Below are 122,136 nucleotides of genomic sequence, written 5' to 3'. Positions count from 1 at the left end.
ACTTGTATCTGCATCCTCGACGCAGATACAAATGAATACTATAGCCTGCAGGACACGTTAGGCCTGCAGCCTATAAGGCGCTGGGAAGACTCGCTGCGCAGGCCGGAGTGACATCACTGTATTAAGCTGGTCTGTGCATGCATCCCACCCGCAAGGCAGCGCTCCATCCGTCGGGGGAACGGGGCAAGGTAAGTACAATATTTATTTTTTGGGGGGAGGCTATGTACACGGGGAGGATTGCTGTGTAGCCCTATACACAAGGGGGGAGCTGTGTGGCACTATATACAAAGGAGGGGGGCTGTGTGGCACTAAATACAAGTGGGGCTGTGTGGCACTATATACAAGGGGGGCTGTGTGGCACTATTTACAAGAGGGAGAGGGCTGTGTGGCACTATCTACAGGGGCTGTGTGTGACAATATCTACAGGGGGTGTGGGTCTGTGTGGCGCTATCTATAGGGACAGTGGTGTAGAAGAGATTCTTTCATTGACGCATATAATTGGTGTTTATAACTGTCTAATATTACAAGTACACCAGTAAAATAGAGTATTTTAAAAAGTAATTAAAACTAATTTAAAATAAGTTTTCTTATTCCCTTATTTAGTGCGCTATATTAGCCTGCTCCCTAACTGCTCCGATCAGGAGCTGCCAAGACTTAGAGGGAACATTGGGTGTGGTACAAATCTACAAGGGGTGTGAGTGGCACTATCTACATAGAGCACTGTGGCATTATATACAGAGGGCACTGTATATATAGGGGCACTGGAGGACTAACTTTCATATGGGTGTATAAACAGGGCCTAACTTCTATATGGGGGTCCAATTTGCCATTTTACTGCCACGACCAGACAATATATGATCGTGTGGGTCCAACACCCGGACCCTGCACAGATCAGCTGCTGGGATTTTTAACTGATCAGAATGAGGATAAAAACGGATCAGAGTAAAGGGCCCACTAAGTCTGTGTCGTCCAAGGGCCCACATAAACCTGGAGCCGACCCTAAATCAGAGCATTATACACTATAGAAGAGGCAGCAATAGAGCAGGGTCTGTAATCCCGGTTGAGACAGCTAGGGAGTACAGTTAGGCGATAGCAGGAGAGCGGAAGCAGCAGGAGACCAGGGAGATGTAATTCCAGCGGTCAGTGACAAAAAATTTAGGGCTAAAGCAATGTTTTATTGGAAAAAATATAATTTTTTTTAACGTCCAAAAGCCCAATGGCGCTCCTTCCCTTTTGAGCCCTACCATGTGCCCAAAAAGCAGTTTACATCCACAGGTGGGGTAGTTTCGTTTTCGGAAGAAATTGCTTAACACATTGTGGGGTGCATTTTCCTCATTAACTTTTTGTGAAATTTAAATTGGGGCTAAAGCGAAGTTTTTTTGTAAAAAATTAAATTTTTCATTTTCACGGCCCAATTCTATGAAACACCTGGGGGATCAAAACGCTCACTATACCTCTTGAAAAATTGCTTGAGGGGTGTAGTTCCCAAAATGGGGTCATTTGTTGGGGTTTTCCACTTTGCTGGTACATCAGGGGCTCTTCAGAAGTGACATGGTGCCTGAAAATCATCCTAATAAAATGACAGCACCAAAATGCACAAGGCGCTCCTTCCTTTCGGAGGACTGTGTTTAAGTGAATTAGCATGCTAGGGGTACATATGGGATATTTCTACAAACTGCAGAATCGGGGTAACAAATATTGACCTTTGTTTCTGTATAAGCACCTACTGTTACTGAAAAAAATGGGTTTTAATGGAGTATTTTCCAACAAAATTAAGTTTTTGAAATTTATCTCAATTTTGCATTAATTACTGTGAAAACACCTAATGGGTTAATTAAGTTCATACATGCCATTAGGAATACTTTTGGGGTGCTTTCTAAAATGGTGTTATTTATGGGGGTTTTCTATTATATAGGCCCCTCAAAATCACTTCAGAACTGAATTGGTCCCTAAAAGAAATTTTCTTAAAAATGAGCAAATTTGCTGCAAAACATATAAGCCTTCTATTATCCTACAAAAATAATAGGATGTTGAAAAAAAGATGCCAACATACCGTAGGCATATGTTAAATAGGAACTATCTTGGGTGATAGTTCCATTTTTTTATCTGTCTTACAAGCAAAATAATTGAAACATTGAAAATCGCGAATTTTTCAACATTTTTAACACATTTCGCATTTTTTAATGAACGCATAGCGCAACGCCAAAATTTTACCACCAACATAAAGTACAATGTGTCACAAAAAAACAATCTTTCAATCACTTGGATAGGTAACTGCATTATAAAGTTATCCTCACACAGTGACAAGTCAGATTTGAAAAAAATGGGACCGAGCCTTAAGGCCCCAACTAGGGGCTTTAAGGTTTTAAGGTGTTAAGGGGTGTAGTTCTCGAAATGAGGTAATTTCTGGGAGGTTTGTATAATTCTAACACCTAAGAGCAAAACAAAATGCACTTCAAAATGTAAGAAAATATTTTTACATTTGTAAGTCTCCTAAATTGCTCAAAAATTTAAAAAAATTTAACAGTACTGTCAAAATAAAGTAGGAGTTGGAAATACAGATTGATGAAATATTTGACAGTATGTATTTTACATGTGTGACATACTGCAGTTGAATATGTCAGCATTACTTGACTGCAAAACCATTACAAATTTATTCTCCGATAAAAGTCACACATAACAGACTTAAAAAATCTGGCTTGGTCATTAATTGGTTGAGGACCGCCCATTGTACATGGCGCAAATTTAAGTTTGGTTTGCTGTCTGAGCGATTGGGCAGCTGAATGTCGGGTGCCTGGCAGTCACAGAATGCCAGGGATCCTGGAGAGAAGACACAGGTGCTTTTCACCACTCTTGTCTTCTCTATACTCCCATACACAGCGCTCAATGAGCGCGGTGTATAGAATAGAGGCGGCAGCAGCAGCTATTTCTTCTCGCGATCATGTGACTGGTCACGATTCCCGGAATACCAGTAGTAGGAGGCTGCTGCTGGGTTTAACTAAACCAATAGTGACAATAGTGAGTATAACAGGGCTGATTTACCCCGTGACTCAGGTCGCTGTGCAGCACCAGTTACAGTGGAAAAGTATAGTGTAGAAATAATGATAATAAAGTCCCCTACAGTTCATTTGACCTTTGAGGGACATACCATAAAAAATAAAGTAAAAATAGATGTCAAATAAAATGTGGCACAAACAAAAAAAGCTTCCCCCGCATATTACGGTCATAACTCTAGCCCTGACCCAATTACCCTAAAATAGGACATGTACTTAGGGTTACACGATTCATCGAAATATCGATACTATAAAACAGTTTAATGCAGTGAATTCCTGTATTTCAATATTAAAGCGACCCTCCGGTCCTAGGACAAATGTGATGGGGTACAAGGAGTAATATTACCTGGTGCCCTCCAGTTGTCCCCCTTTGCCGAGGATCCAGTTTTTGTGTCCCCTCTTTGTTGTCTCAAAATGGTCACAGCGCTTCTCAGAGGGAGTCTAAGACACGCCCTCTGTCTACGGATTGGACGGAACTGCTCACATGCTACACAAGTACCGTTCATTCAATCTCTAGCAATCACAGGAAATTCAATATACATTTGTTTATAAGGAATGTGTGTTCATACCACTATAAACTACACACATACCTTGTTCATTCCATGCCTAGCAATCACAGGAACTTCATTTATAGCTCTCTTTATATTTACACCAATTAGTTCTGTTCACATCTGCGTCAGAGACTCCGTCAGGGGCATTCGGCAGAGATTAGCATGCTGCGCTATAGTTTCCGGTAAAACCACAGACACCCTGATGGAAAGTCATCGGAACCCATTAAAGTCAATGGGTTTTGTCGGCCATCGGTGGGGTCAATGGAACAGTTGCTTCCTGTATTTACTTGTTCTGCTCCTCTGACTGAGCAAAACAACGGAATGACCAGACGCAGGTGTGAACAGGGCCTTCGTAATAATGTTCATTCTTTTCATTCATGTCTAATTTTCATTATATTTAGTATGTCCCACTATTTTCCTTGTTATATGTATATGGCAAGGAAGTGAGAATGTAAATACCTTATGTATTAACCGCTTCCCGACCGCCCACTGTATATTCACGTCGGCACTTGCTGTGCTCTGTGCAGTGCCGACGTGAATTCACGGTGGGTGTTAAAAGCACGATCCGGGTGTCTCAGAGTAGCGCTGACACCCGGATCGCTCTGTTATCACCTGCCTCTGGTCCCGGAGATATGATCGGGACCTGATTAGTTCAGGTCCCGGTCATGTGATCGCAGGGAAAGTGTGTTGTAGCAACGAACTGGAAAGTTTGTTGCTATAACAAACTGGAAAGTTTGTTGCTACAACAAACTTTCCCGGGGACCGATTGCGGGTGCTGCAGTCGATTATAAGGCAGAACCGGGGGCCATATAACAGCCCCCGGGTCTGCCATGCACAGCAGACTATGAGACTCAGACGGAGGCAGGTCCTCATAAGCTTCCTGTCAGTGTGACTCTCAGCGTCACACTGACAGCTTATAATACGTTACACTACCTAGGTAGTGTAATGTATTATAACAGCCATCAGTGCTGCCAGGCTTCAAGTAAAAAATAAAGTAATAAAAATGTTTTATAAAAGTGTAAAAACAAGTTATAAAAGTTACAAAAACAAAAAATGCTTTTTTTCCTATAATAAGTCTTTTATTATAGGAAAAAAATGAAAATGTTAAAAAAAAGTACACATATTTGGTATCACCGCGTTCACAACGACCCAAACGATAAAACTATAATATTATTTTTCCCGCACGGTGAACAGCGCAAAAAAATAATTAAAAAACAATGTCAGAATCACAATTTTTTGGTCATCAACCCTCCCAAAATAAAGAATAAAAAATGATCAAAACATCGCATGTACCCCAAAATAATACCAATAAAATCTACAACCCGTCCCGCAAAAAACAAGCCCTTACACCGCTTTTTTGACGGAAAAATAAAAAATTATGGCTCTCAGAATATGGTGACACAAAAAATAAATAATTTTATAGAAAAGTGATTTTATTGCGCAATCGCCACAAAACATAAAAAACCTATATACATATGGTATCGCCGTAATCGTACCGACCCGCAGAATAAAGTAAAATGTCATTTATACCGCACGGTGAATACTGTAAAAAAAAAATTTACAAAAAACTTTGTCAGAATTTATGTTTCTTTGTCACTTTGCTTGCCAAAAAAATCTAATAAAAAGTGATTAAAAAAAATCACATGTACCCTCAAATGGTACCAATGAAAAGTACAGATTGTCCCACAACAAATAAGCCCTCACACAACTCCGTTGGAGAAAAAAATAAAACCGTTCTGGCTCTCAAAATATGGCGATGCAAAATGTGCAGAGTGTCCAAAAGCAGATGAGATCGGGCGACCATTTATCAGTGCGACACCGACCACATATCTGTGGATTATTATTTATGTACCCCATTATTATACCCTCTTATTATGTCCTAATGTTCTCCGCACAGGTTACATATACCCATACATTATAAATTGAAATACAAGCAAAACCCCAAACAGAACAGTTACCAAGCAAAATCTGCGCTCCAAAAGCCAAATGGCGTTCCCTCCCTTCTGAACCCCACAGCGTGCCCAAACACCAGCTTACATCCACATATATGATATTTTATATCCGGGAGAACCCGCTCAACATTGTATGAGGTATTTGTCTTCAGTGGCACAAACTGGGCACAACGTATTGTGCATTAAAATGGCATATCAGTGGAAAATTTTAATTTTCAATTTGCACCATCCGCTGCACATTAACGCCTTCGCGCACCACGACTTAATAGCAAGTCGTGGTGTGAGGGGTTATATATGGAGCGGCATATTCTGCAGGTGTCAGCTGTGTATTACAGCTGACACCCGGGACTAACGGACAGGAACAGCGATCGCGCTGTTACAGGAGCCTGTAAAATGATATTATACTGCAATACATTAGTATTGCAGTGTATTGTACCAGCGACCTAATGATCGCTCGTTCCAGTCCCCTAAAGGGACTTTTGGGAGGTTTCCACTGTTTTGGTACCTCAGGGGCTTTGCATATGCGACATGATACCCGAAAACCATTCCAGCTAAATTTGAGCTCCAAAAGCCAAATATTGTTCCTTCCCTTCTGAGTCCTGCCGTGGGTCCAAACAGCCGTTTATTACCACATATGGTGTATTGCTGAAATCGGGACAAATTGCTTTACAAATTTTGGGGTGATTTTTCTACTTTATTCATTGTAAAAATTAAACATTTCTATGTTTTTTCAGAAAAAAGTAGATTTTCATTTTCACGGCCTAATTCCACTAAATTCAGCAAAAAAACTGTGGGGTCAAAATGCTAACTATACCCCTAGAAAAATTCCTTGAGGGGTGTAGTCTTCAAAATGGGGTCAGTTTTGGGGGGGATTCCACTGTTTTGCTCCCTCCAGGGCGTTGCAAACGCGACATGGCACTGAAAACCAACCAACACAATCTGCGCTTCAAAATCCAAATGGCGCTCCTTCCCTTCTGAGCTCTGCCATGGGTCCAAACAGCAGTTTAGTACCACATATGGGGTATTGGCGTAATCGGGAGAAGTAGCTTTACTTTTGGGGTGCTTTTTAATCTTTATTCCTTGCAAATATTATTTTTTTTAATATTTTTTTCAGAAAAAAAGTAGATTTTCACTTTCACAGACAAACTCCAATAAATATAGCAAAAGACCTGTGGGGTCAAGATGCTAACTATACCCCTAGATAAATTCCTTGAGGTGTGTAGTTTCCAAAACCGTCTCACTTTTGTGGGATTTCCACTGTTTTGGCACAACAAGACCTTTTCAAACTTGACATGGTGCCTAAAATATATTCTAAAAAAAGGAGGCCCCAAAATCCACTAGGTGCTCCTTTCCTTCTGAGGCCGGTGTTTCAGTAAATTAGCGCACTAGGGCTACATGTGGGATATTTCTAAAAACTGTAGAATCTGGGCAATAAATATTGAGTTGCGTTTCTTTGGTAAAACCTTCTGTGTTACAGAAAAAAATTTATTACAAATGAATTTCAGCAAAAAAAATACAATTTGTAAATTTCACCTGTACTTTGCTTTAATTCCGGTGAAGCGCCTAAAGGGTTAAGAAACTTTCTGAATGCGGTTTTGAATACTTTGAGGGGTGCAGTTTTTAATATGGGGTGATTTATGGGGTCTATCTAGTACATAAGGACCTCAAAGCCACTTCAGAACTGAACTGGCCCCTGTAAAAATAGCCTTTTGAAATTTTCTTGAAAATTTGAGAAATTGCTGGTAAAGTTCTAAGCCTTGTAACGTCCTAGAAAAATAAAATAATGTTCAAAAAACAATGCAAATATAAAGTAGACATATGGAATATGTAAAATAGTAACTATTTTGTGATACATTTAAAATGAGAAAAATAAAAATTTTTGCAAATTTTCTATAAATGTTGTTTTTCACAAATAAGCAATGAATTTATTGATCAAATTTTTCCATATATATATGTAATTTATGTCCATTATGTCCATATGCTCTAATAGGTAATATGGACAGAGTTTGCCTTCATGAGACAGTTCCTTAAAGGGAATGTGTCGCTAGCAATTTTTTTTTTCCAGTTAAACAGTTAGTATATAAATGATTACACATTGTTTTAATTTTTTCACAAAAGTCAGGAAATATTATAAATTATATTCTAATTTATAACATTTCCATATGCTGGTCACTAGAGGGAGCAATTCCCAAAATGGCAGCATTGGCAAAGCAACCTCATTGCTTTATGCTGCAAATTTGGGGTAGACACACCCGCTCTAGTGTCCTCACACAATCCCCCCTCCCTTATTCTGGCTAGTGCCAGGAGAAGGAGGGGATTGAATCTTCAAATCTCCTACACTGTGTGCCGCCATTTTCTGAGCGAATGCTCAGTGTTGGAGGATTAGATACAGTGGTAATCAGACAGTATAACACAAACATACACGAACATAATATACACATCACATACACAAACATAACTTACCTGCTCCTCCCGCCTTCGCTCCTATACCTTGCGTCTTCGCTGCCTTGAACATAAGGCCGGAAGCCGTGACCGGAAGTCGTCATCTTACTGTCCGGCCGCGGGTTCCGGTACACATGAAAATGGCGCCGGATTTCGCCCTGCTAACGAGCTTCGTTTTGGACTGTGTGGGAGTGGCGCATGCACAGTTCCCACACAGACGGCATACACTCTAGTGAATGGGACGGCTCCCGTTCGCATTCTCGATGGGGTTGTATGTGCCGTATTCCATCTCTGTATGTGTCGTTGATCGACACATACAAAGATGAAAAAATAAATGGCAGCCCCCATAGAGAAGTAAAAGAAAGAAAAAAGTAAAGAGTACAACACAAGAACACAAATAAATATATTTTATTTTAATATCATACTAAAAGCAATATTATATATATATATATATATATATATATATAAAAAATATTTCGTGACACCTTCCCTTTAAAGAGGACCTGTCATAAGTTGAACTGGTTCACTGACCTGCAATAGCACGGTCTCTCGGATTCCAATGCGGTTTTCTTTTTTTCCTGGACCCCCTTATTCCAGAGATATGGCCCACTGTTGTGTTGGTTCCCTATATGATAATTTGCTGTAGTTAGCCAATGGGGTGGAGCTAGCTTCCAATCAGCACGAGTCAGCTTGAGGGTAGTTCACGCCCTGTTGGCTAACTACAGAAAATTGGCATATAGGGAGCCGACAACAGTGAGCCATATCTCTGAGACGGGTCCAGGAAAAAAACAAAACATGACACAGCGCTATTCAGGTCATTTAACCAGTTCAACTTATATGACCTAGAGACAGGTCCCGCTGTACAGTACAAATTAAACTTTTACAAAAAAAATAATCCAATTGTACTATGTGAAGTCTTTCTGCTGAGTTTTCTTGCATGTGTGAACCCTTCCGTCCAAAAAACCGCACCACATCGTGGTGCAGTTTGATTTCCATACTTACCCCATTGAATTCAATGGGGAGGTAAATGGTAATCAGTTTAAGAACTCACGATTTAAGTGCTAAAATGGAGGGAAAAAGCACAAATGCTCCAAATCGTAGCAAAAATTTCTAGTGTATAAAAATACGCTAAAACAAGAATTTTTTTTTTTTGCATAACTAGAGAAATGTTTACCCTTCATTTAAATGCTACATCTTCAGGCCGAACTCAAATATAAAAAACTATAAGATCAGTGTAACAAGAGCACCACCTGCTGGTGAATTATTGGCAAGTCAGCATGAAACAATGTAAGACTACAATTTTATTTATTAATGACAAATTCTAAAAATATTAAATTTATACAGGTAACAAATATACACTATATGGCCAAAATTCTCGCGGGCACCCCTCTTGGTTTTTCAGTTGAACATAGCCAGACATTTGTAGTAGTAGTTGTACTGAAGAACGTAACACTGTCATCGGATGACACCCTTTGCCACAAGTCAATTTATAAAATTTATGATCTGCTAGAACAGTGAAGAGCAAGCTCTAGAATTGTAAAGTGTCCAGAGTAACAACAGCTCAGCCCTGAATCAGTAAACTACACAAACTCACGGAGTAATTGAATGCACACAAAGTTCCAGACAAACACTCCAAAATCTTGTGGAAAATCTTCCCAGAAAAACAGAGGCTGCTATAGCTGCAAAAAAGGGGACCTAACCCTATATTAAAGCAGAGCGGTCTTCAGACTTTGCTCTCCTATGTAAGGGCAGCATAGGGAGAGGTTCACTCTCCTATTGGCCAAAACAGCCCCAAAAAAACATTGTGCCGTTTGGCTAATAGGAGCGATGTTTTTACGAGTGGCGCACTCCCCCGCCTCCCGTCAAGAATACCCCCGACTTATAACTAGGAGTCTGGCGTATTCTTTGATCGCCATGGTTTTAGAATGGGAAGTCCAACAAGATCATATAGGTGGGATGGTAAATTTCCTGCTTTCAATCTTCAATAATGCGGTCATTTCTTTTTCTTTGCATGTCGGAATCCTTTCACAGATCCATGGCCAAAGCAGATTGTAGAAGGAACCCTTTAAAAGATAAAAATACTGTCAAATAATCCTAATGATCAAATAATTGCAGATCAGTTGCTTAGACTAATTCAAACAGATAACCAGTGTGGCTGCACCTGTGGTCACTTTCTCAAAAATGGCTGCTGCAACAAAGAAAAAAAAAATCTCTATAAATAAAAAAAAAAAAAGAATAACTAAACTAAAGCTCTAAGGGTGCCAAATGCAGTATAAATGCATACGGTTTTCGGATGTTTTTTCACTGCGGTTTTAACCGTGCAACGTCGTCAGATTGGACTCTGTCGACTTCTATTTTTTACATTTGGGTAAAAATGATCTCTCAAATATTTGGGTGAATGTGTTACCCATTACAGTAAATCAGACTTCATCCATATAAAATATACAAAACATTACGACAAGCTTCTTAACATAAAAGCAATTGATCAATATGACAATATTCAAGAATACGGATAGAATAATTTCTGCCACTGGTGTCAGATGTATTTAAAAACAAAATGAAAGTGTAGCTAAACGTTTGATGTCAGAAGTTTGGATTGGTGGGGGTCCGAGCACTGAGACCCCCACCAATCTCTAGAACGAAGCATCTGAAGGTCTCGTGTGAGCGCTCAGCCGCTTCGTGTCTGTTCGGCTTTTTCCGGAAATATATCGATGTACGGACTCAATAGAAAGTCTATGAGCCCGTACTCCGATACATCGGCTTTCCCGGAAAAAGCCGAACAGACACGAAGCAGCTGAGCGTTCACACGAGACCTTCATCTGCTTCATTCTAGTGATTGGTGGGGGTCTCAGAGGAGGGCAAGTATACTGTTACTATAGTAACAGGGGCCCGTGTAGCTTATTACGTAGGCCCCAGTTACTACACAACCTACTTCAATTCAAGGCAAAACAAGACTAATATATGTATTTATTTTAATTGTATTGCTAGATTACCAATACTAAGTTAAGCGATTATTAGTAACCATTACAATTTACTGGTGTGCTCTCTGCTTGGATAATGTCGAACACGTTCAGCAGAGCAGTGGTGGACAACCCACCACTTGTGGGGGTCTCCGATACAGTCCTTGACCCCAACCGAGGCGCTCACATTACATTCAATGTCACATGTACCCCGGTTTGCAGCAGAGAGGTGACAGCATGTGTGTACTCTCTACATTACGGTAAACAGGAGACGTGACAGTATCTCTCTCAAGCAAGCTTTTTTTTTCCCCCGCAACTCACTGTTTTTCTATGCAATTGTAGATATAAACGCAACCATATTGGAAAACGCTCTAAACCGCTGCAACAATGAATGCAGTTTTTCGAATGCGTTTTTTCATGCAGTTTTTAACCGCACCTCAACAGCTTCATGTATGAATATACCCCAAAGCTTCCAGAGTCTTGGAAAGACTGGAGGGGGTGCTAAAGTGTTGCGCACCCATTGGCTGCTAGTTGCCCGCCACTGCTCTAGAGCAATGGCTTCTTTACATGGCAGTATCAGAGAGTCGAGCGCTCTTCCATAACTGGAGCGGAGGGTGGAAGGAAAACCATTTCTGGTCATGGGATCTCTTATATCTGTCAAGTTATGTAAATAAACTTTTAATCTTTCTGCAATTAAGTTAAGTTAAAGAGGCTCTGTCACCAGATTTTGCAACCCCTATCTGCTATTGCAGCAGATAGGCGCTGCAATGTAGATTACAGTAACGTTTTTATTTTTAAAAAACAAGCATTTTTGGCCAAGTTATGACCATTTTTGTATTTATGCAAATGAGGCTTGCAAAAGTCCAAGTGGGCGTGTTTAAAGTAAAAGTCCAAGTGGGCGTGTATTATGTGCGTACATCGGGGCGTGTTTACTACTTTTACTAGCTGGGCGTTCTGACGAGAAGTATCATCCACTTCTCTTCAGAACGCCCAGATTCTGGCAGTGCAGACACACAGCGTGTTCTCGAGAGATCACGCTGTGTCGTCACTCACAGGTCCTGCATCGTGTCGGCACCAGAGGCTACAGTTGATTCTGCAGCAGCATCGGCGTTTGCAGGTAAGTCGATGTAGCTACTTACCTGCAAACGCTGATGCAGAATCAACTGTAGCCTCTGGTGCCGATGTGTCCTCGCTCGTCTGACACGATGCAGGACCTGGGGCAGGAAGTGAGTGACGTCACAGCGTGATCTCTCGAGAACACGGCTGTGTCTGCACTGCCAGAAGCTGGGCGTTCTGAAGAGAAGAGGATGATACTTCTCATCAGAACGCCCAGCTAGTAAAAGTAGTAAAAACGCCCCGATGTACGCACATAATACACGCCCACTTGGACTTTTGCAAGCCTCATTTGCATAAATACAAAAATGGTCATAACTTGGCCAAAAATGCTCGTTTTTTAAAAATAAAAACGTTACTCTTATCTCCATTGCAGCGCCTATCTGCTGCAATAGCAGATAGGGGTTGCAAAATCTGGTGACAGAGCCTCTTTAAATATTTACCTGGGCTTGTAGGAGGCGGCGTCATGTGGAGAGCTCTGGTCACCCGCGACACTAACCTCCATTGATTCCACCACTGATGAGTCTCCTGGTGTTACGTCCATGGATTGATTTTTCCCTTTGAAACACTCTTGCTTAATTTTGCTGTAGAAAAAATAAAGGATATTGAAAATAAAAAACATAGTTTTGTAGTCTAATCGCAGGTCTACTGGAATAAAGTGGATCATGGGGGAGCCACACGAGTCTTTTTTTCTTCCCTGAGGTAGGGGGCGACAGCATCTATTTAAAGTGAAGATCCACCATTAAAATAAATTTTCTATTTTTAATCAATATAGGTCGAACATTCAGTACGGATTCATTTATTATTATATCTTTATGGCATAGAGATCCAATTCCACTGCAGAGTTAAAACGATAAAATGATGGCTGCCTGGAGCAGTCACTGACGGGAGCTTAGCAGCCGATTGTACAAAGTCTACAATAAACTCCCCCTGGTGGCAGCTGCGGGCAGCCAATTTTTTTATTAAGCAACGATAAAGCTAGGTAGCAGGAAAAAGGAGCTCCTGCTTTTATATAAAAGGGTAACTAAATGTTCCACAAACTTCTGACATGTCCTAGTGACAGGTCAGAAGTTTTGATTGGTGGGGGTCCGAGCGCTGAGACCCCCACCAATCGCTAAAACGAAGCAAAAAGTGCTGGTGTGAGTGCCGAGCCGCTTGGTTTCTGTTCGGCTTCTTCCGGAAATTGGTGGAGCCGTGTATGGACTCAATAGAAAGTCTATGAGCCTGTATACCGATACATCGGCTTTACGGAATAAGCCAAACAGGAACGAACCGGCTCAGTGCTCACACGATCGCTTCTGCCGCTTAGTTTTAGCGATCGGTGGGGTCTCAGTGCTCGGACCCCCATCAAAACTTCTGACATGTCACAAGTTAGTTGAACGTTTAGTTACCCTTTGATATATCTTAAAGAAATTAATCAGAGAATTTCGAATCAATAAAATGGCATGATATTAAAAGATGGCATCAATGAGAGAAACTAGACATGGACCGCACATCCACTGTATACTATGATCAATGCGGCTAGGCAAAATTATTAAACATGAACGAGAGGTTCTTTGTAACATTTTGATCAACTTGTATGCAAGCCCACTTGCCACTTCACGGCGACATCTTAAAAGTGGGTCCCTACTCTATCGGTTGCACCACCGCGTGGCGGTCACCGCCACCGCAGCACCGCTCCTGCAGAGGGAGCAACCCAGAGGCCCAAAAGCACCCATGCCATCAGGCCAAGAGGGTTGCTCCCTCTGCAGGAGCGGTGACCACCACGCGGTGGTGCAACCGATAGAGTAGGGACCCACTTTTAAGAGGTCGCCGTGAAGTGGCAAGCAAGTGGGCTTGCATACAATTTGATCAAAATGTTACAAAGAACCTCTCGTTCATGTTTAATAATTGTGCCTAGCCGCAATTGATCATAGTATATAGTGGATGTGCGGTCCATGTCTAGTCTCCTTCATTGATATTAAAAGATGGACTTTCACTCTGAGGCAGTAGGTGCAGAGAGCGATGCTTAAAGGGGCCTGCTACAAGTCAGGCATGTGTGCTGCCGCACCTGTCAAAGTCTATGGGGCTGATGGAAACAACCGAGCGCTACATATGGCTATGAATGGAGCTGAACACACACTCTACCACCGCTCAAATCAAACTCCTCCTCACCGCAGGGGGGGGGGGCAGTGGACCCACATTCCAGCAATCATACATCACCTAGATGTGATACATTTTCTTTGTAGAAAAACCCCTTAAAATCGATAAACATGGTCCTAACCAGGTGACCCCTACCCCTTTACTTCAAAATGCCCATATAGTCTTTAATCAAGGGGTTGTTAAACGGCATTCACCAACTCTGGCTGCAGTGCAGATACATCACGGGTGAGTTCAACATCTCATGAACACCTCAGTCTCTCGGGCCCCGTGCACACGACTTTAGAATTAATCCGTAATTACGGACCCGTTCACTTCTATTGCCCACGGACACCTTCAGGTATATTTACGGGACGGTGTCCGTGCCGTAGGAAAGCTCCGCAAAAGAGACGACATTTCCTATTTTTTGCTGTTTACGGACTGAGCTCCCACACTTTATATGGACAGTAATTACAGGCACGGTCGTGTGCAGGGGGCCCGAGTGGGTAAAATTCCACCATATACATCTGATAATAATGAAGTGGATTTATTCAATCTTCTACGGGACATACATTTTTGTGTTGTTGGGCTGTTTACGTATCGCTGTATCCGGCTCCTGAAGCTTAGCCCCGATTTAAAGTGTAGCTAAATGTATTCAGCCAAATAACCGATTTTTAAAACATAAAAAAACCTGACAGACAAGTGATAAAGTTACTGAATTAAAGTCAAAAATAAAATAATGCTGCAATCCCGTTGTGTTCTCACCAATCCTAAATGGATATGGAAGGGAAGACCATGGGGAAAAAACAACTGTAAATTCAGGGACATTAAATGTGCAGACAAATCTTCGGGGGTTTGTCTTCTCGAACGCGCTATAAGAACGAACCACTCACCTTTTATTTTTCTTAGGCTTGTCAAACCGGAAGTCAGGTGGATAGAGGTGAGATTTGATCAAATGATTTTTCCGCTCGCCACTTGTTTTGAATTTGGCAATACATCCCTCCACCAAACACTGAAACTGGATGAAACCATTGTGATTTAATGAAACGCTCATTAGTTCAAAATGTCATTGAACACTTGAAGGGGGTGCAATGTGCACGGTGCAGGTGGCATTGTAGAACGCAATACGTGCTGTGCCAATGTGCCGGGCTGACATGGACAACCCTTCAGTTTCAAGATGTGGTTATCAAGGCCCTTGTATTTGGGAAGCCAGAAGGGTAGGGCCCCAGTGGGGCTGGGCGATTATCCCAAACAATAAAAAGTCTAGATTTTTTTTAACCTTATGGGCGATTTTTTATTTGAAATCTCGTTTTTATTATTACTGTTTAATAAACGGAAAAAAAAATACCAAGAGATAATTTAATAAATAATTTTCTTTACATAAATAACTGAACATAGATTACTGTAATAATTGTACGCAACTTCACAACTTTTAACCTCAGCAAATACTTTTTTATCAGGAATACCATTGGAAAAAATGAATATCTAACCGATCCTATCTTATGTTAACCTGTTCCCTGGCAGGGAACAGGTTAACAGAATCCATCATCAATGATGCGCTGCGTGCACCAACATCCCCCTCTGCCCGTCACCCCCTCAGCCGGTCTCCAACATTGCAGACGAGAGCAGTGTAAAGTGCAGCAGGGCCAGGCAGATAGCGCCGAGCGGGCCCTCTGGGGCGAGATTCCATTATGGTGTCTGAGGTCTGAGCAGGACCGTCAGTACCGGCTCCACGATGGCGTTTTAAGGATTCACACGACCGTAAAAAACAGATTTCCCGGCCCAACCACGGTACATGTGAACGGGACTCCTGACAGCATAGACATTTGGGCTACAGTCGCACGACCGTGAAGAAAAATGGCCATTAAAAACCGATCAACCGTCAGTTTGTCATGGCCGTTTTGCATACGTGAGCCTACCCTTTCAGCGATTTGACCGCACACTGTGTGAATAGACCATTAGACCATGTTCACATTTGCATTGTGGCTTCCGTTCAGAACGGATACCACCGGTGCCTGATGGACCCCAATGGCGTCGGCCAGGTCTCGGCACGGCTTCTGTAATGTTGAAGAATAGCACTGCATGTGCCAGGGCTGCGGATGGAGGCTCCGGACAAAGCCTTTGACTACAGTGTGAACGTGGCCTAGAGGGTATTCAGCACAGGGGTATCCTGCGTACAGTGGACATACAACCCAGTCTTGGAATCAGTGATTTAACCAGCTCATAATTCTCCAAGTAATCACGTACCATATTTGACTTTTCTGCCATAACCTGGAAGAGAGAGTCGTGCCACTCAAGAATGTGAACGTCCAAAATCCGGGCAGATGGAAAGGATCTTTTGCAGGTAAAACAAACATTTCTGTGCAGGGTGTTGTAGTGGTGTTCATAGGACTCCAACGTGTCAAAGAGCTGGACGCAGTCCGCCACCTGGCAAGGAAACTCGGACACCCTATAGAAAATAAATTCAATGCAATTATTTCCCACAAATAGAGGGGCGCTCCAAAAGTGGTCTATGAGGAATAGAAAAATCAAAAGGAGATGGATTTGTTCTATGGGTGCCCAAGAGGCCAATCCATGCCCTCGTATTTTTGTTTACAGGGGAACCGCTAGTAGCCCTATATACCCCGGAAGTTACACACGGTTTATTTCATTTTTACCTCCTTCACCCCTTGGAGACGCAGACATTTTTACAATTTTCATTTTATTCTGCCCGCCTGACAAAAGCCATCACTTTTTTATTTTTTCGTTGACACAGCCGTATGAGGGCTAATTTTTTTGGCGGGACAACTTGTTGTTTTTCTCGGCATTATTTAATAGCTCGCCAGACAAAAAATAAGCCCTCGTACCGCTCAATTGACAGGAAAAAATAAAAAATAAAAAAAAATAACAAGTTATGGCTCTCAGAATGTGGCGACAAAACCTTTTTTTTTTTTTTTTTTTTTTAACAATTAGATTCTTCTTTGTAAAAGTAGTAAAAAAAAAACAAAACGATATAAATTTGGTATGGACGTAATCATATTGACCGGTAGAATAAAGTTAACATCTCATTTTTACTGTATGGTGAAAGTCGTAAAAACTAAACCCCTCAAAAGATTGAGGAATTGTTGTTTTTTTCCTATTCCACCCCACAAAGATTTTTTTCCAGCTTCCCGATACATTATATGGGACACTAAATGGTGCCGTGAAGAACTACAACTCGTCCCACAAAAAACAAGCCCTCATATGGCTAAATCGATGGAAGAATAATAATAAAAATTTAAAAAAAAAAAAAAAAAAAAAAAGTTAGGGCTTTTGGAAGGTTGGGAGGAAGAACTGAAAACGAAAATCCCCAAAATGACAAGCAATCTATGTTGGCCATAGACTATGGTTGGATCATAACTGAAAGCAGCAAAATCCATTAAAGCCCACTCATTAGCACGCCGAACAACATGATGTGCTCCATCGGTTTGCTTTCCGGCCTGGGTTTGGGCAGGAGTCGCTGCGATTCTGAGTGCCACCTGTCTGATCTGTTGCGGAGAAAGTCGGGCAAGTGTTTGCTGAGGAGTCTCAACAGCTCGAGCAGCAGTATGACACAATTGATCAGCTTGCAGTCGGGCAGGAGTTTGCTGAGGAGTCTCTGCAGTTTGTGATGCAGCTTTCCTCCTGGCCACTCAAGACTTCCTGCCAATTGAGGGAGTTTTGATGGCGGCAATTTGCAAATTGGAATTAACGGCTAGTTGACTTCAAACTTGCTAAGTTTATATCCTGAAGGTGTAGTGGCTGGCTAAGAAGTCAACTTTAGAAACGTAAAATCAAAATCTCACAGCCAGAGCGGCTTTAAGCCTCCATTGGACTTGGTTTTATTTTTCAGGACTTCTTAGTGGGTCCAAAGGATCCCACTGAAGTCAGAAAGAACAACTGGCAGTTGCAGCCCCCAGTTAAGATTTTGGACTGAAAACTATAATATGTGCCCAAAAAGCATTTATCTAAACTGGTGTAAGAGAAAAATGAGGCCGTTGCCTATAGAAACCAATCGGATTCCAGATCCTGGACCCTTTGAAAATGAAAGTAGTGATCTCATTGGTTGCTATGGACAACCACTCCACTGTACCTTCCCATCTAGGATTATCTAGTAAAGTGCACTACCTGCTACTGCCAGATAAAAAATATTGATACTATGAAAGCGAATGCCTGCATTTGCTTTTATAGTATTGGATGGTGATCCTGTGATAATGGCCGATTACAGAACACAACGGCAAGACCGGAACCTTTCCAAAAACCTCCCCGGATAACCGACGAATGAAAGGTATGCCAACACATACAGCCCTGGCCCACATAAGTTTATAAACATATTTGACGTATACACCCAACATGCACTGCAAACGCAACTTTCTTGTTCAGATACAGAACTCCATTACCCAGCATAGACTTGAATATATAAAACAACTTGCTGGCTGCCTGCAGTCACCACTAGAGGGAGCTTACTGTATACGGTTTTATCATTGAGTTCACAGTATGACAGGGTTTGCAGGCAGCCAGCATGTTGGTCTTCGATGATTATGAGGGGGATTTGGAAGTCTGGATCAGAAAAACGGACATGTGATCACTCTACAGATAAGGGGTTTTCCCATCTCGGACATTTATGGCATATCCACATGATAACCCATGAATGTACGATAGATGCGGGCCCGATCTTTCAAGAATGGGGCCCCCTGACCTGCCTTGTCCCACTCGTGCTGCTCTCCGGCCACTGCCTGACAAGGTGATCTGGAGCACGGAAACAGCAGAGCTACACAGTTTCCGTAACTCCTATAGAAGTGAATAGGAGTTATATAAACAGCTGAGCAGGTAACTCCTGAGTTCCGTAAACAGTGTAGCTCGGCATACTCTGCTGTTTGTGTAACTCCCATTTACTTCTATGGGACTTTCAGAAAAAAAGCATAGCTCAGCTGTTTCCGTACTCCAGACCACCTCGTCAGACAGTGGCCCGAGAGCAGAACAAAATAGGATGGATGTCAGGGGGTTTGATCTAGAGGTGGCACCCGCTTCTATTTGACATTTATAACATCCTGTGAATATGACAAATGTCTTAGATGGGAAAAACCCTTTAATCAGAACACAATTTTGGACCTAAAAACAACAAGTGATAAAAGATTCACGTTAAGGACAGACTAAGGCCGAGTTCACACATCATGTACATATTACGCTGGTGAACTGGTCTATGAATCCACGTCTTACATGCGTATTTAGTTGCGGATTTTGGTGCAGATTCCACTTTTTGCATTGTAAGGAATTAAATTAAATCTGCATCAATTCTGCCACACACGGCAACTTCAGCAGATGTGAAAATGGACAGCAGGTCTACAATCTGCTGCAGATTTTTTATGTCGCAAGTGAATGGGGTTCACGTACATACTTTGTTGCAGAATTTCGGGATGGATCGCGCAACTAAAATTCTGCAACAAATATGCGATGTGTGAACCCGACCTTACTCCTCCAATCCAGCGCTTCATTTCAAATACCAATGCTGGAAAAGAAAGATTTGACATACCTTGGCCGTGCCTCCACTTCTCCAATGCCAGTCAATACATCTTGGAGGTACAAATGGCGATGTACATCCCCATCCTGCATTACGTAAATGGCATAAAAGTTAAATTCAGAAAGATGATCATCTATATATATATATATATATCACTGTTTGTTTCTTTATAGTCTTTCAAAAACTTTATTTTGAATGTGCTATTCAGCTATTTTCATGAATTATGCCTGCAAAAAAACTGTGTGAACAGGGACTTAGTCTGTTCACTTCAACGGGAGAAGGCTGTAATCCCGTGAACCGCCACTACACGTGTCTCAGCGAATCACAGTGTGAGCAGAACAGGAAATGAAGGGGGAAGCAAAACTCGTACGAGCACTGCGGCCCCTTCTAAACAGCTCATCTGCGGGTTGTCGGACCTCGACTGATCAGCTATTGATGGTTACAGTAGCTGGACACGCAGCAATTGCTTCTTTCCAAGGCGGAGTTCACATAGGGTGGATATGCTGCGTTCGCTGCAGGGTACTCTGGGCAAAAAGAAAAAACGTACCAAACTGCGGCGCAGTTTTTCGCCCGGAATGTCCGCTGCGGCAAACTGCAGGCCGGCCTCCTGGGATGATGTTTCACACCATGTGACCGCCGCTACAATCCGTGATTGGCTGAAACGTCATCCCAGAAGGCCGGCCTGGAGGAAGAAACACAGACTCCTGGGTAAGTATAAGATTTTGGTGTTGCTTTTATTGCGGTGGAATCGCTGCGAACCCGCCGCAAAAAAACGCAACAACTGCCATTTACCTACCATTGTAGAAAACCCGCAAAAAATAAGCAGCATTCACGCAAATACAATTGACGCGCTGCGGAATAATATTCTGCACCGCAGGTCAATTTCTGAGCGTTTTTCCGTTCAGTATTTACGCAGCGTGGTGTGGAGATTTTTTTCATCCACTTTGCTGCTACTGTATTTGAAGCGGATTTTCCGCAACGAAAATCCACAGTATTTACGCAACGTGTGAACTGATCCTAAGCCAGCATTGAATACGGGCCTGTGCATTACAAAAAAATATAGAAAAATTCTGGAGAGTCTCAGAACTGGAGATATCTGACATTAAGCAGAGGTCAATGTGAAACGGATGAAAACAGAGCACAATAACTTTTATTTAAATATAAAGCAAAAGAACATAAGATGAAGCAGAGTAGAATTCCTCTCCCACCTCGAAAAACTCGTGGTCTCTTCTAAACCCGACCCTGGACCCTGTAAAACCCACAGACTCCTTTATCACCGGTAAACCGGGGAACTGCACGATGTCCAGGAACTCATTCCCTAGAAGCGAAGAGATCAACTCTGAGGGAACCATGTGTAGGGCTACGCGGATTTGCGTTCCAAACCTCTATTCCATTGTGTCTGTGCGTTCCAAATTACGCATGCGTCATACAGTCAAACACAAGAGGACGATAGTAGCAGAATAGTATTGTCTCTGATTAACACAAAAAATACCTTAGGGCATCCATGTTAAAGAAGCCCAAGCCCAATGGTAGTTTAGCGTAAAGGTAAAACAGACAGTAATAATACAATTTCATCCTAACCTGCGTTCCACGACTCGTTTCAGATCCCCGCGCTCGGTTTGCGGTGTGCTGTTGTCATGGCTACTTTGCCCGGTTTCTTCTATATCGTTGTCCGGTAATCTACGGAGTCGCCTGCAAGTCATACACACAAAACCGAGGTCTGCGGCGGAGAAAGAAGCCTTGGCCTGCCGGTATAAAGTGAGTCCTAGCGGCGGTAATGCCCGTGGTCCTGTTAGGTTATTACAATCGTTTTATTGGATGGCTGATACAGTGTAGACATTAGTTAATTAACCCCTTCCTGACCGCTTAATTAGTGTCCTAATTGACTAGCATCGGTCTTATGGGAGCACCTAGAGGATTTTGGGGTCTCCTTTTTATTAGAATATATTTTAGGCACCATGTCAGGTTTGAAGAGGTCTTGTGGTCTGACCTCACTTAGACCGCGCCGCCGCATCATTCGCTGCTTGGCTCTGTCCTCCCTACTTATTCACATTTAGGAGAAGGGCTGACGGTGCCAACTATAACGGCGGCGGTCTGAGTGAGGGGCGCTGCGTACCGGTCCAAGAGTGGACCAGTCTGGTGTCCTGACCGGAGTCAGTGAGGTCAGGTGACCGGACTGTTCCACTCCCGGGCCAGCACAGTCCAGTCACCTGACCTCACTTTAGCGACGTGAGGTCAGGTGACTGGACTGGTCCACTCATGTCACAGCATGGCCTGACATCACGCTGACCGCCGCTGCGTCGTCATTCCATCCTTGGATCCGTCCGCCCGTCCTACTCACTTGAAGTGAGGTCATGTGACTTAAAGGTTTTTGTTTTTTTCCATCAAGGGCATTTATGATATATCCACAGGATATATCTCTAGAACGGGGCTCCCTAAACCCGCTTCTACCTATTTGTGTTGTGGCAGAAGCATGTGATTCCCGACCATGAAGAAGAAAACAGCGTAGCTTGCTGAGCTACGCTGTTTCCGTAAGCCCCGTAGAACTGAAAAGTAGTTCTGGAAGCAGCGTAACTCGCATGCTGCACCGCGTACGTAACTGCCATTTACTACAGCGAGCTACGCTGTTTTCTACTTCATGGTCGGGAATCAGTCAGAATGTCAGGTCCGTATTTCACACCGAATAACCACCTCTGTAAATTGAAAGCTGAAGGCATGCCTGGAGAGAAGTACACCACACAAATGTCTGAGGTACAGCTTCAATGTCAGCCAGGAGGAACTGAACTTTATTCAGAACAAAGAAACACACACAGAGAAGACACATGCCCCTCCCTATAGATGTGTGACTTGCTTAAATTCTATTCGCTCCCCAGCTGTAACTTTTCCTATACATTCTTCTGCACACTCCTCTTTGCATTCCAGGGGGCGGTGTCTTCCATAGGTGTGTCCGACATGAACAAAGAACTTGTTATATATATCAGTATATTACACAAAGAACTGAAATGTGTGAGGATAATATTTTTCAGACAATATACATAGTAATGATCCCTGACAAGAACACAGAGGTAGAACAGGGTTTAGGGGGCCCCGTTCTAGAAATAGGTGAGGGTCTCAGAGGTGGGACCTGCATCTATCTGACATTTATGACGTGTCCTGTGGATAGGTCATAAATGTCCCTGATGGGAAAACCCCTGTAACTTACTGCTGCGAGTTCTTTTCAAAACTTACCAAAGAGTCGAGCGCTCCAGACTGACTGACGGACGCATCGCATTTTTCATTCCCAATGAGATGTCGTTTTAGATCAACATTTTTCATCTTCACAAGGAATAAAGAAGAAAAAGCACCCCAACATCTGTAAAGAAATTTCCCCCGAGTACAGTAACACCCCATATTAGGGTTGCACGATGCATCGAAATATCGCTAATATTTTGATGCCATGCACCCTCAAACTGTTCAATACCGTTAATTCATGTATTTCGATACTAAGCGGTGCGGCCGCACAGTTATGTATTGTGTGCGCGCGCGTGCAGTCAGCATGAGGTGATACGGCCAGCGCTGCACTGAAGACCGAGAACGTTGCGGGCTTACTGCAAAACACCCATGTTCTGTCTTCAGTGCCGGCACCACCGCTCATTAGTGCAGTGCCGGCCGCATCACCTCATGCTGACCGCGCGCGCACACTTGTCAGGAGCTGTATTACACAGCCGCAGCCTTTCTCTAATGGCGGAGATCAGATAAATCTCCACCGCTATTCCCTTAGAATGCTGCAATCAAAGCTGACAGATCAAAGCAGCATTCACGGGGAAAATGACAAGGGGGATGTCCCTTGGATTGCGGACATACCATATATGGGCGGACAGCCCAGGGTCCATTGAAGGACCCAAGGGCTGTCTGACCATATTTCCCTTTGTTAGGGCATACTTAGGTATGTCCTAACAACTGCCTGTGTCTATCCGTACACAGGCTAATGTACTGGCGTATAGATATATGCCAGTACATTAAAGTTTAAGAAAAAAAGTAATGTTTAATAAAACATAAAAAAAAAAATACACATACGCATCTTTTACAATAAACGTTCAAATAAAAGTCTCAATACATAAAAATATACACATATTCGGTATCGTTGCGACCGTAATAACCTGCACAACAAATTTATAGCGTCATTTATGGTGTGTACGCTGTAAAAAAATAACCGCTTTCTTTCACTTATTAATGTGAGGCGCGAGGTGTTATGAATTTTGAACCTCCATGCGCCTCACTTTAATAGTCATTAACCCCATCATGTACCTCACACATTAACCCAATGTTATCCATTATGACTGTGAGGAACATGGTGGGGTTAATTACTATTAATGTGAGGCACATGGAGGTTCAAAATTCATCACACCTCGTGCCTCACATCAGAAAACGGAAGTTTTGTTTTTTTAATATATATAATATTGTTGGCAAAGTATTGTTTTGGTATCGAGAATCGCAATACTACACGAAGTATCGGTATCGAAGTCCATATTCTGGTATGGTGACAACCCTACATCATATGTGGTTATAAACTGCTGTTTGGACATATGGGAGAGTTCAGAAGTAAAGGAGTTATATTTTACTTTTGGAGCGTAGATTTTGCTGGAATAGTTTGCACACCCCATGTTGCATTTGCAAAACCTCTGATGTACCAAAAAAAAACAACACACCCCTAAAGGTATTTCAAAAACTGCACCCCTAAAGGCATTTATCACGGGGTGTAGTGAGCATTTAGACCCCACAGGTGTTTTTCAGAAATTAATACACCGCGGATGATGCAAAGTGAAAATGGCAATTTTTCCACTGATCTGCCTTTTCACCACTCAATATGTTGCACCCAGTTTGTGCCACTGGAAAATCTTACCCCATAAATTGTTAAGCAGGTTCTCCCGGGTATGGCAATGCCTTACATGTGAACGTAAACTGCTGTTTGGGCACTGTAGGGCATAGAAGGGAGTGAGCGCCATTTGGAGCATGGGTTTTGCTTGGTAGTAGTTTTACTGGTATTTCAGTTTAGGACATATGTAATCTGTGCGGAGTACATCAGGGTAATAATAAAAGGGTATAATAATGGGGTATATAATACCTCCATGGATGTACCATACATCCATAGATGTGTCGTATGCTGTGAAGCGATCCGTTATGCGCAGGCTGGTGTTGCACTAATAAATGGTACTCTTTCTTATCCCCCTTTTGTAACACTCTGCACCTTTTGGGGACTTTTTCTCTTTTGTAGATTGGGAAATTTTGCTGGGAAAGTGTTACCCTAGTATAATACGGTCGCCCTCGCTTCCAGCAGATGTGCGATGTCCCTTCCTGGTTCCTAAATACTAGGGCCCTGAAACTGAAGGAATGTTCCCCTCCGGCCTGCACATCGGGCCAGCAGGCAAACTGAACAGACAGCCCTGGGGTCCTTTCTAGATCCCAGGGCTGACTGCAGAGGGATTCCCTGGTCTTTGATCGCACTCCCTGGGTTCCCGATGATGCGATCAAAGAGGGGAGTTCCCTTTGATTATGCCGCAGTCATGGACCTCGGCGATCAAAGGGTTAAACAGTTGGGGTCCGAATGTCTTCCGACCCCAGCTGTATTCAGCAGGCTGCTCTAAGATCAGGAGCTGTTAGTTACATCTCCTGCTTAGAGGATGCGCTCATCAGCTTCTTCTACAACTACGCCAAAAGACGTTGCTTTAGACGAAGCACCTGCAACGCCTGTCATGAAAAGACGGTGGGCGGTTGTTAAGGAGTTTAGAGTCATAACCTTTTTTTTATATTTTTGTCGACAAGGCTGTGTAAGGGCTTGTTTTTTTGCGGGACAAGCTGTAGTTTTTATTGCTAACATTTTGGGGTACATGTGACTTTATTTTTTTCGGTCACTTTTTTTTTTTTATTCAATTTTTTTGGGATGCGCGGTGACCCAAAAAACCAGCGGTTCTGGCATTTTCTTGAAAAAAATTTTTTACGGTGTTCACCGTGCAGGAAAAAGAATGTTATTGTTTTTTAGTTGCGGTCGCTATGGACGTGGCGATACCAAATGTGTACTTTTTTTTTTAATGTGTTGAGTTTTGTCCTAGAGTATAAGTCTTACTGTTTTTTTGTTTTTTTAAACCTTATTTTTTTATTTTTATACAACATTTTTATGAACTTTTTTTTAAACATTATCTTTTAGTTCCACAAGGGGACTTGAAGGTATGAAGCTCTGATCGCTTTTCGAATAAATTGCCAGCAAGCCGATTAGGTATCGCCTTTGGCAGGGCCTAATAGACTTCTGTACTTGGCAGTCTGGAGGCCATTGTTAGGCCTCCGGTTGCCATAACAACCATGGCCACCTTGCATGGTTTATATCACCTCAACCAATTGACCGCAGCATTTACATTTAAGGGGTTATTTTCAAGAGTTTCCAAAGTAGAAGTGTCAGAAATGTTTGATAAATGATTTGCGCGGGGTGCCCTGACAACGCCTCAACTCCATGTTTTTCAGTGTACTTACAATATTATACTCCTCAAACCAAGTTTCTGGAGTCCATAGACACCGGGTAGCCAACTATAAATTCCTGGACAGTCCGTAATAATAGTTATGGCAGTTGTAGGGAGCTCATATTCCCTCATAGACCATAAAATGACGCAAGACGGGCAAATATGCCAATATGTCGTAAGTGGAAAAACCGATAACATAGACTAGTTTGGTGACAGGTCTAATGTAAAGAAGTGGTCCCGACTTCCAGTCCTTTTCTCTGCTTTGTATCATAATTCTCTTTTAAAATAAATAATAAAAAAATTTATTGTAATTCTCCTGCATAATACCCCTTTCTGCAGCACCCGGGTCCAGCCTCCGCCTCCTCCAAAATGTTGGCGTAAAATGATATTATCTATCTTAAGAACACAGTCATACTCTTATTTCCTTTCCTTTTTTTTATAGAAACACAGTTCTTTTTTTTTCTTTTTTTTTCAGATTGTCCACAATGAGCGAGTTTCGAATTCATCACGACGTAAATGAGCTCATCAGCCTGCTACGTGTGCATGGAACGGAGGGAGCTGAGCTTTATATAGATCTCTTACAGAAGAATCGCACACCGTATGTCACCACTAGTGTGTCTTCGCACAGTGCCAAGGTAAAGGCCTTCTATTTTTGACTCCTTTAAATGTACTATGAGTTAGGCCGTAGTTCAGATTAAAAAATCTATCTTTGGGTAACGACTTCTGGTGTGCATTGTACCTTTTCTTCTACTATACGGGTTGGGCTCCTACACATGCACGCATGCGAAGATCTAGTGCGGCCTGAACACCTTCAAATCCATATTTTGTGTGGTATAACTGCCTGTCTTAGAAGCAGATACTTTTAACTTAAAAAATATGCTAAGTTTTCCAAATTTTCTCTAAATTTTGCTATTTTTCACAAATAAACACTAAATGTATCGACCAAATTTTACCACTAACATAAAGCCCAATGTGTCACGAGAAAACAATCTCTGAATCGCTTGGATAGGTTTAAGAATTCCGAAGTTATTATAAAAATAAAGTGAAATATGAAAAATGGGCTCTGAGCCTTAAGGCCCAAACTAGGCTGCGTCCTTAAGGGGTTAAGCATGTGGGGCTTTGTTGCAGTTCCTTGCCCACTGGGTGGACAGCAGCATCGCTGTACAATAGAAGACTGTCATGGGCTGCATGGCAGCTCCTTCGTTCTGATATGTATAGATTGCATTCATTACACTTATTACATAAGGAGCACAAGTTATTCTCAAGTTGAGGTTTACATATTTCTGCTTAAATACAAATTAAAACACATTTTTCATAGGTGAAAATAGCCGAGTATTCCAGGACACCAGAAGATTTTCTGAAGAAATATGAAGAGTTAAAGTCGAAGAACATGCGGAATCTTGACCCACTAGTATATCTACTCTCCAAGCTTACTGAAGACAAAGAGGTAGGACGCAAAATAGTGAACTAATGTTGAGCTTTCATGTCTTTAGGAATAAGTGATTTGTTGTTTTTTTTTTTTTTTTTATATTTCATGGTCACATTTCAATAGCCATAACTTTTTTTTATTCTCCTAGGTAGTCATGTGATGGCTTGTTTTTGCAGGATGATTTGTAATTTTCAATGGCACCATTTTGCGGGACATTAAATTATTGAATAACTTATATATTTAATGGGGGGATAAGGATGAAAAAAACCAGCAATTCCACCATTGTAGATTTTTATTATGCCATGCGCAGTGCAGTATAAACAGTGTCCTCTTTATTCTATGGGCTGTTAAGATTGCAGCTATACAAGTAAAACTTTTTTTTTTTATGGTTTACACTTTTTAAACAGTAAAATAGTTTTTAATAAAGGGAATGTATCACCTATGCTTTTTTTTTTTTATAATTAATTTCTAGCCATTCATGAAAAGTCACGCCAGAAGCTTCACCAGGGCCAGAACGCAGCCGATGCTCTGGTCGGGGACTCCAGCATTGTAAGCTCCTGACATCACTGTCCATATAAAGACAGTGATGTCAGGAGCTTTCCTGGGGGCAACGTTACATGTAGTGCTCTGCCAGGGGGGGGGGGGTTTCAGGCTATGTATCCCACTAACTACGATGCAGTCTAACATCGGGAGTCCTTCCGACAGAAGGCAATATCCTACTCAAACAACAGCTGTGGTATCATATGCTGCGTAAATCATTGGTTTAGCAACAAATGTTTTTTGGTGTTTTTTGGAGTTTAGGAACCAAAATTTAAATATTAAAAATGGCAATAAAACAATTTGTTTATTATAAAATAAGACCTAACTCATTTAAAGCCTTTTTAAAAAATGTTCCTGTGCTGACATTTTTTACTTACTTGATTGGTGGCCCCCGGTGTTCGTAGACTAAATGTCTGTGCACGTCTACCCAGAATTATGTAGATTTTTACAAGTTTAACTATTTTAAACTGATTGAAAGGTGAATAAAATGCATTTTAGACCAAGTGGGAGGAAATCTAGTTATGGGGAAACCCCCTTTTAATTGAGATGAATTTTTGGCATGGACTTAGACCTCTGGTGAGTCCTCAGTTTTTGGCCGGATGAGGCCTCAATAGAAAAAGGTTGTGAATCTTTGGCATCAATAATGTTTTGAAATCGTTAGTATTCCAAAGCATTATTATCTGTCCGTGTATCACAGACAGGCAATTTATTAGGCCATGCCATAGGCACATACCTATGGATGATCTAGGGGACTTTCTTCAGCACTTGGCTGCCATGGGTATCATGTCACTAGGGGGCCGTTGGGCTAACAGAGAGAGCCCACCTCCTTCTGGCAATTTTAGATGCAGTGGTCACTCTGATCCGCAGCAGTTGCGGTCGGAGCGTAGCTCTGTGACTGATAAATCCTTTACTACTTGTTCAGAGAGAATTATTATATTTAATTTTTTGGGTGTTTTTATTGTTACTATGAACAATTCATTGCATAGTGATGTTGGACAGGTATTTTGTTTTTCATTAAATATTTGTTTCTTGTTACGTTGGGGACGCACACACCATGGGTATATGCTAATGCCATTCAGAGGCTTGACACTAGAAATGAAAAAGTGGCCCGTCCTACAGAATATTCCCTGCCCACAGACACTGAGCTATTCTGTCTTAGCTTAGCATCCGTAGGAGGCAGACACTTCTGCTAATGCCCTTTTTTTTAGCTGGGACACAGTCTCCCTGTTGTCACCTCCTTGGTGGGCACACAATGTCATATTGCAAAGGTGCCGTTGTCCAACCTGCCTATGAAGACTAGTGGGTCAAGATTGTCAGTGCCTCTGTCACCCACCAGCCTAAGGAGAATCGAATTTCTACTCAATTCAGTTTGAGTAGAGGGGGGGGGGGGGGGAGTTCTGCGCTTCAAGGACATCTGGCTTTCACACATTTCGGACGCCTGGGTTCAGGAAGTGGTATCCGCCGGAAAGAAAATCAAATTTACCAGCCTTCCTCCAGAATGTTTCTTTCCGTCTGCTGTTCCACAGTTCCCCCTCCAGGATGGCTGCCTTTTTTTTTTTTTTTGAGTAATCAACTAAATTTTGCTCTTTTGCTCAAATTTTGCTCGTTCTGATGCCCCCGACCCAAAGATTTTGGGGTTCTTCTTTTTGTTGTACCGAAAAACTATAGCTCTGTACTGCCTATTCTATACCATTTTAAGCATCTCGTTTCAATGATTTTTATTGAAATTTTTTTTGCAAAGAAATGTACAGATTTTGAACATTACATTTTCTTAGCTCAAATTACATTTAGACCGGTTGAAATTACGTTTATCATTTGTACAAAACCTCTGCATATATAATGTCAACTCTCGTTTGTATTTCAGAAAATGTAAATAAGTCACATGAGTTCCAGTATAAAATTAACCAAAACAGTAAACAAACAGAATTAGAACTACACCAGTTTTTTACATTAGCTTATATACTTTCAGTATCTATTGCTTTACCTACATAATTTACTCCCTTCTCAGTTAAGCTTGTAGTAAGAACTATGGTTCCACAACTTCCATCTCGTATCAAATGTATCATTCGTACAATTACCATATGCAATAATTTTCTCGTATGCATGAGATGTATTAATCAGTTCCACTAGTTCTGATAAGAGAGGGGATGTATTAGTCTTCCAATAACGAGTTATGACCAGCTTAGCCATAGTTAAAATTTTACATACTAAGACCCTAGCATGTGGAGGAATTTCATCCATCTGGAGGAATAGTAGAGCTTTCTGTGGTGACATATGTACCCCATTCCCCAGCAACTCTCTCAAGAGGGCAAATACTTTTTCCCAATATTCTCCAATGACCGGGCATTCCCATAGTATATGAATCAGTGTACCCTTATGCTTGCAATTTCTCCAACATAGGGCTTGGGTTTGGGGAAACATCTGTTGGAGTCGATCAGGTGTATAGTACCACCGTAAGGTGGTTTTAATCGTTGCTTCTGCATGAGACGCACATGTTAAGGATGTATGTGCGAGTTTAAAGGCCTTCAACCATTCTTTATCTGTGAAACCTGTTCCCAAGTCTCTTTCCCACATTTTAATAGGGTAGGTTTTGACAAATATAGCTTGAGTATCGATTGAATCATATATATATTTAAGACCCTTGAGATTTCTATTGAAACCCCCAAATATTGTATGATTGTATACAGATTCCAGATTACCATGACTCTTCAGAAAGTGTCTAATTTGGAAGTATTTATATAGGTCTCGTGCAGGGATTGAGTATTTGAATCTCAGGTACGAAAAGTCTACTAGCTGATTATTTTGGAAGAGTTGTGCTATATCCGTAATACCTCCTTTTTTCCATATAGAAATGTTCAAGTCTGAAATAGCCAACTCCAATAAATCTATGGGTATGATTGATTTAGGCATAGGCAGATTCTCTTTAGAATATGTATGCAGATATTTCCAGCCATGTAGAGCAACTATAGTGAGCGGGGATAGGTCTAAATGGCAAGGTAAGTCCCAGTATTGAAGAAATAAAAGTGCCTTTAGTGAAGCCGGGGAAATATAAGAAGCCTCGATATGAACCCAAGGTTTCGCGTTTTCCGTTTTCCACCACGCTGAAATTTGAGCTACTACCGTGGCTATGTAATATCTATGAATATTCGGGATTCCCATTCCCCCTAGTTTCCTATCTCTGGTCAATATGTGAAATGCAATTCTGGGTTTCCTCCTAGCCCACACAAATTGTGATAATATTTTCTGGATTTGTTGAAAAAATGTCTTGGGAAGGTATATGGGCAGGGTGCGGAATAGATATAAGAGTTTCGGGAGTAAAAGCATTTTAAAAGAAGCGATCCTTCCGATCCAGGAGATCTCACATTTTTGCAGTCTATTAGTTTCATTTTTTATGTCATTGAGGAGCGGTGTGTAATTATTTACATACAAAGATTCATGTTTGGGAGTCAAATGAAGTCCCAAATATGATATTTCTACCATCCTCCAATCTAACCGATGCTTGTTTTGTAAGAAATGTAACTTGGATTGGGATAAACACAAAGGGAGGATTTGAGATTTTTGGGTGTTGAGTTTATAAAGGGAGATGTTACCAAATAATTGTATACATTCTAGGACTGCCGCCAGGGAAGTCTCCGGATATGAAAAAGACAAAAGTATGTCATCTGCAAATAGTGAGATAGTATGCGTTAGCGGGCCTACTTGTATTCCATGGATTTGTTCATGCATTCTAAGCATCTGAGCCAAGGGTTCCATAGCCAATATAAATATGAGGGGGGATAGCGGACAACCTTGTCTCGTACCGTTTGTGATTTTAAAATCTTCTGATAATACCCCGTTTGTAAATACCTTTGCAGACGGGTGGGAATAAAGGGCTTGGATTGCAGTATAAATCCCTCCCTTAAACCCCATATTATCCAGTACTTTAAATGCATATGCCCAATGAATCCGGTCAAATGCCTTCTCTGCGTCTAATGCTAGTAAAACAGATGGAATTTTATGTTTATCAATATGATGTAAAAGGCTCACTATCCTCCTGGTGTTATCTGAAGCCTGTCGGCCTTTGACAAATCCGACCTGGTCTTCTTGAATTAAAGAAGGGAGTAGGGAGGCTAGCCTGTTTGCCAAAAGTTTTGCATACATCTTAATATCTGTATTTAACAAAGATATGGGTCTGAAATTCTGTGGGACATCCGGAGACCTCCCTGGCTTAGGTATCGTTACAATCAATGCCATCTGATTTTCTCGAGGGAGCGATCCCGAGGACATAGCTTTTTGAAAAAATTTGTTCAGAACAGGTGTTAAAATATCTCTGAACGTTTTATAATAATCGTTAGTCAACCCATCTGGGCCAGGGGATTTACCAGAAGGAGATCCACGGATGATATCTTTTACTTCTGATTCCGAGATTGGGGCATTTAGAGTGGAGAGTTGAAGAGGTGACAAGTGAGGAAGTGTGATATGTCGTAAAAAATTTTCAATGTCTAATGGAGTTGGATGAGCCGTGAATGGGTCCTCATTCAAGTTATATAGTGACGAATAATATTTTTTAAACTGATCAGCTATATCTTTAGGATGCATAATTTTGTGTTTAGTGTGGGGGTCGATCAAAAAGGGAATTCTGGATTTCCTATTTTGAATTTTGAGTCTAGCGGCCAATAGTTTACTTGCTTTGTTATTTTGTGAGTAGTATGTGGCTTTCGTTTTCCTAAGAGATTTCTCATATTCCGTTAGTAAACATTTTCGCATTTCTTGTCTAAGTCGGAAAAGCTGAGTCGAATAACTCTGAGACGGAGCTGATTTATTCAAAGCCTCTATTTTATGTATGTCTTCCGTCAGTGACGTCATTTTTGCTAATCTTTGCTTCTTAGCGATATGTCCAAGGCGGATCAAGGAACCTCGTATAAATGCTTTATGAGCATTCCAAAGGGTATCTATATTAATATCAGGGGTGTCATTAGTCTGGAAGTATTCCTTAAGATCTCTTTCAAGTTCTCCCCTGTATTTACCATGGGACAAAAGGAAAGAGCTACAACGCGCACAAGTAAGTCTGATTGACGCTATGTTTTTCGTCAAGTTTTAACAGCAAGGTCGCATGATCAGACCACGTGATATCTTGAATCTGCGTCTCTTTTGACAGGAGTAATACCTCTTTATCTACGATAAACATATCGATGCGTGAGTAGCTATTATGAGGCTGTGAATAAAAAGAGAAATCCGTCTCAGAGCCATGTTGTAGGCGCCATACATCATACAGTTCTCTATTCCAGCAGAGATCTCTCAGATGTGTCTGAGATCAGTGGCGGACACAGACTGCAAAAGGCCCCTGTGCAGATAATGTGCCAGGGCCCCCCCGCCCCCCCCCCCAATACCGACAAAGTTACCTAAACATATATATGCATATAAAAATAAACCTTACTAATAAAAATTATGAAGGAAGATTTATATTGTACATTTTATTACCAGTTTAGAACACAAGTAACACATTTTTTTCCGGGTTAAATTCTTATCTAAACTAAGTCCCTAAATGTGGGCAAAGAAAATGAAAAACCTATACTCACCTCCTCCGGCGCCTCCGTTCCCCCTCCGCAGCCCCTATCCCTTTCTGTGTTTACAAAGCTGCTGTGGTGACGCGCGGTCGATGGCACATGACCGCTGCAGCCAATCAATGCCCTCAACAGCGATTTGCTGTGGAACTACTGTCCTCAGCAGCACACCAATGAGGATATCTACAGAGGGGGCTGTATGGCGCTATCTACAAAGGGGGCTGTATGGCGTTATCTACAGGGGGGACTGTATGGCGCTATCTACAGGGGGGGCTGTATGGCGCTATCTACAGGGGGGGCTGTATGGCGTTATCTACAGAGGGGGCTGTATGGCGTTATCTACAGAGGGGGCTGTATGGCGTTATCTACAGGGGGGACTGTATGGCGTTATCTACAGGGGGGACTGTATGGCGTTATCTACAGGGGGAGGGCTGTATGGCGTTATCTACAGGGGGGCTGTATGATGTTATCCACAGGGGGGGACTGTATGGCGTTATCTACAGGGGGGACTGTATGGCGTTATCTACAGGGGGGACTGTATGGCGTTATCTACAGGGGGGACTGTATGGCGTTATCTACAGGGGGGACTGTATGGCGTTATCTACAGGGGGGACTGTATGGCGTTATCTACAGGGGGGTCTGTATGGCGTTATCTACAGGGGGGACTGTATGGCGTTATCTACAGGGGGGACTGTATGGCGTTATCTACAGGGGGGACTGTATGGCGTTATCTACAGGGGGGACTGTATGGCGTTATCTACAGGGGGGGTTGTATGGCGTTATCTACAGGGGGGCTGTATGGCGTTATCTACAGGGGGGCTGTATGACGTTATCTACAGGGGGGCTGTATGGCGTTATCTACAGGGGGGACTGTATGGTGTTATCTACAGGGGGGGGGGTCTGTATAGCTTTCCCTACAGGGGGGTCTGTATGGCGTTATCTACAGGGGGTCTGTATGGGGTTCCCTACAGGGGGGGTCTGTAGGGAACGCCATACAGCCCCCCTGTAGGGAACTCCATACAGCCCCCCCCCCTGTAGGGACCGCCATACAGCCCCCCTGTAGGGAACGCCATACAGCCCCCCCTGTAGGGACCACCATACAGCCCCCCTGTAGGGAACGCTATACAGCCCCCCCTGTAGGGAACGCCATACAGCCCCAACCCCCCCAAAAAATGCGACCTACAGTGTGAAAAGACAAAAGACATGTATCCCCTCTCCTCAGGATATACACAGGACAGGGGATACATGTGTGATCGCTGGCAGCGATAGGGAGAACGGGGGACTGAAAGTCCCCTGAAGTTCTCCATGACTAACCTCTGACTTCCGGCGTCTGTGTCGGCAGCTCAAGAAAAATGAAAGGAGCGCTGGTCACGCATGCGCACAAGCGCGACCGGCGCTCCATTAATTTCTACGGAGCTGCCGACACAGACCCCGGAAGTCCGAGGTTTGTGATGGAGAACTTCAGGGGACTTTCAGTCCCCCGTTCTCCCTATCAATGCCAGCGATCACACATGTATCCCCTGTCCTGTGTATATCCTGTGGAGAGGGGATACATGTCCTGTGGAGATCCTGTGGAGAGGGGATACATGTCTTATGTTTAATGGCAGAGCGGGGAGATACCTCCCTGCTCTGCCGTAGTGTTCAGTGGTGTTGCGCTGTAGCAGCCATAGCGGCAGCTAGCGGAGCCTCCGGCCATGGTGGGGGCCCGTGCCGGCGGGCGACACGGGCCCCCTCATGCCGCGGGCCCCGTAGCAGCCGCTACGGCTGCTATAGCGGTAGTTACGCCACTATGTTAGGGGGAGTTCACACTGAGTTTTTTTACGCGAAAACCATGGCAAAAAACGTCAGAAAGTGCCTCCTATTGAAAACCATAAAAAACGCCTGCGGGAAAAAGAAGCGTTAGGCTATGTTCACACAGAGTATTTTGCAGGAGGAATATCTGCCTCAAAGTTCCGTTTGGAAGTTTGAGGCAGATTTTCCTCTGCCTGCACGCCGATTCTTGCGGCGTTTTTGGCCCGCGGCCATTGACCGCTGCGGGCATAAAACACCGCGAAATACGCTTTCTCTGCCTCCCATTGAAGTCAATGGGAGGTCAGAGGTGTAAACACCCGAAGATAGGGCATGTCACTTCTTTTTCCCGCGAGGCAGTTTTACTGCTCGCGGGAAAAAGACGCCGACGCCTCCCATTGAAATCAATGGGAGGCATTTTCTGTCAGTTTTTGACGAGTTTTGCGACGCGGTTTCCGCGTCAAAAAACTCGTCAAAATACTCAGTGTAAACATAGCCTAATGCCCTTTCTTCGGACGTTTCTGTCTCCAACTTCCCATTGACAACAATGGCAGGCAGAAAATGCATTTTTTGCTGCGTTTTTCTGCCCACGGCCCGAAGGCCGAAAAACGTCACCAAAAAACGCAACAAAAACGCGGGAAGTGTTCAAAATATGCCTCAAAATTCCGGAAGGAATTATGAGGCAGATTTTTCTACCTAAAAACTTTTCCCTTCTCAAATGAACTTTTTTATTTGATGTACATCATGTACCTGTCCTCTGCAGTCTGCACGTCCTCCGCCCGTCCTATGGGATGCTAGTACTCCGGCAGTCCTGACTTTACTCCGGCAGTCCTTGGCTCCTGACTGTACTGTCCTCCGCCCTAAGTCTCGCGTCGGTCGTTTAGCTCCGCCCCCTGTCCTCTCCCCTGCCTGAGCGCTCCTCCTACCATGTCCTCTTCCACTGTGTGTGGGAGGACTATCAGTGGAGTGCACAGTGTGCAGTGAATATCACCGTGCCCCCGGACACCCCCCCCCCCCCCCGTGGCTGTCACCGGGCCCCCCCCCCGGATGCCTAGTGTAATGTTAGTGACTCGTGATGTTCGTGACTCGTGATGCTACTACTAGTACTACTAGGCATGAGGGGGCCCGTGCCTCCAGGCCTGGCAGTGGCATATAATGTAATGTGCCTGACTGTCAGGGCGACACGGGCCCCCCCATGCCCCGGGCCCTGCTACTGTGGTAGTTACGCCACTGGCTCGCAGCTACTGTCCACGGGCCTCTGTCTCAGTCCTCAGCATCGCGCAGCTGAGAACTGAGTCGGCCAGCAGAGGAACGGGCCCCCTTCCCACGCGGGGCCCTTGTGCAGCTGCACCGGCTGCACATGCGGTATGTCCGCCCCTGTCTGAGATAGTCTAGTTTTGGAAGTAGAGTCAATTGAGGCATCCATCACTGTGTTAAAATCTCCACATATAAGTAATTTCCCTTCTTTACATTTATCTAGAATTCTAAAAATTTTATGAAAAAATCTAATTTGGTGTCTGTTAGGAGCGTACAGATTCACCAATGTATATTTAACGTTGTTAAGCAGACATATAATCACTACATATCTTCCTTCCGGCTCTATATGTGTTTGAAGCATTTGAAAGGCTACAGTATTTTTGATTGCTATCAAGACGCCTCTAGATTTAGTGGGATAATGTGACTGATATATGTCAGGAAATAATCGATGTTTTATGCGATCAGCATCTTTCTTCAAGAGGTGTGTCTCCTGTATACACAAAACATCGCACATCTTAGATTTTGCCTCTCTCCACATATGAGCTCGTTTCTGAGGGCTATTCAGGCCGTTCACATTCAAAGACAAAATTGAGATAACCATTATACCGTATGTATATATGCTAGCATCATACCTAATCTCCGCACATACATATGTAACAGGATTTGCCCCTTTCCTTGCCTAGTGTAGGGTTCCCAGAGTTTCATATAGCATGACATATGTATAGCAATCATGTAAGCACTGGTTACGAATCGGAACGTAAAGAACTGGTGCACAGAGAACAAGATAGAAACAACAACACAAAGTAACATCGAACCACATTTCAGGGATGGACGAAGTATCTCGTTATCCCTTATGTCTGGGGTAGAGCAGTCCATCCGAAGCCGAACTCCAATTGCCGCCCGCCGGCATCTCTAATGGCTAATAAAGCCCGTAAGAACAAGAGAGGGTCCAAGAACATAACGCTGAGTTCTTTATTACAGCCATCTAGGCCTCAATCCCAGCATTCAGCGGGGTAATCTCTCACGTTGGCCAGTTGTTTTCCATTCCTCTCTGATATGTTGTGGAGCGCCCAGAAATGGTGGTTTAGGAGGAGGAACGACAATATTCCATTTCTTCAGAAGGGTAACGCCTTCCGATACCGATTTAATTATGTGAGATGAATTTTCGTATGAGACCATGAGGCGAACTGGAAAGCCCCACCGATAAGGGATGTTATGATCTCTTAATGCCAAAGTGATCGGGTGTAGTTGTCTGCGTAATTGCAGGGTCATCGCAGATAGATCTGAGTATACTGATATCTCTTTAAACTTTGCTGTGATAGCAGATTCTTTCCTAGAGGCATATAAGAATTTCTCTTTGATGTGAAAAAAATGCACTCTGGCCAGTATGTCTCGGGGTATGGGTTCCGCTAGATGTTTAGGCTTAGGTATTCTATGTACTCGATCTATGATCAGGTCTTGCGAAGAGCAAGTTGGGAGCAGAGCTTGAATAAAGTCCTGAACATATTGATTTAGGTCTTTTGGTGCAATATTCTCCGGGATACCTCTGAATTTGAGATTGTTACGTCTGGATCTATCTTCCAAATCTGCTATTTTCGCTTTTACTTGGGATAGGTCATTTTCTAGGTCATAGTGGGCATCAATAAGAGAGTTATGGGATGAGGTGATTTCACTCATTTTCGTTTCTACATGCTGTACTCTATGTTCCACTGCTGCAACAGCGGTAGCCAAGGGGTTAATGAGCTCAGCCATGCCTGCATGAAGTGAGTGATGTAAAGCCTGCAACATGGTCTTGAGCATAGCTTCTGTTACAGGGTTGGAAGATGAGGGCAACTGATCAAGGACTTGCCCAGGGATAGAGGTAACAGATATATTAGCTCCTACCGTGTCTTGTGTATCTTCTGGGTCCTGTACTGTCCCCCTTGCTGTCTCAGGGCTTCTGTGTGTCGGGGAAGATGGCGCCAAGAAGACCAGCCCACGTGGTGAAGCAGGGCTATGTGGAGAGGCGCGCTCTTTCATAGAGATTGCATCTCTGAATGCTCTTGTGTGCACATTCCTCCCCTCTGCAAGCAGATAAATCTCCGATGCTGACACTGATCTGCTTCTTCTCGGCAGCTGCTCTTCCCTTTGTCTCCTCGGGGTTTGTTGGTACGAGTCAGAGGTGAGTGAGCTAGCCTGTGTGTCGGAGGCCATTTCCTCTCTGTCTTCCTCTGGTCGCCTTGGGTAGTAAAAGTCAGTCAATTTTACAGGTTTCGTCACCGGTTTTCTTTTCCTCGGCATCTCCCTTCTGTGCTTGTATGTTTATTTAGCGTCCTCTCTCGTTCCTCGGTGCTTAAACAGCTATTTTTTAGTGCTTCATGCCGGAGCCGAAGTATCAAGCGGCCATCAGGTTCAGCTGCCAAGCCACGCCCCCCATTTTAAGCATCTCAACGCACATGTTAGTCTGTCATTTTCATATGGAATCTCTTTGTTCTGTTATCACTTCCATGGATCAGGAGGAGTTTCTTTCCTTAGTGGACATCAGGGATGCATATCTGCTTGTTCCGATTTGTCAAACTCAACAGCGCTTCCTGCACTTTGCAGTGTTGTCCCGTTATTGCCAATTTGTGGCTCTTCCCTTCAGTCTGGCCTTGGCTCTGAGAGTCTTCTTTCGGTCGTGATGGCACTCCTTCGGACCATGGGGGTGTCTGTCACCGTGTACCTGGATGACATGTTGATCAAGGGAGGACAACGAGACGGCGTTCCAGGTCACTCTGGACACCCTCAGTCGGTTTGGTTGGATTATCAACCGCTCCAAATTTTGCCTGTCTGATTCCCAGCAAATAGTTTTCCTCGGTTTAGCCTTCGACGCTTGGTCTGCGAGAGTCTTCCCTTCGGAAAGACTATTGATCCTTCAGGAAGGGATTCGTTTGTTGCCGACAGCTACTCAGACTTTACTTTACTTTGCGTCTGCGTGAGGTTTCTTAGAACCACTGTGACCTCTGTCGAGATCATCCCCTTTGCACAGTTTCATCACGGGCCCCCTTCAGCAGGCGATCTTCCCATGGAACCACTTCCTGAATCTGCGGTTCATCCTTCCCCTCAGTCTATCGCTTGCTTCGGTGGTGGATCTCCTCCCCGGCCGTCCCCCTAGGGGTGCTTGTTCCTTCCACTGAACTGTCTGACCTCTTCCACGGATTCCAGTCTCAAGGGGTGGGCGTCGCCTTTAGGAAACGTACGGCCCAGGAGAAGTGATCTCCACAGGGATCCTCCCTTCCCATCAACCTACTGGAGTTGAGTCGTATTTCTTTGCCTACTGCACTGGACATCGCTTCTGTCCAGACACGGCTGTGGCTTATCTCAATCAATAGGACAGCACTCGCAGCGTGGCTGCGATGGCAGAGGCCGTGAGGATTCTGTCCTAGCTGGAGGCTCGCGTTCCTGCTCTGACAACTGTACACATTTCTGGGGTCGACAACTTGTTATCGGACTACCCCAGACACGAAAAGGTGGATCCCAGGAAATGATCTCTTCACCAGGAAGTCTACAACCAGATATGTTTTAGATGAGGCCAACCGGTTGTGGACATGATTGCTTCTAGATTCAATTGTCAGGTTCCATGCTTCATTTCTCGAGCCCAAGATTCGTAGGCCTGCGCCCTGGATTCTCTCAGTGGCACTGCGGTCTAACTTCAGGCTCCTGTACGTGTCTCCCCCTCTGCCTCTCCTTCCTCGGCTCCTCCAATGGCTCAAGGCCTAGGGGATTCTGGCCATCCTAACCGTGTCGTTCTTGGTACGCGGATCTCATTTCCCTGCAGGCTGACTAACTGTGCCCTTGCCTATCTAGACCACTTGCAGTGTACGCTTACCTAACAATAGTCTGGATGAGGTGTAATGGGTGGCTGAGAAGTATGTAAGATATAGCTCCACTAGGAATGTAACTGGTGGTTTACTTTTCACTACTCAAAAAGGATCTGCAGCCAATAATGAAAACTTTTCATTTTCCCCCCGATTTTATTTATTTTTTATATTTAGTAACACTGCAGTTTTTCTTGTGCGCTTACATGTTTGTATTCTAGTCTTCTGCATTCAGTTGTTAAGATAAATAGTTGCCTGACCGCTACCACACCCATCCATATCAGGTCTCCTAAAGAAGCACTCCTGAAATAGGAGTCTTTTGACTTTCTGTATTATCTCCTTTTACTCCGTTCCTAGTCGGTTACCTCTGTTTCCTATATAGTCCGCTTACTTTGTATTGTTCACAATGTGCACACTCTCCAGTTCTTCACACCCCACAGGAGTAACATACAACCCTCGCAGATACTTAAATATATAAAAATACTTTACTCATAACGTAGAAGTGACAAAGCAATATACATTACATCAAGATACAACACAACCACAAACAGCTGCCTCCTTTTCCTACATTCCCTGGGCACTTTGCACATGTGACTAGTAATGTGTATGTATATATAATATAAATCCAGGTCCCAACCCTATACGTCTACTGCAACTGTAATCAAAGCCACATATAGCGCCTGACCATTAGTACATGTATATATAGAGACTCATGCATAAACTGTGTATGTATGTATGTATGTATGTATGTATATATATATATATATATATATATATACAGTGACGGCACCAGGACTTCAAGTCAGATGAAAGCAAAGTGGATTTATTCACCTCAAAAAAACAGCTTTCATCTGACTTGAAGTCCTGGTGCCGTCACTGTGTTCTATGCTTTCTTCTATTTAAAAAAAAAAGGGGGAATTGATTCATCCCCTGGTGACGAGCACATGGCCTGATTTTTTTGTTTTTGTGGAGTGCTGTGTTCATCTATTTGCTGGACTGTGTATATATATATATATATATATATATATATATATATATACTACCGTTCAAAAGTTTAGGGTCACTTATAAATTTCCTTATTTTAGAAAGAAAAGCACCGTTTTTTTCAATGAAGATAACATTAAATTAATCAGAAATACACTCTATACATTGCTAATGTGGTAAATGACTATTCTAGCTGCAAACGTCTGGTTTTTAATGCAATATCTACATAGGTGTATAGAGGCCCATTTCCAGCAACCATCACTCCAGTGTTGTAATGGTACATTGTGTTTGCTAACTGTGTTAGAAGGCTAATGGATGATTAGAAAACACTTGAAAACCCTTGTGCAATTATGTGAGCACCGCTGTAAACAGTTTTGCTGTTTAGAGGAGCTATAAAACTGACCTTCCTTTGAGCTAGTTGAGAATCTGAAGCATTACATTTGTGGGTTCGATTAAACTCTCCAAATGGTTAGAAAAAGAGAGCTTTCATGTGAAGCTCGACAGTCTCTATTCTTGTTCTTAGAAATGAAGGCTATTCCATGCGAGAAATTGACAAGAAACTGAAGATTTCCTACAACGGTGTGTACTACTCCCTTCAGAGGACAGCACAAACAGGCTCTAACCAGAGTAGAAAGAGAAGTGGGAGGCCCCGCTGCACAACTGAGCAACAAGACAAGTACATTAGTCTCTAGTTTCAGAAATAGACGCCTCACAGGTCCTCAACTGGCAGCTTCATTAAATAGTACCCGCAAAACGCCAGTGTCAACGTCTACAGTGAAGAGGCGACTCCGGGATGCTGGCCTTCAGGGCAGAGTGGCAAAGAAAGAGCCATATCTGAGACTGGCTAATAAAAGGAAAAGATTAATATGGGCAAAAGCACACAGACATTGGACAGAGGAAGATTGGAAAAAAGTGTTATGGACAGACGAATCGAAGTTTGAGGTGTTTGGATCACACAGAAGAACATTTGTGAGATGCAGAACAACTGAAAAGATGCTGGAAGAGTGCCTGATGCCATCTGTCAAGCATGGTGGAGGTAATGTGATGGTCTGGGGTTGCTTTGGTGCTGGTAAAGTGGGAGATTTGTACAAGGTAAAAGGGATTTTGAATAAGGAAGGCTATCACTCCATTTTGCAACGCCATGCCATACCCTGTGGACAGTGCTTGATTGGAGCCTATTTCATCCTACAACAGGACAATTACCCAAAGCACACCTCCAAATTATGCAAGAACTATTTAGGGAAGAAGCAGGCAGCTGGTATTCTATCTGTAATGGAGTGGCCAGTGCAGTCACCAGATCTCAACCCCATAGAGCTGTTGTGGGAGCAGCTTGACCGTATGGTACGCAAGAAGTGCCCATCAAGCCAATCTAACTTGTGGGAGGGGCTTCTGGAAGCATGGGGTGAAATTTCTCCCGATTACCTCAGCAAATTAACAGCTAGAATGCCAAAAGTCTGCAATGCTGGAATTGCTGCAAATAGAGCATTCTTTGACGAAAGCAAAGTTTGAAGGAGAAAATTATTATTTGAAATAAAAATCATTATTTCTAACCTTGTCAATGTCTTGACTATATTTTCTAGTCATTTTGCAACTCATTTGATAAATATAAGTTTGAGTTTTCATGGAAAACACAAAATTGTCTGGGTGACCCCAAACTTTTGAACGGTAGTGTGTGTGTGTGTGTGTGTGTGTGTGTGTGTGTGTGTGTGTGTATATATATATATATATATACATATATATATATATATATATATATATATATATATATATATATATATATATATTCCACATGAGATTCCTAGAATACCTTTATCTAGTACACACATAAAGTCTGCTGTAACGGTATTATACTTATATTTATATACATACACAGAACACCTATAATATAACTTGGCTTGCGCCTGATGTTAAAGAGGCTCTGTCACCAGATTCTAAGTGCCCGATCTCCTACATAATTTGATCGGCGCTGTAATGTAGATAACAGTGGTTTTTATTTTAAAAAACGATCATTTTTGAGTAGGTTGTGAACATTTTGAGATTTATGCTAATTAGTTCTTAATGACCAACTGAGCGTTTTTTAACTTTTTACCAAGTGGGCGTTGTAAAGAGAAGTGTATGACGCTGACCAATCCGCTTCATAAACTTCTCTTCATTCATGCCCAGCTTGTTTCACTGCACAGCGGGATCTCGCGAGATCACGGTGTGACGAGACTTCCTCCCACAGGTTCTTCATCGGAGCCATGGAAGACTGAACAAACATCGCCTCCAGCCTCTGCTGATTCGGATATACGTCCTGGCACGGCTGGAGGCGATGTCTGTTGACTCTTCCATGGCTTCGGTGAAGGACCTGTGGGAGGAAGTCCCGTCACGGCGGGATCTCGCGAGATCACGCTGTGCAGTGAGACAAGCTGGGCTGGAATGAAGAGAAGTGCATGACGCTGATTGGTCAGCGTCATACACTTCTCTTTACAACGCCCACTTGGTAAAAAGTTAAAAAACGCCCTGTCCATGCATGCTGTTATTCTCGGCTATGCTCTGTACGCAGCATTATGGGAGTTGTAGGAAGGAGAGACTTGCGGAAGGTGATGCAAGTTTGACGCTGCAGCAGCTATATCCGGACCAGAGGGAAGGAGAAAATAACAACCGATCAAGATGGCGGCAGGGCGGTATGAACGGCAAGATTACATTTCTATTGCTAGCGATGCAAAACGAAAGGCTGTAACTTTACAGTACTTGGGGTAAGATGACAGGCAGCCATAGCAAAAAAAGAAAATCTTGGGAGTGCTTCTTTTAAAACTGTTTTGGCTTCACTTGGCCAACTATTATGTTCTTTGCTTCCCTCTCTGCAGTCAATTAGAGTGCAAGATACCGCCTCTCCTTCATCCCTCTATAGAGGTGTTTTTGTTTTTTTTTAAATTCATTACAGTTCTATATACATTCCACAGTATATTTACCAAAAATGCAACAGCCAAATACAAAGATATAGACCCTTATATCACCCCAATCCCATCACCTCCAACCCAAGAGTGGGTGGAGGGAGAAGAGAAAGAGGCGCAAGGATATAGAAGAAAAAAAAGGGAAAAACCCTCTAACTCTCAACAATATATTTGTGCTTAATGCTCATTTGCAATATCCAACCACTTCAGATCTCTTTAAAGCATGTTTTACCAACATAGGACAGTCTGTCAAGGAGTACTAGCCTATCGACTCCTTTTCTCCACTTCTCTACACTGGGTTAATGGTCTAATTTACAAGATAGCAGCAAGACTTTGCTTGCGATATACAAGGCTTTTCTTATTGCTGTTTAGTAGCATTTTTTATTTGAGTCCATTATAACCCCATACAAGCATGTAATTGCTCCATATATTACATTTGGAGAAAAAACTCCCGACATTGTCGTTATAACCCCCATCCAGTATCTTCTCTGCTTGAGACAATTAAGTGTGTTAGGGTCCTGCACCCTATTTTACATTTGGGTTATCTATACGTGTCATTCAAGGACAGCCTGTTTAATTTGTAGGGGGTATAATGACTCACATTATTATGACCACCAGCTAATATCCAGAGTAACTGCCGTGTGCAGCATGGACAGCAACTGGACTGGCAGGGAGTGACTTAATAAGGTGCTGGTAGGTTGTCTCTGGTATCTGGAGCCGTGCTGACTGCAGTGCATCCCACATTTGCTTGGAGGGTGCGTAGGGGAGGATCCATAGAGCGAATCAGATGATCGAGTTGGTCCCACAGATGCTTAACTGGGTTGAGGTCTGGCAAATTAGGGGGCCAAGGAAGTACTTGGAAGTCTTGGTCGTGCTCTTCCATCTACTGTTGGACATTTCTAGCCGTGTGACATGTCGCATTGTCTTGCTGGAAGATTCCATCTGCCCCAGGAAAGACAAACAGCATGTATGGGAGGACATGATCTGAAACTATGGATTCATACCCAAATCGGTTCAGAGCCTTCCACGTGGATTTTACCCAGAGATTGCCATGAAAAAAATCCCACAGACCATTATACTGCCGCTAGCAGCTTGTGTCCTTATAGCAATGGTTGCCGGGTGTTTGTTCTCTGATGTTTCTCGCCTGGCATGCCAAAGTCTATCCGTTCAATGAAGCAGATAAACGTTACTTATCGGAGAAGGCAACCCTTTGCCAATAATCGGTGGTCCAATTCCAATACTGCCATTCGAATTGAAGCCTTTTTTTTTTCCAATGCACCTTTATCATAGTAGCAGTGACCATCCGTCTGCTTTGGACCCCCATACGCAGTCGGGTTCGCTGAACTGTTTTAGACACACGTCTGGTAGCCCCCAGGTAGATTTTCACGGTGAACTTCTCCATTGTTGCTTGGCCCTCGCGCTCCTTCGTAGCCGACGTTCACCTCTTACATCAATGGCACGTGGTGCTTGCAGTTTCCACATCCGTTATTCCCAATGGTGCCATTTGTCCACTCGATGCACTTTCACCACAGCAGCGCGCGAACAGTTCACAAATTGCGCTGTTTGAAAAATACCGCCACCCTTTCATGACCACAAGAAGTGATGTGTGCTTTATCGACTAAAAAATAAAAAAATTATGGCTATTGGAAGGTGGGGAGGAAAAAAGGAAAATGAAAAAACTTAAAATTGCTGCTGTGCAAAGGGGTTAACAAGTTATTGTTTTATATAGTCTGCCCTTCCCCAATGCACCCAAACACCCCCCCCCCCCCTTACACCTTACATACTGTAATAAGTATTTAAAGCCCAAATTTATCTGTGTGTACACAGAGGAAACTATAAGCAAGACTATGCAAGCTGGCATAGAAAATCAAATAGTTATTGGCATTCATTTGCATGATTTGATTGTGATTATCATTCGACTCAAAGCGGTGTTGCTCCAGCCTAAAATAGCGTTTCAATGTCAACTTATACTTTCACGCCTGACCTGTGTACAATCTTCTCTGGGAAGTAGAATTTTTTGAAGGAAGGGAAATCATCGGCAAGACTATGCTGGTATTGAAACACAAATGGGTATTGGCATATGCCAGGTTGCATTGGACGTATATCAAAGGATTAAATACCCGTACAGAAATGTCGTTTTGCAGTGACCTATGTAACTAGTGGACTTGTTTCCCCGATTTAATGAGAACTTTTTTATATTCCCATCTCCTATTCACAGACCCTTCAATATCTGCAACAGAATGCTAAAGACAGAGCAGAATACACTGCCGGTAATGCAGCCGGGGGCAGCTTTCCTTTTCTTCCCAGCACCTCCAAGATCTCCATGCAAGAGCTGGAAGAGTTACGCAGACAGCTTGGAAGTGTCACGGCTTCAACAACTAGTGGCCCCCAGGTAAAGCTTATCTGTCTGACACGGTTTTATATAGTAGGTTGATGTATTTTATCTAGGATGAATTCCTGGAAGGGGGTAGTTTGCCAAATTGTGTCTTTTTGGGGGTGTTTCCACTGTTTTGGCACTACAAGACCTCTTCAAACCTGACATGGTGCCTAAAATATATTCTAATAAAAAGTAGGCCCCAAAATCCACTAGGTGCTCCTTTTGCTTCTGTGGTCTGTGCTTCAGTCCATTACCACATTAGGGCCACATGTGGGTTATAAATATTGAGTTGCATTTCTCTGGTAAAACCTTTTGTGTTAAAGAAAAAAATTGATTCAAATGGATTTTCCGTAAAAAAAAAAAAAGAAACTTGTAAATTACACCTCTACTTTGCTTTAATTCATGTGAAACACCTAAAGGGTTAAGAAACGTTCTAAACGCTGTATTGAATACTTTGAGGGGTGTAGTTTTTAAAATTGGGTGACTTATGGGGGTTTCTAATATATAAGGCCCTCAAAGCCACTTCAAAAGTGAACTGGTACCGATAAAAATAGGCTTTGGAAATTTTCTTGAAAATGTGAGAAATTGCTGCTAAAGTTCTAAGCCTTGTAACGTCCTAGAAAAATAAAAGAATGTTCAAAAAATGATGCAAATCTAAAGTAGACATATGGGAAATGTAAACTAGTAACTATTGTGTGTGGCATTAATATCTGTCTTACAAGCGGATACATTTAAATTTAGAAAAATGGCAATTTTTGCAAATTTTCTCTAAAGTTTGGGGATTTTCACAAACAAATACTGAATTTATTGATCAAATTTTTGAACTATTGAAATTCAAGTTACATTAAAATACATAAAATCATAAAGTCTATATTCAAAAACAATGCACATATCAAGTGTATTATGGAGAAGTAATTTATTCCCACATATTAGTTGGAGATATAAACCAGCGATCGCAAGAACTTATATAGCACACTGCTATATTACTTTGTGGAACTATAAGAACCAGCAATACACCGATGTATTTTATACTCCTAGTTCTCACAGTTGTCTAAATTCCTGGCCCTTTTTTTATTTTTTCTCTCTCCATTCTCAGCCGGTGGAGATTCTGCGAAAACAGCTCCGAGACAAACTGAACAAGAAGAACTTCGGACAGCCGATCCCGGTGTTCCCACAATGGGTGTATGAACGACCAGCTCTGATAGGGGATTTCTCTTTTCTGTCCAATATAAGTACAGATGTCACCGTGCCCATAGGTTTGTGTGCTTGTCTTAATGGTATGGGATTCTTGCTTTAATCCATGTTAGTTTGTCGCAATATTTTTCATCAAACTTCACATAGCTAATGTAGAAATTACCCCTCTGTGTAAGCATGAGTTATTATTAGTATCAACATAGCGGTTTCACCTCCTTTTTATTTTTTAGGAACCCTTCCTCTGCCCTCACAGGAAGCAACCATAGTAGAGGACCTCCTATATGTTCTGATTGGAGTTGACGGACGGTATATAACGGCACAGCCTATAGTGGGATGTCAAATACGCTCCTTCTCAGTAGACCCAAACCTCGATATGTCTGTAAAAGAGCTTGTGAACAGGATACTACCTGTGGCTGCCAGCTACTCCACTGTCACCAGGTACTAAAATAACATTATTATATTCCAAAAATTCAATGATGCACAATTGAGCATTTGTTACCCTAATTAGGGCAGTTTACGGTTTCCAGTTTTAGTTTTATACTAGTCAAACATTTATCTAATTTGTAAAAGGAGTATTCTAGGTTTAGTAAAAGTGTGGACATTAAAGGGTTAGTACAGGATTAGAAAGAAATGGCCGCTTTCTTCAAGAAACGGCACGACACCTGTCCACAGGTTGTCTGGAGTAATGCTGCTTTACTCTATTCACTTCAATGGAGCTGAGCTGCAATACCAGACGCAACCCATGGACATGTGCTGCGCTGTTTCTGGAAGAAAGCGGCAATGTTTTTGTAATCCTGTACATCCCATTTAACTGAAAATGAAACGGCATCATATGGATATGTGTCATGGCTTTTAAATTTTTCACTGAATCAAACCAGTATAAATCCTGTGCAGTAGTAAACAATATGGCCGTAAGAAAGATCATCCGTATGGCTATCATTACTTTGCATGCAATACATGGTTACATAGTTACATAGTTCGTACGGTTGAAAAAATACATATTCCATCAAGTTCAACAAAGGGACGGGAAAAGGGAAGGGAAATATTTCTACACATAGGAGCGACTATATTTTTGTTCTAGGAAATTATCTGAACCTTTTTTAAAACCATCTCCTGTCCCTGCTGTGACGGCTCCTGCGGTGACTATTCCATAGATTCTCAGTTCACAGTAAAGAAGGCTTGTCGCCTCTGCAGGTTGAACCTTTTTTTTCTCCAGACGGAGGGAGCGCCCCCTTGTTTTTTGAGGGGTTTTACATGGAACAGGATTTCACCATATTATTTGTATGGGCCATTCATATATTTATATAAGTTAATCATGTCCCCCCTTAGTCGTCTCTTTTCAAGGCTAAATAGTTTCCACAAAAAACAAACCCTTACACAGCTTTGATGAAAAAAAGTTATGTCTCCACAAAAAATAGCAAACACCATAAAAAAACAAAACGATATACATATGGTATAACTGTAATGATATCGACCTGCAGAATAAAGTAAAAACTTCAATCATAGCCCATGGTGAACACTGAAAAAAAAAAAAACATGTCAGAATTGCTGGTTCACCTTGCTTGCCAAAAAAAAGGAATAAAAAGTCGTGTGTACCCCAAAATGGTACAGATTGTCCTGCAAAAAATAAGCCCTCACACAGCTCTGTTGGTGAAAAAAAATAAAAATTCTGGCTCTCATAATATGACGACACAAAAAGTGCAGAGTGTGTTCAAAAAAGGGGATAAGATTGAACACAACGTATTAGTGCGACACTGGCCAAATATCTGTCATTATTATTTATTTATACCGCATTATTATACCCTCTTATTATGCCCTAATGTTCTCCGCACAGCTTACATATGCCCCCACATTATATACTTGAAATACAAATAAAACCCCAAACAGAACTACTACCAAGCAAAATCCGCACTGCAAAATCTGCACTCCAAAATCCAAATGGCGCTCCCTCCATTCTCAGCCCTACATTGGGCTCAAACAGAAGTTTACGCACACCTATATGGCATTCCCAGGAGAACCCACTAATGAAAAACACCTGTGGGTCAAAATGCTCACTACACCCCTTAAAATGGCTTAAGGGGCGTAGTTTCCAAAATGTGGGGTCACTACTTGTCAGTTTGTGTTACTATTTGACCGAAGAGACCCTGCAATTGTGGGCCAATGCTGCGAAAATCCCCAAAATAGACCTCAAATGCGCATGGTGCTCTTCAATTCTAAGCCCTGTCATATGTCCAGGCAAATGATAAATGCCTTGAGGTGTGTAGTCTCCAAAATGGGGTCACTTCTCGGGGGTATCCACTGTGAGTAATTAAAGAGTAATTGAGATTAATGTATATGAAACTGTATTGCTTTTTATTAATATATCAAAATTACTGTTTTTCATGTCTTAACAATACAGTCCTCGTTGTTTAACCCCTTCCCGACATCCGCCGTATATATACGGCGCACGCCGGGTGGGGGAATATGGAGCGGGCTCACGGGCTGAGTCCGCACCATAGAGCGAATGTGTCAGCTGTGTGTTACAGCCGACACTTCCGGGTTACGAGCGGGATCGCGTTTTAGCGCGATCCCGCTTGTTTAACCCGTTAAATGCCGCGTTCAATAGAGATTGCGGCATTTAAATTACTAAAAACGGGGGCGACCCCCTGTAACGTCTCAACGGCCCCCCCGTGGCGAAATCGGGGTGAGCCGTTGGTTCGCACGGCTGCCTAGGGGTCTGACGAAGTCCCCCAGGTCCGCCATCTTGGTACTCCTATGAAGCTCTGCCTCCGGCAGGGCTTCATAGGAGACTGTCAGAATCACGATATACTGCAATACATTAGTATTGCAGTATATCGTGCAAGCAATCTAACGATCGCTGGTTGAAGTCCCCTAGGGGGACTAATAAAAAATTTAAAAAGGAGTTAAATAAAGTTGTTTTTTTTTGTGTAAAAAAAAAAACAAAACTTAAAAGATCAAAAAAAAAAACTTTTTCCATTTTCTCCCTAGAGCATAGTAAAAAAATAAATAAAATAAACATAATTGGTATCGCCGCGTCCGTAAAAGTCTGAACTATCACAATATATCATTATTTAACTCGCACGGTGAATGCCGTAAAGAAAAAAAAAAATTGTAAACGCCAGAATCTCTATTTTTTGGTCACCTGATCTCCCACAAAAAATGAAATAAAACGTGATCAAACCGTTACTTTACACCAAAATGGTATCATTAAACACTACAGCTAATCCTGCAAACAATAATCCCTCATACCACTTAATCGACGGAAAAATAAAGAAGTTGTGGCTCTCGGAATTTGGCGAAACAAAATTAATTTTCTTTTTTACACTTTGGTTTTTACTTGTAAAAGTAGTAAAATATAGAAAAAACTACACATATTTGGTATCGGCGTAATCGTATTGACCCACAGAATCAAATTAACATGTTGTTTTAATTGTACAGTGAATTCCGTAAAAATGGCGTGCAAAAAACTATGGTGGAATCGCTGTTTTTTTTTTCATTTTCTACCCCACAAATAATTTTTTTCCCGTTTCCTAGTACATTATATGGCAAAATAAATGGTGCTACGAAAAACTACAACTTGTCCCGCAAAAATCAAGCCCTCATAGGACTATATCGACGGAAAAATAAAGAAGTTATGGCCTTTGGAAGGTGGGGAGGAAAAAATGAAAATCTGAAAAAGGGCTGCGGCGGGAAGGGGTTAAAAATGTCTTATGAGCAGTTTTGAAATAAGCGGTTTGAAAAGAGGAACAGATTTGGCCTATCACAGGGACCGTATACAGATGGCATACTGAGAGATTACAGACAATAATTAACCGTTATGTATTTCACAAGATTTAGTTCTGAGAATGAACTTATATGTAAGACAGTACATAGATAATATCATGTGATTATTATAGTCATAACTGTAGCATCCATTGCCGCGGACCGTCTGGATTACTCCCCCCCCCCCCCCTCGACGGCTGCAGCTATGGCCTGGTGAGCAATGGCCCACATCTCCCCCACCGGAGGTGCAAGCGCTCACTCCCGCTCCCCTCTGCTGTGTCCCGTAGGGTGTGCGTGCACCCTCGCGCCTGTCCTTAAAGGGTCAGTGCGCGCACATGTAAAACATTCGTAATTAGCCCATTTTCACCCTGGACTATAAGAAGGGCCCTGCCAGTTTGCTCATTGCCTGAGCTTTCTTAGTATTCCCATGTTAGTCCTTGCAAATGGTCTCTTAGTGTTTACCCGTGCCCTGCTACCTGTATGCCATGCTGTGTTCTTGTTCCTGAGCCTGTTAGTGATTGGAGTCGTGTCCTGTTGTCGTCTGGCGCATCCTACGGCACCTGCTGTCATCCCCCACGTCTGGCGCAACTGGCTGCACCCACCTCCATCTGTGCTAAAGCCTCTGCCACTGCCTGGACTATTCAGGTACCCTTGTGCGGGACTTTGTACTGATTGGGTGCTCTATAGTTTTGCCAGCTGCCTCCCTGCTACGGTGGTGCGGCCTAGTGGGTTCACAAACCCACAGACTGACAGTAATTAAGCAGTGTGTGTCTGTATTACTATTCTCTGGCCGGATATTGAATTAAATACACTTGATAATTAATCTACCTGTGAGAGCAACTCTTTCACCACTGTACTCTGGTATCCTAAGGGAGTTCTGCAAATGCGACAATGCACTCGAACACCTATCCTCTCCTTCAAATTTGACCCGTGCCATGTGCTCAAACAGCAGTTTCGGGCCACATATGGGGTACTGCCATAATTTGGAGAAATTGAGTAACAAATTGTGTTATGTTTTTTCTCCTATTGGCCATTGTGGCCATTAAATTTCATTTTCACTGCCTGATTCTAATAGAATCTATGAAACACCTGTGGGGTTAAAAATGCTCACTACACCTCTAGATGAATGCCCTGAGGGGTGTAGTTTCCAAAATGGAGTCACTTTTATGAGATTTCCCCTGTTCTAGTATCTAAGGGGCTCTGCAAATGCGACATGGCGCCCAAAAACCAATCAGCCAAAATCTGAATGCCAAATAGGGCCATTCTGAACCCTGCTGTGTGTCCAAACAGCAGTTTATGACCACATTTTGGGAATTGACTCACTCAGGAGAAATTGCTTTACAAATATTGAGATGCTTTTTCTCCTTTATTCCTTGTGAAAATGAAAAAAATGCAATATTTTAGTGGAAAAATGTTGACTTTCATTTTCACGGCTTAATTCCAATAAATTCAGCAAAAAAACTGTGGGGTCAAAATTCTCACTATGCCCCTAGATAAATTCCTTCAGGGGTGTAGTTTCCCCAATGGGGGTCACTTTTAGGGGGTTTTCCACTGTTTTGCTCCCTTAGGGGCTTTGCGACATGACACCCGAAAACCATTGCAGCAAAACATGAGCTCCAAAAGTCAAATGGTGCTCCTTCCTTTCTAAGCCCAGCCCTTTTCTCCTTTCTACGTTTTATTGGAAAAATATGTTTATTTATTTTCACGGCCTAAATCCAATAAATTCAGCAAAGAAAACTGTGGGGCCAAAATGCTCACTATACCAAATTGCGTACCAGACATACTTTTGTTTCTCTATGGGAACCGTGGAGGGCATTTAGAAAGTTTAACTGCCTACTTCTTCCCTATTATACCCATGACAGGCTTATGTCGGTCTGATTGTTTCCACTTTTACCGTAAACTCGCTACAATCTCCTAAAAGATGTCTTTGTCTTTATATTTTTGTACAAGATCTACTTTACATTCTATGTACTATTTCCAGAAAATGTATGTGCGTCTTCTCAAAGTTGTTTTACTTTTGTATTACCTGTTTCTTTTCTATGTTATAACTGAAAATTACTAAAAACTTATTTAACTATTTCACTATACCCCCTCGATAAAATCCTTGAGGGGTGTAGTTTGCCATATGATGTCTTTTCGGGGGTGTTTCCATGGTTTTGGCACCACAAGACCTCTTCAAACTGGACATGGTGCCTAAAATATATTCTAATAAAAAGCAGGCCCCAACATCCACTAGGTGCTCCTTTGCTTCTGAGGCCGGTGCTTCAGTCCAGTAGCACGCTACGGCCAGATGTGGGATATTTCTAAAAACTACAGAATCTGGGCAATAAATATTATGTCGTGTTTCTCTGGTAAAACCTTCTGTGTTACTACAAAAATGTATTAAAATGAAATTTCGGCAAAAAAAAATATTTTTTTTTGTCAATTTTACCTCCATTTTGCTTTAATTCCGGTGAAACGCCTAAAGAGTTAAGAAACTATCTAAATGTGGTTTCGAATAATTTGAGGGGTGAAGTTTTTAAAATGGGGCACTTTATGGGTGGTTTCTAATAAGGCCCTCAAAGCCTCTCCAGAACTGAACCCTAAAAAAAATAGGTTTTGAAAATATGAGAAATCGCTGCTAAACTTATAAGCCTTGTAACGTCCTAGAAAAATAAAATAAAAGGACGTTCAAAAAAACTATGCAAATATAAAGAAGACGTATGAGAAATGTTAATTAGTAACTATTTTGTGTGGTATTAATATCTCTTATAAGCAGATACATTAAAATTTAGCAAAATGCTAATTTTTGCACATTTTCTATAAATGATGGTGTTTTTTTATTTACAATTAAGGAATCAACCCCTTCCCGCACCTTCACATAACTGCACGTCAAGATGAGCAGTAACTTGGCGCACCTCGACGTACAGTTGCGTCTGTACTTTGACAGTTAACCGCCGCACGGCGCTACACCGCAGCTTCTGTCAACTGTGCAGGGTGTCTGCCCTGCATTCCCTGTTGCCGATCAGCGGCCCATCGCCGCTGATTTCGGCAGTTAACCCCTTCGATGCGGCGGTCGATTGCGATCGCCGCATTTAAGGAGTTTAGCGGTGATCAGCAGCTCCCACGTGAAATCACGGGGGCTGGCGATGGTACCCATGGCAACCGGACGCCAGACATTGGCTTCCGGGCTGCCATGTACAGAAGTCTGAGGACCAGCCGGAGGCTTCCTGTCAGAGTGACTGTCACGTCACAATGACAGTTCGAACACATTACACTACGTAGGTAGTGTAATGTGTTCCAGCAGCGATCAGAGCTGCAAGTCTAAGTGTCCCCTAGTGGGACAAGTAAAAAAAAAAAGAGATAATAAAAATGTTTTCTAAAAGTTTAAAAATAAAACGTATACGTTACATCAACAAAAAAATGCATTTTTTCCCTATAATAAGTCTTTTATTATAGGAAAAAAATGAACACTATAAAAGTACACATATTTGGTATCACCGCGTTCGTAACGACCCACACTATAAAACTATAATATTATTTTCCCCGCACGGTGAACACCGCAAAAAAAAAAAGTAAACAACAATGTCAGAATCACTATTTTTTGGTCACCACCCCTCCCAAAATATACAATAAAAAGTGATCAAAAAGTCGCATGTACGCCAATATAGTACCAATAAAAACTACAACCCGTCCCGCAAAAAACAAGCCCTTACACAGCTTTTTTGACTGAAAAATAAAAAAGTTACAGCTCTCAGAATATGGTGACACAAAAAAGAAATTATTTTATAAAAAAAGTGATTTTATCGTGCAAACGCTGCAAAACTTAAAAAAACCTATATATATGGTATCGCCATAATCGTACCGACCCGCAGAATAAAGTAAAATTGTCATTTATAGACCAGGGTGAACGCCATAAAAAAAAAAAGAATAAAAACCAGAATTGCTGGTTTTTGGTCACCCGGCTTGCCAAAAAATGGAGTAAAAAGTGAAAAAAAAACCGCATGTAGCCCAAAATGGTACCAATGAAAACTACAGATTGTCCCGCAACAAATAAGCCCTCACACGGCTCCGGTGAAGAAGAAATAATATGACTATGCAAAATGTGCAAAGTATTCCAAAATCGGATAAGATCGGGCGCCATTTATCAGTGCGACACTGGCCACAAATCTGCGGATTATTATTTATTTATCCCATTATTATACCCTCTTATTATGCCCCTGATGTACCCCGCACAGATTACATATGCCCCCACATTATAAACTGAAATACCAGTAAAACGCCAAACAGAACAACTGCCAAGCTAAATCTGCGCTCCAAAAGCCAAATGCCGCCCCCTCCCTTCTGAGCCCTGCAGCGCGCACAAACAGCAGTTTACGCCCACAGATCTGGCATCGCCATGTCCGGGAGAACCCGATTAATATTTTATGAGGTATTTGTCTTCAGTGACACAAACTGGGCACAACATATAGTGCACTAAAATGGCATATCAGTGGAAAATTGTAATTTACACTCCGCACCACCCGTTGCGCATTAACCCCTTCGTGCACCACGACTTAACATCATGTCGTGGTGTGCGGGTGGGATGTATGGAGCGTCTCACGCGCTGAGCCCGTGCCATACGTTCCGGGTGTCAGCTTTGTATTACAGCTGACACCCGGGACTAACGGACAGGAACAGCGATCACGCTGTTACAGGAGCTTGTAAAAATGACAATATACTGCAATACATTAGTCTTGCAGTGTATTGTACCAGTGATCTAATGATCGCCGGTTCAAGTGCCCTAGGGGGACTGGGAGAATATGTAAAAAAAAAAGTAAATTAAGTTATTCGTGAAAAAAATTGAATAAATATTTAAAGACCAAAAGAAAACCCTTTTCCCAATTTTTTTTCACTAAAGCAATGTAAAAAATAAAGAAAATACACAAAATTGGTATCGCTGCGTCCTTAAAAGTCTGAACTATTACAATATACCATTATTGAAATCACGGTGAACGCTGTAAATAATAAATAATTGAAACCGCCAAAATTGCTGTTTTTTGGTCACCTCCGCTCTAAAAAAATTTTAACAAAAACTGCTCAAAAAGTTGTACGTGACAAAAAATGGTACCAATAAAAACTACAGTAAGTCCCGCAAGAAAGGAGTCCTCAAACCACTTTATTGACGGAAAAATAATAATAATAAAAAAGCATTTATGACCACATATGGGGTATTGCCGTACTCGGGAGAAATTGCTTTACAAATGTTGGGGTGCTTTTTTCCTCCTTTTATTCTTTGTGAAATTGAAAAAATTCAACATTTTAGTGGGAATAATGTTGATATTCATTTTCACGGCCTAATTGTAATAAATTCTGAAAAAGACCAGTGGGGTCTAAATGCTCACTATACCCCTAGATAGATTCCTTAAGTGGTGTCGTTTCCCAAATGGGGTCACTTTTGGGGGGCTTCCACTGTTTTTGTCTCTCAGGGGCTTTGCAAATGCGACATGACCATTTCAGCTAAATCTTACCTCCAAAAGCCAAATATCTCTTCTTCACTTCTAAGCCCCGCTGTGGATTCAAACTGCAGTTTATTACCACATATGGGGTATTTCCGTAATCGGAAGAAATTGCTTTACAAATGCTGGGATGTTTTTTTTGTCCTTTATTCCTTGGAAAAATTAAAAAATTCTATGTTTTTTCAGAAAAAAAGTAGATTCTCATCTTCACAAACTAATTCAAATAAATTTAGCATAAAAACTGTGGGGTTAAAATGATAACTTTACCCCTAGATAAATTCATTGAGGGGTGTAGTTTCCAAAATGGGGTCACTTTTTATTTATTTTTATTTTTTTTACACTGTTTTGGCACCACAAGACCTCTTCAAACCTGACATGGTGTCTAAAATATATATTTTTTTAAAAAGGAGGCCCCAAAATCCTCTAGGTGCTCCTTTGCTTCGGAGGCCTGTGCTTTAGTCCATTATCACACTAGGGCCACATGTGGGATATTTCTAAAAACTGCAGAATCTGGTAAATAAATATTGAGTTGCATTTCTCGGGTAAAACCTTCTGTGTTACAGAAAAATTTATTACAAATAAATTTTGGCAAAAAGAAATGAAATTTGTAAATTTCACCTCTACTTTGCTTTATTTCCTGAGAAAAGCCTATGGGGTTAAAACGCTTTCTGAATGCTGTTTTGGATACTTTGAGGGGGTGCAGTTTTCTAAATGGGGTGATTTATGGGGACTTTCTAATATATAAGGCCCTAAAAGCAGCTTCAGAACTAAACTGGTCCCTGAAAAAAATAGGCTTTTGAAATTTTCTTGAAAATATGAGAAATTGCTGCGAAAGTTCTAAGCCTTGTAACGTCCTAGAAAAATAAAAGGACGTTCAAAAAACAATGGAAATATAAAATAGACATATGGAATATATGAAATGGTAACTATTTTGTGTGGTATTACTGTCTGGCTTACAAGTAGATACATTTACATTCTCCAAATTTGGGTGTTTTTCACACATAAATATTACATTTATCGACCAAATGTTTTTTACTAACATACAGTACAATATGTCACGAGAAAAAAAATCTCAATCACTTGAATAGGTAAAAGCATTCCCAAGTTATTACTAAATAAGGTAACACGTCAGATTTGAGAAAATCGTCTTCGTCCGAATCGACCAAATGTTACCACTAACAAGGTACAATGTGCCACGAGAAAACAATCTCCGAATCACTTGGGTTGGGGAAAGTGTTCTAAAATTATTACCACATAAAGTGACACGTCCGATTTGAAAAAATGGGGCTCTGTCAGGAAGTCCCAAAGTGGCTGCGGCGGGAAGGGGTTATGCAGTAAATTACCACTTGAAATCAAACCAGTTCCAGATATTTTTTGGTCACATGTATATGTATATTTTGCTTTTCTATGTATATATTTCTAATTAAGCCCCACTATACATCACAGGTTCATTGAGGAGAAATCTTTATTTGAGTATGGACAAGTGAACCATGCTTTGAGCGCAGCTATGAGGACATTGGTAAAAGAATACATGATCCTCGTTACACAGCTGGAACACCTGCAGAGGCAGGGACTGCTGTCCCTGCAGAAACTGTGGTTCTACATCCAACCCACACTCAGGACAATGGAGGTATTGGCATCACTGGGTAAGTGTCACTTTTCTTTGCATATTTTATGATTTCACTCACAAACATAGACATGTTTGTTTTGCCTTTTTGGTCTAGAAATTATTAAACCGTATGTAGTTCTAGGGTCAAAATTACATTTAAAATCTAAAACTAAAAGTTTATTAACCATATGGTGTACTGAAGGAATTGAGTCATTTAAAATATTTATATGTGATGAACATATTGTAACACATTTGCAAATAGGATAAATGTCCGTTCTTCTTTTTATTTTTTTATTGGATTTACCTATGATATATCCTATGTCTTGGCAGGGAAGGGCTTCAATAGCCACAAACATATTATATACTTTTGACCATATAGAATATGTGAACACCTGACCATGTCACCTATATGAGCTTATTGGATATTCCATTCCAAAACCATGGGTATTAATATGGAGTTGGGCCTCCTTTTAACACAATCCACTCTTCTGGGATAGCTTTCCACAAGATTTTGGAGTGTGTTTGTAAAAATTTGTGCTGCTTCACCCAAAAGACGCGATCGCTGCATTTAAGGTGTTTGCAGCTCATCGGAACCCCAGCAGTGAAATTGCCGTGGTTCTGGTGGCTGCAATGGCAACCGGAGGCCTAATACTGGCCTCCCGGTCTGCCTAGCATGGAAGCCAGTCAGGACACGCCGGGCGGCAGAGCCTGAACAGCTTCCGTAGCCGCCGGCAAGATGGCGCTGGCTCAGGAGCTGATCTGGCGTCATCAGCGGTGGATGTCAGCTGTATGTTACAGCTGACATCCACCTGTAACGGCAGAAACCGGAGCTAGCTCCGATCCCTGCCATTAACCCCTTCGATGCAGCGATCGAAAGCGATCGCTGCATCTTAGCGGTTGCTAGCAGATCACCAGCCCTGACATGCAATCAGAGCTGCCGACTGCTGCTATGGCAACAGGAGACACAATGGCCTCCTGCTCTACCACTACGGAAGCCGATAAGGCCCCGCCGGGAGGCGAAGCCTAATCGGCTTGCTGTCAGTAAATAACTGACAGATCTAATACATTGCACTACATAGGTAGTGCAATGTGTTAGAAAAAAAAAAAAAACAAGACAGTTAGACCTTCAAGTCCCCTAGTGGGACTTGAAAAAAAAGTTTAAAAAAAGTGAAAAAAATTAAAGTTTGAAAAGATAATAAAAGTTTCAAGTAATAAAATAAAACACAATCGCCATGTTCCCTTATCAAGTCCTTTATTATTGAAAAAAATATAATAACCCATACGTATTTGGTATACAATATTATTTATTGCACGCGGTGAACAGCGTAAAAAACGTGTAAAACGATACCAGAATTTCTGTTTTTTGGTCACTTTGCCCTACAAATGTTGGAATAAAAAGTGATCAAAAAAGTTGCACGTATCCAAAAATGGTACCTATAAAAACGATAGCTCGTTTTGCAAAAGACAAGCCCTCATACAGTTCCGTCAACAAAAAAGTTCTGGTTCTCACAACATGGCGACAGAAAAAATACATTCTTTTTACAAAAGTAATTGTGCAAAACGTTGTAAAACATGAAAAAGTTCTATAAATTAGGTATCGCCGGATTCTGACTGACCCGCAGAATAAAGTTAACATGTAATTTATAACACATGGTGAACGCTGTATAAAAAAAAAAAAAAAACTATGCCAGAATTGCGTTTTTTTTGGTTACCTGGCCTCCCAAAAAATAGGATAAAAAGTGATCAAAAAGTCGCATGTACCCCAAAATGGTACTGATAATAACTACAGCTCATCCTGCAAAAAAACAGCCCTCGTACCACTACATCTATGAAAAAATAAATAAATTAAGGCTCCAATAATTCAGGAAATAAAAAATATGCAGTTGTGCCCGAGGGGAACATTTCTTCTGTTTCAAGAGGCAATTTATCAAGGACCTAAAATTAGGGAACCAGGAACGGGAGGGCCCAAACATATCTGCTGGAAGTGAGGGCGCCTGTATTATACCAGGACAACACTTCCCAGCAAAATTCCCCAAACTGCAAAGGTGCAGAGTGTGGACCAGAAGGGGGATAAGAAAGGTCACCATTTATCAGTGCGACACTGGCCTGTGCGGAAAGGATTGTGTCACAGCGTAACATACATCTATGGATTATTTTTTTACCCCATTATTATACCACCTGACTATGCCCCTGATATACTGTGCCCGGCTTACCCCCACATTATAAACGGAAACACCAGTAATACTCAAACAAATCTACTACCAAGCAAAATCCGCTCTCCAAAAGCCAAATGGCGCTCCCTCCCCTCTGAACCCTACAGCGTGCGCAAACAGCAGTTTCCTTCCACATATATGGCATCGCCATACCCGGGAGAACCCTTTTAACAATTTTTGGGGTGTGTGTCTCCAGTGGCACAACTGGGCACGACATATTTGCCACTGAAATTTCATATCTAGGGAAAAATATAAATTTTTAATTTGCACCATCCGCAGCGCATTCATTTATGGAAAAGACCTGTGGGGTAAAAATGCTCACTACACCCCTTAATAAATGCCTTGAGGGGTGTAGTTTCCAAAATGGGGTTTCTTTTATTTCACATCAGAGCCTCTGCAATGAACCAATACTTTGTAAATCGCCAAATTAGGCCTCAATTTTACATGGTACTCTTTCACTCCTGAGCCCTGTCAAATGTCCAGGCAAAAGATTAGGGCCACATGTAGGGTGTTTATAAAACCGGAATCACAGCATAATAATTAGAGAGTTGTCTAGTTATGGTAGCACAAGCTGAGCACCACATATTGGCATATCTATGGAAAAAAATCCCATTTTCACTCTTCATCGAATTCACACGAATTTCTACTAAACACCTGCGGGGTTAACATGCTCACTACACCCCTAGCTGTATGCATTGATGGGTGCAGTTTCCAAAATTGGGTCACTTCTGGGAGGTTTCCAATGTTTTGGTCCCACAGGCGCCAAGAAACCAATCCAGCAAAATCTGTACTCCAAAAGCCAAATGGCGCTCCTTCCCTTCTGAGCTCTGCTGTACTCTGGAGAAATTGCTTTATTGTTGGGGTTCAGTTTGTCCTTTTATTTGTTGCTAAAATTAAAAATTTTGAGCTAAAGCTGCGTCTTATTGAAGAAAAAGGACTGTTTTTATTTTCACTGCCCAATTCTAATAAATTCTATGAAACACCTGTGGGGTCAAAATGCTCACTATACCCCTAGATGAATTCCTCAAGGGGTGTAGTTTCCTAAATGGAGTCACTTTTTGGGCGTTTTCATTGTTTTGCCCCTCAGGGGCTTTGCAAATGTGACATGGTCTCCACAAACCATTCCTGCTAAATGTGATCTCCAAAAACCAAATAGCGCTCTTTCCCTTCTAAGCCCTGCCGTGTTTCCAAACAGCCGTTTATGACCAAACGTGGGGTATTGTTTTACTCAGGAGAAATTACGTTACGTATTTTGTAGTGCTTTTTCTCCTTCAGTCCTTGTGGAAATGAGAAAAAAATTAGCTAAACCTACATTTTCTTTGAAAAAATTTAGATTTTCATTTTCAGGGCCTACTCCCAATAATTTCCGGAAAAAAACTGTGGGGTCAAAATGCTCACTACACCCCTAGATAATTTCCTCAATAGGAGTAGTTTCCAAAATGGGGTCACTTGTGGGTGCTTTCCACTGTTTTGTCCCCTCAGGGGCTTTGTAAATGTGACATGGCCTCCGCAAACCATTCCTTCTAAGCCCTGCCGTGTGTCCAAACAGCCGTCTATGACCACATGTGGGGTATTGTTTTACTCGGGAGAAATTGCTCTACAAAGTTTGCGCTGCTTTTTCTCCTTTTAGTCCTTATGGAAATGAGAAAAAAATCGCTAAACCTACATTTTCTTTGGAAACAAATGTAGATATTAACTTTCACGGCCTACTTCCAATAATTTCTGTAAAAAAACCTGTGTGGTCAAAATGCTCACTATACCCCTAAGTAATTTCCTTGAGGTGTGTAGATTCCCAAATGGGTTCACTTTTGGGGGATTTCCACTGTTTCGGCACCGCAAGAGCCCTTCAAACCTGATATGGTGCCTAAAATATATTCTAATAAAAAGAAAGCCCCAAAGTCCACTAGGTGCTCCTTTGTTCTGAGGCCGGTGCTTCAGTCTATAAGCACGCTAGGGCCTCATGTGGGATATTTCCTAAAACTGCAGAACCTGGGCAATAAATATTGAGTTGCATTTCTCTGGTAAAACTTTCTGTGTTACAAAAAAAATTAATTAAACCTTAATTTCTGCAAAAAAATATGAAATTTGTTAATTTCACCTATTTTGCTTTAATTCCTGTGAAACGTCTAAAGGGTTAAGAAACTTTCTCAATTCTGTTTTGAATACTTTGAGGGGTGAAGTTTTTAAAATGGGGTGACTTTTTGTGGGTTTCTAATATACAATGTAAAAATAGCCTTTTGAAATTTTCTTGAAAATGTTAGACATTGCTGCTAAAGTTCTAAGCCTTGTAACTTCCTAGAAAAATAAAAGTATGTTCAAAAAACGATGCCAATCTAAAGTAGACATATGGGGGATGTTAATTAGCAACTATTTTGTGTGGTATAACTGCCTGTCTTACAAGCAGATACATTTAAATTGAGAAAAATTCTAATTTTTTGCTACATTTTGGTGTTTTTCACAATTAAATACTGAACGTATCGAGCAAATTTTGCCAGTAACATAAAGTCCAATGTGTCACGAGAAAACAATCTCAGAATCGCTTGGATAGGTAAAAGCATTCCGAAGTTATTACCACATAAAGTGAAACATGTCAGATTTGAAAAATGAGGCTCTGTCAGGAAGGTCAAAAGTGGCCAAAGATGGAAAGTTAAAGTTATGACTCTTGGAATGCGACAATGAAAAAAACGAATGGTTGGTCAATAAACACTATTTCTGGCTATTATATGACTTGTATTCGGGTTTTTTTTTTTAGCGTTTTTTTGTCCTCTGCAGGCTCGCTCACTGATTCTCTGTTTTTGAGACAATGGGTAGAGCATAACTGCAATCATGCTTTCTATACACAGAGAAGAGGAGATTCCTGCTCTACTATCTCGATCTATCCCATATATATATATATATATATATATATATATATATATATATATGCGGCAGCAGCATGGAGAATGTTTATACAGCAGTAGTGAGCAGTGTATCTAAAAATACAGCACTAGGGTGATTAAAACACTCTTACCAGCAGTCTGTTTCTCCTCTCTTCTCCTGCTCCACTCTCCATAGACTTCTATAGGCAGGCTGTGTAGAGGCAAACCCCACTTCCTGCAGTCCGTCTTCTCTGCTCTATAACTAGAGATGGGGTTGGACATCAGATTACAGAAAGGGAGACGCCTAGTGGCAGTAACGTCATACAGAATTTGTTTTCAAGGAATAAATTGGGGTTAGGGATATATTCACTTTTTTTAAAGTGTTAAATCGTTGGTTTGGCGTTTTTACTACTCCCCAAATATATACCAAATCCTTGACCAACGTTAACCTTCCTATTTTCTGTAATTATTATTTTTTTTTTTTGTTGATTTCATTTCTGTGTCATTGAGGGAGGGAGGGGGGGGCGAGATAATGACCTTTTGGGTATAGCTTCTTCTACTAGGAGGCAGGCTATAACTACCGCAGAAACAGTAACGAAGTGCAGAGATTGTGAATAGACATCCCGTGGAATGTCTATTCACTGTCTAAACACTTCAGTATTGTTAATGTGTTTAGTATAAGACTATAAGATCTAACAGGATCCCTATGCGCTGAGTAAATGAATGGGGAGGAGTGCATGACGCTGATTGGTCAGCGTCATACACTCCCCTGTACAACGCCCACTTGGTCTAAAGTAAAAATACACCCACTTGGGAATTAAGCAACTCATTAGCATAAATCTAAAATCGTTAATAAAGTGGTGAAAACAGATTGTTTTAATAAATAAAAAGCACTACTGTCACCTACATTATAGCGCCCATCTCCTTATGTAGGAGATAGGGCACTTATAATGTGGTGACAGAGTCTATTTAAGGTCCTGCGGTTCCTTTTCTGTCACAGAGAACATCTGCTTATCCTGGTAAGACCAGCCCGGTATTTTCTTCTGTCTCTACTTCTATAGGTGGAGTACTGGTGTTATCCACAGGTTTCTGTTAACACCAAGGAGACAAATTACCCCCTTCTATAGATGGAGTAATTGGGCCACTGCTAGACCTGTAACTGACATGGCTATGCTTCAGATAGCCACATTACTCCCCTCCCATAGGTCGAAGTAATTTTGTCATTGCTAGATCTTGTATCTGACATGCGTATGCAGCTATTGCGAGCACAAGACAGGACATATTTCCCTCTTTCATGTGTGGAGTATTTGTTCTATAACTAGACTCCGTATCTAGCATGGCTATGCAGGTATTTCATGCGCTCCGTTTTTCTGCGACCCAGATACCACTTTTTTCCCTTCCTTACGTGCAATTACTGTGTTCATGCAGATTACCCTTTTTGCTTGATGGTGTCCCAGACAGCTACTTGAGATGTGAGAATCCAGCTGCGAGGCGTCCTGCTGGATTAATTAGCCACCTCTTTATTTGCACTTTGTGCAACTCTATATCCCAATATGGTTAGTTTTGACGATTTTGCCCTGCCTGCCAGGCCCAGAGTATGATATCCGTGGAACGCCTCTTCCTGAGCTGGCCCTCACAGAGCCCGACTGGGCACAATCCTGGTCTTCTACAGTGGCTGACCTTCCTAGGTCTCCCTATCCATCATGGGCTTCCTGCATAGCAGTCCGCTTAAAACAGACCAAGTATCTCCTCCGTAGTCAGCTCCCCTTGGCTAGGGGTTTGCTGTACGCCCCCCTTCTTTTTTTTTTTTTTTTTTTTAATTAGGCAAGGACTCTATAGAAGAGGAAGTCTCCCATTCTGAATCGCACTTAGATGCTAAAGAGCGCTCAAAAATTGCCTTTATTTATGCTAGATAGCCTTATCACTGTTGTCCAGGGGACGCTCCAGGTTGGAACATCTACTCCAGCTGTGAGGATTTCCCCATTTCACATGATTATTGTTCTACCTAAGTTTTAAAGGGCTGGTTTGGTAGCGGGGTTCACTGGCTCGTGTCGCCCACTGCTACTACCTCCTTTATAAAGATATAGGAGAAACAGAGTCTGTAGCCAATATATTATCAGAAAATATCAAAACAAAGCTTTATTAAATATGCAAGATAACAAACATTTAAAAAGGTATGTATAACAGGAGAAACTCAATAAAAATGACACAGAGATACATCAGGAGAGCCAGAGTCATAAATATTAAACCCCTATTGTATAGGTTTGCAGTAGGACTATCACTGGTATGAACTATGGTAGTAAAAACTCAATGTATGTGTTGATGCTAATGAGGGACATAAATGGTCCAGAAAAAGAGCACCATGTACTAAGAAAGTGAGTCTAAACCATGCCCTGAAAATACAGGGGTAGCCAGGATACTCTTACCCATAAAGTGTCCTAGGCTGTGTCCCGATGATCACTGTGCCCCGACGCGCGTTTCAAGGGGGTGAGGAAGCGGACATCTGCGAAACGCGCACAGCCCAAACAGGAGAGTGAACATCACAAGCCTTGTCATGCGCATAATACAATCACATCAGTCTGAGGAAGCTTAAAGGAAATGAGCATTGAGACAAAAATAAACGAAAATACACCAATCCCGCCCCCCAGACCTCCTAAAATGCAATGATAAGTACATGTATGCACAGTCGCAGCAAGCAAAGACCGCTCACAATAGACACAATGAGAGAAGGGAGGAAAAAAAAACAGAAAAAAATGGAAAACAAACACGGGCAAGGAAAAAAAAGGGAGGTTGTGGCGAACCTGGACTCCAGCACCTGAACATCCTAGATAAAATGAGAAGAAGCAGCCATGCGCCTGTCAGAGATGGTGGTAGAGCGAACAAACCCTAATGCACCTGCCTGTAGTCCCTACAGTGATGAAATCTCCTGGGAAATGATGTGTTTCTCAGGCCACTGCATTGTGATAGGTGGGAGAAGAGAGAAACATTAGCCATTGAGACCAAGTATCCTTGTACCATCTAGAAGAGGCCGGGAATGAGCCAGAAAGTGTTCCATTCGCTGTATCAAAGCGACCTCCTGGAACCACTCATCCAGCAGCGGAGGGACCGCTGTTTTCCACTTACGAGGGATAACGAATTTGGCAGCTTGGAGTAGATGTCTAATTAAGGAACCTTTTGTAAATGGTAAGCGGCATAGGGAACTAAAATAAAAGGACCGCCTCAGGGGAGTTAGGGACCGAAACCCCAGTCACTTCCACTATAATTTTAAGAACCGCCTCCCATAAACTTTGCAAACTAGAGCAACTCCACCAAATGTGCGACATGGAGGCCCCCGACGCCCCGCACCGCCAACACTCATCAGGGACAGACTGGTACCATCTGTGCAGGGCTGCAGGAACTCTATACCACCTAGAAATAATTTTGTAGCTGGTTTCCTGGGCTCTGACGGCTATAGAGGCCTTCTGGGACAGGGTGAAACACCATCTCCATTGAGCATCAGAAAAGGTTGCGCCCAATTCTGTCTCCCATGCCCTACAGAAGGATGGGAGATGAGGGGATCGCTGGGATAGGAGAAGTTTATAGAGTGTGGAGATGGCGTGCTCCGGGGACCGAGTGGAAACGCACAATTGCTCAAAATCAGTAAGCGGCCGGTGAAGATGAGCCCTACGCTTAGTGACACTGTAAAAAAAATGCTGTAATTGGGAGTATGCAAATATTGACGGGGCGACGGTGTATCAGCTGGGCAGATCGTGGCCAATGGGAGCAGGGATACATCAGAGAGAACCTGAGAGAAATACATGGGGTTGGTGGAAGACCTACCCAGGAAGGAGAGACGCGCCTCCCCGGCCGGAAATGCGGGGTTGTCGGTGACGGGAGACAAAGGACCCAATGGGTCAACTAGTGAGCCCGACTTCCCAGAGGCCTGCAGTGCCAAGAGGGTATGATAAACGACAAAAGAGGCGGAAGTCGGTCTATTCCCAGGCAGGGTCCAAGGCAAAGTTGAAAGGGTACGAGTACACAACTGTTGGGCTAAACGGACCCAGAGTTTAGAGTCATGATTGTGGAAAAAGTCTTTTTAATAACAATACTTTACAAAGTTACTCTAAAATGTATATTGAGTTTATATATTTCAATCCCTTTAAGAGTCATTAAGTTTGATACCAGGTCTGTTCAAACATCGGTCCAGAGATCTTGTGGTTCTCTGAGCAGATCATCACAACTATACTGAGAAGTATTTCTCCTTCTAGTTTGAGAAGTGATTCCTTTTCTCTTAATCCCTTTTTCTTGTCCAGAGTTTTGCCTTTTCTCCAGCAGGGCTTTGATCTGGGTCTTGACCTTAGTTTTCTCCCTGACGTCCAGATTTTTCTCCAAGTGGTCACTCATGTTGCTCCCCTTCTGTTCACCCCACAACTCTTTAAGACCTCAACCTGGTGATGGAGCCTTGTGAGATCTCTCTTCAGCTTCTTCTTAGTAGTTAGCCTTTTTGATAGCTATCTGTTCCAACTAATGTGTCACATTTGGCGGTTTCTCCGGCTGTTGTTCATTCAGTTCCTCCCTTCCTACCGAAGGTAAGTCTCTCCAATTCTGGTGGATGCTCTCTATTCCATATAGATGTGCTATCTGTCTTTTCATCTCCCCGGACGAGGCGTGAGGCTACTACTGTATATTTTCAGGAATTAATATGACCATTTTCACTGCATATTGTGCTATAGTCAGAGCTTTCCATTTTGGATTCACAACTTGTTCTCCCTTTTCGACTTATAGCTCGTTACTATGCTCTATAGGGTGCATACCCTGCCTCGTCCGATGCCTTTTCTTTTTTACCCCTGGGAATGCTTATGAACATCCCAATTCATTATCTCTGTCCCCAATGACACAGGTGAGAAAATAGGATTTTTGTTACTCACTGTAAAATCCTGATTGCTCATGGGTGGACACAGCACCCTCCCAATTTTTTAACTTTTTTTTTTTTTTTTAGGAGCTATAACTATTCTTCATCAGTTGATTGATTTATTTTTCCTTCTAGATCAATTGTTGAAACTATTTGTGTTCTCTGCTGCTTATGTACAAACTAATAAGCTCAGTGTCTGCAGGAAGGGTATAACATGGTAGGAAGATCTAACACTTTAGTGTCCGCCTCCTACTGACAGCATCTATACCCCAGGTCATCGTCTATGTCCCCAATGAACGTGGCGAGAAAAACGTTTTACGGTAACAAAAATGATTTTATTTTTTTTAAAGACGTGGTATGTGTGAGTTTCGCACACCTTGAACTTAAAGGTACCACTCAAAGTCTACAGGCTTCTATAACCTTTATAATTATTGAATGAGTACTTTTTAAAGTAGTTTTCACAAACTTCCTGCAAAAATTATTCATGCATTTTATAATCGCATAGGCCTAATTTAACCCCTTAACGTTATGTGACTTAATAGTCTGTCACAGGCGTTGTCCTGTTAACGCAAACTGACGGACTACTACGCCATAGCATTAACTGGGTGCTGTGACTGCAGACACAGTTTTCAAGCAGTGATAGCTTAAAGCTATCATGGCTTCAAGGCCAGGACCGGAGCTAGCCTCCGATCCGGCTGATTAACGCCTTACATGCAGCGCTCAAAAGCGAGCGCTGCATCTATGGCATTTACAAAGATGATCAGAACCCTGCAATGAAATTGCGGGGTTCCGATGACTGCTCCGGCAGATTGGAGGCCTAACAATGGCACCCTGTCTGCCAAGTACGGAAGCCTGCTAGGCGGGGCCTAAAAGGTGTCCGGCCGCAGTAACAAGATGGCACAGGCTCAGAAGCTGAGCCTGCGACATCAGCCACTGGCATCAGCTGTATGTTACAACTAGCACCATGCTGTAGCTGCAGGGAACGGAGCTAGATATAAATAAGTTAAGGAACTAGATATAAATAAATTGGTCCCACAATAAATAAGCTCTTAGACAGCTTTTTTGAATCAAGTTCTTGCTCTCAGAATATGGCAACACAAAATGTGCAGAGTGTCCAAAAGCGGATAAGATCAGGCACCGTTTATCAGTGCGACACTGGCCACATATCTCTGAAATATTATTTATTTACTGCATTATTATACCCTTTTATTATGCCCTGATGTTCTCCACACAGATTACATATGACCCCCACATTATAAACTGAAATACCAGCAAAACCCCAAACAGAACAACTACCAAGCTAAATCTGTGCTCCAAAAGCCAAATGGCGCTCCCTCCCTTCTGAACCCTACAGCGTGCACAAACAGCCGTTTACGTCCACATATATGGCATCGCCATACCCGGGAGAACCAGCTTAGCAGTTTACGAGGTGTGTGTCTTCGGTGGCACAAACTGGGCATAGCATACTGTGCACTAAAATGGCATATCAGCGGGAAATTGTAATTTTAAAATATTAATTTCTGCAAAAAAAAATTTAATTTGTCAATTTCATCCCTACTTTGCTGTAATTCTTGTGAAACGCCTAAAGGGTTAATAAACTTTATAAATGCTGTTTTGAATACTTTAAGGGGGTTCAGTTTTTAAAATGGGGCGATTTTATGGGTGTTTGCATTGTATGGGCTTCTCAAAACCACTTAACTGAACTGGACCCTGTAAAAATAGCTTTTTGACATTTTCTTGAAAATGTGAGAAATTTCTGCTAAAGTTCTAAGTCTTGTAACGTCCTAGAAAAAAAAGGATGTTAAAAAAAAAAACTATGCCAATCTAAAGTAGACATATGGGGGATGTTAATTAGTATTTATTTTGTGTGGTATAACTATGTCTTTTAAGCAGATACATTTAAATTTAGAAAAATGCAAATTTTTGCAATTTCTCGCAAAATTTTGTTGTTTTTCACAATAAAATACTGAATGTATCGACCAAATTTTACCACGAACTTGAAGTATAATGTGTCACGAGAAAACATTCTCATAATCGATTGGATAGGTGAAAGCATTCCAAAATTATAACCACGTAAAGTGACACATTTGAAGAATGGGGCTGCGTCCTGAACGTGCCAAATAGTCCATGTCCTTGAGGGGTTAAAGGTTATGTAACCCTTTTTTTTTTAATTTTATATATATATATATATATATATATATATATATATATATATATATATATATAATGTCAGATGCAACTTTGTATTATTTTTACTTTTTGAGAGCAGCTGTATCTTTCGCTATGACCTGAATCCGTTAGTCCCGCGGACCTGACGGGTTCAGTGTCAGTGGGTCAATGACACTCAGGATCCACCTGTGGTCTATCACAACGAAGTTATGAACTTAGATGTGATAGATTACAGGTGTATCCTGTGTGTCAGAGACACGCAGGACCCGCTTTCACTGAACCAGTCAGTCCCGCGGACCTGACGGGAACAGGATTTAGCGAATGATACAGCTGCTCTGTATGCAGGATATATAACCGCTGTATTTCAAAAAGTAAAACTATTTTTTAATAAAGACTATTTATAAAGTTGCACCAATCACACTGACTGCCCTGTCAACCAATAACCTAACTCGACTGTATGGTGTATTCCTAATTTTTTTTAATTAAATTTTTTTCCAGCTACTTCATTGGATAGAAGTGAGTGTCTGGGTGGAGCAACACTCAGCCTGCTGCATGACAGGGCATTTGGTTACACTGGAGATACCCAAGCACAGGAGTTATGTATTTTTTTAACAAAGACCGCTAGTGCACCATACTTTGAAATCCTCGAGAAGTGGATATACAGGGGAATCATTAATGATCCATACAGGTACACATTTGGTACTAAAAATACCATAACACTATATTTTACATTTTATGTTTCTGTTGTGTGTCTCTTAGAATTTTTTTTTTGCATAGGGTTATATTTATAGAATTTTGCTATCAATTCGACAGTGTTTTTGTCAGGACCATAGCACTCTCTCAACTCCGTTGTCTCAGGACAGACCTGTAAAATCAGTTTTCTTGGTGTGCTTTACCTCAAATGTTGTATGAACACTGGGGACAGTTATAGCTAGCATCATTGATGATGAACAACATATTGTCCAGGGATGTGGGCTGCCAGGAGATAGAAAACCTGAAGGGGTGTCAGAAATACTGTATATACATAGACATATTTCGACATACAGGAAATATATGCATGCCCAGAGGCATATATATATATATATATATATATATATATATATACACACACACACACACACACAGAGACATATATACACATATAGGCACTTATATAGACACAGGCACTCACACATACTGGAACATACAGACACTGAGACTTATGTACACAGAAACGTATACGCAGAGAGTCATATAGACACTTACCATATTGCCTTGCGAATTATGATCTGCTGAATGCCGCTGGTCACTCTAGAGTGGTGAGCCAATCCCTTTGAGTTTTCATAGTTATCTTTAGGAATGTGGAGGTGTATATGGTTTCTTATTATATATATATGTATTCTAATTGATTCATTGATATTTTTCAGACTATGTACGTTTGTATATAGATGCACTAGTGTGATTACCTATGTGACGTACTGCTGTTACTATTGGATGAAATTTATCATGTGATGTTTTACACTTACCTATTTAACAGGATGTTTTTAGACATTTTGTTAGGCTTCACTCACTATGGGTCAAAACATTGCCAACTGTTGTGGGATGTTTGGCGAATAAATATTATCTTTGATACATCTGGAGACCTGTGCTGTTGTCCAACTACTAGCTCTTAAGGATTACATCATGACTTTACAGCGAGACACCACTCCAGTTATCGGGATCTGTGCTGCTTTAAAATTTTACTTTTTGGAACCCTACTCCCTATGGACTCCACCTGTCCTACCCATCTGTATCTGCCTCAGCAGTCCGTAAATTTAAGCTTTTACTGTCCCGGTTTTTCATTACAAAATTCACAGAAGTCTGTAATTCCCTGCTTTAATGTCCCCCCTCCCTAAACAATCTTTAGAAGCATTTATGACAATACTTCATAAGGAGGGGAAAGACCTTGAGCAATGTGGGAGTTATAGAGCGATTTCACTTTTAAATTGTGATTTAAAATGGTGGGCAAAAATATCGGCCCAACGTATTCAACCAATTTTGCCACAATTTTGGTGGGAGATCAACAAGTGGGGTTTGTGAAGGGTCGAGAGGGTAGACCTATTATCAGTAGAGTCTTACAAGCTGTATACCATATGAAACGTCAAAGCCGTTCTATGGTTCTCTTTGGCACTGATGCTGAAAAGGCCTTTGACAAGGTATTTTGAAAGTACATTAAATCGTCCCTACTCAAATTTAATTTCCCACCTTAATTTATTAAAGCCATATTCTCCCTTTACAAGTCCCTCTCGACAAGAATCCACGTTAATGGTACCCTGTCGGGATACTTCTCCATCTCCAATAGGACTTGAAAGGGTTGTCCCTGATTTGTCCTTACCCTACTTTCAAAACTCAAGCAATCCGCGGGCATACAAGGCATATGATTGGGGAGCCATACATACAAATTAGCGGCATTCGCTTATGATTTATTATTAATTGTCACAAATCCCCTCAACGCTTTGCCATAGATATTGGACATTTTTCAACAGTTATGGAAAGTGTCTAACTTCAAAATTATCTATGAAAAATGGGAAGCCTTGGGATTCGCTCTCTCAGCTGATCAACTCACATGACTAAAAGCTATCTGCCCTTTTAAGTGGCTTCAAAATGCTATCGGATATCGAGGGGTTATTATACCAGCTGACACCACTCAACTTTACTCCCTAAACTTTGCCCCTCTTCTCCCTATAACACAAAAAATTATCTCCCAGCTCAGAATTCCCTTCCAATCTTGGATAGGCAGGAAAAACTTGATCGCTACTTATGTACTTTCACAAATCCTGTATACATTGCAGAGCCTACCCATTGATCTCCCAACCAATTTCTTCGATAAATTTAAAAGTCTTTGTATCCAGTTCCTATGGAATGGGAAACACCCCAGAATAGCATACAGACTACTCCTCTTAAAAAAAACGATACGAGGGAATGGCCTTGCCAGATTTGTGGACTTTTTATGAAGCAATCCAACTACTCCGCTGGACACTTTGCTAATTCTTCACTTAAAGAGGCTCTGTCACCAGATTTTGCAACCCCTATCTGCTATTGCAGCAGATCGGCGCTGCAATGTAGATTACAGTAACGTTTTTATTTTTAAAAAACGAGCATTTATGGCCAAGTTATGACCATTTTCGTATTTATGCAAATGAGGCTTGCAAAAGTACAATTGGGCGTGTTGAAAAGTAAAAGTACAACTGGGCGTGTATTATGTGCGTACATCGGGGCGTGTTTACTTCTTTTACTAGCTGGGCGTTCTGATGAGAAGTATCATCCACTTCTCTTCAGAACGCCCAGCTTCTGGCAGTGCAGATCTGTGACGTCACTCACAGGTCCTGCATCGTGTCGGCACCAGAGGCTACAGTTGATTCTGCAGCAGCATCAGCATTTGTAGGTAAGTAGCTACATCGACTTACCTGCAAACGCCGATGCTGCTGCAGAATCATCTGTAGCCTCTGGTGCCGATGTGTCCTCGCTCGTCTGACACGATGCAGGACCTGTGAATGACGTCACAGATCTGCACTGCCAGAAGCTGGGCGTTGTGAAGAGAAGTGGATGATACTTCTATACACAACGCCCAGCTAGTAAAAGTAATAAACACGCCCCGATGTACGCACATAATACACGCCCAGTTGTACTTTTACTTTTCAACACGCCCAGTTGTACTTTTGCAAGCCTCATTTGCATAAATACAAAAATGGTCATAACTTGGCCAAAAATGCTCGTTTTTTAAAAATAAAAACGTTACTGTAATCTACATTGCAGCGCCTATCTGCTGCAATAGGAGATAGGGGTTGCAAAATCTGGTGACAGAGCCTCTTTAAAGCAATTCACCTGGATATAGAGAAAGTGGTCCTCTCGGAGGAGTTGTTACGTTTGCTGTGGGTTAATCTTTCAATTCCCCCAAAGAGGATGCTAGTAAGCAATCTTACTCGGGGAATGTTGACAATATGCCAGAAATCTCCTGCCCTGAATTTGGCTAAGGGTAACCTCTCTTCGTTGGCACCCTTATCAGTGTAGTGTAGAAGCACACCTAAGACTATTACTATTAACTCTTCTTTATGGCCTCTACTTAATGCTCGAAAAATAAATTATATTACTACCTGTCTCAATAACCTGGATTTGAATTCCCTCCTTGCACGGCTACCAGGGTCTGGCCTGTCCGCATCCTCGAACTTTCCTCAATACATATGATTTAAATTCAGCATGTTGCAAATTTATAGCCAACAAACCATCCCCCTACCTGGATCTAACTTGGTTGGGGAATTATATACTTTTACCCTTAACCCCACCAAAACCTCTATCCAAAATATATGCTGGCCTCCTTCTTTGTGATACCCCATCAAAACCTTTTTTCTTGGTGGAGTGGGAGAAAGAATTAGGCATCACCATGTCAATGGAGGAGGTGGCTTGTGTTTTGTCACGTGCTCACGGTTTCTCTCGTTGTGTGAGATACCAGGAGAACTCTTATAAATTGGTCACAAGATGGTACCTCACTCCATACCACCTCTATAAGTTGCATCTAATACCAACTAATTCCCTTTGGGGATGTGGTCATGCTGCAGGGACAATTTTACATATCTGGTCCTAAGATCAAAGTCTTCTGGACACAAATGGAACAGGGCATTCGATATGTCACGGGTAGCAATATACAGTTCGATCCCAAACTGATCTTATTGGGGCTACCAACAACTGATTTTACTCCCTCGGCAAGGGATTTAATAACCTTTATGATATCCACTGCGAACCTGTTAATACCGCTGAGATGGAGGGATGAGGAACCTCCCTCAGTAGATCAATGGTGGGCCGAGATGCACCAGCTTCATAGGTTGGAGGAATTTGTGGGTTGGAATACTTTTACAAAGGACTCCTTTCTTCGTACTTGACAACTATGGAGAGATTTTCTTCAGCATTGAGGTATTTCTGGAAATAATCCCTGCATGCCCTCTTAATTACTACTATTCTCTATAACCCAATATAGTATGGAGACTAAGATTTATAATTTTATCTTTGTTTTACTTTAATCTGGGAGAATGCAATATGTATTATGTTATTTGATTTACATGTAGTTTGTCTGTTATATGTTCTATGTGAGTTCCTTGACATACAAGTCCTAATAAGCAATATGTCTTGGCTTCATAATGGGGTAATAGAATGATATGACTAATTAATCATATCTTATACCACGTCCTTTGATTAGGATATATGAGTCATGTATGCCTTATTCTGTTCACTATGTTTGTATGACTGCAATTTATAACACCTTGTATATTGACTCTAACTTTGTAAATTGGACACTATGTCATTGTTTTGTTTTTTCTACTTTTGAAAAATTTAATAAAGAGAATTTATAAAAAAAATTGCTGGAGTATAGATCCAGGAGAGCGATAATTCGTTGTATGGGATTCCCTGAGGGGATAGAAGGAAAAAATTGTTGTGGGTATATCACAAACTAGCTGCTGGAAATGTTTGGACAGGCAGCGCTGTCCAAAGTCTTTGCCATGGAAAGGGCTCGTAGAGTCCCGTTTAAACCTAGACCTGTAGGCCAGGCTCCAAGATCTATTTTGCGTAAGTTGTTATGTGCAGGGAGAACATGGTGGTAAATGGAGCCCAGATAATCCTTTTTCCGGATTACTCGACGGCCACCTCTAAAAACAGGCTTAAGATAGTTGAAATGAAGAAATGTTTGAGAAAAGCAAAGTTGCAATATTCCTTACTATTCCCAACAAAGTTATGGGTGAAATGAGGCTTAACCCTGTTTTTTCTCCTCTCCTGAGGAGGCAAACACTTGGATGGACTCTAAGGGACTTCCATAAGTACTGAGAAGATATGTTCATTGCCCGGATGGACTTTAAAGAGGCTCTGTCACCACATTATAAGTGCTCTATCTCCTACATAAGGAGATTGGCGCTGTAATGTAGGTGACAGCAGTGCTTTTTATTTAGAAAAATCCAATCAGCGTCATACACTTCTCTCCATTCATTTAATCAGTGCATAGTGATAGTGATCTTGCTAGATCCGTATGTGCAGTCACTTACACATTAACGTTACTGAAGTGTCTTGACAGTGAATACACATCACTACCAGCCAGGAAGCGATTTCTATTTACAATCCTGACACTTCGGTAACGTTTGTGTAGTACTTACAGCAGAGCATCCACCTTCTCTCAGCACCCAGCGGGAAGGTGGATGTGAGTTAGGAGCGGAATCCCCGGTCATAGCACTGTCGGGGATTCTATAAGAGACGGAGACCCTGACTACTACCCTCCCACCCAGGGCCGACCTTAGGCGCATAACCCCAGCAGGTGGAAGGGGGCGCTGCGCTGGCTCTTCACCTGCAGTTTCAGAAGTGCCCGGGCCCGGCGACTCAGTCACCATTCCGCCCGGACGCTTCTTCACTCAGTGGCGTCGCTGCCGCTGTAGCAGCCATAGCGGCTGCTAGCGATGACACCGGGCATTAGGGTGCCCGTCGGGACGGGGAACGGGACCCCCCATGGCCGGCGCTGCTATCAGCCGCTGCGGCTGCTACAGCAGTAGCGATGCCACTATAGCAGAGCAGGATGGTATCTCCCTGCTCTGCTATCTACTAGCGCCACTGTAGCTCCCTGAAGGAGCGGAATCCCAGTGTGGCCGGGGATTCCACTCCGGAGCGCTCCGCTTGATGTCTCTGTCCATATATGGACAATGACATCAGGGGAAACTCCTGAAGTGGAATCCCCGTCCGCAGCGTTGCCGACTCTGTGACCGGGGATTCCACTCCAAGATAAGCCAGTGACGTCACTGTCCATAAATGGACACAGACGATAGGGCCTTCTCCTGGAATGGAATCCCCGGTCACAGAGCGGCAACGCTGTGTACGGGGATTCCGCTTCAGGAGTTGTCCCTGATGTCACTGTCCATATATGGACAGAGACCTGAAGGGGAGTGCTCCAGGAGCAGAATCCATGGCCAAAGGGGGATTTCGCTCCTTCAGGGAGCTACAGGGGAAGTGGGTGCTATCTACCTCTGGGCTGTGTGGCACTACCTTCAAGGGGGCTGGGCTGTGTGGCACTACCTTCAAGGGGACTGTGGGCTGTGTGGCGCTACCTACAAGGGGGCTGTGGGCTGTGTGGCGCTACCTACAAGGGGGCTGTGGGCTGTGTGGCGCTACCTATAAGGGGGCTGTGGGCTGTGTGGCGCTACCTACAAGGGGGCTGTGTGGCGCTACCTACAAGTGGGCTGTGTGGCGCTTCCTACAAGGGGCTGTGGGCTGTGTGGCGCTACCTACAAGGGGGCTGTGGGCTGTGTGGCGCTACCTACAAGGGGGCTGTGGGCTGTGTGGCGCTACCTACCTGTGGGCTGTGTGGCTCTACCTACAAGGGGGCTGTGGGTTGTGTGGCGCTACCTACAAGGGGGCTGTGTGGCGCTACCTACAAGGGGGCTGTGTGGCGCTACCTACAAGTGGGCTGTGTGGCGCTACCTACAAGGGGGCTGTGGGCTGTGTGGCGCTACCTACAAGGGCTGTGGGCTGTGTGGCACGTCATACAAGGGGCTGTGTGGCGCTACCTACAAGGGGGCTGTGTGGCGCTTCCTACAAGGGGGCTGTGGGCTGTGTGGCGCTTCCTACAAGGGGGCTGTGGGCTGTGTGGCGCTACCTACAAGTGGGCTGTGTGGCGCTACCTACAAGGGGGCTGTGGGCTGTGTGGCGCTACCTACAAAGGGGTTGTGGGCTCTGTGGCGCTATCTACAGGGGGGCTGTGTTGCACTATCTACAGGGGGTGTTGTGGCATTATATACAGAGGGCACTGCAGCATTATCTACATGAGCGTGTGTAGCACTATATACCGGGGGTATGGCACTATATACAGGGGTGTGGCACTATCTAAAAGAGCACTGCGGTATTATCTACAGGGGGGTGTGGCACTATATACAGGGGGTGGCACTATCAACAGACATTATCTACAGGGGGGTGTGGCACTATATACAGAGGCACTTCGGCATTCGCTACAGGGGGTGTGTGGCACTATATACAGGGGGGGTGTTGCACGATCTACAGAGGGCACTGCGGTATTATCTAAAGGGGGTGTGTGGCACTATATAAGTTTTTGCATCAGTTGTAATCACTGAGAGACAAAAATACTTACGCTGATGCAACTGACATATGTGAACGCACCCTTAGTTCTGGATAACATCGCCTCGTTTCTGGTTAATAAATCTGGAGTTCCTTTCCTTTTAATTGGGGACTTTAATAAGGTTCCAGATGAAGTAAAAGATCGGCTCAGGAGGTCCCATGTGAAATCTGCGAGTGTTTAGCCATTCTTTTGGGATTTATTTGGAGGAAATGGGATGGTTTGATACATGGAGGATTTTTCATCCACATATGTCCCAGTTTTCTTGCTACTCTAAGACCTCGGAATCCCTCTCAAGAATTGATTTTAGCATTGGCCAATAAACAGATGATGGGCTTATTTAAGAGAGTAGAATTTGAAGCAAGAGGCATGTCAGATCATTCACCATTGCTTGTTGAAATTGAGGCCACAAGGCGTGGTTGTTCTGCGAGACTATATATATATATATATATATATATATATACTTATATAATCTCCCCCTCCATAATTTTGGGAATGGAATGAGATGAGGAAGCTCTGGATCAGTTTGTGGAGTTTGTTTTTTTAAGTAATAAGGGGACTGCATTTAGAGGAGTGATTTGGGATACTGTCAAGGCTATGTGAGACGTTTGTAAAAAAAAAAAAGAAATATTGATAAAAATAGGGGAGAGAGACGGGTGATGGGTTCTATGAGGCAGGATCTTAATAGAGCAGAGCAGGAGTATACGATTCGTCCATGGGATGCAGCGGCCTGGCGTACTTCTCAAGAAAGGTATGAGGCATTTCTAAGGCAAGGATCATTGGAGAAAAATGTGATAATCTCATCCTGAGATAGTGGGAAAACTCCTCTTGTCATCGTGTGTGAAAAATCAGAGGGGGCATTTAGAAATAGTTAGAATAAGCTTGGGGGAAATGATTACAGATGCCGTCCAAATTGCAGAGGAATTTGCCTCTTTCTATAAAGAAGTATGTGTATCAGTGGATACATGCACTCTGGATCTGGTGAAATCCTACTTGAATAAGATAGTATTTCCTAGAATCTCAGAGCTCCAAAGGAAAGCCCTGCAGGTACCTCTGTCAAGGGAGGAATTTGAGGTATCTATGAAACAAGCGCCGCGGGTTCGAGCTGGGGGAGTTCTTGGTAACCATGGAAAAAGTGCTCAGGGCAGGGGTAGAATCCCAGAATCCATGAATGATGCTCTACCTTGTCTTATTTTGAAGAAAGACAAAGATCCGCTCCTTGTATCGCCTTACCATCCGATCTCTCCCTTAAACTGTGATATGAAGTTGGTAGCTAAGGTCTTGGCGAATCGGTTATTGATGTTATCCACCTAGACCAGACAGAATTTATTACAGGTAAAGCCATCAATTACAATTTGCGTAAAGTTTTTACTAATTTGCAATAGATAATTATGTGTTTGGAGGGTGGACTTCTCTCAACTGATGCAGTAAAGGCGTTTGATTCGGTAAATTGGGAGTTTTTGTGGGCAACTCTCCTGAGATTTGGGTTTGGAGAAAATTTTGTCTCCTGGTTCAATCGGTTGTATAGGACTACCCAGGCCCAGGTGGGTGTGAGTAAGATAATTCACCTTTTTTTTTTTTTTTTTGTATTAGCTAGAGGTACCCGACAGGGATGTCCTTTATCCCCTTTTTTATTTGCAATTGTTATTGAATGTCTTGCATTGAAGCTAAGGGCAGACCCAGGTATTAAGGGGTTTCTGTTGGGTGGTCAGGAGGAAAAAATTTCCTTGTACGCGGACGTCATGCTCCTGTATCTTAGGCGTTTGTCGGATGTGGAGCATGTCGTTTGCGTGTATCAGGAGTTTGGGGCTCTGTCGGGTATCCAGATAAATTGGTCCAAATCAATGTTTCTCGTCTTTTAGAGTGTAGACTCCGCCAATCAAGTGCAAGGAGTTCTCCAAATTGTGGATCCGAGTCGTTATTTGGGCATTGTCATTTCAAAAAGAATTGATTATACAGCTTTAAATATTCTCCCCCCTAATGAGTACTTTAAAGTGTAACTAAACTTTCAACAAATTTCTGACATGCCATAGTGACATGTCAGAAGTTTTAATCGGTGGGGTCCCAGCACTGAGACCCCCACCGATCGCTGAAACGAAGCAGCGGAAGCGCTCGGGTGAGCCGCTTGGTTTCTGATTGGCTTTTGTTGGAAAGCCGATGTAACGGTGTACGGACTCCATAGAAAGTCTATGGGTCCTTACACCGTTACATCGGCTTTCCGAGAAAAGCCGGTCAGAAACTAAGCGGCTCAGCGCTCACCCGAGCGCTTCTGATGGTTAGTTTTAGTGATCGGTGGGGGTCTCCGTGCTCAGACCCCCACCAATCAAAACTTCTGACATGTCACTATGACCTGTCAGAAGTTTGTTAAAAGTTTAGTTACATTTTAAGAAGTACGGTAAAGACTTGAAATCTTCTCCATCTGTCCTTGGGGATTGCCCTGATTTAAAATTGTTATATTACCGAGGTTTTGCATATATTTGGCAATTCTCTAGTTTTTGAGTATGCTGGAATCCATTTTTAATGATCTATTATTCTGGGGCAAGGAAACTCGTATTAAATATAGTAAATTACACCGTCCAGTGATAGAGGGAGGGTTTGTATTTCCTATCTTCGCAAATCCAACAGCTTATTGATTGGGAACATTCAGCAGCAAATAGATTGATCTGGCCTTTGGGGGGCGCTGTACGGAGGGATAACATATTCCAGGTTTTGAAGACCGGATGCTTTAGTAAGTTGTCTGATAGGTATAAAGTTTTTAGCATGATGCATAAGGTGTGGAGTGCGGTGAAACAGAAATTGGGAGGTAGGTACATTTTCTTTACCCCTACACGGGGGAATGAATTTCTCACTCAATTCGTAAAAGTAGAGGTTAGTCGTTTTTGGGTGAAGTGGGGTATTACTCAATTATCACATCTATCAACGGGGCAATTAAAACTTTGGATTTATTACAAAGAGAGTTCAGTATTTTATCCGGATCTCTGTATTTGCACTATTTTGAAGTTGTTCACGCATTGGAAGCGACATGTGATAAATAATTTTTTAAGATTGGTAAACAGGAACTATTAATAGTTAATAGGAACTATTTAAAACATTTTATATAAAAGAAGGAAAAGTAAAGGGGTCACTTCTTTGGTGTATAATTGAGCGAAGCATAAATAGAAATAGCCCAGTAGGGGCAGAATTAAATGTAAAGTGGGGGAAAGACTTGGGGAAGGATTACATAGTCACATGGAGGGAGGTGTTCAAAAGGGTTAAAGGGAATGTTTCGCTAGAAATTATTATATTTTTTTTTCAGTTAAACTGTTTGTATATAAATGATTAAACATTGTTCTAATTTTTTCACGAGTCAGGAAATATTATAAATTAGATTCTAATTTATAACATTTCCCTGTGCTGGTCACTAGAGGGAGCAATTCCCGAAATTGCAGCATTGGCATGTGGTAAAGCAACCACATTGCTTTATGCTGCAAAATTTGAGAAGACATACTCGCTCTGGTGTCCTCACACAATCCCCCCTCCCTTATCCTGGCTATTGCCAAGAGAAAGGAGGGGGGTTGAATGTACAAACCTCCTACACTGTGTGCCGCCATTTTTTGAGTGAATGCACAGTGTAGTAGGCTTACATACAGTGGTAATCACACAGTAAAACCCGAACATACACAGACTTAACTTACCTGCTCCTGCCGCTGCCGCCGCTCCTAGTGCTTGCTTCTAATCACATGTCCGGAAGTAGTAATCTTACTGTCCGGCCGCGGCTTCCGGTCCACAAGAAAATGGCGCCGGATGTCGCTCGGCTGAAGACCTTCCATTTGGACTGTGTGGGAGCGGCGCATGCGTCGTTCCCACACAGACGGCGTACACCATAGTGAATGGAACGGCTCCCGTTCGCATTCTCTATGGGGATGTATGTGCTGTATTCCATCTCTGTATGTGTCGTTAATCGACACATACAGAAATGAAAAAAAAAAAATGGCAGCCCCCATAGAGAAGAAAAAGTTAGAAAATAAAAAAAAGTAAAACACAAACGGACAAATAATTTTTTTTTAAATAAAACACTAAAAGCAAATTGATATTGTAAAAAAATTTTTCCGCGACACCCGTCCTTTAAAGGGAATGTGTCACTAAATTATTCACCTAGATTTTCCCAATTTATGTTTCCACACCACCTGCACTTAACTCCTAAACGTCTGTATAGCATGGGATTTAGAGACAATGATGCTTGTCCTAGGGGTAATATAGATCAGAAAAAAAAAAAAAATGTGGAGGAAAAACAGACAGATACTTATCCATCATGCAATACCATCAGGAAGGCGTCTGATTGGCCCTAAATTTTTTCTGCAGCAGGACAGCGACCCCAAACATGCAGCCAATGTCATTAAGAGCTATCTCCAGCCTAAAGAAGAGCAAGGAGCCCCGGAAGTGATGATCTGTTGTTAGTTCTCCAAGATGTTTAGAAAAACCTTCCTGCCAAGTTCCTTCAAAAACTGTGTGAATGTGCGCCTAGAAGAATAGATTCTGTTTTAACCCTTTCAGGACTGAGCCTTTTTTTTTTGCTTTTTCAATTTTGTTTTTCACTCCCGGCATTCCAGGAGCCGTGACTTTTTTTTATTTTTCTGTCAATAGCGGCGTGAGGGCCAAATAATGTACTGTGAAACTGTAAAAAAAAAATGTATTTGCGGGCTGAAATTGGAAAAAAACTGTGATTCCTCCATTGTTTTTTGGGTTTCATTTTTACGGCTTTCGCCGTGCGGTAAAAACGACATAACGTAAATTTAGTCTCAATACGATTACGGTTATACCAAATGATTACATTTTTTAACATTTTACTATTTTCACAACGAAAAAAAATTCAATTTTTTTATTTTGTTTCACCACATTCTGAGAGCCATAACTTTTTTTTATTTTTTCGCCGATTGAGTGGTGCGAGGGCTTATTTTTTTGTGGGACGAGCTGTAGTTTTTATTGGTATTCTGTTTTGGTCCGCACAACTTTTTGATCACTTCTTATTACGTTATTTTCTTTAGAGCTAAGGCAACCAAAAAACAGCGATTTTGGCGCTTTTTTTAAATTTATGCTTTACTGCGTTTACCATGCGAGTTAAATAATGGTATATTGTAATAGTTTGGACTTTTACGGACAAAGCGATACCAATTTTGTTTCTTTTTTTCTTTCTTTTTTTCACTACTTTAGGGAAAAAATTGGAAAAGGGTATCTTTTTAACTTTTAATTGAAAATATTTTTTTCACGAAACCTTTATTTAACTTTTTTTATTTTTTTTGCACATTTTATTAGTCCCTTAGGGACGTTCGATTGCTGGTACGATACACTTCAATACTAATGTGTTGCAGCGTATTGTTTTTTTCCACAGGCTTCTGTTAACGATTTTCTATCGTTATGTGTTTACAGCTCCCATACAGGCCTATATGTCACCATTGTAACAGACAACAAACATAGTCTGTGTAGTCTTATCCTGCAGTCATATTGTCATCTATCTGTTACCTACTTCTTGCTTACATACCAAATGTAGGTTAGTAAGATTTAGGCGATAGAAGACAGTCTGACTGCTAGATCAGACTAAGGCCTCATGCACACGACCGTATTTTTGTCCACCCGTAAATACTGGCGTAAATACGGGTCCTTGGACACACGTATTCGACCCGTTTTGCACCAGTATTTACGGACCCGTACCCATAAATATGGGTCCGGTGTCACCAGTATTCCACCCGTATTTACGGGCACGTATTCGCTGCAAAGTTACAGTGTCGTAATCGGCAGCCCTTCTCTCTATCAGTGCAGGATAGAGAGAAGGGACAGCCCTTTCCGTAATAAAAGTAAAAAAAATTCATACTTACCCGGCCGTTGTCTTGGTGACGCGTCCCTCTCATTACATCCAGTCTGACCTCCCTGGATGACGCGGCAGTCCATGTGACCGCTGCAGCCTGTGATTGACCTGTGATTGGCTGCAGCGGTCACATGGGATGAAACTTCATCCCAGGAAGCCGGACTGGAGGAAGAAGCAGGGAGTTCTGGGTAAGTATGAACGTCTTTTTTTTTTTTTTTTTTTTTTTACAGCTTTATCTACTGTATATTGTGATCGGAAGTCACTGTCCAGGGTGCTGAAACAGTTACTGACGATCGTTTAACTCTTTCAGCACCCTGGACAGTGACTATTTACTGACGTCGCCTAGCAACGCTCCCGTAATTACGGGTGCACACACGTAGTCACCCGTAATTACAGGAGCCCCATTGACTTCTATGGGCTGGCCGTACCGTAATTACGGCCTGAAATAGGTAATGTTCTCTCTTTTTCAACGGCACGGGCACCTCCCCGTAAGCATACGGGGAGGTACCCGTGGCCAATAGAAGTCTATGGGCCCGTAAAACAGGAGTTTTTACGGTCATGTGCATGGGGCCTCACACAGGGTTTGTTTTCTGTTTGTTGTCTGTTGCCAAGGAAACACATAGACCTGTATAGAAGCTGTAGACACAAAATTATAGGAACATTTTAATTAAGGAAATTGCAAAGTGTCGTCTTTTTTCGTGTTTGATGCTTTTGAACAATAAAAAAAAATGGTTATGAAGGTGAACATTGCCATTAAAGGACATGTTTTTTAGTTTTCAATATATTTTTTTAGATATTCTTTTTACGTTTTGGTGGTCTTTTTTTTTCTTTTTTTTTTCTCCCATGTAACTATTTGTTTATATTTAAAAAAAAAATATGAAACGTTGATTTTAAACCGGCTACTGAACTTCACAATAGGCTGACACTTCATCTCATCATCAAAGGGCAGGATTACAATGAAATTAACAGCTCTCTTGGGGAACCCACACAAGTAGCGGATTTGTTGTGGATTCTCCGCAGCCTTTCTCTAGCAAAATCCGACACGGGTTACGTGCTGCTGAGAATTTCACTCAGTGTACTTTGAAAAGGGTGAAATCTGCAGTTAACATCCAGAGCAAAGTAAGCATGCTGCAGATTTGAAAGGCCCCCCCCCCCCCGCACAAATTTCCTGTCCGGATTTGCGGGAGGAAAATCTGCAGTGGGAGACCGTAGCAGCCAAGGAACTGTTGCAGGTACGGAAATTAGAGCATTCTGCGGGTTTCACCCTTTTCAATGTAAAAGGGATGAAATCCACACATAACACATGCGGATTCTTCTGCGAAAAATCCGCAATGAGACCACCACATGTGTGGGTACCCACTAACCCGCAGCATGCCCTGATTTCTGTGCGGAGGCCCTAGTCTTATAGGAAAAACTGCCCTCGTTGCCAACAGCAAACAATTAAAGTTAAGCTTTCGTTATTTAGTCTCTGTTTACCATAGGAACAGAAAAACGAAAATAATGGAAGCGCCGGATCCTTTAAATGACACCAATGGCGCCCGACGGAACCAATTGACCTCTAATGGATTCCGTCGGGATTCCATTCCAATGTGATATTGAAGCTGACCATTATTTTTCTTTTTTTTAGATAGGTTTTAAACCAAATAAGTGCCTTTTTCCTTTCCTAATTATGTTGTGGTTGCACTTTTTTGTCCTATTTCTCCCGACATGCTTTTGTTCTGTAGTTTTGCTGCCAGATCCAGAAAATTAAAAAAAACAATATTCACTGTTTTTGATGGTCCGCTTTGAGCTTATTTTTTTGTATTATTAGGCTATGTTCACACAGGGTATTTTGCAGAGTTTTTTGACGCGGAAACCGCGTCGCAAAAACGGCCCGAGAACGCCTCCCATTGATTTCAATGGGAGGCGTCGGCGTCTTTTTCCCGCGAGCAGTAAAACTGACTCGCGGGAAAAAGAAACGACATGCCCTATCTTCGGGCGCTTCCGCCTCTGACCTCCCATTGACTTCAATGGGAGGCAGGAGAAAGCGTATTTCTCGCTGTTTTATGTCCGCAGCGCTCAATGGCCGCGGGCGAAAAACGGCGCGAAAATCGGCGTGCAGGGAGAGGAATATCTGCCTCAAAGTTCCAAACGGAATTTTGAGGCAGATATTCCTCCCCCAAAATACTCCGTGTGATCATAGCCTTAATGTAATTTAGAAAAACCTCTTTCTCACCAGTGTTTTTGTTTTGCTTACACAGTGAATTCATGGTAGAAGAACACGAGTTACAAAAAGAAAAAATCCAAGAGGATTATAATGACAAGTACTGGGATCAGCGGTACACTATTGTGCCGCAGCAGATTCCATCATTCCTGCAAAAGATCGCAGATAAGATTCTTAGCACAGGTAACAGGAGCACAGCATTTAAGCTGAATTTTACGTTTTCAACCCTTGTGTTCTTTTTAATTTTCTTAACCACTTCCTGACCAGAAGCTTTACCCATTGTTATGTTTTAGCGATGTGCCAGTTTAAAAGCAAGTTGTTTTTCTATGACTTTTCCAATCCACAAGTATTTGGTCTTGTTTTTCTCGGAACATATTGTGCTTCCATATTGTGTAGAAAAAAAATTATCGACATTTTTAACTTTTTTAAATATGAATGGAAAAATAGAAAAAAAATTGAATATGTGATTTTAGGTGATGTTTTTTGACATCTGGTGCAGTCACTGGATAAAGAAACCTGAATACATATTTGGCAACTTCTGCCGACTTCAGCGAAACCAAATATGTGTGTATTTCGTACACGCTGGGCTCAAGGCGAAGCTTGCAATCAATGGTGCTAACTGGCTTTTGGAGAGCAAATTTTCCAAAGCTGGTTTGCTGAAACCATTCGACCATTACAGATGTTGTGAAGTTCCAGAATACCGTTAAAGGAAGGTGTCGCATTTTTTTTTTTTTTAAATATATTATGGCTTTTAGGATGTCATTAAAATAAATTTTATTTGTGTTTTTGTGTTGCACTTTTTTCTTTCTTTTACTTCTCTATGGGGGCTGCCATTTTTTTTTTCATCTCTGTATGTGTCGATTAACGATACGGCACATACAGCCCCATAGAGAATGGGAACGGGAGCCGTTCCATTCACTATAGCGTACGCCGTCTGTGTGGGAACGGCGCAAAAGGAAGGTCTTCGGCAGAGCCACATCCGGCACCATTTTCATGTGGACCGAAAGCCGCGGCCGGACAGTAAGACGACTACTTCCGGTCGCGGCTTCCGGCCATATGGTTAGACGCAAGGACTAGGAGCGGTGGCGGCGGCAGGAGCAGGTAAGTTATGTTTGTGTATGTGATGTGTGTGTATGTTTGTATTATACTGTGTTATTACCACTGTATCTAATCCTCCTACACTGTGCATTCGCTCAAAAAATGGCGGCACACAGTGTAGGAGGTTTGAACATTCAACCCACCTCCTTTCTCCTGGCACTAGCCAGGATAAAGGAGGGGGGATTGTTTGAGGACGCTAGAGCGAGTGTGTCTTCTCAAATTTTGCAGCATAAAGCAATGTGGTTGCTTTACCACATGCCAATGCTGCAATTTTGGGAATTGCTCCCTCTAGTGACCAGCACAGGGAAATGTTATAAATTAGAATCGAATTTATAATATTTCCTGACTTGTGAATAAATTAAAAAAATTAAAACAATGTGTAATCATTTATACACTAACTGTTTAACTGGAAAAAAAAAAATATTCCCTTTAAAGGGGTTGTCTAGTCCCAAAACATTGTTTGCTTATCATGATAGGATAGGCCTTCATTATCTGATCGGTTGGGGTACGACTCCTGGCACCCCAGCTGATCAGCTATTTTGAAGGGGCCGCAGCGCTCATACGAGTGCCGCTTTCCGTTCATTCCTGGAAATGTTCACGCTGTGAATCGCCGACACACTTCTAGCGGCGGTTCACAGTATTACACAGCCTGCCATAGAGGGAGAAGATACAAATAATGAAAAAGTTTGTTATTCACTAACAAACTTTTCTGTGATCGGTGTGACAGGACCCGCTGTCACCGAAGCAGTCCGCCCTGCTGACCTGACAAATTCGGGTTTGAGCGCAAAATACGGTACATCTTTTGTATATACAGGATACAAACTGTAGAAGCTGTATCTAAATAAGTGAAAACATTTACATATCCTTTATGCAAATAATACATGATGGAGATTTCTCTGTGAAAAGCACTGATCATTTTACACTTTTATTCTTCCCAAGGTAAATACCTTAATGTAGTCAGAGAGTGTGGTCGTGACGTTACCTGTCCTGATGCTAAGGAGATAATTTACACACTTAAGGAACGTGCTTATGTTGAGCAGATTGAGAAGGCGTATAGCTATGCCAGCAAAGTACTTTTGGATTTTTTGATGGAAGAAAAGGAATTGGTCGCTCATCTTCGGTATGTGAACATTCGTAGTATGTCATTTACTATTAATATGTATTCACAGTTTTCAATTTTACAGCAATAACAGTTGTGTGTGTAAAATGCCAAAAGTTGAATCGATTATGGGTCCAAAAATGATTAGCAGTGCTCCTCCTTGTACATAGAGTACAGCGGGGTCGGTCACATGACGAAAAGTCGCATCGTCATCAAAGAAGGCTGTGCAACTTGACCTCCGGTCCACCGGCAGCGCTATAAAAATCGATGGGAATCTCAGAATCCGTGCGACGGGGACCGGAACGTATATTAGCGAGTGTACGCAGGGAGTACACTGCCAATAATATTTGGTCCTCGCATAACCCCTTTAAAGAAGTAGACCAGTCACACTGATTAAACCAGTCGTTCTTCAATATGCTCAATAAGTCTTGTCATCACAAATAATATATATATTATGCATTTATTTATGAGAGCACAGGCCATCACTGGGCTCCATCCTGAATTACAAAGTTTGATAAAAAAAGAAGATTTAGGCCAGGATCTTACACACGCAGTTGTGATGCACTGTTTGGCTTGGTTTGTTTAGCCAAACACAGGAGCGGACATAAAAGAAAGGAGACGCATAAGTTGCATATGTTTTTTTAAACCTTTCCTTCCTTTTGGAACTGCATGTGTAATCCTGGCTATATGCTGCAATCACAGATATATCGTTTTTTTTGGCGTTTTTTTATGCAGTTTTTTGTGCCAAAGCAGGAGTGCATCATATGTCCTAGGGGGAGCTACACTGGGGGAGTCACTTGTTGAGAAGGATCTGGGTGTACTTGTAAATCATAAACTAAATAACAGCATGCAATGTCAATCAGCTGCTTCAAAGGCCAGCAAGATATTGTCGTGTATAAAAAGAGGCATGGACTCGCCGGACAGGGATGTAATATTACCACTTTACAAAGCATTAGTGAGGCCTCATCTAGAATATGCAGTTCAGTTCTGGGCTCCAGTTCATAGAAAGGATGCCCTGGAGTTGGAAAAAATACAAAGAAGAGCAACGAAGCTAATAAGGGGCATGGAGAATCTAAGTTATGAGGAAAGATTAAAAGAATTAACCTTATTTAGCCTTGAAAAGAGACCACTAAGGGGGGACATGATTAACTTATATAAATATATTAATGGCACATACAAAAAATATGGTGAAATCCTGTTCCAGCTGCAGACGCTTTATTCTAGTATAGACAGTATATTAAGTCTATTGCTGTTAGCAGAGACCATTACATCTATATGAGTGATAACATTTCTGGGCTCATGGGTTGTTTTTAAAATATAGGCTACGTGCCTTTAATAAAGGTTTTTGTTTTCATTTTCGGAATTATGTGAATAGAACAATTCTATATCTTCTGTTAGTAGTGTGGAAAATAGGGTTAGTTGCCTAAAAGGCAAATTGTGTTTTGTTGTAACCTATTAAGAGGCGCAAGACTCGTAATAATTTAGGTGCATCTCTGGATGTGCATGCGCCAGAGAGTCACTTCATAGTTCATAGCTGCCGTAGATTTGCGCTATAATTTACTCCAGTTTCTGGCATAAATGATAGTAAGTTTGTCGGGCCGTGGTTGGTCCTGCCCCTTCCGCTAAGCTCCACCTACTTAAAGTCCCGTAAGCAACAGAGGCAGAACAAAAGTCATAATTTTTTACGCCGCAAAGTGCGACTTTTGTGCCACTTGTGACTTTTGTCCTCCAGAAAGTTAATAAATTCCCCCCCCCGCATACTTGAGATTGGTTTTGGCTTCAATCTGACCTTAAAGTAGCACAGAAAATATAACCAGGCGTTTGGAAGGAGATAAGGGTGTCCCTCTTTGCTCTTAAATCAATTGGGTTAAGAATGCTTTCTACGAAGCACTGACAATCGAAACACAGGAAAGCGCTAAAATACTCCTCCACCAAGTATAAGGAGAAGATCCACTATGGTCTTCTTTTCTATTCGCTGCAAGTTGATTTTTAACGTTATAGCGAGCACATCAACAAACCCATTTTAAGGTTGCTCAACAAGCAATGTGTTTTCTGCTTAAAGGGGTTTTTCCGGGATTTAAGATTGAACCCCACTGGTCAACAGAATGAAGGAGCTGCGACGATGACGTCATTGTTTACACAGGTCTGTATGGCTGGCTGCCCCTGGTGCTGCAGCTCTGTCCTATTCGAGGAATTGGGACTGAACTACAGTACTAGGCACAGCGCCGCACATAGCGGTGTAAACAATGAAGAGGTCGCTATGCTGCAGCACCTTTATTCTATTGATCAAGAAGTGTTCCGGGGGGGGTCAGACCCCACCAAACAAACATTAATGGCATATATTTAAATGGGTTGTCCGGGAGTTTAAAAAATAGGCTAACAGCAAGATATGTGATCAAATAAAAAATATCCATTACTCCTCTATTAAATCCCCTAACTGCTCCAGCTCTTACTCGTCATTGGCCCTGCCGTCCTTTTTTTTTTCTTCATTGCTTCCGCGATGATGTGCCATACATTTACGTCACCACTGCAGCCAATCTCTCTTTCATGTGTGGCACGAGACGGCTAAGACCAGTGATGAACTGCAGCGGTCGCGTGAATTTACGGCACATCCTCGCTGCAGAAAAGTAAACCAGGACCGACGGAGACCAATGAAGCGTTGGCACGGGAGCGGCAGGGAGATATAATAGGTGAGTAGTGGCTACTTTTATATTTTATCACACTTTCTGCTGTTAGCCTATTTATTTCTTTTTTTCACTCCTGGATGACCCCTAGAAGTCCCAGAAAATAATGTAATTTTTCCAGAGGGCACAATATGTTTTTACAATAAAAAAATGTTAATTGTTTTTATTATAGCTTATTTGCTTCCTAATTTCTTTTTCCATTCTTGCTATTAGGTCCATTAAGCATTATTTCCTCATGGATCAAGGAGATTTCTTTGTCCACTTTATGGACCTTACAGAGGAAGAACTAAAGAAGACGGTGGACGATATCATCCCAACCCGGCTGGAGGCTTTGTTAGAACTGGCTTTGCGGATGAGTACTGCCAATACAGATCCTTTCAAGGATGATCTAAAGGTACTGAGGACATTGGAAGCAAGCCGTGATTCAGTTTGATTTCTATATAGGACTTTACAAAAGAACCGTTGCCTTTGCTTACTAAACTAGAATTTTAAGGTGTTTCTATGGGTAATATTGTCAATGTTTATTATCCTCCTATTTGCATAGTACATTCTTTATAATTTGGAAATTTGCTTTTTTTTTCTTTAAGATTGAGCTTATGCCGCATGACCTCATCACTCAGCTTCTACGTGTTCTTGCCATTGAAACTCGCCAGGAAAAAACCTTAATTAATGCTGATCCAACTGAACTAGCACTGAGTGGACTGGAAGCGTTCTCCTTTAATTATATTGTCAAGTGGCCTCTTTCACTAATAATTAACAGGTAGGCCGGGCTGAATCTACACTACTCAGGGAAATGGTAACCTTTTGGTTGTTCACATCTGCGGCAGAGGTTCCATCAGAGATTCCGCTATTTTTGGCAGACAAATTGGCTCCGCATGTTGCGCTATTATATCAGGCAAAATGACGGAGACCCGAAGGAACCTATTAAAGTCAATGGGTTCCATCAGGCGCTATTGGTTTCCGAGCTTCCGGTATTCTCGTTGTTCTGCTCCTGTGACGGATCAATGGAACCCGGAACGCATCTGTTACGAGCCCTCATCTGTATTTGTTCAGCATTCATGTACCTCTAGTTTTACGGTTATATAGTTAGAGGGCAGCTCGGCCTATCATGGTGACTTAATTTGCACCCTAGTAATATTGGCGTCTTATTTTCTGCCGATCTTCTATATGAAAAATGGAAATGATTATATAATTTTGAACTGAAAAAAAAATGATCTCCCAATTACAGAAAGGCTCTTACACGTTACCAGATGCTTTTCCGTCACATGTTCTATTGCAAGCACGTGGAGAGACTACTCTGCAACGTGTGGATCAGCAACAAGGCCGCCAAACAGTTCTCATTGCATTCTGCCAAATGGTAAGTGCGGTTCACAAACGCAAATGACAAGAAGTATACGTTCTGTATAGCGCTCTTCCTCAGTGCAAACACCTTTAAGGTCAATGACTCTTCATACTGTGGAGTTAAAGTGGTTCTCTGGTTTCCATAGGTTACTTATGTATTTCACATAGTTCTCCATGGGTGTTTAGACGTACGTCCGTACATCTTTGGTCTCCAGCACCTGAAATTGATCACAACATTTTTGTTTATATGTTTTTATTTCTAGATTAAACACCATCGTTTCTGAAAATCGGAAAGACAATTTAACTGCTGTACACCAATTAGCAAGACACAGGGCTTTATTTAGCAACCAATGACGGCACAGTATAAATTTTTCCACCGAAGTTTGAGAAATGAAAGCTGCTCTGTGATTGGTTGCTATAGGCAGCAAGGCTAATTTTTCCCAAAGACGGTTCTGATAAATGAGCCCCAAAATCTACCAAAACTGTGCTTTTTGTATCCACTCCTGTGTTTGGCTCCAAAAACGGGCACAAAAACTTCATGTGTGATACCAGCCTTAGAAAGTTCCTGCATTCATTGCTTAGTAATGAATGAAAGAATAAGAAAGGGAGAGACACAGTGAGAGAGAGAGGTAGGCAGTACTATTTCTGCCTTAAGTAGTTTGTAGTCCAAAAGATGTACTGCGTCCCTAGCAAGGTGACAACCTAAAACCAAATCACAGAAATGGTGATCACCTTGTGTCATATGTGCCATTTCAATGCAATAAAACCTCAGCCATTATTGGTGTATATCTTTATTATAAAAAAAAAATGCAGAGAAGGCAACATATCGTTGTCTTCTCTGCATTTTTAAAAAAAATAATAATAATCTACCGTACATGTTGAAGGGTTTGATTATAATATATATAGAAAAAGACATTTTAAAAACTATCCAGAGATAACTGCTTCAGCTTCTAGTATAATTTTAGGTCCGTACTACACTATATAGCCAAAACTTTGCGGACGCCTGGCACACACCTATATAATCTTGTTAGAAGTCCTATTCCAAACCCATGGGCCTTAATATAGAGCTGGGCCCCTTTTGCAGCTATAACATCCTCGACTCCTCTGAGAATGGTTTCCGCTAGATTTAGGAGTGTGTCTGTAGGAATTTGTGCCTATTCAGCCAAATGAGGACTTGTGAGGTAAAGCGTGGATGTTGAAGAGAAGGTTGGGCTCGGAATTGACATTTCAATTCGTCCCAAAGCTGTTCGATGGGGTAGAAGTCAGGGCTCTGTGCAGGCCACTCGAATGCATGAACACAACACTCCTCAAACCATGTCTTTATGTACTTCGCTTTGTGCGCCTGGAACAGAAAAAGGGCCTTCCCCAACAAAGAAAGAAGCATACAATTGTCCAAAATGTCTTTGTATGCTGTAGCATTAATATTATCCTTCACTGGAAATAATGGCCAAGCCTTAACCTAAAAACAGCCCTAGAATATTATGCCGCCTTCACTAAACTTTGTGTTCCAGTAGGTGGCATTCTCCTGACTCGCCGCCAAGCCTGGATTTGTCCTTCAGACTTTCAGATAGTGAAACGTGATTAATCACTCCAGTGGTGGCGTGCTTTACACCAGTCTAGCCGCCGCTTGGCATTGAGCATGCTGATCTTCGGCTTGTGTGTAGCTGATTGACCATGGAAACCCATTTCATCAAGGTCCTGATGCGCATTTCTTGTACTGATGTTACTTCCAGAGGAACTCCCTAGTGAGTGATGCCACACAGATTAGGGGATTCTTACGCGCTTCAACGCTCTGTGGCTCTGCTCTTTGAGTTTGCATGGTCTACCGCTTTATGGCTACGCTGTTACTCGTAGACGTTTTTACTTCAGAATACGAGCCCTTACAATTGACTGGGGAAGGTCTTTGACGTTGCCACATATAAAGACCCCTAGCTCTTCAAGTATGACCCATACTATAAATGTTGCTCTATGGAGATTGCATGGCTGTCTGCTTCACCTTATGCACCTATTTGAACTGGATGCAATTAGGAGGGGTGTTCACATACTTTTGGCTATATAGTGTATGTTTGATGGTCTACAACTTTTGTCAGCGAATTGTAAGTATTTACCTTTTTATATATTATCTTTTAATGAATTTTGTTGTATCTTTTTTTATTTTTTATTTTTTTTAACCATCACGCCCTATATTTTCAGGTTTGCAGGAGCGTTTACTCTCCGTCAGAGGATGTTAAATTTTGTACAAAACATCCAGTATTACATGATGTTTGAAGTGATGGAACCAACATGGCACATCCTGGAGAAAAGCCTCAAATCCGTAAGTATTGTAGAAATTGTCTGCATTATTTTCGACAACAAATTTATAGCGTATAGTTCATCTTTAGCTCATTAAAGGGGTTTTCCCATCACAGACATTTATGACCTATCCACAGGAGAAGTCATAAATGTCAGATAGATGCGGGTCCCACCTCTGTGCCCGCACCTATCTCTAGAACGGGGACCCCAGTTCTACTGCTCTGTGTTGTGGCTGAATCGTGTGATTTCCGACCATGAATTACAGCCGAGCTAAGCTGTTTCCGTAAGTCCCATAGAATTGAATGGTAGTGACAGAAACGGCGTAGCTCGCATGCTACGCTGCTTTTTTAACGGTCATTCACTACTATGGGAGTTACAGAAACAGCTTAGCTCAGCAGTTTTGGTACGTTAACACGATCATTTACTTCTATATAGATTTTTATTTCGGCAGAAAAAAAGAAGTTCCACTGCCTTTTTCATTTATTCATTTATTTATTTATTTATTTTTACACCATATACTGATTATCATAAATAATGTTATACATTTATTGTACAGGTTGTTACGGTCGTGGCGATACCAAATATGTGTATACAAAATATAAGACCCCAAACATGAAATAATAAAATGTATTAATTGTAAAAATGTGCATATCTGTGTATTTTTTTTATTTTATTCAACATTACTTTTTTTATTATCCATTTTAGGTTTTTTTAATTCAATATCTTTAATTTAGATGTTTTAACTTTAGTGTACTGGTATATATCTCTATGCCAGTACATTGGCCTGTGTACTGATTGTACACTGGCAGTTGTAAGGGCATACCTCAGTATTGTGCATGCTGTTTTTAGTCAATATGCCCGAACAGGAAATATGGTCAGACAGCACTTTGGTCCTTACAGGATTCCCTGCTCAATTTCCCTCTGAATGCCACGGTCCGTTTTGATCGAGCCATTCAAGGGATTAATATCAGAGAGCAGAGGTTTCTAATATCTCCACCGTTAGAGCAGAGCTGTGGCTGTGTATTACAACCGTTGCCCTGCTCCTGATTGCGCCGGCACTCTTTGGATATGTTCAGACGGCCTGTTTTCAGCCATTTTTTGGGCCGTAAACTCCCCCCGAAAATCAGTTAAAAATACGAAGGCTTAACGCCTCCAAACATCTGTTCATTTCAATGGGAAAAACTGCATTTCGTTCCCACGGGGCGGTTTTTTACTCGCCGTTTGTAAAAACGGTGCGTAAAACAACGCCCCGTAAAAAACAAGTGCATGTCACTTCTTGAGCCCTTTTTGGAGACGTTTTTCATTTTCTCAATAGAAAAACAGCTCCAAAAACAGCTTAGTATCGAAATACATGAAATAACGGTATTGAACCGTTTGAGGGTGCACGGTATCGAAACAGTATCGAAGTTTCGATGCATCATGCATCCCTAGTCAGAAGTTTGTCAAACGTTTATTTACCCTTTAAGGTATGTTCACACGCTGTGTTTTCAGGCGTATTTCAGGGTGTAAATGCCTCTAAATACGCCTGAAAAAATAGCTGAACGCCTACAAACATTTGCCCATTCAATTCAATGGAAAAAACAGCGTTTCGTCCAAACGGGGCGTTTCTTTACTCCGCCATTTTAAAAAAACGCCCCTTAGACAGAAGCACGTCACTTCTTGAGCCGTTTTTGGAGCTGTTTTTCATTGTGTCAATAGAAAAACGGCCGTAAAAAGACGTATCAAAAAACGGCTGAAAATCAGAGGCTGTTTTCCTTTCAAAACCGCTCCATATTTTACAGCCGTGTGAACATCGCCTGACACTTCATGAGTCCATTATCATTTACACAGCTTGACAAATACCTGCTAGCAAGAGTCAGCTGCTCAGTACGAGTATTATCATCCTGTGTTGGCAACATTTTAGTTTACATATACAGTACCAGTCAAAAGTGTATTGTACAGGGGATCAAAAGAAAAGGCCTTCAAGTCCCCTAGTAAGTGTAAAAAAATAATGTTTTAGAAAAACAAATCAGTTTTACGTAATAAAAAAGTCGCCCTGCTTCCCTGATAAAGTACTTTATAATTGGAAAAAAATTGAAATAATGAAAAAAAGTATACAATAATAGGTATCGCCAGATTAGTAAGGGCCTGACCTATAACCATATCATATTATTTATCCTGCACGATGAACACCGTAAAAAAATAAAATAAAAAACAATGGCCGAATGGTCACCTTGTGTCCAAAAAAATGAAGAAAAAGTGATAAAAAAAGTTGCAAGTACCCCTAATTGGTACTAATAAAAACTACAGTTTGTCACGCAAAAAACAAGCCCTCCCAGCTCTCCGTCGACAAAAAAATTGAAGTTAGAACTCCGAATATGATGACCCGAAAACATCATTTTATTTAGAAAAAAGTGTTTTTATTGTGTAAAAGTAGTAAAGTATTTAAAAACCATAGAAATTTGGTATCGCTGTAATCGGATCGAACCGCAGAATAAAGTACATAAACCTGTTTAGAATGCACGGTGAACGCCGTAAAAAAAATGGATAGAAAACCGTGCCAGAATTACTGTTTTTTGATCTCCTCACCTCCCAAAAAATCGCATGAATCCCAAAATGATTCTAATAAAAACTACAGCTCGTTCCATGAAAATCAAGTCCTCGCGCAGCTCGTCAATGGAAAAATAAAAAGTTATGACTATGCCAGCAATGATGCAAAATGACACCCCAGACTAATTTATATGTCCAGCAGTTCTTCACGCAAAACACCACGTCCTCATTTGCTAAGCTCCACAAGTGGACCCCGTAGATGCAGCGGAGACCATGACATTTCAGAGTCTTGTGCTGCTTATGGGGCTAGTGAAATAGTCAAAGATTAGGATATTTGGTACAATACCACGGACACCCTTTATAAGTGCAACACCTGCCCCAAAGAAACTGGCCTGTGCATAAAGGTTTGGTTCGAACCGTACGTCAATATCCATGGACAATTCATTTTATTATTTATTTACCCCGTTATTATACCACATTATTATACGCTGATGTACTCTGCCCAGCTTACATATGCCCCCACATTATAAACTGAACTACCAGTAAACCCTAAACAAATCTACCACCAAGCAAATTCTCCTCTCCAAAAGCCAAATGACGGCCCTCCCGAGCCTGGCAGTGTGCCCAAACAGCAGTTTATGACCACATATGGGTTATTACTGTACCTTGGAGGACCCGCTTAACAACTTATCGGGTGTTTGTCTCCAGTGGCACAAGCTGGGCCCAACACATTGGGCACTGAAATAGCCCATCTGGGAAAAATAGCAATGTTCAATCTTCAATATCCATCGTGTACTAATTTCTGTAAAACGTAGGGTCAAAATGCTCACTACACCTCATGATAAATTCCGTAAAGGGTTTTAGTTTAAATGGGTCAATTCTCGGGGGTTTTCACTCTACAGGTACCTCAGCGCAATGCAAGATGGCGTCAAAAAACAATTTAGTAAAATCTTCACTCCAAGAAATAAATTGCGCCTTTTCTCTTCAGACCCTTGCTGTGTGTCCAAACAGCAGTTTACAACCACATATGGGGTATTTCCTTACTCATGAGAAATTGTGTAACAAATAGACCTATAGTAAATCTTTATTTACTCATTTGTGTGGTGCCATTATCCATTTTATAAGCCGTGGTTTTCAAATGTAGGAAAATACTAGTTTTTCTAAATTTTCCTATCGTAAACCTATCGACCAAAATTGACCACTAACCTATAGTACAATGTGTTACAAAAACAATCCCAGAATCACTTGGGTAAGTAAAACCATTCCAGAGTTATTACAACATAAAGAGACGCATGTTAGGCTTCGTTCACATCCACGTCAGAACTCCGTTTAAGGGTTCCGTTGGACCTTTCAGTCAGGGGAACCCATAAATGGAATCCAAGCTGAAACACAGGTTTCCGTTTGCATCACCATTGATTTCAATGGTGATGGATCCGATCCAAATGGTTTCCATTTGTCACCGTTGTGTAAGGGTTCCGTTGTTTTGATGGAAACAATAGCAAAACACTGGAACCCTTACGCAACGGTGGCAAACGCATCGATCCGTCACGATTAAAATAAATTGTGATGCAAACGGAAAACCTATGGTTTACGTTTGTTTCAGTTTGGATTCCATTCATGGGTTGCCCTGACGGAAAGGTTCGACAGAGCCCAAAAACGGAGTACCGACGCTGATGTGGACAAAGCCTAAGATTAGAAAAATGGGGCTCATCATGATGGCCAAAATACACTCTGTTCTGAAGGGGTTAAATGAAAGTTCACAATTGAATAAAAAAAAAAAACTATCAATCAGATCATTGCTTACTTTTTGTAGCTTTCTCTTGTAAAGTTTTATATATATATATATATATATATATATATATATATATATATATATAATAAGTTTTTTTTGTTTTTTTTTAAATGTATGTGAACAGTATTTTTCAACCTATCGTTCCCAACTGATTTGGCTGCGGCTTACTTCAACGCTGTGTAGCTTCTATGTATCTTGCATATATAGAAGCTGCAGCGCAAAAAGTAAATAACATTTTTTATGTCAATTTTACAAATATTTAAACCTGGAGAACTGACAGGTTCTTTTTAAAAACACTAAACACACTTTATTGAAAAAAAAAGCAACAAAGTCTTACAAAGCCTTTAACCGTTTCCCTTCAAACCTTGTATCTCATATGTCCTGAAAGGGAGGCACGTCAGTAGCCATGGATGTATCTGATTTAGCTCAGGCTAGATTGCAGCTATAGCTGCGATCTCTCACCCGAGTTAGAGCAGATTGAAGTGGGAGCTGCATATATCTGTCACCGTACAGGGATAGCAGGAGGATTTGTAATCCTCCTCCTGTCCCTTTATGACTGTAGGTTACTCCAGGATAAGGGGTAACAAGTTGTTCATGTTATCATCCCCTTACCAATCAGAGAGCAAACTTGCTCCCTGTCATATACAGTATTAGGGTTCTTTTTGTTCTGAAAAGGAGCGAAAAGATAAGCAGAGGGATAATAAGGCTAGTTACTGTTCAATAGCATCAAATAAATCGCACCAATCACTCGCGCACACACACACCTTAATGAAGTTTGTACATTTTACATAGCTGATAAGGTTGAAAAAGACAACGGTCCATCAAGTCCAACCTATAATCCTTACCCTGTTAATCCAGAGGAAGGCAAAACCCCAATGAGGTTGATGCCCATTTCCTCTTTAGGGGAAAAATTCCTCCCTGACTCAAAATATGGCAATCTGAATAAATCCCTGGATCAACGCCCATCTCCAGAATCTAGTACTCTTAACCTGTAATATTATATTTTTCAAGAAAGGCATCAAGGCCCTTCTTGAACTTGTTCAAAGAGTCAACCATCACAACATCCTGTGGCAGAGAGTTCCATAGTCTCACTGCTCTCACAGTAAAGAATCCCCACCTGTGATTGTGCTGAAACCTTTTTTTCCTCTAGATGTAGAGGATGCCCCCTTGTCCTTGTTACAGTTCTAGGTGTAAAAAGATCATTAGAAAGATCTCTGTAGTGTCCAATTATATATTTGCACATCGTAATTAGATCGCCCCTAAGCTGCCTTTTTTCTAAACTGAATAGCCCAAGATTGATACCCTTTCTTGGTACTGCAATATAGGGAAGCACGATGCATCGAAACTTCGATACTGTTTCGATACTGTGCATCCCCAAACAGTTCAATCCCGTTATTTCAAGTATAGCAACACGTGAATGTATGAGAGCGGGGCTGTGGCTGTATAATACATGTGTAATACAGCCATTGCCCCGCTCCTGAGTACTGACAAGTGCGCGGGGTCAGGATGATGTGATGCGGCCCGTGCTGCACTAATGAGCGGCGGCACAGAAGACAGAACATTGCGGGTGCGCTGCAAAACACCCCCATGTTATGTCTTCAGTGCCTGAACTGCCGCTCATTAGTACAGTGCCGGCCTCATCACTTCATGCTGACCGCGCGCACACTTAATGTCAGGAGCGGGGCAATGACTGTATTACACAGCCGCAGCCCCGCTCTATAACGGTGGAGATCAGAGAAACCTCTCATCTCCGCCGCTATTCTCCTGAATGCTGCAATCAAAGCTTACCGCAGCATTCAGAAGTAAATGAGAAGGGGGATGTCCCTTTGGATCGCATCACAGGGAATTCCTGTGACGCGATTGAGGGACATACCATATATGGGCAGACAGCACAGGGTCCATTGAAGGACCCCAGAGCTGTCTTACCATATTTCCTGTTAGGGCATACTTCGGCATGTCCTAACAACTGACTGTGTACTATCAGTATATAGATATATGCCTGTGTACTATCAGTATATAGATATATGCCAGTACATTAAAGTTTAAAAATAAAGTAAAAACATAAAGTAATATTAAATTTAAAAAAATACACGTACGCCTTTTTTTACAATAAACATTAAAACAAGTTTCAATACATAAAATATACACATATTCGGTATTGGCGCGGCCGTAATAACCTGCACAACAATTTTTTTGTGTCATTTACGATGTGTACGCTGTAAAAAATAAAATAAAAACTGCTTTCTATCACTTATTGTGGGGCATGAGGTGCGATGAATTTAACATCCATGCGTCTCACATTAATAGTTATTAACCCCATCCTGTACCTTACACATTAACCCATTATGACTGAGAAACATGATGGGGTTAATTACTATTAATCTGAGGTGCATGGAGGTTAAATTCATTACACCTCGCGCCTCATCAGAAAATGGAGGAACTTTTTTTTTTATTGTTGGCAAAGTATCGTTTTGGTATCGAAATCCTACACAAAGTATCTGTATCGAAGTCCAAATTCTGGTATCGTGACATCCCTACTGCAATACACCCATTCTCTTAACTACCTCGGTCACCCTTATTTTCACCTGTTCTAGTTCAGACATGTCCTTATACACAGGTGCCCAAAATTATGCACAATATTCCATGTATGGCCTGACAAGTGATTTGTATAGAGGCAAAATTATGTTCTTGTCATGAGCATCTATGCCTCCTTTTGATCCATCCCATGATTTTATTTGCCTTGGCAGCAGCTGCCTGGCACTGGTTGCTAAAGGTAAATGTATTGTCCACCAATATCCCCAAATCTTTTTCAGTAGTAGTTTTACCCAGTATTTTACCATTTAATACATAATTGTAAAATGTGTTTCCTCGGTTCAAGTGTATAACCTTACATATATCCACATGAAACTAAATTTGCCAACTGGGCGGTTTTTTACAGCGTTTTTTGTACAGCTGAACATGAATGAAGAGAAGTGTATGACGCTGATTGGTCAGCGTCATACACTTCTCTTTACAACGGCCACATGCTCAAAAGTTTGAAAAAAAACACCCAGTTGGACATTTAGAAAAAATTAGCATAAAACGGAAAATAGTCATAACTCAGTTAAATATAAACGTTTTTAAAAAAAAAACAACAAAAAAACGGTTATCTACATTACAGCGACTATCAGATTAGGTAGGAGATAGGGCACTTATAAACTGGGGACAGAGCCTGTTTAGCCCCTTCCCACTACTTGGTGTGACTGTACGTCCAGATTCAAAGTGCATTCCCGCACAAGGGCGTACAGTCACGCCCTGTAGATGAAGCGGGCACAGGAGCTGTGCGTGTTTCATCTTCACCGGCTGTCACAGCTGTCATACACAGCTGACATCCCGCTGCAACGGCGGCGACGGCAGTTACCGCCTATCGCCGCTGTTTAACCCCTTCAATGTGGCTGTCAATGGCGTCCGTCGCATTGAAGTGGTTGACAGTGGGAGGGGGCTCCCTCTGTACCCCCGGCCCCCCGCGATGGTTGCTATGGCAACCAGGCAGCCGTTGCTAGGTTTCCTGGTTGCCCAGGTACAGAAGCCTATTAAGTCCTGCCCGAGGCAGGACCTAATACGCTAAGGCCGGATTCACACGAGCGTGTTCAGTCCGGGATATACTGTCCGTATGTCGGCAATATTTCCCGGACTGAGCACACTGCAGGGAGCTGGGCTCTTATCGTCATCGTTATCTATGACGCTAGGTGTCGCTGCCTCGCTGCAGGAAAACTGTCCCATACTGAAAACATGTTTTCAGTACGGGATAGTAGTTCCGTGGATAGGCAGGGACTCCTAGCATCATAGATAACGATGATGCTAGGAGCCCGGCTCCCTGCACTGTGTTCGGTCCGGGAAATGCAGCCCACCTGCAGACCGTATATCACGGACCGAACACGCTCGTGTGAATCCGGCCTAACTGTCAGATGAAGAATGACAGTTACAATACACTGCACTACATAAGTACATACATAAGTAGTGCAGTGTATTGTACAGGGATCAGTAGAAGTGAAATAGGTAAAAAAAAAAAAAAAATGTTAAAGAAAAATAAAGAAATTAAAAGTTTTAACTAATAAAAACAACAATCCCCTTGTTTCCCTGATCAACTCCTTTATAATTAGAAAAAAATGAAAACATGGAAAAAAAACTATACATAATAGGTATCGCCGCGTTCGGAACAGCCTGATCTATAAAAATATCACGTTATTTTTACCGCACGATGAACAACAGAAAAAAGTATTTTTATAGTGGGAAAGTAGTGAAACGTAAAAAAACAATATAAATTTGGTGTCGCTGTAATCGTATCGACCCACAGAATGAAGTTAACATGTTGTTTATACTGCACGGTGAACACTGTAAAAAAAATATAAAAACAAAACCGTGCTAGCATTGCTGTTTTTTGGTTTCCTCATCTCCCAAAAAATGGAATAAATAGTGATAAAAAAAAAATCGCATGTACCCCAAAATGGAACCAATAAAAATTACAACTCGTTCCACAAAAAACGCGCCCTCACACAGCTCCGTCACCGGAGAAATAACACGTTATGACTCTCAAAACGCAATGATGCTAAATGACGGCCCAGACTCATTTTTAGGTCCAGTAGAATTTCACTAAATACCCCACATCATCATTTGCTGGACCCCACAGGTGGACCCTGTAGATGCAGCGGAGATGAGGAAACTTTAGGGCCTTGTGCTGCTTATAGGGCAAGTGAAGAAGTCAGAGATTAGTCAACACTGGAGCGCAGATATTCTGTATAATACCCAATAAACCCGGCCTGTGTATAAGGCCTCATTTACACGAGCGTGTGCGTTTTGCGCACGCAAAAAAACGCTGCGTTTTGCGTGCGCAAAAGGCAATTGACAGCTCCGTGTGTCATCCGTGTATGATGCGCGGCTGCGTGATTTTCGCGCAGCCGCCATCATAGAGATGAGGTAGTCGACGGCCGTCACTGTCCAAGGTGCTGAAAGAGCTAACTGATCGGCAGTAACTCTTTCAGCACCCTCGACAGTGAATGCCGATCACAATATACACCAACCTGTGAATAAAAAAAGACGTTCACACTTACCATGAACTGCCTGCTTCCTCCAGTCCGGTCTCCCGGCCGTTGCCTTGGTGACGCGTCCCTCTCTTGTCATCCGGCCCCACCTCCCAGGATGACGCGGCAGGCCATGAGACCGCTGCAGCCTGTGATTGGCTGCAGCCTGTGCTTGGCCTGTGATTGGCTGCAGCTGTCACTTGGCCTGAATTGTCATCCCGGGAGGTCGGACTGGAGGAAGAAGCCGGGAGTTATCGGTAAGTCAGAACTTCTTTTTTTTTTTACACGTATATGTATATTGTGATCGAAAGTCACTGTCCATGGTGCTGAAACAGTTTAAGTCTTTCAGCACCGTGGGCAGTGACTGTCTCCTGACGTCGCGTACCCGAACATTTTTTGCCGGGTTCGGTTAAAACGAGTTCGGCCGGACCCGGTGAAGTTCGGTGCGCTCATCTCTAATTTGACACTCCGTTTGGATGTTTGTAACCAGAAAAGCACGTGGTGCTTTTCTGTTTACATTCATCCTTTTGACAGCTCTTGCGTGATTTTCGCGCATGCAACGCAGGACCGTCAGTGTGGCATGCGTTGTTTTCACGCACCCATTGAAGTCAATGGGTGCGTGTTGCGTGAAAAACGCAAGAATATAGAACATGTCGTGAGTTTTACGCAACGCACTCACGCTGCGCAAAATTCACGCATCGTCTAAACAGCCCCATAGACTATTATAGGTGCGTACGACACGCGTGAAAAGCACGCGCGTATAATACGCTCGTGTAAATGAGGCCTAAAGGATTGGTTCAAAGCCACACCAATCCATGGATTATTCATTCACCCCATTATTACATCATTCTATTATGACCTGATGTATTCCGCCCAGCTTACATATACCCTGATGTACTCCGCCCAGCTTACATATACCCTGATGCACTCCACACAGCTTACATATACCCTGATGTACTCCGCACATATTACATATACCCTGATGTACTCCGCCCAGTATACATATACCCTGATGTACTCCGCCCAGCTTACATATACCCTGATGTACTCCTCCCAGTTTACATATACCCTGATGTACTCCGCCCAGCTTACATATACCCTGATGTACTCCGCCCAGCTTACATATACCCTGATGTACTCCGCCCAGCTTACATATACCCTGATGTACTCCTCCCAGCTTACATATACCCTGATGTACTCCGCCCAGCTTACATATACCCTGATGTACTCCTCCCAGTTTACATATACCCTGATGTACTCCGCCCAGCTTACATATACCCTGATGTACTCCTCCCAGCTTACATATACCCTGATGTACTCCGCCCAGTTTACATATACCCTGATGTACTCCGCCCAGCTTACATATACCCTGATGTACTCCGCCCAGCTTACATATACCCTGATGTACTCCGCCCAGCTTACATATACCCTGATGTACTCCGCACAGTTTACATATACCCTGATGTACTCCGCCCAGCTTACCCTGATGTACTCCTCCCAGCTTACATATACACTGATGTACTCCGCACAGATTACATATACCCTGATGTACTCCGCACAGCTTACATATACCCTGATGTACTCCTCCCAGTTTACATATACCCTGATGTACTCCGCCCAGCTTACATATACCCTGATGCACTCCACACAGCTTACATATACCCTGATGTACTCCGCACATATTACATATACCCTGATGTACTCCGCCCAGTATACATATACCCTGATGTACTCCGCCCAGCTTACATATACCCTGATGTACTCCTCCCAGTTTACATATACCCTGATGTACTCCGCCCAGCTTACATATACCCTGATGTACTCCGCCCAGCTTACATATACCCTGATGTACTCCGCCCAGCTTACATATACCCTGATGTACTCCGCACAGTTTACATATACCCTGATGTACTCCGCCCAGCTTACCCTGATGTACTCCTCCCAGCTTACATATACACTGATGTACTCCGCCCAGCTTACATATACCCTGATGTACTCCGCCCAGCTTACATATACCCTGATGTACTCCTCCCAGTTTACATATACCCTGATGTACTCCGCCCAGCTTACATATACCCTGATGTACTCCTCCCAGTTTACATATACCCTGATGTACTCCGCCCAGCTTACATATACCCTGATGTACTCCTCCCAGCTTACATATACCCTGATGTACTCCGCCCAGTTTACATATACCCTGATGTACTCCGCCCAGCTTACATATACCCTGATGTACTCCGCCCAGCTTACATATACCCTGATGTACTCCGCCCAGCTTACATATACCCTGATGTACTCCGCACAGTTTACATATACCCTGATGTACTCCGCCCAGCTTACCCTGATGTACTCCTCCCAGCTTACATATACACTGATGTACTCCGCACAGATTACATATACCCTGATGTACTCCGCACAGATTACATATAACCTGATGTACTCCTCACATATTACATATAACCTGATGTACTCCTCACAGCTTACATATACCCTGATGTACTCCTCACATATTACATATACCCTGATGTACTCCTCACATATTACATATACCCTGATGTACTCCTCCCAGTTTACATATACCCTGATGTACTCCGTCCAGCTTACATATACCCTGATGTACTCCTCCCAGCTTACATATACCCTGATGTACTCCGCCCAGCTTACATATACCCTGATGTACTCCGCACAGTTTACATATACCCTGATGTACTCCGCCCAGCTTACCCTGATGTACTCCTCCCAGCTTACATATACACTGATGTACTCCGCACAGATTACATATACCCTGATGTACTCCGCACAGATTACATATAACCTGATGTACTCCTCACATATTACATATAACCTGATGTACTCCTCACATATTACATATACCCTGATGTACTCCTCACAGCACAGCTTACATATACCCTGATGTACTCCGCACAGCTTACATATACCCTGATGTATTCCGCACAGCTTACATATACCCTGATGTACTCCTCACATATTACATACACCCTGATGTACTCCGCACAGCTTACATATACCCTGATGTACTCCGCACAGCTTACATATACCTTGATGTACTCCGCCCAGCTTACATATACCCTGATGTACTCCTCACATATTACATATACCCTGATGTACTCCACAGCAGCTTACATATACCCTGATGTACTCCTCACATATTACATATACCCTGATGTACTCCTCACATCTTACATATACCCTGATGTACTCCGCACAGCTTACATATACCCTGATGTACTCCGCACAGATTACATATACCTTGATGTACTCCGCCCAGCTTACATATACCCTGATGTACTCCTCACAGCTTACATATACCCTGATGTACTCCGCCCAGCTTACATATACCCTGATGTACTCCTCCCAGTTTACATATACCCTGATGTACTCCTCCCAGCTTACGTATACCCTGATGTATTCCGCACAGTTTACATATACCCTGATGTACTCCGCACAGCTTACATACACCCTGATGTACTCCGCACAGCTTACATATACCCTGATGTACTCCGCCCAGCTTACATATGTTCCCACATTATAAGCTGAAATACCAGTAAAACACCAAGCAAAATCTGCGCTTCAAAAGTCACATGGCGGTCCTTCTGAGCCTGGCAGTGTGCCCAAACGGCAATTTATGACCACATATGGGGTATTACTGTATTCTGGAGAACCCGCTTAACAATTTATGGGGTGTGTGTCTCTGGTGGTACAAACTGGGCACAACACATTGGGCACTGAAATTGCATATCTGTGGAAAACCATTGTGGGGTATTGCCTTACTCAGCCCACCATTCACAGAAACCCCCTATAGGTAGTGCCACGCTGCCCCCTTGTAGGTTGTGCCACGCTGCCCCCTTGTAGGTTGTGCCATGCTGCCCCCTTGTAGGTTGTGCCACGCTGCCCCCTTGTAGGTTGTGCCACGCTTCCCCCTTGTAGGTTGTGCCACGCTTCCCCCTTGTAGGTTGTGCCACACTGCCCCCTTGTAGGTTGTGCCACGCTGCCCCCTTGTAGGTAGCACCCCTCCCCCTTCCTGTAGATTGTGCCACTGTAGCTCCCTGAAGGAGGGGAATCGCCCTCTGTCCCTCCTCCTCCGACCAAGGGGGATTCCGCTACTTTAGGGAGCTATAGTGGCACTATGTACAGGAAGGGCAGGTGGGGGTTGCAGTGGGGGTGTTATCCCCAAGGGGCTGCGCTTGCTATGAGGAGGAGGACCGAAAGCACGGCCGTTGTTCAGAGGAGTGTTGCGGCACCCCTGGAGGGTTCTCACGGCACCCTAGTTAGGAACTACTGGCCTAGTAGATAGCAGAGCAGGGAGATGCTTTCCTGCTCTGCTAAAGTGTTCAATTGTATCTGCGTCCTAAGGATGGGTGGCACGGGCGCCCTCATGCCCGGTGTTTTGCCGCTAGCAGCCACTATGGCTGCTATAGCAGTAGCGACGCCACTGAGAGAAGAAGCGCCCAGGCGAAAAAGCCGCTGCTGAGGCCCGGGCGCTTCTGAAACACAAGCAGGGGGAGGGAGCCAGTTCAGCGGCCCCTTCCCCCTGCTAGAGTGAAGCGCCCTGTGCAATGGCACAGGTCGCACACCCCTAAGGCTGGCCCTGTATGCGTCACTAGCAAAACCTACTAAACTATATATATATATATATATATATATATATATATATATATATATATATTTATTTATTTTTATTTATTTATTTTTTTCAGTTTTGGGGGGGTTTTGTAACAAAAAAAAGTTCTCAGAAAAAAACCTAGAGAATGGCTTGTATTAGGCGATCAGTTAGGGTATGTTCACACGGCAGCGTTCGTAACGGCTGAAATTACGGGGCTGTTTTCAGGAGAAAACAGCACCGTAATTTCAGCCGTAATGGCATGTTGAGGCGCTATTTTGCTGCGTCCATTACGGACGTAAATGGAGCTGTTTTTCCATGGAGTCCATGGAAAACGGCTCCATTTACGTCTGAAGAATTGACAGGCACTTCTTTGACGCGGGCGTCTTTTTTACCGTGTGCACAGAACATCGTAAGACCCATTCTAATGAATGGGCAGATGTTTGCCAACGCTATCGAGGCGCATTTTCGGACCAAAATCTAGGTGTAAAACGCCCGAATTACGTCCGTAAATAAGCCGTGTGACCATACCCTAACAGTGATGTTACTGATCCGCGAGGGTGTGCAGAAGAGGCATTTGCTGCGTCACTAGCAAAACTAAACGATATATTTTTTTTGTGTTATATATTTTTTTTTTAATTTTATATATTTTTTTTATAACAAAATAAATAAAACAAGAGCACGGCTTGTATTAGGCAATCGGTGACGGCGAAGTCACTGATCAGAACACAAGATCACAAAAAAATAATACTTATCAGAGGGGATTACAAAAAAAAATAAATTAAAAGTATTCGATTATAAAAAAAATGCCCAAAAAGATGGTGTGACTGACTGACCTGTCGCAACGATCGCCGCTGAGGGACCGCTACGATGGGTCCCTCGGCGTTAAGCAGTGATCGTCTGCTGTCCTGGACAGCAGCTATCACTGCTTTAAAACGGTGTCTGTAGACACAGGAGGCTGTCAACGCGATGCCATAATAGTACGTCACAGGGCGTTAAGGTGCTAATAACCACCCTCTGTTTTGTATGACTAAGGCCTAGTGCACACTTCAGTGTTTTTCTTCAGGGTGCTGGCCGTTTTTCTGACGGCTAGCACCCTGACCCATTCATTTCAATGGGGCCATGCACACTTCAGTTTTTTTGACGGTCCCGTTGCTCCGTTCCGACAAAAGTAGAGCATGTCCTACTTTGGTCCGAGATTCCGTGACCGTGAGGCCCATGCAAGTCAATGGGGCCGTCAAAAAAACTGAAGGCACACGGAAGGCGTCCGTGTGTGACGGAGCCGTTGCCTAGCAACGGACGGGCGGGCAGAAGTACATGTCAGATATATTACACTAATCGGCAGCCACTTGTCTCTAGCAATCACTGATAGAGAGAAGAGGCTGCTGATTAAAAATAAAATAAAAAGCAGTTCATACTTACCCCGGTCGTTGTCTTGGTGACGAGTCCCTCTTCTTCCTCCAGTCCGACCTTCCTGTATGACGCGGCAGCCTGTGATTGGCTGCAGAGGCGGTCACGTGAGATGAAGCGTCATCCCTGGAGGCCGGCCTTCTGACGTCATCCAGACTTGTGTGACCGCCACTACAGCCTGTGATTGGCTGCAGCGGTGACATGGATGAAACGTCATCCCAGGAGGCCGGACAGGAGGAAAATGCAGGGATTTCTTTGTAAGTATGAACTGATTTTTTTATTTCATAAAAGCGTGGTCGTTCTTCAGCGCTAGTCACTGTCCAGAGTGCTGAAAGAGTTACCGCCCATCAGTGCAGCCCATTAACTCTTTCAGCACCCTGTACAGTGACTAGCGCTAAACAACCCTGCTCTTTCAGCACCCTGGACAGTACCGTGCTCGGAAACGGAAACACGGAGTGCACACGGAAATCACACGGCCGCTAAAACGGGATAACGGACCCGTCAAAAACGGCTGTGAAAACGGTGATGGAAGTGTGCACGAAGACTAAGTCAGTTGTTGACCCAATTACACATATTTTTCCCCAGTCCCAGCATTTTCATTTTATATACCAACCTTATATGCGGCACGGTATGAAACGCCTTTGAAAAGTCTAGATACACCACATCCACAGCCTTACCCAGGTCCAGTCTAGAACTTACCTCCTCATAGAAACTGATCAGATTGGTTTGACAAGACCGATCCCTCATAAACCCATGCCGATGCTGCGTTAACCGTTTATTTTCATTACGATACTCGAGAATAGCAGGTCTTAGAAAAAGTTATCTCTTTCATAAATTGTTTTTTTTTTTTTTTTTTTTTTTCCTCAGGCTTCGAACATAGATGACGTACTTGGTCACCACACAAGTTTCCTTGACAACTGTTTGAAGGATTGCATGCTTACCAACCCAGAGCTTCTTAAGATCTTCTCAAAGCTTATGTCCGTTTGTGTTATGTTCACCAACTGCATGCAGGTACGTACTGCAGACCGGCTTCAAGGTTTTTTTTTCATTAAAATAAATTAAGATCTCCCGGGTTATTACTTATAGAGGCTGATTTGCTTCGGTATATGCGCGACATGTTACCTGATATGAAATTACACACACCGTAAAAAAGAAGAAAATCTCAGCGCTGACTCTACTACCGAAAATATGTATCAAACAAACAAAGCAACAACAAATGTCGTGTGTGTTTATTATAGAGAAGTCACATTCATTGACATTGTCTGCACCACATTGATGTATTTTAGAGGAACACTAAACCTAGAAATATATGATCAACGTAAATTGGAGATATATTTGTCCCCACTGTCTGTCATTCTGTAGGATTTATTACATTTTCATGGTCAAAGTATCATAGTTTGTAAGGCCAAAAAAACACACATGTCTATCCAGTTCAGCCTATTATTTTGCAATATTGATCCGGAGGAAGGCTAAACGCTCATTAGGCAAAAGACAAAATTTACTCATCTTCGGGGAAAATTCCTTCCCAACTCCGATAAGGCTTTCATAATAAATCCCTGGATCAACGACCCATCAACAGTAATCTAGTAAATATTAAAAAAAAAAATTTGTACAAGTAATATTTATTGTGCCCTCTACAGTTTTATTTATCCACAAACAAACAGTCTTGTAGAAATCCATCAGAGAACACAGCTTAGTCTCCTGCTGATTTTCAGCTGTGGAACAACTGACTTAAAGGGAATGTGTCGCAAATTAAACCTTTTTTTTTTAAGTGTCGTTACTTATTTCTATTATATTTTTTACGTTTTTTGCTGTATTTTTTATTTTTTTTCCCTATGGTGGAAAGTATTAAAAATTAAATAATAATTTGACATGTTTTCCAATGTTGGCCACCAGGGGGAGCACTTCCTAGAATTACAGCAAGGTGAATAAGGCAAAGCAACCTGACTCACAGCTGCTGTAAATGTGGGAGGGAACCTCACCCCCCCTCTCACAAGCCAGGTAAAGGTGTCTTCAAATTGCTAAGCAGTGTCCGGCAGCCATATTGGGTGTGATTCTGCAGCTGGAAGAAGTTCTAGGACACACCAAAAGGCTAAGTGTATGTTCACACGCTTACTAAACAGGGAAAACCGCTCCTGATTTTCAGCCATTATTTAATCAAACTCGCGTTTTTTAACGGCCGTTTTTGGAGCTGTTTTTCTATAAAGTCAATGAAAAACGGCTCCAAAAACGTCCCAAGAAGTGATGTGCACTTCATTTTGGTCGGGTGTCTTTTTACGTGCCGTTTTTGGAAAACTACCACGTAAAAAAACGCCCTGTCGGAACAGAACGCCGTATTTCCCATTGAAAACAATGGGCAGATGCTTGTAGGCGTTCTGCTTCCGATTTTTCAGCTGAAAACATTGTATGTGAACATACCCCTAGGGTATGTGCACACGCTAACTGCATTTACCTCTGAAATGACGGAGCTGTTTTCAGGAGAAAACAGCTCCGTCATTTCAGACGTAATTGCTCGTACTCGCGTTTTGCGAGGCGTCAATTATGGTCGTAATATGGAGCTGTTCTTCATTGAATTCAATGAAAAACGGCTCAAATTACGTCCCAAGAAGTGTCCTGCACTTCTTTGCCGAGGCTGTTATTTTACACGCCGTCTTTTGACAGCGACGCGTAAAATTACAGGTCGTCGGCACAGTACGTCGGCAAACCCATTCAAATGAATGGGCAGATGTTTGCCGACGTATTGGAGCCGTCTTTTCAGGCGTAAATCGAGGCGTAAAACGCCTCGTTTACGCCTGAAAATAGGTAGTGTGAGCCCAGCCTTAGAATGATGAAAGTGAAGTGAATGACTTTTCAGTTGACCGGTTCACACGCCGTGTATTTGACATGTTTATTTTTTTGCACATTTTACGTGCAAAAAAACCACATAAAAAACGCTTGATTACACTTGATTTTGCGTGTTTGGGGGATTTGTGTGTGAGTGTGTGTGTGTGGGGGGGGGGGGGGTGCTCGCCGCTGATTCTTCAAAACAGCTGATAAGCGGCTATGAAGTATCAGCGGCGCCCGTGCACACTCCACTCTGCCTCACACACACACGGGAAAAGTCTTAAAGGGGTCGTCCAGGAAAACATGGCGCCGCACCTGTCCTCAGGTCGTGTGTGGTATTACAGCTCTGTCCTATTCACTTCAATGGAGGTGAACTGCAATACCAGACAAAACCTGAGGACAGGTGCGGTGCTGTGTCTCCAATCCGGACACCCCTTCTGTCCTGAGATGACCCGACGGGGGAGGCGGGTGTCAGAGCCACCCACCGCCATCACCGCAGACAGAACCACAACTACGGGATGAGGGCAGGGCTTGTCCTGAGTGCACTGTCTCTTGTTATGGACAGAGTTATAGTCACATGAACCCCGTCTGATGAACCGGTAACCTAGGTCCGATCACATGACAGAGGGGGTCACCAAAAACCCTGTGCACCCTCAGCCCGTCCATCCAGCCCTTTCCTGGTTATATCTGCGTCTGGGAAAGCTGGGTGACCACCATTACTCCTCCTAGTGGAGTGTGTTTGGGGATGTGACTAATGAACCTCTCACACTCCAGTAGGAGGGGTAATGGTGGTCACCCAGCTTTCCCAGACCCCTGAACGATAAATCTCTCTAATTGTGCTGAGACTGAGAGGTTCATTAGTCACATCCCCAAACAGTCTCAGCACAACTGGAGAGATTTACCATTCGGGGCTTTCCCAGTACAGTTTCATCGTGTGTCCTTCACACAAGGGAGGGAGGGGGGCCCGTCGGGTGGGGGGGGGCCCGTCGGGGGTCACGAGAGCGGGGGTCTGTGAGGTAGGGAGTGGGACATGCAGAGACACACATCTTACCTGCAGTGCAGCTGGTCTTCAAGATGGCGCCTGCTCTCTCCCTGCAAACAGCTGCTCTGCTCTGTGTGACTCTGACCTGCGTCTGCGCAGGACAGAGCCATAGAGCAAAGTCAATGGAACGGCTCCCGTTCATTAACTCCTATGCACTGTAGCTGCCGTATTCCATCTCTGTATGTGTCGTTAATCGACACATACAGAGATGAAAAACAAAATGGCAGCCCCCATAGTGAAGTAAAAGTTAGAAAAAAGTAAAAAACAAACACACACATAAATAAATAAAAGATTTTATAATAAAACACTAAATGCAAATTGATATCAAATTTTTTTTTTTCGTGACACCTTTCCTTTAAGCTTTTTGTCCTACTGCAGACAGGGCAGAAGGGGGAGGGTTCCTGCTCCAGCCAGTTGTCCTACAGCCAAACACAGGATAATGAGGAGGAGGGCATGGCTGATCTCCTGGGGAACACAGAGAAGATTTATTTGATATATTTCTCCGTTTAAATTGTAATATTATACAGATGGCAACAAAGTAGAAGAAGAGATTGAGAAGGCCATTGAGCGCCGCAGGCAAAAACGCAGCAAAAAAACGCTTTCTCTACCTCCCATTGATGTCAATGGGAGGTAAGAGACGTAAACGCCCGAATATAGGGCATGTCGCTTCTTTTTCCCTCGAGCCGGTTTTACTGCTCGTGGGGAAAAAAAGCCTTTGCCTCCCATTGAAATCAATGGGAGGCGTTTTCGGACATTTTTTGGCTCGTTTTCCAATGCGGTTTCCACGTCAAAGTGTCAAAAAATATCTGTGTGAACAGGCCCATAGGGAGGAATTGTTGAGGTATATTTTTATTTTTTGTGCATTCCCTATGTTTAGTATGTTTTTAATTTTCTTGAATCTATCTCTTTCTCAGAGGTTTACACAGAGCATGCAGGTGCAGACAGAGATGGAGCGCTTGACATTGGAGCATGGCACAATGATGGGCCCCCCCACGCAAAGTGAGAAAACAGAAGAGGCTATGAAAAAGAAGCTCACTTCTAAGGTAAATGGTAAATATATGCATCCTCAGGAAAGTACTAAATACATTTAATTGATTTTTATTCTCTTCTTTTTTTTAGTTTCTTGCAGAACATGTTGATGCATTTCAATCTTCAACTGGTTTTGAATCCACCATCAATAATTTTGATAGCAATTTCTCAACACATCTTATGGACCTGCTTGATAAGTTGAGTATGTACAGCACCAATGACTGCGAGCACAGCATGATTAACATCATATATAGGTAAGAAATATTGTAAATATATTTTACATAAGTTTCCACAGCTATCCACATATGGCCATTATCCGGCTGTGATATAATCCCTTCCAACTGGAAAACTCCTTCCAAAACAAACTACCCCGGCTACTGGAGCCATCAATAATCTGCTAATATTGCCAGGAGAAGCTCCAGACAGCCAGACTTTTCCTGCTCCTACAAATCCCTTTCCAATGGCTCTCCACTCTTGCTAACACAGGAGGTTTCTGAGCGAAGGGGACTTTGTATATTTCTCCTAATAAGGTATATGAACAGTGGTTGACTAGTTTGGACAACTTCGTATGAAAGGGCAACTGTACCCACACTGATCTAAAGTTGTTTAACCTCTTCACGGCTGCCATATAGCTATACGTTCTAACTGCCGATGCCCCGTGCAGGAGCACATGTATAAACGTTGACAGCCTTGAACTGGTTTAATGAGTGCAGTCATGCTTCAGTGTGAGGAGCACTGCACGCTCATGTCGGCCGGAGCTTTGAGAGCGCCGTAATACACTACCCACTGTAGATTGTGCCACTGACAACCCCCTGTAGGCAGCGCAAAACCCTCTGTAGATAGTGCTACCTAAGCTACCTCCAACATCGGAATCCCTGTCTAGCACTCTGACCGAGGATTCCCCTCCTAGAGGGAGCCCCCGTCGGCTCTCCATCCCCGCTTTAGATAGTGCCACCCCCCCCCCCCCTGCAGATAGCAACCCTCGGCTGTAGATAGCATCACACCCCCCACTGTAGATAGCGCCACCTGAACGGAGTCTAGGAGCGGAATCCCCGGTGGCAGATCGCACTGGCCAGGGATTCCGCTTCTAGAGAGCGCCCCTGATGTCACTGTCCATTTGGACAGTGACATTAGTGGCTCTCTAGGAGCGGAAACCCCGACCGACAATCTGGCCGGGGTTTCCGCTACTGGAGAAGCCCCTGGTGTCACTATCCATCTATGGACAATGACGTCAGCAGCTCTCTAGGAGCGGAATCCCCGGTGTGAGTTCGCTCTGTGCCTGGGATTTCGTCACTGGAGAAGGCCCTGGTGTCACTATCCATATATGGACCGAGACATCAGGGGCTTCCTGTAGGAGCGGAAACTTCATCCAGAGGGATTCCGTTCCTACAGGGAGCTACAGTGGTGTTTTTTGCAGGAAGGGGGTGCCATTTACAGGGGGGGTGGCGCTATATACATGGTGTGTGGCACTACCTACATGGGTACTGTGGCATTATATTGGCACTATCTACAGTGGGCACTGTGTGGGCATTATCTACAGGGAGAACTGTGGCACTATTTACAGTGGGCACTATTTATGTGGGCAATGTGGATTGTACCGTGGTATTGTGTCACTATCTACATGGGCACTGTGGTGTTTTCAGGGGGTTGGGACAAAAAACCCTAGCGAATAAAATTCATCCTTTTTTTTAACGTCCATGAAAAACGGATGGCAAATGCCGGCTAAAGACGGCCGGGAAATGGATTCAAATTTTAGACACATTGATGCAAAACAGGATAGATGAAATTACAAAAAAGTGTTGATGTTTTTTAACATTTTTAGTGATTTGGCTGCTCATAGTAAAAATTAAAACCACTGAATAAATTAAACTAATCCAGAAAATTAAAGCCTCATAAATCTTGTAAAAAAAAAACAAAGTAAAAATTGTTGTGATATTCAAAGCGGTTCCAAAGATATGAACTTCTTTAAACGATAATATCACAAATGAAAAATTTGACCTGGCTACAGGGGCATCAATGACCCTTGGTCATGAAAGGGTTAATTCAAATACACGTGCCCAAATTCTCATTCTAATACTGTTTTGCAGGTTGGATTTTAATGGTTTTTACACCGAACGTTTGAAGAGACTCTCTGCAGAAAGAAGCCAAAAGATCCCCCCTCAGACACGTCCTATAAAACAAACCGAGACCACCCAGTGATTATTGCGCTCCCAAGTCCCAGAACTCATTTGAAGATCCTGTAAACGCTTCCTTCTTGAGCTGTGCACTCATGTGATACATAAATGAGCAGTTCTTCAGAAACGCTTTATGAGATCATAGCGGTGTAAATGAGGAAAGTTCGAGAGCAAAGATTCCGCATGAAAAATTAATCATCGTCAACACTTATGTAATCGATATTCTGTCCTCCCGATCACTGGGTTTCTTTTCCTTTCGAGCTGTTCGTCAATGCCATAATGACCACTTGTTTTCACCGTTTTGTTTTTTTCTAGTTTCTCATTTGAGAACATAAATGTGAGAGTAGGTCCCTGCCCTGTCATTTATAGATCATTGTAATTGTATTTTCTATATTTATTTATACATTTGTATTGAAGTGTTTTAAAGGGGTTGGCCACTACCGGACAACTGATGACCTACCCACCGAATAGGTCATCAGTACATGATCTGTGGGAGTCTGACACCTGGACCCCGCGCCGTTAAGCCGCTCCGGCTGCCTCCGGGCACCGTACCTACACGGCAGAAGCAGTTGGCTCCTGACACGGAATAGCAGTAGTTCTGCAGCACGGTCGCTGTGCTATGTACGGAGCCAACTGCCTAATGTGCCATAACATCTGGTGCCTGCAGACCACCGGAGCAGCTAATCGGTGTCGGATCCGTACCGATGATATACTGATGACCTATCCGGGATAGGTCATCAGTTGTCCGGCAGTGGACAACCCCTTTAAGGGTTAGATTTATGTCCTGCAGGAGAACTCCTGCCGGCTCTGCTTCGGCTTTTTCACAGCGGCTCTTGTTTGGTCATTAACTATCATTGCCATCCATGCGGGTACCAAGAAAGCCGATCATTGGTGGCTTGTCCTAATGATATGTCACCAATGTCTGTGATTTATATAACCCCTTTAGAAAAGCAGTGGAATCTAAGGCTGGGTTCACACAGTTTTTTGCAGACAGAAAATCTGCCTCAAAATTCCAACATTTTGAGGCAGATTTTGCTCTGCCAGCACGCCGATTTTCACTGCGTTTTTCGCCCGCGACCATTGAGCGCCATGGGCAAAAAACGCAGCAAAATACGCTTTCTCTGCCTCCCATTGATGTCAATGGGAGGTCAGACGTAAACGCCCGAAAATAGGGCATGTCCTTTCTTTTTTACCTCAAACCTGTTTTACCGCTCATGGGGAAAAAACGGCTTTGCCTCCCATTGAAATCAATGGGAGGCGTTTTCGGCCGTTTTTTGGTGCGGTTTCCGCATCAAAAAACGTGTCCAGAAACTTTGTGGGAACTGCCCTTAAGCCTAACCTTTCTACTTGTTTGGGGTTTTTATTTTGAAGGATTATATTAAACACAATGTAATGAGAATTGTATAATATTTTGCAGCGGTATAAACGTGTAAAATGTATGGAAGATATTCTTTATATCTGAACATTGAAGTGTTGTACACAAAATACATATTTTTTATTTGATTATTGACCCTCTGCTTAATACATTGTTATCCCACATCAAACCAACCAATGTATTTCCCTTGGAACAATGTTACCAGATATTACATTACTTTTTCAGGTATGTTGTTAAATATTAATTCTCCTTCCTTCAAAATTTCTGATCAATATATAATAGTATACGATACAAAAAAGGTTTGTTTATTTAAATGCAGTAATAAATACAGTCTCTGAATACTGTAGCAAAGAGATATATACATAAAGAGAGAGAAAATATAGAACAGTTTGCAAATACAGCAGAAAGGTAAATCATCCTATATAGTCATTGTATGGGACAGTGGTCGTCGCCATCTTTCTTGGTTCTGGGTCTCTCTTGGTCGGCATCAGTGTATGCCTTGGGTGACCCATCCAAAATGTTTATATCTGTCTGAAAGTGACTTTTGTGTCTATATTTGGAAGACTTACAAATGAACTCATGCACTCCTCCGGTACTGAAATATGTTTCCTCAACTGTCCGCATATTGTATCTTTAGTTTGTGTTAAATATCCTTTTTATTATAAAACCGCACATCTAACGTTTCGCCTTCAAAATGTATCATCAGACAATAGTCAAAATACAAGTCACTCCCCTGTACAACACCCACTTGGTCTAAAGTAAAAATACGCCCACTTGGGCATTAAGCATCTCATTAGCATAAATCTAAAATCGCTAATAAAGTGGTAAAAATAGATCGTTTTTTTAAAATAAAAAGCATTACTGTCACCTACATTACAGCGCCGATCTCCTTATGTAGGAGATAGGGCACTTATAATGTGGTGACAGAGCCTCTTTATGGACACAACCTGTTTTGGCCATGTGGACAGACGATTTTTTTTTCAAATCTGACGTGTTACTTTGTGGCAATAACTTTGGAATGCTTTTATTTATCCAAGTGAATTTGAGATTGTTTTCCTGTGACGCCTTGTACTTTTATGCTATGGGTAAAATTTTGATTCAGTGTATATTTGTGAAAAACACCAAAATTTTGAGAAAATTTGTAAAAATTTTAATTTTTTTTTTAAATGTATCTGCTATTTCTTACATTTTCAAGAGAATTTACTAAATCTATTTTTTTACGGACCGGTTCAGATTTGTAGTGGCTTTGAGAGCCCTATATAGTAGAAACTCCGCAGAAATGACCCCAGTTTAAAAAAAACTGCACCCCTCAAAGTATTTAGAAAGTTTCTTAACCTTTTAGGCGTTTCACAGGAATTAAAGCACAGTAGAGGTAAAATTGACAAATGTAACTTTTTTTTTTTTTTTTGGGCAGAATTTAATCTTTAATCTATTTTTTTCTGTAACACGGAAGGTTTTACCAGAGAAATGCAACTCAATATTTATTTCCTAGATTCTTCCGTTTTTAGAAGTGTCCCACATGTGGCTCTAGTGTGCTGCTTGCCTCAAACACAGTCTTCAGAGGCAAAGGTTTTTGCTTAATTCATTTCAATTGGGCCGTGAAAATGAAGATCTGTTTTTTCCAATAAGACGTAGACTTTTTTTTTATTTCCACAAAGCACTTCAACATATGTAAAGCAATTTCTCCCGAGTTTAGCAATACCCTAAATGTGGTCATAAACTGCTGTTTGGGCACACGGCACGGCTGAGAAAGGAAGGAGTGCTGTATGGCTTGTGGAGTACAAGTTTTGCTGGAATGGTTTTTGGGTACCATGTAACATTTGCAAAGCCCCTTAGGGACCAAAACCGTGGAAACCCCCCAAAAGTGAAACCACTTGGGAATCTACACCTCTTAAGGAATCTGTCTAGAATTTATCTGTTCAGCATGGTGACTCAGTGGTTAGCACTGTTGCCTTGCAGCGCTGGGATTCTGGGTTCAAATTCAACCTGCATGGAGTTTGTATGTTCTCCCCGTGTTTGTGGAATATGTTGGTGCTATATGAGAACAGAAATAAATAGTTAAATCTAGGGGTATAGTGAGCGTTTCTTTTGCAGAATTTATTAGAATTGGGCCATGGAAATCAAAATTTTTCCACTAAAATATTGAATTTTGACAAGGTATAAAGGACAAAAAGCACCCTAAAATTTGTAACGCAATTTATCCCAAGTACAGGAATACCCCATATGTGGTCATAAACTACTGTTTGGACACACGGCAGGGCTCAGAAAGGCAGGAGCGCTATTAGAATTAGGCAGTTAACATGAAAAATGTAATTTCAAAATATGTAGTTTTAGCTCCCAATTTTTCATTTTCACAAGCTGTAATTGGAGAAAAAAAACTCCACACAATTTGTTAGTCAATTTCTCCCGGGTATGATAACACCCAATATGTGTCCCTAAACCGCTGTTTGAGCACGTGGCATGGCTCATAAGGAAAGAAGCGCCATTTGGCTTTTGAAGCCAAGATTTTGCTAGATTGGTGTTTGGGCACCATGTCGCATTTGCA

General features: G+C 42.3%; 2 protein-coding genes across 4 annotated transcripts; one reads left to right on the top strand and one right to left on the bottom strand.

Moving 5' to 3' along the window:
• Window positions 1-9,278: 9,278 nt before the first annotated feature.
• ZNF511 (zinc finger protein 511) lies at window positions 9,279-21,105 on the bottom strand. Of its 2 annotated transcripts, none has more exons than XM_075841820.1 (6): window positions 20,916-21,105; window positions 19,720-19,793; window positions 16,437-16,638; window positions 15,083-15,207; window positions 12,515-12,655; window positions 9,279-10,061 (listed from the first exon to the last, which is right to left on the bottom strand). In XM_075841820.1, exons 1-6 carry the CDS (start codon window positions 21,057-21,059, stop codon window positions 9,992-9,994), a joined length of 756 nt encoding a protein of 251 aa, XP_075697935.1. In that variant the 5' UTR covers window positions 21,060-21,105; the 3' UTR covers window positions 9,279-9,991. The 2 variants fall into 2 exon arrangements, with proteins under 2 accessions (XP_075697935.1, XP_075697936.1); XM_075841821.1 differs by having other exon boundaries at window positions 12,571-12,655.
• Window positions 21,106-21,227: 122 nt separating this feature from the next.
• On the top strand, window positions 21,228-119,719 carry TUBGCP2 (tubulin gamma complex component 2). 2 transcript variants are annotated; one of them, XR_012851072.1, is made up of 19 exons: window positions 21,228-21,465; window positions 26,674-26,833; window positions 27,517-27,645; window positions 46,730-46,903; window positions 47,985-48,144; window positions 48,313-48,520; window positions 58,768-58,967; window positions 71,560-71,749; window positions 87,260-87,405; window positions 89,260-89,440; window positions 92,317-92,497; window positions 92,691-92,863; window positions 93,332-93,460; window positions 95,638-95,758; window positions 112,016-112,159; window positions 115,928-116,056; window positions 116,133-116,296; window positions 118,130-119,202; window positions 119,242-119,719. XR_012851072.1 is itself a non-coding variant. In XM_075841819.1 (18 exons), exons 2-18 carry the CDS (start codon window positions 26,684-26,686, stop codon window positions 118,239-118,241), a joined length of 2,691 nt encoding a protein of 896 aa, XP_075697934.1. In that variant the 5' UTR covers window positions 21,228-21,465; window positions 26,674-26,683; the 3' UTR covers window positions 118,242-119,719. The 2 variants fall into 2 exon arrangements, 1 of the variants encoding a protein (XP_075697934.1); XM_075841819.1 differs by having other exon boundaries at window positions 118,130-119,719.
• Window positions 119,720-122,136: the final 2,417 nt, after the last annotated feature.

This window comes from Rhinoderma darwinii, chromosome 11, assembly GCF_050947455.1.
Source record: "Rhinoderma darwinii isolate aRhiDar2 chromosome 11, aRhiDar2.hap1, whole genome shotgun sequence".
Taxonomy (NCBI): Eukaryota; Metazoa; Chordata; class Amphibia; order Anura; family Rhinodermatidae; genus Rhinoderma; species Rhinoderma darwinii.
This window is presented reverse-complemented; position numbering and strand designations above follow the sequence as displayed.

Bases quoted from the DNA above. Each gene is read 5' to 3' on its own strand.
- ZNF511 (XM_075841820.1), bottom strand. From the start codon at position 21,059: ATGGTTCCCTCAGAGTTGATCTCTTCGCTTCTAGGGAATGAGTTCCTG. The intron at 16,639-19,719 runs GTATGTCAAATC...TATTTTCTATAG, and splicing joins GAAGTGGAGGCACGGCCAAG to GGTGTCCGAGTTTCCTTGCC. The intron at 15,208-16,436 runs GTACGTGATTAC...GGTTTCATCCAG, and splicing joins TGGCAGAAAAGTCAAATATG to TTTCAGTGTTTGGTGGAGGG.
- TUBGCP2 (XM_075841819.1), top strand. From the start codon at position 26,684: ATGAGCGAGTTTCGAATTCATCACGACGTAAATGAGCTCATCAGCCTG. The intron at 26,834-27,516 runs GTAAAGGCCTTC...CATTTTTCATAG, and splicing joins TGTCTTCGCACAGTGCCAAG to GTGAAAATAGCCGAGTATTC. The intron at 116,057-116,132 runs GTAAATGGTAAA...TCTTTTTTTTAG, and splicing joins AAAAGAAGCTCACTTCTAAG to TTTCTTGCAGAACATGTTGA.